Below are 109,641 nucleotides of genomic sequence, written 5' to 3' on the forward strand. Positions count from 1 at the left end.
TTTCTAGAAAAATGTAAGAGGCAGTTGCAAAAGTTGCTAAATAAAAGAAGAAATATAGAAAATACATCGAACTAATTTATAGATCATGTAAGTTACATTCTTTTACCCTGCTAGAAGGGAAGAATTACAGAATAATTGGGAGAGATTATCCTTGTAATAAAGGTAACCACATAAAGGGAAATATCAAATGTTAGCTTTTGAATGCAGACCGATAATCACCAACCCAGGCAACTTACGAAGTGAAAAAGAAAAAACCATATGCCTGTGAGGCATTGCAAAAAATAGCTCAGAACCAATTTTCTTGTTAAATTAAATGAACTTCGAATGATGCGATATCCATTGTTATATTCATTACTTTTTCCAGAAAATTTCAAAAAACGCAGGAAATTGTGTACTTCAATATAGGCATAAAAACCACTACATGCAATGTATTTCATTGAAAAAACTAATATCACAGAACTTTTTATTGCAGTAACGATAAACCATAAAACAGAGTTGTAGTTCAATAAATAATGAGGGAAATAGGCCCACATACAAAAAAATGGCTTACTCATAAAAGAAACAACTCATTCATAGAGAGAGTAGGAAAGGAACATAAATGAAAAAAGCTAAAGTAAATGACCGCTTTAGTAACGAGCTATAAAAAAATAACAAAAAAAAAGCGAGAATTCCCAAGAAAAAAAGGGAATATTATTCATGGATTCTTGTTATTCAGAATCCGAAGCAGAAAGACAGGAAATTAGTATCCGGATGGCTGCAACGGAAAGCGCATATGATGCAAAGGCTGTGTACCACGTGCAAATGGATTTGGAGCACCTGGAGTGGCCGCACCAAATGGCATCGTTGGTGGTAGACCAGTGACAGGATGTACACTGGCTGCAGCTGGTGAATTACGCTCAAAACTACCAAGAGGTGCGATTGACGATGGTGGAGGAGCTATCGATTGAGGTGGCATACCTGAAAAGTAAAATGTTAACTGGAGAACAATGACTGCTGAATTAATCAAGTAAAAGCGAACAAAAAAAGAAGACATACCCCCAGACCTAATGGGACCTGATGCTAAGATCTCATATTATGATTTTATTATTAACTTCAGATTTGGTATTATCTCTCACGAATTGTTTTAGCTTAAAATTACTCCACACGAGCATTTATTCTGTTACATCTCAGCATTACTTGCTTTCCACAATCCGGCACTATTTTCTGCAAAGGAATTCTAAAAAGGAATTAGATTCCACTACTAGAAGTATGCAAACAATAAAAATACTCGATTGTAAACCTGGTTTTGCTACTGCTGGACTGAAATTCTGAAGAGTTGCTGGGTTTGCTGAATAAGGCATCTGAGGCGGAGTTTGCGACTGCATCACAGCACTGGTCATCTGCGTACCGAAAGAAGTTGGTGGCGCATCGAATCCGGAAGTCGGTGGTAAGCCAGAACCTGGCATCGACGATGTTGGTGGTGGCAGTGTACCAGGCATATGCGCTGACGATACCTGTAGTGGTATCGATGGTACCTGTGACGGTACCTGTTGAGGTGGGTGCGGTAATGCATTAGCAATGCTTGTCATATTGCCAAACGGTTGTTGCTGATGATATTGTTGTTGTTGTTGTTGCTGCTGCTGCTGTTGCTGTTGCTGTTGCGGTTGCGAAACTGAGACACCATATGATGGCATGTGCTGGCCTAAAGTTGGCATACCAAAGCGATATTCCGACTGTGGAGCAGAAACTGGCGCATTTGGTTGTTGCTGACCGAAAGCATTCATCATCGGTTGCTGTGTTTGAATTGGCAACGGCGGTACTCCAGTTTGCAATAGACCTGCTGGTGCTGATGGCGCCAAATGAGATGAAACGGCTTGAGGTAACGAATTCGGAGCCGAAACAGGAGGAATACGATCAACCGTTTCTGAAAAAACAATTTACTTGGTTTACTAACGTATCAGTCTCCATATTGCAAAAGTTTATATTTTTTCCTATAAGCATAAAAATATAATATAATCCGAACATCTCTTCGCATTTTAAAAGTAATAGAATCTGCTAAAAGCTTTACAGAAATTATGGTAATTCCAACTAATTTAAAAACAAAGAAAAAAGGAAAACGAAATTACCATGTTGTGCAGGAGGAAATGACGAAGTTATGAGATGGGTACTCGATGATATATCAATTTCAGTATTTGGTTCACTATGTGAACCTTCTCTTGATGATGTTGAGTGTCCGACTGACTGTGAATTTTGAATATCTGGGATAGTTGGCGGCAATGATATACCATCCATCAGCTTTTTATGAACAGCATCTTTGCTTGGTGAATCAATTTTAGCCGAAAGAGGTGCACCATAAGTAGATGTTAAATTATTTACCTGGAATTTATCCAGAAAATTTTGCCGAACAATAGAAACAACTTCAAGATTTCTAAAGCAGTAAAACGATGTCAAAAAATAATTTTAAGGACCTGTTAGAACTTTAAACATTGTGTAGTTTCAATATAGGAAATAAACAAAAAAACAACGTTGTTGTGGTTAAGTTCCATTAAAAGTTTAATGTGTCAAATTTCAGAATAACCAACACCACATATGGAAAATCAGACTTTAGTAACTGCAATAAAAGCAGCAAAACTACCTGTTCATGGACAGATGGCTGTATTGTTGCAACCGATTCGCTATTTTTCATCAAACTATCAGTGGTGCATTCTCTGATAACTTCACACTTATTCATTTTGGTAATCTTAATTGCCTTCAATGTTTCCAGAACGGAAACAGCTGTATCACGTACCATTTCTAATTCATCCTCTAATCTAAAATTAAGCAAATTAATATCGCCTTTTCTTCCAATTCTCATAACTAAAGAATTACTAATCCTTCTAATCCGATGAAAATATGTTTGACAGACAATTATCTAATAAATAAACCCGTATCCTAGCATTCAAATATGTCCCATTTCTGACCCATCTTTTATAACCAATTGAGAGAGCTTTTTCTGAAAAAAAAAAAAAAAAAAAAAAACTAAGTGACAAACGACTGCTTTCCCTGAACTAATTTTTAAGTACAAACATCACACTTCCTCCTTCTCTCCCTTTCCCAGCTTATTTGATACTTTTATCCTATAATTTATCTATTTTTATAAGTAACATACTATTCATGCTACTTATAAAAATAAATTCTTAAAAAACTTGATTAATTATTCAAATAAGTCTTATGCTGTGTTTTAAGACAGCTACTTACTTCATTATTTGAGTAGAATCAGTTTCATCACTTAAAACGATTATCGAAAGTTTCGTTTCCGTTTGAAGTGCTAGTAACAAATCGGTATCATCTGCCAAAGTTATATAATCACCATCTGTAATATCAGTGTAAATCAAGATAAACAATCGATGCGAAATACTACGATTAAATTCTCCAATGTAGCTCAAACATTAACTCAGTTATTTAAAAGTTAGCAGACAAATTTAAGCTTGAACAGCTAAAGTCCTGCAGCTTAAAAAATGATTGTGAAGAAAGCTTCGATCATTTTCGTAAACTGCTGCAAGCACTCGTATAATTTCAAAATATTTATGTCAAAATTTATTCAACCTTCATCCTTATATTTCAACGATATGTTAGTTGAACTTTGAAGCTTGAATATTCGTTGCATCATTAAAACAAGATCGTTGTAAGACATGTCATCACTATGATGGATAGTCATTTTACGCACGTCGCTCCCGTATCGTGCTTTCAATGTCGTTGTAACTACTTTACCATTTGATACCATTTTCTGCAAATATACTGCTTGAGTTTTACAAATTCCAAAAGTCCTATCTGATGCAACGGTAACACAAAAACATGATGAGAGAATTTTTACTTTATCGTATAGGAGATAGAAGAATGGCGGTACGGGGAATAAACCCAATTCTTTTATTTTGAATGGAGCTTATACTTTGAATAATTTTCACGCAAATTGATCATTAAAAAGTAAAAACGAATCTCTTCATCCATCATTGAAGAGTTTATGGTGATGTGGAGATCATAAATTAAATAGTAAATAATTAGAAAAAAAAAAAAAAAAAAGCAACAGAATGTCTTTGAGAAAAAAAGCAGTTAATCAGCAAACACATCGAGCAACCTATAAAAGAGTTAAAAAAGAAAACGGACTCAAGGTATTACTAAGAAAATAATAACAACTATAATAATACTTTTCCCTGAAAAAAAAAAAAAAAAAAAAAGAAAATAAGATAATTACAGCAATCAATAAGATAACATGAAACACTGCGTAAAAAAAAAAATAAAAAAAAAACCACACAACTGACCATAAAAATGACAAATTGATTTTATTTTTATTTATTTACAAAAATAAAAAAAAGAAAAAAGTATATAGAATACCGATTGACCTTTGACCTAAATTATATTTAACTAAAACTCTCGACTGACTCATTAAACCATACAGCGACAGTCTCGCCCTTTCACTTCCACGTCAACTGTCCAATAAATTAGTCCATCACAAACAGTCTACGCTATGAAAATGATAATCTCTCATTGAAATATTTAGTAAGACTAAAATATTTTTGAAACTACATTTTAGATCATATAGTAAATTTAATATAATCAAAATTTTGTCTTATATTAATTCTTTAAAATATCAAAAAAAAAAAAAAAAAATAATATAGACTTTTGATCATACACAGCAAAAAGCAGCTTTTTTATAAAAAAAAAAAAATCATTTTGTTAAATTCACCAAATTTTTACACCACCATTTCTATTTTATAATTAATTGACTTTTTTTTTTGTTTTTAATTAGTAATATTTAAATTATCGTCAACTTGAATGAATTTTTTGAATCAGATTTAAGATATTATTTCAGTTTTAAGCTACTTGGCTTCTTGAGCTAAATCTTGTTTAACTAACTTTTAACTAAAAATATATTTAAAAAAAAAAAAAACTTACTAGGTAAAAAAAAAAAAAAAGGTGGAAGAAATCTTGTGATGCTGATTTTGATTCTATAATAATTTAAATAGTTGAGAAATTAAAACTATCAACTAAACATAATTAATTATCATTTTAACAGATATTAATTAACAAACGGATAAACATTCTCTTTAATTTTTTATATAATTCAAACACTATTAATTTTTCATTCGAACAATTAATGCAAAGTTTGTTTTATCTTATCATAAATTTTAATTAATTTATCTTATATCATTAACATTGAGGAGAAATAACATACTAATATATCATTTAATTCTAAATGTTAATTTTAAACTAATTTCAGATTAATATTTTAAATTGCACAAAGTATAAGTTTTTTTTTTTTTTTTTTATTTCTTATTTTTTATTTCAAAATTTTAATTTTTAACCATATTAAAAAATCGAATAATATTTGAAAGTTTAATGGTTAAAAGGAAAATGTTATTAATTCAAATTTAGATTGTACATTTTTTGAGGAAGAAAAAATCCAATTTAATCGATGAAATTGTTTACATCCAAGATAGTAACTCTATGAGAAATGTAAATTTGTAATTTATAAAGATGAAATTATTTTTGTTATAATTATACAAATAAAGTTTTAATTGTATATGAAAAATAATTTAATACAGTTAATATTAAATTTATTAATATTAATTTAAATAAATTGCGATTTTCTTATAGAAGAAAGAAGAGTAATCGTTAAAAAGTAATTTTAAGTAAATATCAAATTCTCATAGAATTACTGTCTTGAAAGTAAACAATTTCATAGCAATTAAATAAATCAATAATTTTTCTCATCTTGCAAATAACTTTTAAATAATTTATCTCATATTATCAATATTTCGAATAAATGACATATGATGACATATAATCTTATTGATTTCCAATTTTTACTTCCTATTTAATTTAAGAATTTAAAAATAAAAAAAAACATATCAACGTAGCCAATTTATATTACAAAAAAAAAAATTAGTACACTTATTGAATATTTGTTGAAAATTTTTTTTTCAAAAAAAACATTTAAAATACTTTGTACTCTTTAAAATATATTCACACTTAATATTATTGGTTAAATTTAAAATTTAACTAATAAATTAACAATTTAGATTTGATATTAATTCCAAATTCAAATCTCTTTTACAAATAATAATTTTTCATTTCTTTCAAATATTTTATTTATTATTTGTAGCAAAATTTCGATAAATTTTATATTAAAAAAAAAATAAAAAGGAATGAGAAAAGATTAAAAAAGGATAAAAGATTAAAATGATGTTAATTAGAGAATGATAATAATTAGAAATAAATGTGAAAGCCATGGCAACCAATTAATATAAAATGTTAAGTTAAAGTGTATATAGCATAATGTGCAAATCATTATTTCATTTTTCTTTTTTTCAAAATTTTCATCATTAAATGTTTTATTTTTTTGAATAAATAATCAATCTATCATTCATTCCTTTTTTTCTTTCTTTTAAAATTTAAAATTTTCATATTTTTAGAAAATTTTTAAATCTTTACAAAAATTAATTCTCATTTTATAATTTTATCAAATTAATAAATGTTGAAATTAAAGTATGATTGTTTTTATTAATAATTATTTATGTTTCATTCATTTATTTTCGTAATTTTGCTAGTGAAGTAAATGATTTCAAAATGATTTGAAAAGAATTTTTAATTTAATTCTTTAAGTCATATTTGAATTGTTTGTTAAAAATAATTTAGTTTAATTTAGTATATAATTTAGTTTCGTTTTTTTTTTTTTTTAAATATATAATTTAATGATTTAGTTTTCTATTTTACTTAGTAATTTAGTTTTCTACTTCCTTTATTTATTGATGTTTTTTTTTTTTTTTCTACTTAGTTGAATTAATGGATTGAATTGTATGATAATTATATACAAAATAAAATAACTCAAATAATTATTAACTCTTACTTATCGTTTATATTTGATGTTAGTTTATTTTAACAATTCATTAAGCTGACCAATGTTTAAATTAATTTTTCTTTGAAAATCTTTCAAGTTATAGCTTGCTAATACATATTTGATTTCAGAGCAAAGTTAAAAATTAAATTTTATAATTAAAAAATTTGCAATTGTATTAATCATAAACTATCTAAACTTTTGCCTAAAATCATCCGTTTATTAGAATTTAGTCAAATTTTTTAATTGATAAACTTTGTTTTTTTTTTTCCCAATTAGTTTACTTTGCAACAATTTCAAATTTTTTACTTTTAAAGATAAAAAAAAAAAAAGTAAATTACTTTTAAAGTTATAAAAAAAGAAAAAAACAAAATATTATGTAAATTGCATCAATTAATGTTTTAATTTATTTAACTTATCTTAATTCATAATTAATGATTAAATAAGTTGACATCTTCTTAATTTCCAACAAATATCTTTTCTTCTCTTTTTTTTTTTTTTTTTTTTTGTCTTAAATTTTTATGAATTTTAGATTATTAATAATTTTTAGAAAGTTCAATTAATAATTGAAGTGAAAAAAAATTTTTTTTTTTTTTAACATGAAGCGTTATATGATAATTTTTGTTATCAGGTGTGAAGAATGATGGAAGAGAATGATAATTTGATAATAAATAAAAAAGATACGTCCAATTTGATTGACAAATTATCAGTGATAACTGAAGAAAGTGTAGTGGAAAAAATTGAAAAAACTAAAGATGAAATGGGCAATCAAAAATTTTATCAAAGTGATATGCAAATGAATGAATTAACTGTAAAAGATATCAGTGAAGATGATGATGAACAATTAAAATTATCAGATAATATGAAAGAAAAACTTCATACATTAACTGGTAATATACGATGTCGTACTTCACAGGTAATAGAACTAAATTATCATTTAAAAATCTCTTATTTTTTTTTTCCTGATAAATTAAGCTAATTTTTGTGATCAATGTAATTAACTTTTGATATGATCATGAGCATTTATTCAAATCAAAAAATTAAATTCCAAATTTTTATCAGTAATTTATTTCTGTAATTAAATTTTTCATCAAAAAAAAAAAAAAACTAATTTTTGAAATTGACAAATACAAAGTACCAATATTGATTGATGTTAAAATTATCAATTATCATAATAAGTATTAAATTAGTGTTTGATTTTTTATTTTAAACTGTAAATAAATTATATTTAAATGAATAGATGATTGATGAAATAATGCAAGAATCGGATGATGACGAGAAATGCTCAGAAAATATTGAAATTGCAACTAGAAAAGAACATCGTCCAAGTTTAATGTCACTGGTTGGACTTCAAGTTAGTACTTAAAATAATTAATTTTAAACCTAATTAATTATTTTAGCTAAAAAAAAAAAAAAAGAAAAGAAAAAAACAACTAATTTTCTTCATTGTTTACAAATATAAATGAATGACTGTTTAAAAAATAAAAATGAAAATATAAATATTTTCATTTTTTAAATTTTTAAAATTTAAAAAAAAAAATTTTTTTTTTTTTTTTTTTTTAGCGAGGAATATCACCTGCAAGTGATAAATGTACAAATAAATCCAAAAGTTATTTACGACGAATCTTTCTATCATCCATCAATCCATTTCGTTTGTTTATTATTTATTAATAATAAACAAATTTAATTATTTGCTTTCATTATTTCAAGAAATTCAATCATTGCTTTGTTGTGAATTGAACAGAAAAAAAAAATGCGTAAAATTTAAAAAATTTTTACAATAATTCTTTCATCTTTAGCTACTTTTTTTCATATAAATGATTAATTCTAAAATTATACTAATTAGAACTAATAAATGAAATTATAATTATATACGTACATGCTAATTATTTGTAATTTAAATTGTCAAATTTTTTGAATTTAAATTATCAAATTTGACAAATTTTGTTTACTTTTTAAAGCTTCTCCATATCATAACCTATTTTCAAACTTTTATTCACTTTATAATTTTCAGATCGAGAATATTTAATTTGGTTGACAATAGTGGTGACAGCATTTCTCTACAATGCCTTCGGTATTCCATTACGAAGTTCTTATCCATATCAAACAAAATCAAATTTAATTTATTGGCTTATCACTGATTACATTGCTGATAGCATATATTTAATTGATATGCTATTCATTAAGCCAAGGCTTCGTTTTATGAGTGGTGGACTTCCGGTTGTAAGTAATAAATTTTATAAATATTGAACAATAAATTTAAATTTAAAATATGCATCAAAGAGAGTGAGAGAGAGAGAGAGAGAGAGGTAAATATTGATGTATAACTCATATTTACTATTTTTGATTACATTTATTTAATTAATATAAATAAAATATATCCATATAAATATTTTATAAAATAAAATATACAAATATGTAAATTAAAATTTTTGTATTTACAAAATTTAAATTTATTTAGTCTAAAATTTTATTTACTTATACCATAAAATATTTGTTTTTTTTTTTTTTCTTTTTTTGTTTAACATATTATTCTATGGTACATAACTTCAGCTTTTATTTTTTTATAACTTTATTTATTTGTCATATTTTTTATACTAAGTTATTTATAAATTAATTTTTGTATTTATTTCAATTAATGAATTTATTTGAAAAATTTTCTTACTCAGAAAGATATAAAAGAAACAATAAAACATTATGTGCACAGTAATGATTTCAAATTTGACTTACTTTCATTAACACCACTTGATATTATGTATATTTGGACTGGACCAATTGCTGCATGGCGTGCTATACGTATGTTTAAGGTAAAATTTTAATATAATTTCAAAATTTTTAAAATTAAAAAATTTTTTAAATGATTGTTTATTATCATTTTAGTAAGTAAATAAATAAGATTAAAAAATTTTTTAAATGATTGTTTATTATCATTTTAGTAAGTAAATAAATAAGATTAAAAAATTTTTTAAATGATTGTTTATTATCACTTATTAAGTAAGTAAATAAGAGTAAAAAATTTTTTAAATGATTGTTTATTATCATTAGTAATTAATAAATAAAAAATTTTTTAAATGATTGTTTATTATCATTTTAGTAAGTAAATAAATAAGATTAAAAAATTTTTTAAATGATTGTTTATTATCACTTATTAAGTAAGTAAATAAGAGTAAAAAATTTTTTAAATGATTGTTTATTATCACTTATTAAGTAAATAAGAGTAAAAAATTTTTTAAATGATTGTTTATTATCATTTTAGTAAGTAAATAAATAAGATTAAAAAATTTTTTAAATGATTGTTTATTATCACTTAGTAAACAAATAAATATTTCATTTATTAGATTATATTGTTTTTTTTTTTTCGTTTTTGTTGTGATATTTTTTTAATTTTAGCTTCCATCATTTTGGCAATTATTCAGTTTGTTGGATAATTCAGTTTCAAATCCATACATAATTAGGTATTAAAGTTTGATTCAATTTTAAAATAATTTAATTTATTGCATTATGTTAAAATCCAAAATATTATTTTAAATTATAAATATTCAATGTGAATTAAACATACAAATTATTAAAATTATGTAAAATTTTCTGTTTTTTTTTTTTTTTGGGAATTTTTTTGGGAATATCAGAGTTTATTTTTAATTAGTTTGCAGAATAACAAAAACACTTGCATATATGATTTATTTAATTCATTGTAATAGTTGTGTGTATTATGTGTTGAGTGCTTGGCAAGCTTTTGGGCAAATTGCTTATAGAATGAATAATAAATGGTACCTCAATAAATGGGTTTATAATAATCAAGGTAAGTAAAATATTAAAGTAAAATAAGGTAGAATACTAATAAAATATGTTAATAATAATATTTTATTATTTAAAAAGTTTTTTAAATAATGCAAATTAATTATAATAAAATTTAAACATATAAAAGATAAAATTAATTTAAAGATTATAATTAAATTATTGTTTTCTTGATAATTATAGGTAAACAAACACATAAAAGATAAATTAATTCAAAGATTATAATTAAATTATTAATTTTTTGATAATTACAGGTTAATAATAATTTTATAATAATAATATAAATATTTATTTCAGGAAATGCTTATATTCGATGTTTTTATTTTACAACAGCCGTAGCAACATCAACCGGTAATAATCCGGCACCAACAAATGTTGTTGAATATATTTATATGACATTCTCCTGGATGATGGGTGTTTTTGTTTTTGCTTTATTACTTGGACAAATAAGTTGCATTTAATTTATACATTTAATTTTAAAAATTTATAAATTTTTTTTTTTTTTTAATTTTAATAATTTTGAAAGAATTTATTATTCAAATATTATTTGCATCAAACAATAAAATCATTCCAGCATTTTTTTGTTAATTAGGCAGTATTCAAATTTATTTTACTAGCTAATAATAGATTGATCGAAATATTTTATTAGTTGAAGCAAATTTTTATTTAAATTTATTATTCAACTTTTAAATTTCACAATAAAATTTGTAGTATGGAAAATATATTTGAAGTTGAATTAATTCTTTAGATTCGAGATATTGTTTCAAATGCAAATCGTAATCGTGAACAATATCGTAAAACTGTAGATCAAGTATTAAGCGAATGTAAACGACTTGGTCTATCCAAGGATACAATCGATCGTGTTCGAGATTGGTTTGTTTATACTTGGCAAAAGCAAAAAACTTTAGGTTTGTTATAAAGTTAAATTTATTTAAAATTATAATTAAAGTTAAATTCGTTTTAGTTTGTTTACTTAAATTTATTCAAAATTATAAACAGAATTAGATTTGTTTTAGTTTGTTTACTTAAATTTATTCAAAATTATAAATGAAATTAAATTCGTTTTGGTTTATTTACTTAAATTTATTCAAAATTATAAATAAATTTAGACTCATTTTAGGTTGTTTACTTAAATTTATTCAAGATTATAAATAGAATTAGATTTGTTTTAGTTTGTTCCAAAGTAAAATTTATTCAAAATTATAAATAAAATTAAATTTATTATTCAAAATTATAAATAGAATTAGATTTGTTTTAGTTTGTTCCAAAGTAAAATTTATTCAAAATTATAAATAAAATTAAATTTATTATTCAAAATTATAAATAGAATTAGATTTGTTTTAGTTTGTTCCAAAGTAAAATTTATTCAAAATTATAAATAAAGTTAGAATTTTTTTTTTTTTTTTTTTTTTAAATTATCTAATCTTTGCATCATTTTTTTATAACAATTGAAATTAATATTAATTCGATTAAATAAATCTAAATTTATTCTCATAAAAATATTTACATGAAAATTTCAATGCTCTATTATTACTGCTATATAAGTAATTTTCAGACGAAAAAATATTGATTGAAAAGCTACCATTGAAATTACAAACAGATTTAGCACTTTCAGTTCATTATAATACTCTCAGTAAAGTTCAACTTTTTCAGGTTTTTATTTTTTTTTTTTTGTTGAATTTTTTTTTGAATTTGTAAAATTTTGTCATACAACAATCAAATTATAATTTTATAAAACAAATAAAAAATTGATTTTCAAAAAAAAAAAAAAACTATTTTTAAGTATTATTATTGTATTTTTTTTTACATCCACATATTTTTATCATTTTTTTAAACAGTTATGATAATTTTTTTTTTTTAAATAAAATTTTGAACATTTTGAAAGGATTGTGATCGAGCATTACTTCGAGAATTAGTGCTTAAACTTCGACCAGTAATTTTTCTTCCTGGTGATATGATTTGTAAAAAAGTAATTTCAACTTTTTGTTTTTTTTTTTTTTTTTTTTTTTTTTCGTTGATATCATTTTAATATGATAATATAAAACGAAAATTCAACAAAAAATTAATAAAAATTTATTTAATAACAGATAACTGTTATTTAAAGTTACATGAAAATATAAATTAAACAATTGACTAATTTTTTATTTTATTTATTATCATAAAAATTTCTTTAAATTTATTTTATTTTATTTATTAGCAATGAAATATTAATGATTAATCTAGTGATAAAATTTTAAAATAAATTATTAATTCATTTTTTTTTTTTTTTTTTTTGCTATAATTTCATTTCTTTCCTACTATATCTTTTTCTTTTTTTAAAAAAATTAATTCATTTTTTATAATATATATTTAATAACTCTTTTTTTTTTAATATAATAACTAAATAAATTATTTTATTAAATTTTAAGGGTGATGTTGGGAAAGAAATGTATATTGTCAATGATGGAATCCTTCAGGTTGTTGATGATGAAGAAAATAACAAAGTTTTTGCTGAACTTACTGAAGGATCAGTTTTTGGTGAAATTAGGTTATTCAAATTAATATCAAATTTTTTTTTTAACTCTTTTAAAATAATATAAATTTATTGTTATTTAGCACAATTCTTTTGTCAAATTATAAATTTTTGTTTTTTTTTTTTTTAAATTTATTTTAATTTTTACTTTCTTTTTTTAATTCTTATGTGAAATTTAAAAAAAAAAAAAAAATGTAAAATTTTTTCATACTTAATTCTTTAGTTTATTAGCAATCGGTGGTAATAATCGTCGAACAGCAAATATTCGTTCAAAAGGTTATTCAACATTATTTGTTCTCTCAAAAGAAGATTTAAATGATGTTATCAAAGATTATCCGGATGCGCAACAATTGTTAAGAAAAAAAGCTAGGTAATCAATCTTCTCTTTCTTTCCCTCTCTCTCTCTCTCTCCCCTCTCCCTCTCCCTCTCCCTTTCTCTTTCCCTCTTTTGTTTGAAATATTTCAATTTATGATTTATATTTGATATATTTCATTTAACAAAAAAAAAAAATTGTTAATTTTATTATCAAATAATTTTTATTCATTAATAAATTTTATTTTATTTTATTATTTTTTTTTTTTTTTTTTGCAGAGAAATGTTGAAAAAAGATGAAAAAGTGAAGAAAGAGAAATTTTCAATGCAAAATAATTATAAGAACATATCAACGAATATTAATACAACAAAATTTGTAAATACAGTAATGGAAGTAATTTCATTAAATTCACCAAATGTCAAACAATCGATGTTACCTGGTAAACATTTGAAATGTATTTTAAAAAAAAAATTGAAATATATTTTTTTTTAAAGAAAAAAACAAACAAAAAAAAAAAAAAATTTTATTAAAATACATTTAAATTATTTTCCTTCTCAAAATTTTGTTTATTTGCTAATAATTAAATCAAACATATATGTTTATTTTACCAGTTTATATTGCAGAAGATGATAAAACATCGAAAATACGACAGAATAATGCAGTAGAAATTGATGAATTTGATAATATGTAATGGAATAATAAATGATTTCAAATGAGTAAAATTTCGATTTTGAATTGTTAAAATGTACTGCAATTAATTTTTATTAATTTTAATAATATAAACTATTTAATTAATACATTTTATTTATTCACTTGCTAGAATACAAGCAGAAATATACAAATTCTTTTAAAAAATTTTGGTAAAAATTATATTAATAATCCATGAGTTATTATAAAAAATAAAGTTTTTATCACAGTTAAAACGAAACATTTACAAAATGCTAATTTTTAGAATGAATTTAAAGTTATATTACATATACATACATACATTCAAATATATCAATGATAAAATGATAAAGGTGATAAAAGTGATTGGAAGAAATGAACAATGTTATTAATTAGAAGTGAAAAAAAAAAAAAAAAATCATACTTTTGATAAATAGTATTTTATTTAAGTGGAACTTTTACTGGAAGCTGAGAAATTTTTACTTCTTTTTTTTTTTTTTTTACTTTATATTTAAACCAGTTCTGATCAATGTGATCAGAACTTTGATCTCATTTGATTTAAAGTCAATATTTTAATTGGTAGAATGATTTCTATCTACATCTATACATTACGTAACATTTGAAGGAAAGCATTTAAAAAAAAAAAATTTTTTTTTTAAAAATTGGAAAATGATAAATTATAGGATTTACGTAGACAAATGCATCTGTAAAAATTTTTTTTTTTTTGCTTTTCAATTTTAAAATTCAAAAATTTTTAATCTATTTACTAATACTAAGAAATTAAATAGATGAATATTCTATTTGTAATCCAGATATTTTAATTTGAATTCCATATTATTTCAAAGTATTAAATAAATTGTTCATTTTAATTACTTATTTTTATTGACATGTTGATAAAAATTTTTAAATTTTACTATTTAAAGTTTCATTAAAATTAATTCGTACTATCTCTAGTAAAATGTTGTTTAAGTTGCATAAGTTTTGCTAAAGCACGGAAATTTTGAGCATCGTTCAATTGCGCAACCACTTCATCATTTGGTGGTAAGAAACCAGGTGGTGCAGCACCGACTGATAAACTTTGTGGTAAACCTGAGCCCGGTTGTGCAGCACTAACTGATAAATTTGAATCTGGTTGCGCAGCGTTGACTGGTAAACTTTGTGGTAATCCCGGTTGCGCAGCGTTGACTGGTAAATTCTGTGGCAACCTCGGTTGCGCAGCGTTGACTGGTAAACTTTGTGGTAATCCCGGCTGCGCAGCGTTGACTGGTAAACTTTGTGGTAATCCCGGTTGCGCAGCACTGACTGATAAACTTTGTGGTAATCCCGGCTGCGCAGCGTTGACTGGTAAACTTTGTGGTAATCCCGGTTGCGCAGCACTGACTGATAAACTTTGTGGTAAACCTGAGCTCGGTTGCGCAGCACTGACTAATAAATTTTGTGGTAACCTCGGTTGCGCAGCGTTGACTGGTAAACTTTGTGGTAATCCCGGTTGCGCAGCGTTGACTGGTAAACTTTGTGGTAATCCCGGTTGCGCAGCGTTGACTGGTAAACTTTGTGGTAAACCTGGGCCCGGTTGTGCAGCACTAACTGATAAATTTGAATCTGGTTGCGCAGCGTTGACTGGTAAACTTTGTGGTAATCCCGGTTGCGCAGCGTTGACTGGTAAACTTTGTGGTAATCCCGGCTGCGCAGCGTTGACTGGTAAACTTTGTGGTAATCCCGGTTGCGCAGCACTGACTGATAAACTTTGTGGTAAACCTGAGCTCGGTTGCGCAGCACTGACTAATAAATTTTGTGGTAACCTCGGTTGCGCAGCGTTGACTGGTAAACTTTGTGGTAATCCCGGTTGCGCAGCGTTGACTGGTAAACTTTGTGGTAATCCCGGTTGCGCAGCGTTGACTGGTAAACTTTGTGGTAATCCCGGCTGCGCAGCGTTGACTGGTAAACTTTGTGGTAATCCCGGTTGCGCAGCACTGACTGATAAACTTTGTGGTAAACCTGAGCTCGGTTGCGCAGCACTGACTAATAAATTTTGTGGTAACCTCGGTTGCGCAGCGTTGACTGGTAAACTTTGTGGTAATCCCGGTTGCGCAGCGTTGACTGGTAAACTTTGTGGTAATCCCGGCTGCGCAGCGTTGACTGGTAAACTTTGTGGTAATCCCGGCTGCGCAGCGTTGACTGGTAAACTTTGTGGTAATCCCGGCTGCGCAGCGTTGACTGGTAAACTTTGTGGTAATCCCGGTTGCGCAGCACTGACTGATAAACTTTGTGGTAAACCTGAGCTCGGTTGCGCAGCACTGACTAATAAATTTTGTGGTAACCTCGGTTGCGCAGCGTTGACTGGTAAACTTTGTGGTAATCCCGGTTGCGCAGCGTTGACTGGTAAACTTTGTGGTAAACCTGGGCCCGGTTGTGCAGCACTAACTGATAAACTTGAATTCGGTTGCGCAACGTTGACTGGTAAACTTTGTGGTGATCTCGATTGCGCAGCGTTGACTGGTAAACTTTGTGGTAATCCCGGTTGCGCAGCGTCGACTGGTAAATTGTGTGGTAAAGCTGAGCTCGGTTGTGCAGCACTGACTGGTAAACTTTGTGGTAATCCCGGTTGCGCAGCGTCGACTGGTAAATTTTGTGGCAACCCCGGTTGCGCAGCATTGACTGGTAAATTATGTGGTAAAGCTGAGCTCGGTTGTGCAGCACTGACTGGTAAACTTTGTGGTAATCCCGGTTGTGCAGCACTGACTGGTAAACTTTGTGGTAATCCCGGTTGTGCAGCACTGACTGGTAAACTTAAACTTGAGCCTGGTTGCGCGGCGCTGAGTGATAAAGTCTGTGGTAAACCTGAGTTCGGTTGCGCAATGGGAAGTGACGAGTGCATAGTAAATGGCGGTGAAGTATGAGCCTCTATTGGAGGAGACATCAATTCTGTCACTGAAAAGAAAAAGGAAAGTAAAAACACAACAAAAGAAACTGTTTAAAAATATTAAATGAAGCATAGAATATGGCGCAAATTTACTTTAGCGACTATTTCCGCAATTACTATGAAATTTTAATTGATTGAAATTTCATTTGTTTCAAAAAAGCATTTCTTGAATTGTCTGACTACTTTTAAATTTAAATTCAATGTAATTTGCATTTATTATTCAATTCAACTGATTTAATCTTCATTAATCATGAATTATTTTAATTTTCACTACGATAAAAAACTAAAAGTTAGAAAAAAAAAAAGAAAAAAATTTCCGTGTAAACTTAGAATAAAGTTAATTTAGAGAGAAGAACAAAACTGCAGTTTAATTTTTATAGTGAAACTCAAGTGCTGTTAGAAATTATTTCAAACTATCGCAGTCATTTTTTATTTTTATTTTTTTATTTTTTTTTTTTTTTTTTTGATATAAAACTTTAATTAACAATGTATAATTCATTCTTTTGGATAAAAAATTTCCCATCAAAATTAATTTATATATCTTTTTAAAGTAATAAGCAGTAAAGAAGATTTTTTTTTTTTTTTTTTTTGATGGATTTGTTATAAAAGCTTTGAGGAATAAATTGATATTATAATAGTAAATATACTGATTAGTTTAATGTTTAAAATTTTGATAAGAAAAATGATAACGAATAGTTGATGAAATGATTAATTTTAATTTTGAAAAAGAAATTTACCTGCGGAATTTTGCTTCACATTTTGAAATGTTACATGATGTGATTGTTGTTCAAATGGTAATACTTTAGTAGCACTACTTTTATCATCAAAAATAGCAATTGTTGTTAAAGTTGCAGTCTGTTGATGAAATTCATTATGATTAATTAATTTTAGTTGTTTACTTTCTAAGTCAAAATTTTTTTCAAATTGTATAAGTGGTGGTTCAGGTGCTTTAGTGGTTGTTAGATGGAGCAAACGATTTGTTGTATTCATTTCTAGAACGAATGGAAGAAGTTGATTTGAAGAATTAAACAATCTGAAATAAACAAAAAAAAAAAAGAAAAAATAATAATTTTTTCTATTTTTTAAAAGAAAAAAAAAGAGAGAGAGGGAGGGAGAGAGAAAGAGAGAGAGAGAGAGAAAAAATAATGTAAAATTAATGATTGAAAAAAATTCACTTAAAAAAGTATTATGCATTATTCTCGAAATGAATGCGCTTAAACATTATTAAAATTCTAGTTTTATGTCATATTGACAAAAAAAAAAAAATGAATGATTACGATTTAAAAACTTACATTTTTAAGCATAAATTTGATTTAAAAAAAATGAAGAACAAATGAAGAAATTATTTATTTTCATTCCAATTAATTTAATAAAACTTTTATTCTAAATATAATTTTATTAAATAGAATGAAAATATGTTGCAAAAAAAAAAAATGTTACAACAATAAAGCTAATTGATTTCTGAAATTTTCAATAAAATTTGTGATAAATTTGAAATGCAAATTAAATAAATAAAATAATTAATTTGAAATTAGTAAAAAAATTTCTAATCACTTTTACGGTGTAAGTGGAAGAGTATAAAACTGATTTGAAAAATGATCAAAATGTTGTAAATACCTGAAAGTTACCTATGTCTAAAATTAGACCATTGTAATGGAAGCTGTATTTGTTCCTGATCCAGAATTTTCTTCATTTTTCCTGAGAAAGTTTGACCGTGTAACTTTCGAAGACGAACAAATTGTGGCTGTTTTGATTTATTTCTCAATGTGATCAGTTGAAATTGATCATTGAGTGTGGTTGGAGTAGAAATTAATAATGGTTGAGCATTTTTACGTATGTTTCCTCTTCTTTCATTCGTATTCACGTTTTCCACGCTCGTACGTGTCGTATTCCTATCAATTTTAAATGGAAATTTCTCGAAATTATTGCTTAAAAATTGTCAACAATAATATGACATCAAAAGCAATAAAAAAAAATGTTTGAATATACTAAAATTTGAAATATCGTAGATAAATTTTACGAAAATTTAAGTACCTCTGAAATACTTTGCTATTAAAGTTAGCTGTAGCAAAATTTTCTCGAAATTTTTTATTGATTGAAACTGGTTGCTTTGTTACCTGAAATTACATTTTGATAGCTTTCAATTAGCATTAAATTAATTATTTAAAAATTATTAATTTTATTAAGGTTAAATATTTCATTCAATGAATTAAAGTACCTGACCTGATGATTTAATCCAATAATGCGTTGAAAATTACGCAATTGCATTTTTTGTTGTTGAAGCAGTTGACCTGGTTGTTGAGATTGAATGGTACTAAAGAATGAATTTTAATTTTTTTTTTTAAGACCTGGTTGTTGAGATTGAATGGTACTTTCAATCTTTTTTAAAATTAAAATTGACTTTCTTTCAGATATTCAAGTGCTATTTTCCTGTTTTGTATTTGTGAATTGAAATGAAATGCATTTTCAAAAAGTAACAATTAATTTTTTTTTTTTTTGAATTCAATAAAAAATATTAGAATTCAATAAATTGTAACAAAAAAAAAAAATTTTTTTTTTTGCAAATTTTTTTTTAGAATATTCATGCAAACAATAAATTAAAATTTTGCAACTATGAATTATCAAAGATAATGAATGAGTAATTAGTGGAACAAAAATTTAATATGAAAAATGTTAATAGCATTTTTTTTGAAAAATTACAATAATTTTAAAAAGAGTTTTTTTAAAAAAAAAAAAAAATGATTTTTTGATAATTTTTTCATTTTGATGAAAAATTTTCCAAATTTAAATTATCGATAGTTCACTGATAATGATAATGATTGCTTGATCAATGATAGCGACAAAATAATCAAAAGCAAATATGCAAAGAAAATAATTAATTGAGATTGAGCAAAAAAATATATTTAAATAATTAATGAATTACTTAATTAATGATAGATTATTTACCTTTTTCTGTTAATTGGACTTCGTGGATTTAAGGATATAATTGATGGTATGCGAATAGTCTAAAAACAATTTTCATTTTATAATTAATAGCTTCTGATGATATTAATTAATTAATTAGTTTTTTTTTTTTTTTTTTTAGCAAAAATTACAAAGTTTAAAAATGATACTTCTAAATTCAGCTTAATTCATTGATTGTACTCTAAGATATTAAACTTTACTTCTTACTTCTTAAAGTTAAATTTTACTTAAATACGTAACATCTAATATAGTTATCATGAAAGATTTTCAGATATTAAAAAAAGAAAAAACTTTGTTTTTTTTTTAAATGATCTAATAAAATGCTATTTTCAGATTTTAATCCAATATTTCATTGATACTAACTATTTGCAAATTTTAATAATACCTAAAATTCCACTGAAATATTTTGAAACGGTTATACAACTGAAAAGTTCAATTATTTCAACCGGAAGTAAAATTAAAAAGTAACAAAGAAATTTTTTATAAAAATTTTTCATTTCAAACAGAATTAATAATCTTTGTACTAAAATAAAATAATATTAATTTATTGCCAATTGATATGTTTTGTCTATAATTTTTATAAAAATTTTTTCATCTTAATTAATTAGTTTTTTTTTTTTTTTTTTTTTTTCATTTTTCACTTTTTTGTTTTGTTTTTGTTTTTGGGTTTTTTTTTTCTTTTTTTTTTTAATGCAATTATTTGGAATGAAATTGTAGGTAACTGAATAAATTTCATTTAAATAAATGAATTGCGGAATGATTACGGAACCGGCATTAACTGTCGTTGCTCTGCGGTTTTACGCACAAATAATATTGCCAACAATGCTGTTGACAATATCATTAGTTTTTCAATTGCCATTTTCATCGAAATTGTAGCAATTAAAAGTAACGATAATTTGATTTTAAAAACTTTCACAAATTCATTGTTTCGTACTCTGGAAATTAACACTGATAAGAATGATAATATATATATGAAAACATAATTGTGTTAATGATTATCATTAAAGAAAAAAAAAAGAAAGGCAATGAATAATGATAATTCTCTCTTTTAATAATTGAACCTATGAAGAGAAGATTTTAATAATTCTCGACTTTTGAAATAATTCTCGATGCTTGACATTTAATGTAATATAATAGTGAAAAATATTATGGATAATTTTTAAAATTTAAACGATAGGTTCAATTATTAAAAAATTTAAACCATTTAAAAATTTTTTTTAAAAAAAAAAAAAAAAAACATTTTAAATTTTTACATCTCTTTTTCTGGCAAAAGATTGAAATTCTTGAGAATTTCATATTAAGAAAGTAAATGGTCAAACATAAAGTAAGCATTGAAATTATCATATTTTAGTATAATTTATGTAATTATTACATTCATTTTTAATTCATATAATTATTATATTTTTATTAAACTCATTTTGAAAAGTGTAATCTAATATATCCTAAATATACTTAAATAAATTTCTTTTTTTTCTTTAAAAAAAAATTTCGATATATGTTAAATTAATGCAAAATAATTTATGTTGAACTGATAAAATCAAATCAAACTGATAAATAAAAGAAAATTGATAAAATTAAAAAAAAAAGTAGCAGTTTATTTTGCTGAGAAAAATAAAAAAAAAAAGAAATAAATTTCACTTATCAATTATAATGAAAATAATATATTCCTCAAAAATTTAGCAAATTTTGATTAATTTAAAAAAATCATTTGTTTAAAAAATAAAAAAAAATTTTTTTTTTTTTTTGTTTACAATTATTTACAATTGTTTACAATTAGTATTTTAAAAGTAGAATGATACGAGAAAGATGATAAAATTTATAAAATTAAAATTGGTATTTAATGAGAGATGAAAATTAGTAAAAAAAAAAAAAACTTGTTCATTACTAACTAACATTTAGTTATTTAAACCATTTATATGATTTATAAATTAAATTGAAAGGACAGATGTTTTTTATCAAATGTACTGCAATATTTGAGGAGTAGCATTTGTTTGATTGCAAGCTAAAACATGCTTAAAAGTAATCGTTTAGCAAAAAAAAAAAAACAAAAAAAACAAAACAAAGAATAAAAAAAAAGGAAAGAAAGCAGTTATTTGCTTTTTATCAAGCTTTGTTGAAATTGTTGAAAAAATTTTCGTATTTAATTAAAAATGCCATCATTTATGTTAAAAACATTTCTGTGTGTGTGTGTGTGTGTCTGTGTGTTTGTGTATGTTTATTCATTAACTTTTAAAGTTTTTAACTCAATCATTTATAAAATACATTTCTTTTCTTTTTTTTTTTTTTTTTTGCACTATTTAAATTTTAAATTTGAAATTTTAAAATTAGAAAAAAAGTTTAGCATGATTTTTGAAATTTTATTTCTTTGAGATATTTGAAGAGTGTATTGTGAAGCTATTGAAATGATTATAATTAGAACAATAGTGATAGTGATAATAATAGTAATAATCACAGTAATGATAACTATTATGATGATAACGATTATTATGATGATCACTGAATAGGAAAAATTATATTAGTAATTAATGAAAGTATATAATCGAATTACGAAAAATTATACTATGAAAAAAATAAATTTACTGGTAGATGAAAACATAGGATGAATTGATTGACTGATAAGATTGAATTGATAAGATTTGATCGATTGATTGATAGATAATGGAGGGGAAGATAAGTTCAGATCAAGTATATGTGTAACATATCATAACTATCACCAAATTGCTTATCCTAAGATCAATATTATTCATCAGTGATTGTCATTGTCAATTATCGTTATCATTATCATTTAATTATTGATTGTTGACATATAGTATCTGTAAAAGAATTACTGAATATAAAGTATGGAATAAAGTATCCTTGCTAAAATTATCACTGATATTATCAATTGTTAAAAGATACTGTAATCATTTGCTTTCCTACCTTTTTTTTTTTTTTTTGTAAACCGGAAAATGAAATTATTATGGAATTACTGAAATGATAAATTTAAGTGAAATGGTTGACGGTGAAAAAAAAATGCACAAATACATATGAAAATAGAGAATTAAGCAAACAGAAAGGTTACGTCAAGCGAAAGTTACGTCAAACGGAAAACACTTTGTACGTGATCTCATCGTAAATGTGATAAAACAGTAACAATTAGCTACTTTGCTAAAGTAAAACAAAATTGTTCAGTTTTTCCGGTATTATACATCAGAATTAACTATCAATTAATCAGTTGTTTGAATAATAATAATAATAATAATAAAATGACAACGACAGAAGAATAAAAATAATTTATGAAATATACGATATCATTTAAATTTTATTTGATATTCCTTACAATTAGTTACATTCATTACTTTTTATAAAAAATTAATTTGCCAATAATATTTACCTTTTATTTCACATAATATTATGATAATCAAATGATAAGGAAATCATAATTACTAATTAATTAATTACTAATTAATGTATTATAAGTAATAGAAAGAGTTAAATGCATGAATTATTAGCATGAAAATTTAATGAATTATAACTAATTGCTATGACAAATAGTGCAAGAATGAATAAAATTTATTTATTAATTTGAATTTCTTTTTGGATATAAAAAAGTTAACAGAAATATTAATTACAAATTGCTGATTTGCTACTAATTTCTTTAACTATCAATCAATGTGTTATATGCTTGTTAACGATTTTACTACTATTCTTTGTTTACCATTTAAACTTAAATTAAAATGTGTAAATATGAAAATAATTATATTTGTCATGGTTTTTTTTTTTTTTTTTTTTTTTTTTGCAACATATTAAATTATTTGAAAGAATCTTTAAATTAAAATTTTTTTAAATTGTTAAAATTTTCAAATTTTTTTTTCGAAATATTTCACTTTTTTTTTTTCTACGAAATAGACATTATGGATAAATAGAAAATATCATTTCAATATGACTTTCTCAAGAAAAAAAAAAAAAACAAGTAGATGAAACTAAAATTTCAAACAAAACTCAACCTAACATTTTCAAATTTATTAATTAATTACACAACTTTACTAATCAACATTACTCCTATTCCATCATCAATAACAAGTGATAAAATGAATTTTGATTATTGAAAATTACCTGCTAAATTTACCTACCTGTAAAATATTATTATTCAATGCTAAGCATTCTCCCATGTTAGCTAGCTAGCTATAAGCTGTAAATATAAAACTGGGTTTTGCGAAATGCTTTAACAACTGGATCATTTCATTTAATTTATTACAACATTATAAAATGTTGCCAATGTTAATGTGATTTGAACATACGCATACGCATTTTTGTTCCGATAAGCAAAATGCAAAAAAAAATTTTAAGCATAATTTGAAACCGGATTTGAAAATGTGAAAATTTAGTCAACAATTTAATTGTTCATTGAAACGATAAACTTTTGAGGAAGTGAAAAAAAAATAAAATAAAATAAAACTGAGATGATAGTACTAGACTACTTACAATCAACATCTCATTTCATTTCTTTTAGGATTCATTAACTGTACAATGTTCTGTTGAGCTCAACTTATGAAAAAAAAAAAAAAAAAAGAGAAAAAACTGGTTTAAAAATGATAATTAATGGTTAGACAAAAATTAATTTTACAGTAATATTAATTTTTTAAAAAATTTTACTTTGAACAAATTTAGCAAGTTGAAAAGAAAGCGGAAAAAAGATGAAATGAAATCATTTATGCACAATGTTTTATGTTCCAAACACTATAAGTTTTAATTTCTCATTTTCTTTTTTCTTTTTTTTGAAAAAAACTTTACGACTTAATGGATCATTCTTTTTCACTTTCAATAGCAAATAAATTATTACTGAATGAAGAATACTTGAAATATCACAATTTTCATTTAATTATTTCCTGTCTGGTTTATCTGTAGTAATGATAAAGTCAATTAATTATGAATGAAATATTTATTAATTTAGGAAATTAACTATTCCTTTTTTGCATAATGCATTCAATATAAAGTTTGATAAATGAAAAAAAAAAAAAAAAACTTCAATTAAATGCAAAAAGAAAAGAGAAAAAAAAAATGGAATATAATATAAAGCATTGATTTTGTGCATTTTTTTTTTTTTTTTTTAAACAAATAAAAAAAATAACAACAAAAACAAAACAAATGAGAAAAGAAAGAATGAAAGAAACACATTTGATTGTAACTAATTCAAATTTTTTTTTTTTTTTTTTGACAATAAGAAGAGATTTAGAAAAAATATTATGTGACATTATTAGATGATAATATCCTTTGTTAAGTAATTTTATCTACCAAAATGATTCATGTTGATAATGATTCATATTTCAAATGTTATCAATTGAAGTAGCTATTTTTACATTTACTGAAAACTTTTCCTTTAACATTCAAAAGGCAATGACTAATATTTGAAATTTACCTGATGAATATCATAAAATAATAGCAAAGGTAAAATTTGCATATTGGAAGAGAGGAGTAATAAATTACAAAATACAATAATATAAATTACCAATGGTAATTGAAACATTGATATCTCCTTGAGATCAAAGTAATCTTCTGGTTATTTACTTTTGTTTTGTTGAGAAGTGCATTATATGGATTGATTGCATTTGAATTTGACTGCAAACTTATTTTCAAATTTATTGTTGAAATTTTTTCTTCTTTCTTTTTTCATCTGAAAATCGAATTAATTTGCATCAAACATCGGAAGAGATTTCAAATAAAATAAGCTGTATTGTTATGAATTTAATTTAAAGTTCATAAAAAAAAAAAACTAATGGTAATTGAATCAAAAGATTTCAGAGCATATTTTGACATTTTTTTCTCTTTTTTTTTTTTTTTTTCTTTTCAAATATATGCAATTTAAATGAGTTATTGTATGTTCAGTGAGTAACTATAATGAAATATGTGTTATTGTTATTTTATCAAAATTTTTTAAATGCAATAAATTGTAACAGTGCTATTATGAACTTAAGTTTTTCTCATTTCGTTTCGCGACAATGAACTGAATCAGTGGTGAAAAAGACGATGGAAACAATGGACAATTTTGCTTTTAATTCATTTCTATTGCTAATTTAAATATATTTATGTATATGTGGAATTCTATTCAATTTGCCAATAATAATAATATAATAATAATAATAATAATAATAATAATAATAAACACAAATAAACCAGCAAAGAGAACTTCATTATTGAAAAACTAAGATAAATGACACAATTCATTTTCTTTCAGCATGATAATTGATGTCCTTTGAAAGAAAAAAAAAAAAAAGTTAAAAAAAGAAATAAGTGATAACCTCTGGAAGGAAGCGGAACGGATATTAGAATGAAAGAAAAAAAAAAAAAAAAAGAAAAGAGAAGACAATTTACAAGTAAAAGGAGGAGCAAGGTTTTTAATAAAATCAACTAGGGCTTCAATTGTAAGGTAATTTTTTTTGTTTTTTTTTTTTTTGCTTTCACTGATTACCCTATTTACGAAATGTTTTCTTAAAGAAAGAGAAATTTTAACTTTTTAACTTTCTTATGCAATTTCTGAAATTTATTTCATAAAGGATAGCATTTTTGTTAAACAAATTAGCAAAATCAAAATAAAACTATATTTAAATTTGATAAAATTTTACGGAGAAGAGAAAAATCAAAAGTCAAGCCATATTCCAAGAAAAAACCTTACGTAGAAGATTTAAAGCTTCAATCTGCAACATATTGGAAATAATTTTTACAAATCTATGAAGTGACAGGATATCAAAGCAAAAATGAAAAAATTAATGAAAACAAAAAAAAAAAATGAAGGCAAGAAATATTCTGAGATAAGGCGTTGATCATTTACAATAACTAACATGATATTTGTTAATCAAATATGAAAGTTTTAGCAGAATTTCGAATAATAAATGTACAAAAAGTATAATTCTTACATAGAAATAAACTGGAATTAAGATTTCAAAATAATCTTTCAACAGTTTCAATAGTGAACTTATACAAATGATACAAAAAGTGTAACAATTTCAGAGGAATGAAGCAGTAAAGATTTTGTCCAAAACAAAAAAAAAAAAAAAAAAAAAATTAACAAATTTCGAAGTGTTAAAAATTTTTAAATTTCATATTGATGAGATTTTCTTTAAAATGTTTCACCAAGTTTTTTGTTTTCTAACAAAAATGGGAGGGTAATGATATATGTACAATGATAATAAAAAGTAAGATGAATAATATAAAAAATAAGGCACAAATTAATCTAAGCAGTATTTCAACAACAAAAAGCATTACATATAAACATTTAAGACAACTAAGTTGCATATAAACTGGGAATACAACATTTTGTCAAAAACAGCATATTTATTTTGGACCAAAAGAATACAATCACAGTCATTACGTAAACCATGAGCATATGTTAAAAAGACGGCAAATATATCATTTTTAAAGATCAGTAATATAGAGAAGTTATTTTGAATGCAGTAATTTGCTATTTCATTAAGCAAAATTATTCACAAAAAAAAAAAAAAAAAATCAAATGGGAATTTTTTAATTTTCTTGAAACCAGAAAATTAATGACTTCTAAAATAAAACAGTTGTATTTTGAGTAGATAAAATCTAGCCACACGCAGTGTGTTACACAGGATTACATGAATTCATGAATGGTAAGTTTTTACCAGTGAAACTGGTTTAAAAACAAGAATTTTAAAAATTTATCAACTTAATTTTTCGAATTAAACACAAAAATCTTTTTCAGCAATTGCACTTAGATTTGTGCTAAAGAGACTTTTAAGAAAAATTTTTTTCTTCTTTTTACATCAATAAATAACGAGATAAAAGATCCAAAAGAAAAATATCTCTGCTAATGATTAAACTTGATTTGGTTTCATTGTCGGTCTTGGTAGCGAAATAGCTCTTCGATCTGATTTCGGCGTTCCCAAAGTGCTTGTGCTACATGACGATGCTAATACGCCATTCATCAAATACTTCAAGCAAATAACTTCCCGACGGGCAAAACAAGTTATGTAAATCCAGTCATCCTGAAAAACAAATAAAAATAACATATATATTCGTTGTTCCTTTAGCTAATTTGGACTATAAAAGTTATAAATTATCCAGTAATTTTGAAGAACTCAATTACTTTTGATACAATTCACACATACAAAAAAAAAAAATAATAACCAACTTACATGAACAGTAATTCCAAGAGCTTCTTGGGGACCCAATGCGATAGGAATAACAATTTCTTTTATATGACGCATTCCTTTCGTACTGCCCAATAATGCCCATAAACGACTAGTAGCATAGTCAAGCACCAACAAATTTCCAAGCTAAAAAGGAAAAAAAAAAAATTGAATGCATACAAACTTACCAAATTCAAAGATAAATAAACCAAAACAGTAGCTTTATGAATATTTTGTGTAAATAATCGCAGCTAGAATGTAGAAGTATCACTTATTACACAGATAAATAATATACGTACTAACTTACTGAATCGACAACAGCACTAGCTGGATTTTTTATATATTCATAGAGTTTGTATGTTTTCGTTAAATCATATTCGTTGATTAATGTACCAGTATGATCCACTACGAACAGTAATATACGGTTTTGAGCTGCGTCACATGTTAGTAGTACTACAGCTCTGAAAATAAACCCATTTAATATTTTAAAGAAAGAGAAAGATCAAAAAAAAAATTTGAATGCAATAAGCATCACTCTTCTAAAGCAATTCTGTTATCAATCAAGTCACCAGAAATATGTTGAGCTAGACTACATACTTTTTATGCAAATAAAAGAATATGATTGATTAACGAACTTCAAAATAACCAAAAATCTTAGTGAATTCTGAACCAATTTGTTTTTTAAATTCTTCTTCCCATTAGGAAAAATTCGAAAACAAACTTGTATTCAGCTTGATCTTCGGCCACTCGAAGATATTGATATCGAGTTTTTCTCGATTCCTTTAAGATCTTCCATCCCTCAAGAAGGAAATGAAGATAAGATGAAGAATTTTGGCAATTTTTAAGTAGTGAAGAATACATTAAAATAGTCATTCAAAAAATGTTAAAAAGGCTAACCTTTCTGGATTGATTATACATCCATATTGCTGATCGATGATTGTCTCCGGAAACTGCAAATAATTCACCACGTGGACTCACTGTTATCCATCTCGTCCTGCTCAACTCAATCTTTGGTTCTCTAGGACAAGGAATTACCTAAGAAGAAGGAAATTAAATGAATACTATATATATATATATATATATATAGTCACACAAGTTCAGAGGAAAATTGGACAAATCCAGTTAACATGACAAAGGTTTTAGAATTTCAAATTTCAAACGTAAACTGTTAAAAAGTTTTCTCAGATATTTATATTTCCAAGAAACAGAATTTATATAAAGAAAACTTCACCTCAACTTTTTTGAAACGATCTGTAATATCAAATACATGTATGCTTCGTCCTTTGCTATGCATCACGCTAACTAGAAGATGCCAATTTGTCGGATCAATGGTCAGTGATGATGCCGAACAGTCCCGTATTGGCAAATGTTGCAACACTTCACCTTTACATGTCACTATATATACACCTGGAATGAAAATTTCCGAATCTTAAAGCACAGCACTGACAGTGTAAATTAAAAAAAAAAACTTTTTAAACATTATCATAGTTTCAAAAATAAAGATTTGGTAAGAGAACAACAGAAATTATACACCGAGATCACTGAAATAAAATTTGAGATTTCAAGTGAAGTCCAAGTCTAGTGTATCACTGTTAATCACTAATCTTGTCTAAAAGAAAAAAGAAACAAGTAAAATACATCAATAATATGAATAATTTTTCGAAAAGATACCTCCACAACTATCAGATACAGCCAGCAGTTGTTTTTTGGTAAAAATATTGGGTAAAGATATAATATCAATTGGTCGTGAAAACAATCGTCCACCGAAATGCATGAAACTTCGTTCAGTTTGCAAATTTCCTAATGTAACAGTAGTTGTTGACGTTGATGGATCACAACTAGATATCGTCTGCTCAAATAGTGGAGCTTGTAACTGTAAAATAAAATAAACAAAAAAAAAAGGAGAGGTATTTTAAAATCAAAGTTCTTCGAAAACTGTGAAAGATTATCCAAAAATAAAATTCATAGATAGACTTAGTTACACTCAAAAAATTAAGGAACTAAAGACTATTAAAGAGAACTGAATAGAAGGAAATAAGCAATCCTAAAGTTCATCTCTACTTTTTATTCAACAATGTCAAAAAGTAAAATCAAAAAGTTTTATTTTCACCTCTCTCTTTCGTAGATTTATGTGTTCTTTTTTATCTTTCAAAATCAAAACCTGATATGATGCAATGCATTATGATTGTTACAACAATAAAAAAAATTAAAAAATCAAACAGTTTAGTGATAAAACCAACATCATGACTATCATATGAGCTATCCGTCTGGCACACAGGGATAGAAGATGTTGCCGAAGGACTTGTCGAACTGAAAATATATTATCAAAAGACAAAAATAGAACCTAAATCTTAGTTGATTCTCGCATCTACTTAGTTTGATTCTCGAACGTTTTTTGCTTTTCGATCTTAGAAAGCCTTAAAATATGGATCAAATGGATAAACAAAAATTGAAGATGACAATAAATGAGAAAAGAATGAATAAGCAATATACATTACTTGAAAGGTTCTTCTTTCAAAGCACAAGCTGAATCTGATTCATCGGTGAGAGATGAATTTCGAAGTGACTGCTGCTTCACTTCACGAATCTCAAATGCAAAAACGAAAAGATTTGGATGAAGGAAGTAAATAAATGAACAAAGTTTAAAAAATAAAAAAAATTTTTTAACAAAAAAACTGCAATAAAATAAAATTATGGTTACGTTAATAAAACGAAAAAGATAAAAGGAAAGTAAGATAAATCAAAATAGAAATGAAAAATATATTAGTCGAAATAATGAGAACATGAAATACAAATAGATTAAATAAATGGAATACAGACTGTGTGAAAATTCAGATGCAAATTTCTTTGACTTCAACAACTTACAAGAACACTTGGTTCAAGCGGTATTTGTGTCCTGGTATCATCAGCAGACATCTGTCTATTTAATATTTTGTCAGAAGTCAATTTTTCTTTAGCTAATTCGCTGAATGGTCTTAAACTAATCGATGAATTATCTTTCAAGCGGTTTGTAGCAGCATCTGAAGAAACAAGTGTCGGAAGTGAAGATGTTGACCGTTGTTCCAGTGTTAGCGATGTTGATTTCATCAGTGAAAAGCTAAAAATAAAAATTAAAAAAGAAGAGGAATATTTCGACAACTGTGAAATTAATTAAATTTTAATTATTTTCCTTCCAACTAAAAATAGAACTATAAAAGACTTAAGATACTACAGATTACCAATACTATTTTCTTCTTTATTTCTTCAAAGGAATTTTATTTCAACTAAATTTTCAACATACATTATTTGCCTAAATTTCTAATTTCTTCAGAAACGAACAAATTTCTACTACACAATTTAACTCAACATAATAACGCAAATTTTTCCTTATATCAAGCAAAAAAAAAGTGGTGAAGAGCTCTTCTTACTCATAAACTATCAAAATCTGTATGATACTTGAATCAAATACAATTTAAACCGACACTTCGGATTGAACAGTGATTTGGAAAAGAACGATTTACCCATTTTTCATGCTACGATAACTGCCGAAATGTCGTGCTCGTCGTTCAGATAGTATATCATTTGCTACTTCTTCTTTTTCAATCAAGTATTTAGCACAGTCAGCAGCACTCCATGCTGATGGTAGTGCAGCGCTAAATTTTACTTGACATGAATTCTGTTCCTAAAAAAAGTAAACTTTCTTGACAAACTCAAAATGCAAATTTTTTGCTCCATTACCTATGTTTCACTTTTCATTGTTTTTTTTTCCTACTCATTTTTCTGTTCTTTTCTTTCATTGCTTACCTTTTTAATTACTGAAAAATTTTTACCTTCTTCTTCTTCAAAGAACTTAGTAAAAACATTAAAGCTCCAAAACAAAAAAATTTTTCAGGAATGAAAATAACTCACGTCTCCATTATCGCATGTAATATTGGCCATACGACAAACTTCAGAAATCAAATCCTTCAAACTAAAAAAAAAAAAGAAAAATCTAGCAATAATACTTACAATTTGAAGTTGGAATTGGCATTAATATGGCAGATAAAATTGAAATTTAAGTCAATGTCTACACAAAAATTTATTTGTTAATAAAATTAACAAATAGCAACCGTAACTAACCGTTCAGGATCCTTGGTACACATAGTCCAAACTTGATGAGCTGGCCTGGTGGGCGACAACATATGATAAAGCGGTCGACTGAGCACCGACGAATTACTATCTCCCAACTCGCATAAAGCCTAAACAGACGGAAATTCTATTCCGAATTTTGCGAATGAATTCTATTTCCGAATAGAATATAAGTTACAAAGGGACTCAATTATATTTTTTATAAGTCCTCTCTATTTTACAAATAATATATAAAAGAATCTTCCATCAGTTTTTTTTTTTTTTTTTCAACCAGTCTTCGTAAATATGATATTGTAGGATGGATTATTATTATCGTATTAAGATTATCATATTTCATCTACTGAAACAATATTTCAAATTTTTTATTCAATTTTATGCCAGTAATAAATTTAAAGTGATCCTTTGATAGCACAGTCAATTTCTTTTAGAAAATCTTTACGGATACTGGATCCAAAAAAAGTCACGCTGCAGCCAATCTCGTCATTAAAAGTCGATTTAAATTATAAACTTACTAGACTAATATTTTAAGTCAATGACTATACAAAAATTTATTTGACTAATGGCGTCGAATTATTGTATCCTAAATCCAAAATTGAAATCTGAAAAGTGATGCCCATAATCTATGAGAAGCCAATATTTTTGATATGCTGTTCACTTAAAGAACATATGTTTATTCTAATCTAGCAACTAGAATTTCGGTAATTTTTCACAAAAAACTAACTGAATTGATTTTGAATAGAATTTTTATATAAGTATTATATCCGTCTCAATGTTTATGAGAAATTTTTCCAAGTGTTACAATATACACTATAAAAAATGAATTAAAATTTAACTCTTAACTCGTTGATCTCCAAACACTGCAATACTTTCAGTTGAAGACTAGTGATTCAAATTAGACGGCAAATCATGTCCGCTTCTTATTAACAAGAAAACAATCACTACGAAATAAATTAAATTGAAAATAACGAACTCTGTTCAACCTCGAAATAAGCAAACGATCCGGTTCATTCAGTTCTTCAAGACGTTTTCGAAGGAGATCAACCAAATGACATTCTAACTAAAATTAAAATTAGAATGTTCACTTTCTAGGAAAAAGCAATTTAAATAAAAATTAAAAACTTAATGCTTTGGATGTCTCATTAATGAGATACAACATTTCCCACTGCATCTTACTAATTACTAATATGGTAGGAATTATTAATGTTTCTTTTTTTCATATCTAAATTTAACACATCTCGATAACCATAACAGAAGTTTTAAATTTTTTTCAATGGTTGTAACATATTGCAATCTTTAAAAATCATTTATTATCTAAATTTATTCTTTTCTCTCTTTTCCTTCCCATTTAGTGCATCTATCATTATAACTAGCGAAATTTATTTTGAATATTTATGAACTCATATAAATTATATTTGATATCATACTATTTCAGTTCTTCACTAAATTGATTGCCCATTTGATTTAGCAGAAAAAAAAAAAGTGCGCTAAAACCAAAAACTCTTGATCATTACAAATGGCAAATAAATGCATGAACACGATTCTATTTCAGAATTTGATTTTTCACGAAAAAAAAAAATAGTTGTTGTTTAAAAACTATTCTAGAAAAGAGTTATACGAACAGTAGCAGTGAATTCACGTATTTGAATTTCAAATTCTTTGGCAACATTTGACCGTGTAGAGCATCTACCCTCTAATGCTTGCATTGTTGAACGGTATAACTCTTGTCGATTCCATTTACCACTTCGATGTTCCGTATGTCCATTCATCAGATGACAAACACTAAAAAAGAAAACAGTTCAAATCTGGTTAAAGAAATATCAATAAGCATTAAATGAAATTAATTTTCATTTGACTTTATTTAAAATTTTATACCAAAATATTCTATCTCAAATTAGCATAGCAGTGTGTAGAGAAGATGAAGAAATAGTTTTACTTCAATTACTCAATAAAGTCATAGAAATTTTAAAAGAAATTGCCTTATATTAACAAGATTAAGTGATCAAATTGATTAACACAACTCAGATATACAAAAAATAAGGTCAAATGAAAGATTGACAAGTAATCCACTGTTTTCAAATTCTCGAAAGCGCTAATATAAAAGGGAGTCTAAAGCCAATTTTCTTGTTCATTTCATGAAGGCATGAATCTCTACGAAAACATAATCTTCTTCCTATACTCAAAAATTATTCATGTAATGTTTACAAGAATTTTGCTTTTGAGACTCAAATATTGGAAATTAAATTTTCTTAGGAAAAAACTTTTCGCGAGAAATATTTGAATATAAATCCAATAGAGTTGCTAACAGAGAAATATTCTTTTAAAAAAAGTCAATTTAACAGTAATACGAACCGATGACAGTAATTAAGATGCTTCCCTCCAAAAAAAAAAAAAAAAAGTTTGAAAATTCTTTCCTTTTTTATATTCACTTTGGCTTTATTTTACGCCAATGAATTTGATAAATTTTAGTCTTCCTGTGCTAATTTTCAGATCAAAAATGAGACTAAAGTTTAGAGACCAAGTGTAAATCCTTAAAAGTAAATAGAGAAACGAATAGACAGAGAAGCGGAAAAATGAGAAAACGAAGAAAGGATGAGAAGAGTTGGCGATAAAAAATAAATATAATGAACAGTGATGAAGAATGCTTATTTACTTTTTATAAACTAAAAAAAAAAAAAAGCAGCAAGCAATGTTAGACTATATAAGCTTAGACTTTGAGTCATTTTTTGTTCCTCAATTCATTGACTCTTCATTTTTTCCAACTCATCGCCTCGAATTTGTGTGGTTGAGGTATCAGATTTAATTTTTCTCTTCGCTTCTTTCAATTCAGCATTCTTTCTATCCGTTATAAAAACCATCATCATCTGTGTGGCTCTAATTGAAATTCACAAAGTGCTGAGCAAAATTTTTTGATTAAAATTTCGTCTTCATTTTGAAGTTTTAATTAGTTTTAGATTTTTTTTTTTTTTTTTTTTTTTCTTTAGATAATTCTTATCTTTTCTACAACCCATCTTTCAATGCTTTTTTTTAGTAATCAAAAAGAAACAAAAATTTCACATGGTATTTAATAAACCTGTCTGTAATTTGAATAAATTACTCTTTAAAAATTAGTTTCATAGAATTAATCTATCATACTGGTCTAGGGTCAGGTATAATAAAAAGGGAATTAGAATTAAAAAATTAAGATATCTTGTCTAATAGGCTTGCTAAGCACTTGTTTATGATGTATAGCAAAATTTATGATTAGCTGCATCAATGATTCGATGAATAAATAGTAGATATATTTAGTGTTTTTATTTCCAACATTAGTATATAGTAATTTTCAGTATATATATATATAAGAAAAGATGGTTTGTAATAGAAAGTAAAGAGTTGAAATAACAAGTCTATCGAAAAAGAAAAAAAAAATGTTAATTAAATTTATTCAAAAAAAAAAAAAAGTGGTCAAATATTTTCCTTCTAAACGAAGATGAAAGTTTTAAAACAAAGATGATATAATGAAACAGAAAAGTACAAATTCGTGGGACAAAATGAAGAACTAAATTAAGAAGGAACAATTCTTTCATAGAGAGCTTAAATGCTAACATTGTTACATCGTCACTAGTAATATTCACAAGTTTACACTTTCATTTTGCATTCATTGCAGTTTAGCAAATAAGATATCACAATCTTACTAAATTATCAAATCTATTTTGACCTTATTACAAGTTATTTTTTTGCTATGTTGATTTTCAAACTATCCTTCTTACTAAATATACCATTACCTCTGATCTTTAAAAGAACATAAGAACATTGATACTTACTGAACAGGATTTCAGTAGAACTATCATTTAATATAGTGCTTCCTCTCAAATATAACAGAACTAAATATCGAATCTTTATTGTTAAAATGAAATTTCAGTTTGACAAGAACTTCGACTGCTTCTGATATTTTGTTTCATTACTATTACCAATGTTTGTAAATGAGTGTGAATAAAAAAAAAAAAAAGCTTCCGAATGGTGAACAATAATTATTTAACAACTAAAAATTTACGATATATTCTTTGTTTTCATTCTTCCCTTTCCGTGCTTAAGCAATCATGGAAGCAAAATGAAGACCGATTTTAAAGGCTTTATTTAAGTGATTATTCAATGAAATTAAAAAGAATCTGTACTTTTGTCAACACATTTACGGGAGGCAAAGCAGATGTTTTCGTGAACTAAGCACAAATGATGAGTTTGGGGGGGGGGGGAAAAAAAAGCAAAAGGATATGGTTAGCGACAGCAGGACATAAACGATCATTTTATGTGACAAGAGGCCTGTCCGTCACCCATCCATCTTTTCCAACCAAAAATCCTATTTATTTGAAATATGGTTGAGGAAGTGCTAACACTGTTATACTAATACCCAAGATTGTGCTAATATTCTTCAGACCTTTTTTGTTTTTTCCTTTTTCCTTTTTCCTTTTTTTTTTTTTCTATCTACTCTTCATTAAATAAGTGGTAGAAAATTATACTTACCAATTGAAATTATAAGGAATAAAATGACTAATAAGTAAATAATCTATTTGTACATAAATGAGCTATCTTTGAAGTGTAAATTTAATTTAATCTTCATGTAAAAATAATAGTAAAAACTGCAACATATCTGATAAAATATTCTTGTAAAGTTAATAATCTGAATATACAATTCGAAAAAGATATCCATTAAAGAAAATTGAATGGAGATTTCTTTAATCTTTAAAATATATGCAAGATTTAAATTACTAATCTATCGATTGATTTTAGCACCTCTAAACAGAGAGCTAAATATAACTAAAATTTCTTTTTCTTTTAATGCTATGATCCAACACTCTGCTTCATTCTTAAATGGAAGCATTTACAATTAAGATCAATTAACTGCCTTCATATGCTTTAAGATAATTTGCCCTATTATTTTGATTATAGCATTGTTGTTGTTGCATTTGCGTTATGATATAATTTCAATTCTGGAAAGTAGAAAGAAAGTAATGAAAGAATATGTGAATTTTTTTATTCAGTGTAAATATAAGTTAATTATACTAATCACTGACGTATAATTTAATGTTTGCCATTGATTAAATTTATTCAAATTTACATATTTCTCCAATCTTTTTATTTTACTCTGTTCATTATTCTACTACCCATAAAAACTATCTTTCTGTGAGCACTAAAACAAAAAAAAAAAAAACGATCATAAGTACAACTTCTTATTTCTTTTAGCTCAAATAAATATTTTCCTTTTCAATAAATTGCTAACATCACCATAACTTATCTCAAAGCTATCAACAAATTTTTCCTAATTAACTTGAATGAAGCGAGAAGCCAGTTTAATCTATGTAAAACTCTTAGTTGTAATGAACCTTTTCATCAATAAAAAAAAAATAAATTTTATAAGTGCTATGAATTTTTCTTGAAATTCTAAAGTACTGTTCCTAAAGTAAAGTAACAAACGATAGATCACTTCCTGATAAGGAAAAAAAAATTTTTTTGTCAGCATAGAAGAAGAAATTTGTTCTCTATTACAGATGCGCTATAATAACTACTACCTGATATCCTTATCACTAATAACTACTACCCGATATCCTTATCACAATTATCACTAATGTTACTTTCTATTATCGCATTCAAATTTGTTCAAAATTCTAGGAAATTTCTTAGAAATCATAAAACTCCTCATACCGTAGCAATCAGTTATAAAACAGTTCATCAGTTTAACTGAGAAATTTTGCTACTCATTCTCTTAATATTCAACAACTTTTGAAATTTTAAGGCTAATGAAATAAGTTTTACTTAACGAAAAAAACTACAGCAATTTAATCGTAAATGAAGTAATTTAATGCTCATCTCATCCTAAATTATTGTTACGTAACAAATGCTACCTTTAATTCACTTACATGTATTGCAATTTTTGATAATCAATCAAACTGCAGAATATATGATAATAATGATAAAATTAACATATAATAATCGAATTTATTATTCTAATGTCATTGCGTGCACTAATCTTTGTTTTTGGTGAATATATACATTTATATATATATGAAATCTTTCTGAAATTTTTATTCCTTCTGTTGGCAAAAAAAAAAAAAAAATCTCTGAGAAAACGCTTTTCAAAAATAAGCTTTTAATTCTTCTTTAAATGATCTATCCAAAGCTGTGCATCTCAAATAAACTAGTACTTCCTTTGAAAATCATATTTTATTCACTGTAACTAAATAGCAAAAAAAAAAAAAAATGCTTTTATAAGCTAAAAATAATACATCGAATCCACATTTATTTGTCCAAAATCATTTAATTATTCAGTCTTTAGCTGCTATTTGCTTAACTATTAAAGAAATGTGTAAAGTGGAAATTAAACGAATTTAAAATGAATGAAAAATTCTCCTGACACATTACAGTATCCTAAAATCTTATCACTTTGTCATGGAATCTAAGCCAAATTTATAATTTCATAACTACCATCACATCATCTCATCATTTTTTGCTAAAATATTACAATTGTGAGCATTTAAGATTTTCTAATTGTTTTTTTTTTTTGTTTGTTTGTTTGTTTTTTATTATTCTCATATTAAAGCTCATTATATTAATTAGACATATATATATATCTCATATATTAATTAGCTCAACAAAACATCCAGTATTTATACCATTATCAGAAACTAAACTACTATATTACAGATTTGTCGATTTTATGGTACTATCCACTTGAATTAACAATAAATTCCGAATCATTTATTCATTTATACCTAATTACTACCTTGCAATCTTTCTAGTATGCTCAAGTTTGTTGTAAAATTAGGAAAAAAAAAACCAATGTTTCAAAGAAACATTAATTTCAAGGAAGAATGAATTAGTATCATTAATTCAACGGAACAATGCCTATTATCCTCTTTTAATTCCTACTCTCGTCTTTTGATTTCAATCCTTACTCAGTGTCACTAATTATGAGATAATTCTATAATCCAGAAATAACATTCTAGAAGATAGATGTCAGAACTGATACAGATGAATAACTTTGTAAACCGGCATTAATAGTTTTCTTGTAAAGGCGTTTTTTTTTTTTGATCTGATGCTACTTCACTTCCTGATTATGTTTTCAATTTTTTAATTGTTCTTTTAGTCAGCTTAACAGTTGTGAAGAACTGCTAAACTCTTTGTTTTGCTTTTTCATATAATTATTGATCAAATGTCTTAAGTTTATCTATCATTTTAATTGGTTTCTCCACTTTTATTTTTCGGATAATCCGAAAAAAACCTACGATTTCTTCTTTAATTTTTTACTTTTTATCAGCAGATGCACTGGGGATAGTAATTTCAAAATAAATACAATAAATGCTCTTATTTCATCCTCATCATAATTTCAGTTAGTAGCAGAATGACTGTTACACATAAAAAATAAAAAAATAATGCTAAATTTTTGAGCAGTATTCATTATAAATACGGTTGTTTAATTGCTAATGTCTTTATCCCATTTACTTAATGAATTGCTTACTTAATTCTTCTTCACTTATTAATATAGTCTACAATAAAATTTATTTTAAATTCTTCATATCATTTTTATCTGCCCGCATTAATTATTTTAAATAACTGTTCACGAACCTGCTTACTTTACTTTACTGATAAAGCTAAGGATACATTGTCAATTATTATTTGAATGACAAAAAAAAAAGACAACCGAAGAAAAGATAGGGAACGGTGGAAACAGAAGCAAAAGATAGACAACTACATTAGCTAGGTAACCACTCTTTTCACTGGTTATATATTCATTTAATATCCTCTCTCTCAATGCACTTGTCTTCATCAATTAGAGAAAAATTTTAACTTCTTATCATTCTTATCAATATATTCAAATTTTTTATCATTCTTATCAATATATTCAAAGTTTTTATCATTCACAACTATTCATAATTGCTATTCTTCCATAATAATGCGAAACAATAAATTACTTCTTAAGCTATTTGACGAATTAACAAAAATATTATGAATGAGTACAAAATTTCACTTTTTCCAGCTTAAACTATGCTATCTTCATGATGGGCATTATAGCTATCATTGTGTTCTGTATGACAGAAACAGTAAAAAACGGTAACGGAATTGATACACCGACCACAGTCAACTTGGATAACTCTCAAAAAATGATACATAGTAGTTCTGATGATCAATTAATTCTTGAAAAGCTTCTCAAAGATTATGATCAACGCGTTCGACCTCCACCAACTAATAATTCAGGTATAGTTAAATTCCCATTGATTGCTTTTGCAAAATAATTCTATGTCAAGAAGTTATTATGCTCAAATAGGTTTATAAAGTTACACTATCTTTTTTTTCTAACCATTTTAGATAGGTTTATAAAATTTTACAATAATTAGAGCCCATTTAAAAATATGGAAAAAGATTTAAAGAGCATTTATTTTTAAACAGAAAAAGAATTTATTTTTAAACATTCCTGTGAAGGAACTACTACATTTTTTTGAGCTCCATTAAGCCACTGTACTATAACTAATGGAGATCTATAATCATTAACCTTTTACGAAGAGACTGATTAAGTACTTTCGATAAGTAATTTTGATGATTAGAATAAAGAAAAATTTCCCAACAATAACAAACTTTTCTCGATCCATACAGTTTCATACAAAAAGAAAACTTCTAAAAAACCTCTTCGATTGAATGAAATTATTTTCGCCAACAAAAGAGATAGCTTCACTAGGTAGAACAAAAAAAGAAAAAAACGACATAGTTGTGGAGGTTGCATTCTTATTTTAGCTTCTTCCCATGATTCAGAAAAATCTTCTGAAAAAATTTCCAAAAAAAAATATGTTGAGGAAAAAAAAAAAAAACTCTTCTGTAAACAATGTGGATATTTACAAAAGCACAACTTTTTTCTACCAGCTGAACAATAAAAATCAAAATCTTTCGTGTCAAAATGAGAAGAGGAGAGATCTACCTACTTGGAAAACTCCTGATGCCAACGCTAGAGTTCAAAAATGATGACACACATTGAATTTTAATTAAATTCCTATAAAATAAGATTTCGAATCTGTTGAAATACCTTTCAATCCATGTTGTTCGTACTCTATTCATTGAAGCCTTAAAAAAGAACAAATACAAACATATTAATCAATTATTAAGCAATGAAAGACGGAAAGAGTGGTTGATTTGAAATTCGAGATACAGATATGTTAAATTTAAGATAATCGATGGCCAAATCTTTCAGCATCTGTTGGGCCTGTTATTGTTAAAGTAAACATTATGCTGCGAATGTTAAGTAAAATCGATGTTGTGAATATGGTAGGTTCTTTCTTTTAAAATTGCTTTTTGTAAAGTGGAAATGAAATGCAGATATAATTTAATATAAATTAGAGGAAAAAATATTGATATAATAATAATAATTAATAGATAATAATTAAATTTTAAAAGTACTAAATCTAGTTATATATATATATATAACAATTTGCTATCAAAAATTATTGAAAATATGTAGCAAAAGCTTTTCTCAATCTTTAAGAAACATTCAAGGTCAAAAAACTACTGAATTCGAAGTAAATGATTGGAATATCTAACAAAGCATTCAAAACTACTTTTTACAATTTCAGAAATTTCCTTCTAGTGGAATAGTCACTGCTTGACTTTTTCATGATTTTGTTCAGAATTAAAATTCTATTTGCAATTGCAGGAATACAGCATGCAGATAACATTCAGGGAAAGATGGCTTGATCGTAGATTAGCTTATGAAAATATGCATATCACTAATATGCCCAACTTCCTTACAGTTCCCTACATCAAAAACAATATTTGGATGCCTGATTCATTCTTTCCGGTATGTAACGATGTAAAAAAAGATTTCTTTTTTTTTACAAACAAACATTAATTCTTTTTTTTTTTTAAATGATGATATACCTAAAATAGAGTATTTAAAGAGAAGTAAAAAACTATTGGATAAATATTTCTTCATATCATTACTTTAGATTTTGTTGAAGTATCTCAGAGAATTTATTCCAGACTGAAAAAGCAGCACATAGACATCACATCGATACAGAGAATATGTTTCTGAGGATATATCCGAACGGACAGATATTATACAGCGTACGATTATCATTAACACTATCATGCCCAATGCATCTACAGCTTTATCCTCTCGATGTGCAATATTGCGATTTCGATTTAATTAGCTATGCTCACACTGTCACCGTATAATTTCCTTTTATTCGAAAATCATTCTTGAATTAATGCTACAATGCTATAATTCAAATATTCAAATACTTTTTGTAAAGAGAGGAAATCTGTTTTTTTGAATAAATTAAATTGAGAACTAGGAATCAAAATCAAATTGTAAAATTCTTCCAGGTTAACTGATTTAAATTATTTCTTGTTTGTATAACAAATTTGTTAAAAAAGCTAATCATATTATATATTTAATGAAGTGAAAACAAATTGTTTTATTCACCTAAAATTCCACCTTTATGCTACTGAATAAAGTTTCTACTTCCTATATTTTAAAGTAGTACAACTAATAATAATTTGTTATACAAACAAGAAATTATAATGGTAATAATGCCAGCAAAAGAAAAATAGTAAAATAGAAATTAGAATTCACAATAAGAAATAAAACATTAAGTGCTGAGCAGAAACGTTATTTAAAAATAAATCTAAATTTTCAGGATATTGTATATGAATGGGAAAGAGAAGGAGGACCACCAGTACAAAGAAAACCCGGTGTTGGTAGTGATCTGCCTAATTTTCTGCTCACAGCTATAGAAACAAATCATGAATGTACCAGTCATACTAATACAGGTGCTTTCTACTTTCGCATAATTTGGTACAACCGGAACTAACCGGTCAATCATTACAGCACTTCTTCTAGCTTGTAATGGAACAATACCTGATACAACCATGCGTCACTCTTTCAACGAGTTTCATGATGGCTAAAAGAATGCTGCGGTATGGCTGCCAAATATTCTTGATAAACTAGCAGCAATTTCTTCCCATTGGTCTTGTGATTCTAAAACATATAGTTATCCTTTTTTATTCTTAGATAGTCTTATTTGCTTGTCTTTTACGCAGAATAACGAAGTGTAGAGGCAAGTTTTGTCACCATCTCTAGTAAAGTCTAATGAAACTTAGCACCAGAAATTTCTCACTATGTATTCCTGAAAAGGTTCATAACTGTATCCAAAACTTCAGGAACCTATGCTTGCTTAAGGATGCGTCTCGAACTTTCGCGTCAGTTCAGGTATTTGAAATATTTTGCACTATGTCTATAAGATAGCACTTTTTAGGATCTTTTAAAAACCATTGATTTGCTACACTTTAGGAAAGATCAACGATGAAATAATTATTTTATTCGCATTCGTTTATCAAAAGTCTCCGACAAACAAACTAAATCAAAGAGACTTATTAATACACCTTAATATTAATTGCTCATTTGAAAGACTCTATTTCTTAACTTATTGCATTTAACATAAAAAAATCTTTTCAGCTACTATTTAATCCAGCTATACGGTCCAACAACAATGATCGTAATTGTCAGCTGGGTCAGTTTCTGGATTGATATACATTCCACAGCAGGTCGTATTGCTCTTGGCGTTACTACTTTGCTCACAATGACAACACTGGTATGATATTAAGATAAAATTTCAATCCAACGCTAAATGATTATTGACTGAATACTGAAACTCGATTCAACTTCCAGTTTTATTTATATGTTCCGCAATTGCATAGTTTCCTAAACTTAATATATAGAACCTCTTTGTCTTTAGGATTAAAATTTAAAGTCGGAAAGGAGAGAAACAATGGTTCTTTTTCTTCCATTCGCATAAACTTAAACGCTGAAAGTTAGCGAAAATTCTAGTAAAATTTGAAAACTGTTACTCGTTCTTTTTAAACTTAAAAAAAAAAAAAAAAAAAAACATTTCAGACGTCATCTATTAATGCAAAGTTGCCTCCTGTAAGCTATGTAAAAGTGGTGGACGTTTGGCTAGGCGGTAAGCCATCACCTATTTTTACTTGCTAACATTCAATTTTTAGTCCATTAATCCAAAAAAAAAAACTTCTAAAAATGCAAATATTCTTTCCAAGTGTATTGCATCAAAAATAAACTTGATTTAAATTTATGAAAAGGACGAATATATAATTTCAGCTTGTCAAGCATTCGTATTTGGAGCACTTCTAGAATATGCTTTCGTTTCTTATCAAGATAACTGTCTTCAAGAGAAGAACTATATGTCAAGAAAAGGACGTCGAAGAATTGATAAACGAAGCACTGAAAATCAACAAATTTACCCCCAGCAATGTACCTGTTATTTGGTGAGCTGATAAGGATTCTATGATTTAAGTCTAAATTAGAAACAAAAATGTCATCAAACAGTGACTACTAGGGACCGTTCAAAATCGAAATTTCATAAAGATAATAAATACAGACACAAAGAAATGAAAGGATTGAGAAAAAAAGAAGAATTAAAATTTCTGATAATCCACATCCACTAAAATTATATAGTTCTTGTAAAATTTTAGTATTAAAGATTTGACTTTGATGGAAATATTTGATTCAATTGTTTCTTGCAGTTATCAGTGCATCCACATGAAAGAGTGGCGGATCGCATCAAACAACTTTTCATGAGGCCTACTTATTTTCCAGCTAAAATTGATTTCTATGCCCGATTCTGTGTACCGATTGCATTTACAATATTTAATGTTATCTATTGGACAGCATGTTTTGTGATGACGTCTGAATACGGTCCTAAAAACTGATTTTTTCAACATATTTTTGTTTAGTAAACTTATTAAATAATGGAGATAAAAAAAAACTAGAATATAAGTTATTGACAAAATCGATGGGTCGATATATTTTCAATGCTAAAAGTCATTGTTGCATAAAGTCCTTTCCTGTACTCCCAGCAAAAATCGGGAATTACGATAGAAAAGTGTAAATTTCATTTTTATATATCACCCTAAAAGACAAAGCCAGACGCGTATGCCGTGAGCCAATTTCTACTAATATGCGGAAACGCGGTAGATTCTTATATGGCCTATGGTAGATATTTCGAGCCGGATCTTATAGATATTTCGAGCCGGATCTTATCATTCCGGTTTTCATCAGCGCGTAGGAATGAGATCAGGATAAAAAGCAAAAAAGAACAGAAGGAAGAAAAACAGTAATTACTATCACTATCATGATGGGTTATTTTTTGAACCGTCAGACATTTCCTTTACAATTTTCACTGCAATAATCCTTAGCCTAAACAATTTATGAATTTACTCGAATTTTACTGCAAGTCTTTATTTAGCCTAAACAGTTGATGAATTTAAGGAAAGCATCTCTTTAACCCAATCAGGTTAACGATTATGACACATTCATTCTTTCTATTTATTTGCAATAGAGGCAATCTTTTAACTTATCGCACTCTTCCTATCCACTAACCTCACTTTTGCTCTTACTAAAACAAAAATGCCGTTCGTATTTGTAATGCACCGATGCCTAATTACACATTCTTTAACAAAAAAGGTTGTTCTTAATCTGAGTGAGACAAGAAATACCTGCATACAGTGGCCATACAATCACGACACCACCACCAGTCTTTCTTTTGATCATCTTTGTCGCTATGACTAATATCTTTTGCCAAACATTCATTGCCACTAGCACAATTTCCAAATTCACTTGTAAATGGTGCATTGCAATCGTGGCACTTCATTACCGTTGCTTTTATTTTTGTTGCTGTTACTGCTTCTGCTATCGATGTCATTATCTCAACATTTCTAGTTTCTCTAGTTCATTAATTTCATTTGTCGGAAAATCAAAATAAACAGCTCTTCGGTTTGCTTGATACTTCCTGCAATACTTGCAAACGTGGAAAGTTACTCCATTTCTCTAGGCATAAATGCGATACGATACATGAGTTTTCCAGTAAGTATTAACATAAGAAACCTACAAGAAAATGCGCGAATATTTAATTACATTTCGTTAAAAAAATATTCTTAATCTAAATGAGACAAGAAGCATTTGCATATAAAAGAATTACCTGAAACCGAAATAGTAAAATAAGAAACCATAAAACTAACAAACGAAACTAACAAGCATAACTTATTGTGATGGCACTAAAATAGAAAATATATCTAGGATAATTTCAAATATGTGCACACAAATAAATCAATATAAACGCGAGCATGTTACTCTTTTCCATCATCTTGTTTATACTGCAGAACACTACAAATTAAAATCAATATCAAACAACAGGTTATACTACAAATTTCATGCTTCTCCACAATAAATAATAAAGCATTACATCGGGCATTTTGCAATACCACAAAATAGTAATCAGCTTACTGTAGTTAAACGAAATTATCTACAAATGTTAATCAATTTTTCAAAATTATCCAAATATTACTGTACTTAAACAAAACCTTGGACTTAGCTGTAAGATCAATTTTTGATGAAAATCATTTCGATCAGTAAGATTATTTTGTTAAAAAAAACCAGCTCATTGTAAATTCTTCTACATTTTATTATTACATCAGTTTCTGAGCATCAATCTTAAAATCTTCTTCGCCTCAAACAAAAAAAGAAAAAATATATAATGCCACTAGTTAAACAAAATAAAGCAAGCACTCTAATCCACGGTGTAATCACTACGTTTATCAAATGAATGTTGTAATTTACCGATCCCATACTTCTGATAAGGAGAAAAAAATAAAGGTAAGCCAAAAATGTAAATCGCTTTCTTTCTTCTCAAACTGTGAATCTTATTCTGATTCCATAGACAAACAAAAAAAAGTTAAATAACGAAAGACTGAATGAAAGGAGCATATTGCTAGAAATTGATTTTTTCAAAATGCATAATTTTGAAAATTCATCAATAAACATAAATATTCAAAAAAAAAAAAAAAAAAAAAAAAAAACTTCAATTTATTTCTATTCCCCATTGATAGTTCGAAATGCACTAACTTGATGAAATAGTTGAAAAATTAATCGAACCAAAAGGAAGAGAAAAATGATTATATGCATTAGCAAAAACAGATATGAAGCAAATATGTGATAAGAAATCAGTTAAAGATTAAACGAATCCCGAAATGTATTTAGTCCAGAAAAAAAGAAATATCCTACATAAATCTTTAAACTAAACAAATATGAGAAGAAAGATACGACAAATATCATACATAACCGCCAAAAAAAAAAAAAAAAGTATACACAAAAATTTACTTACGAATAACCCTTCTTCACGGCACACACTTTGAAATTTGATACGTCTCAAACGACATCGTTGTAACACAATACCATCCATTGTAAACATTTCTCGATAGTAATATTTGTCATTCTAATAGTTTTTTTTTGCCTATTTGTTGATAATTTATAAGCAACAGTTATAGTAAACTTAGCAAATGTAACCAATTATAAAGTTATCTCACAAATTCATTTATTTTAGAAGTACCGAATATTATGAGTATTACTCAGATATATATGTATGTATATATTATATATCAAAATTTATTCCAAAAGCTATACATAAATTTTGTCATATACGTTAAATGTAAAACATAAAAATGCAATATTATAAAACAGGACATCATTGAATAAAGTAATAAAAAATGAATCATTCAAAATAAAAAAAAAAAAAAAAAAAACTGTAAAACTGAGTGAGAATAATTTTAATAAGAGAACTTTTTTGATTTATAAAAAAATATTGAAATTACATTTACTCACTGGAATAGGATATTTGATAGGAATAATTGAATCTGTAAACAATAGCTGTGGTATTAATTTACTATTATCAAAATAAATTGTCCGTTCTTTCATTTCCTTAAGGATATTTAAAAAAAAAAAAATAATAATTTGTTTATCGTCGTTAAGATAACCTCTCCAATTAATGAAATGATACTCTATGCAATGTTAAAAAGAATATATTATTGAACTTTGACAAATGAAATTAAGAGAAGAATGAAAAAAATGAAAATGGAATTTCGAGTCGATGCAATGTAAATTGTATTGCTTATATTGATAACATGAATAGAAATTAAATACAATAAATGCATTGTATGGAATAGGAAGTGATCCTTATAAGCAGTAAAAAATGGTATTAAAAAAGAAAAAGATTGATTCAACTTATTTACGAATGATACATGTAATTAATTTTCATATATCGCAGTTAAAAATGCTGTTGAAAATACAAGTTCAAAAATAATTTGAATAAAATAAAAGAAAATCAATGACCGGTTTTCTTCTATGTAAAATGAAAGTGGTAATAGGAGAATGAAAGTTCATAACTATATACTGCTTTTAATACATTGAATGACAGTAAGATATAAAATTTTTTTTTTTTTTTTTTCATATAAAAAATTATTGGCAAGAAAACCATTAACAAATTAGCAAAAAAAAAAAAAAAAAAGAAAGATGATAAAACAAGTGAGATCTTAAAAGAAAATGACAGTTGGTGAAGAAAATTGTACTGAAGAGATTACTAAATGCAATAATGGTACAGTACAACAGTTAAAACTGGCATTTAAAATTGCATTTCTTATTCTTGGAATTGAAAAAAATAATCTAACAGCAACGAGTAATTTATTTTTTTGAAATTAAAGCTCTTAATAATGTAGCTAGAATTTAAAAGAGAAAAAAATAAATAAATGCTAAAGCAATAATCAATGAAATTCTTACTATACGAGCAAATACAGTATTACAGCAATTAAAAATTAAACAGTGCAAAAAGCAGTGATATGAAAAAACACAAAACTAGAAAAAAAAAAAAAAAAAGAAAAAACTTTTGAATAAAACATCTTTAAATTTACTGATAATTGAATGAATAACGAAAAACACAATTAATCACAAAATTTCTATCACTTTAGAGACTGGTAAAAGTGTGAGAAGCATCAAAATGCTAAAGCAAGTACTAAAAAACAGCCAACGGAGGACCAGGATATATTTTTTTGTAATAAATTGCAGAACAATCTTTAGATATGAGAATGTTTAATTTAACTTTCAGACTTCAGCTCAATACATTTGGGTTCCTCTTTTAGTAAAATAATTATTACTAATAATCATCATGTGGTGCATAATGACTCTCATACAAAAATATACCAGTTTTCCAAAGAGGTACAAAAAATAAGCCATACATCTGTTTCATTTTGAAATATTTCTTAGACTTTTTTAGAGAAGAAACATATACTCTGTTAAGGAAAAAAAAAAAGAAACCTTAAATTTACCGACTTTTTGAAGTATTGAAATTTTGAAGTGTAAATTTGTTTTCGTTACATGAAGGATAAAACCATCGAGAATAAAAACAATGCGATTCACTATGCTATAAACAACACAAATACTGCGCTAATCCAATCTGGCTTGAAAATTCCCTTGACAAAACATTTCTTATCCTCGTTTTTGCACTCACAAATTCTTCAAGAAAATTGAAAAGAAGGAACACATTTTATGAGCTTGTGATTTCTTCTTAAATAAATGTTTTGAATTTCATACAGAGTACAGTGCTATGTCAGTTCTACTATAGTTCCAGGACATAGAAACGAACGACAGATGCGATTAAAATGAAGCATGGTTTCTGAGAAACTGTTAGAAGATATAGAAAGAGTAATAAGGATAACATCACAGAGTTGACAATATTAAAGTAATCGATATGACGAGACACTGGTCCAAAAAAAGAATGAAAGTTTTTGTACCAAAATCTTGATAACCGAAATTTATTGCCTGAAGCATCCTGTTAATTTTAAGATCTCACAAATATCTTCGTACTAAATACATTTCTTGATCTCTACATTTACAATATCTCGGATGGCAGAAAAATTGTTGTCCTTCAAATGAATGTATTTTTCACCGCGTACTTCGACTATTTTAAAATATGTTGGACAAACTTCGCAGAGCAAATTAATAGCTGCTTCAATTTCCACTACAAAAAGAAAGTATCAGTAGTAATAAAATGGATAAGTTAAGCATAATTTAAGAGAAATTATGAAATAAAATAAATGCCTCCACAAAATCACCATGTTCATTAGGAACTATTTAAAACTATGTCAAACAAATTTAACAAATTAATGTAAATTTATACCTTTCGAAATAATGCCAATACTGAAAGCCAATTTGTCGATCAATTCCACAAATTTCATTGATCCAACTTTTTTCAAATTGTAGTAGCTAAAATTATGAATTTCTAAATGAATGATGTGATCATAGATATTCGTTTTTCTGCTTGCTGACTCTTACTTAAATTCTTCGAAGATATATACGAACGAAAGAAATAGACCGCATCAATCATATACACTAATGATAATGAACACACTTTGACAATTTTCTAGAAATAATTGACCTAAGTAATACTACTTCCTATTTCTTGCGCTGATTATGAGTTGATTATAGAACGACCACAGGTTAATCTCTTAATCTTTTGGGTCATTAAATTAAAATTACTATTAAGAGTGGGCAAACAAGATTTTGAGAAGGTAGGAAAAATCCGACGATAATTGAATGAAAATCTCCAAAGTTCGCGGCAAAAATTAACCTTAATTTTCTCTTTTCCCCCTAACTTAAGGTGATGAAGATTCGAAGACAACGTATGGTATTTCCCGTGCAACAACATTAAATAGATAATGTACTAAAATTCAACTTTTTTCACAAAATTTGAAGAATACATTTAATTGACCTGCAAATGCACTGTAATAGCGAGTGAGAAATCCTCTCCAACCTTCCTTTTCTTTGTTCCATCTCGGGATTTCGCATCATTTCTCGCCGTTTCCGCTCTCGTTCTTTGGCTCGAATCTTAATAACTTGATTGGATTAGATTAATTGGAATTTTGAACAGAGTGTATTCCAGTTTAGAAATAATGAAATGTATACTCTTTCCAGGAGACTTGGTTTTGAAGTGTTCTTTGTTTCTACATATTTCTTCGGCGATAACGGTATGCATTTATCGGCAACAACAGCGACTTTCTTTTCTGGACTTCTGAGTTCCTTGATCACCATCTAGAAATCATTCAATATTAAATTACCAAATGATGATGAATTATTACATCATCAATTTTGAAAATATTGCTGTACAACAGTAAATGTAAAAATGAACCTTAATTTTTTCAGGAAGCGTACTACTGCTATCAGGCACTGCTTTCAAATATTCTCGCATCGTTTCAGGTTGACCAGCATCACCTTTCGGCATTTCAGGTAACTTCGCAGGTGTGATGTCAACCACAGCGTCAAGGTCGAAATCCGGATGGTATCTTGGAAGTTGTTCATCAGGTGAAATTTCAACTGAAACATCATTCAGAACAAATGTAATTAACCATCGGGCAAACACTGAAAACTAACTTAGCGTTAAAGAAAAACCAATTATTACAATTATAAAGATTCCGTAGCTCATAAGGCTTTCTGAATACAATTTACATAAAGAAACGCTGGAAAGACAAGTCAAAAACAAACTTCCTTCATTCTTCAAAAAAGCAGCATGCTGTATATTTACCAGCTTGCGCAAACGACTTTTGAATTCCAGTTTCCGATGTAAGCGACGACTTTCTAACTTTGGAGGACACCTGCAGAGAAATTATAGAGTACAGTAAAATTATACAGCATTTATACCGGACTTACAATACCTATTATAATCAAAATGCTTGACTCCATTTTTACAAGAGTTTATGGAGTAACTAGTACATACCTAGTAACCATATTTGATCCAGAGGGTGATTTGGTTGGTGATTTCATTATAACTCTTCTAGGTGACGAGGGTATTGGATTCCGGGCAAGTGAAACTAAAGGAACTTTGCAAGGTGAACCCAATGTTGATTTGACCGGTGAAGATTTCGATGAAGAAGTTTCTCTTACATGTTTTTTCTGTGGAAGAACAAGGTCTGCAAAACAAAAAGAAAAATATGGTGATTCCTTCTTCCTAAAAATGATTTTGCTCTTACGTTCAATTTCAGTTCCATTCGAAATCGTAAACTTTTGAAAGATTATTTAACTTGATTTTGAAGGATTAAGTATTTAACATTGAAAAAATTATGTTACCGTTGACAAGATTTGGTTCAATCACATATTCATATTCTTTGTGATTACAATGTCTGCCACCAATCGGCATCCAACGTCGCTCACATCGAATGTTATACGATTCAGGATATATCGACAGCATCATTGCAAACTGCTGCTCATCGTAGTTGCTAAAAATTCATCCAACTACATCGAAACTTTTTTAACTGCAAGAAATACAGTATGAATCATTTTAAATCTATTCATTATTCAAATCACTTTTTACATGCAGATCAATTGAATACCTTTTCAATTGACGCTGAACATTAGTCATCACTTCATTCAATGTAATTCGTTTCCCTTGCGTTTCTAGCCAAGAAACAACCTAAAATCGACTAAAACTTGATTCTGGAATCTGAAAATGCATATCTAGCCTCATTGATATTATTACTACCATGCAAGAACTTTTTATTGACAGCATTTTTAAATGCTCCATCTCTATTGCAAGTATTACACAAGCATAAATTCAGATTTGAAACGAAACCAAAAATTTCGAGCCATACCAATTAATTGTTTAAACTACACAGATTAACAATTTCTAAGTAGACAAATAAATTAAGGTTGATCAGATTGATTTGTCCAAAACTAAAACAGCTTTTCTGTTTAATTAGCTTATTTTTCTTAAAATACTTTCAAAAAGTAACTTGCCATTTCTGTGTAATCGAACAAGCGTAGTAACCGTTCATATTTTGTAGGAAGTGGAAATGTATCAATTACACTCGAATCTGTGCTGTTTTTGATGCTTTCGACCAATTTTACTGCGCTCGGTAAAATGCTAAAGCTTGCATCATTAAAATGGGTTAAAAAATTACATGCAATTTTTTATAAAATAAACAACAGCATACAGTATCTGACATATTTTAACCAAAAATTAAGCTGGAGATGGTCTTATACGAAATGACATAGCTTATATTAGAGTAAAGTGTCATGCGTAACGACTGTTAAAAATAAAGTTAAGAAAAGTAGCTGTTACGAAAAACTAATATTATATTCAAAATAAAACTAACTCCAAATCAATTTTATCTTCTTTATTCGTTTCAGTTTCGCAGGGTACCGCAAAAGCAACATTCACCAAATCATGCTTAATTTCATCATACATTTGTTCCCGCTTTTCTTTTGAATCAGTTTCTGTCATTTCCTTTCTTGGACACCTAGAGATCTTGCTGCTTCCCGCAGGTTCCGAACTGGATTTAGCATCATTATCATTCTCCTTTACCTTATTACTCTTCTGGGCGACCTCTGTCTCACATGTCACTGGCAAAACCCATTCTTGATCACCGCTGTCAGTTTCCTTTTCCGGTATTTGCGGTGATTTTAAACGAGCCACTTTTTTTGGTGATTCCAAAGTATGTTTAACAGTTTTTGTCTGCAAAAAATTATTTTCAACCCAGAAATTCAACTGTTTAGATGCAAAATCCACCTTGACTACAGAGGATATAATGATAACTCTTTGTAAAAATGCGGCAGATAGTACAATGTAGAACTGCAGCTTAAGTGGAAAAAAATAATGGAAAGGAAACATTTTAGCTGAAGAAAATGCTCTGAAACACTGTTAAAACTGTCAAACAATATTAATGGCTAATACCGGGATTTCTTCCGGATTGCACGCAGTTTCTCAACCATATTAAACAACAAAGAAAACCTATTGGTCTTTGTGTAATCTTCAAAAGAAAATTTCAGCTTATAATCTACTAACCTCATCATTTTCGGTAAATACCTTAAGACGTTTAAATTTCTTGGCTGAATCACGATGAATGGTCCGAAAGTATTCCACTACTTTTTTTTGACCACCAGACGGTGATGATGTAGCAGGACAGACCATTTCTTCTGCTGCCCTGCTTTTCGTACGTACTTTTCTGACTGACATTTCTGAAGGAAAAAGAAAATTCTCGATTTACCACAGAAATATTGAAAAAGATCTTTACAAAAATACATAAAGATACACTCCACATAAGATACACTCCACTTTTGGCCCGAATATTTTTTGCTTCGTAAATTACACCACTAAAATTATTTATGATACAAATAAAAATGAGCTTAACTTCTTTTCTTATCACTAATAATACCTAATAGAAAAAATAGTTTCGATATGAAATATTCTTATTCTGGATTAAATTTGCTACATTATCAATGTTTGAAATTAAAACTTTTAATAAATAGTAATATGTAATAAACAAACAGAAAAGATATATGGATAATACTGACTATAATTTCAATCAAAAAAAAAAAAAAAAAGAAACGCGTTACACTTTTCATAAATCAATAGAATTAAAAATCAAAGCAAAAAAAAGAATGAGATTGCTATGAACTCTTCTGTAACTTATTAATTAGTTTTGGCTTCTGGATAGACATAACACACACACACACAGAGAGAGAGAGAGAGTAGTGGAAAAATCTTAAATCCTGCGGGAATTTCCCTGAAATGTAATAATTTTCCCTTTTATGCTAAATTAAATGAGCAATAAAATTTGAAAGAAATTTTGTGTAACTTCTCGAGAAGTTAATCTAACAAATATTCAACTCTCATCTATCCTCCATTATGACCATTACCATTACCATTACCGCCCCAGAGACCATTGCCGCCTCATCTTCGCTCTTCCTATCATCCAATCTTGAATTCAAATCATCCCTTAGCCGCCGCATCTTTTCACTCCAATGATCAATACTCCTCAAAGTGGTCTCACAACGAAAACGCTACCGTAACTGCATGAAGCGATAGCCAAGATAGGGAGAGATGTGGGATGAGGCCAGGACAGGATAAAGGCTTAAAATATAAGTATACCATTTGCTTCCCTCCCTCCCTCTCTCTCTACCTCTCTCTCTCTCGGAAAGAATTGTTTACTTACTTGAACTTTCACCTTGAATTTATAACTTTGCAATCGCTATTTATGTGTATGTATTTCATTTATTAAAATTTATTAATGTCGTCTCAAAAGCTTCTTTTGTCTTCATTTACAAGACGATTGTGGTTTATTTTCGAAGAAGATTGGAAATTTGCAAATTTCGAATGATTGAGAATGCGAATCTAAATTTTATATAAAAAAATATCTAAAATTTGCAGCAGCTAAAATCCAACAAATATTTTAACTTATATCTTTTTTTCCTCTTTCCCACTTTATCTTCAATTTACTATTACTATTAACTGGTATATGATGCTAACGATCGATTTTATCATTCTCTATCCTACATTATGAAAATAGACCTTTAACTCTGTACTCTTTTTTACTTATTAATGTTAATTTAATGTTTTTTTTTTTATAGATATTGTCCCTAGACAATAACAAAGAGAACTGCTATTCTATGAGTCTAAGAAACCAAATCTTGCCACAAACAAACGATTGCTGAAATCGTCCCCTTCAACATAAATTTGTACTTTAGTTCTTTTGTCTGATGATTTCAGAAACTACGATGTAATTTTCCTGATTGCGCTCGACAGACCGAAAAAATGCCAATACTTGCCAACACAATTATTGTTGCTTAGCAGACACACACACACACACACATACATACAAAAAAAAAAAAAAAGAAATTATTTTTGGACTCAATCAAAATTTTGCATGGATATCAGCATCAGCAGTAACAACCATCTATATCTAATCTATACATTTCATATAGAATAAATCTTAGTCAATTTTATTTCAAACATTTAATGATTTTGTATGCATTATATAAACAACGACCCAACAGAATATCTTTGTATGTTTTAATTTCGTCAAACTATTTTAGCGAATAAAATGCAGTAATTCATCCAGCATAGGAAATTTTTTCCTACAGATAAGCAAATTTAAGATGCTTACCTGATCAATAATTCAAATTCCATATAGTAAATTGCTACGATAGATTTTTCACAATCTATTATCACAATATGCTCTTAATTCATGCTTATATTTCTCTCGCTGCAATAAGCATCCACTAAAAAGTAGCAATTAATCATGCTTTCATCTTGGAGTAAATCCATTTAGCCTAAATGATGTTTCACATCTTAATCGATGAAGAAAAAAAAAAATACAATTTCCAAATCTTATTCCGCAAATGAAACGTGTGTGTTTTGAAACGGTGTATAATTCTTTCTTACACTTCAAAAATGCTAATATTCAACAACACAACATAAATATATAATATACATGACATATATGTATATGTTTATATATGTCATGTATTTTTACAAATAAATTTGTCAATTTGAAACATGCAAATAAAAACTAGTGTAAACTAAATCTAAATAATGAAAAGTAAGAATAAATTTCTAGACAAGAGAGAGAGAGAGTAAAGGTAGAGAGGAAACAGAAGAAATAAGACAGAAAAAACAGTGCTGCTTAATGATGTTTTTCAATAAATCAATTAAATGATGTCTTTTTTAAATAAATACCAAATGAAGGATGGACAAGGAATGAGATTTCCATTGAATAAATTCCACTATCTTTTGCTGTTTTTTGTTTTAACCTTTCATTTGCCAATTTTTAAACAATATCGAAACAAACAAACACGTTTATTTAAAACAATACAAGAACTTTGTTCCATCTTCCATACACCTACATTAAAGAGGCCTTTACATTTTTTTTCTTCCCTTGGGTTCTATACGATCTTGAAAATTAGAAATTCCAACAGATCCATTTTTTTGGAAGGGTGGCTTCAGTTGCTATTCTATGCTTATTATTTCCATACCTTTCCACAACCCTCCGTTACTACACAAACAAAAGAAGTACTAATTGAGATGAGAGACCCGTGATAATTTCATCCTTTATTTTTTCAACCTTTTCCTCCTCCTCTTCAGATTTCGTGCTCATCGATCGATGTGTAATCATATCCGTACTATGATTCATTGGAATTAATGTACAACCACTAACAACAATATCTACATTATTAGCAGATGCAAATGTAGACTTAGCAGGGGAAGTGGTAGTAGATGTTTGCTGTAACAATGATGAGGATGATGGTGACGGTGATGATGATGAAGGTTTGCTGATATGATTATTACTATCATCATTTTTCATATTGCTTGTAACGGCACAATGAGTATTTGTATCACAAACTGTTTCGCAAAGTACTGGAACATAAACAACCGGACGTGAATCAAATTGTGAACGATTCTCATTAAATTCTTTCATTGAAAGCCATCGTAAATGTGACGAGAAACAACCATCTTCATGCTGTCGACAGTCTGTCAGTAAGCTGTCATTACTTCGAACCTGTTCGGTACACTTCCGACTATGACATCTATTACCTCGAACAGTCATCGCTGCACTACCACCAGAATTTGGTCGTTCAATACCGGTCGCCGTATTAAGCCTACTACGTCCATAAGTAGCCTCAGTAACTGGAACTCGACATGATAATGAGGAGCACGTGAATGATGCACGCATATCGAATGGGTTACAATTAGGCGGTGCTCGAATCCACCTTTCATTCTCTTCCTTCGGTACCAAACGTTCCTGAAATTGAAAAAAAAAAAACAGTAGTCCACGAAAAATTTCCACAGAGCTTCTGATATGCTCACTATAGGTTATGCCAAATAAATAATGCTCCCAAAAGTCTTTTGGAATTTTTGTTTGCAAATTTTAGTCTTCAATTTGTGTTTCATAGATGTTATATTCGTCTGCTTCTATTTAATTGCCTTTGTTTTTTTCTGTTTTTCTTTTCTTTCTTTTGTTTTCGATATGCTTATGAATCAAAACTGCTAAATCACTGCTGACTCATCGTAGACTTCAAAATCCTTGACTCATCAGCTATTCTTACTTTCTCTCTTACCTTAGACTAATCCTTACGACTAAGGAAAAAAATCTCGCAGACAGTTCTCACTTTTTTGAAAAAGAAAAAAAAATGATGTTAAAATATTTTTGCAAAATTTTGTTTACATGAAAAATTTCTAACGAAAAGAAAAACTAATGGTGTTCATTAATGTATCTTGACGGGATGCAACGTATAATCATTATATGCTGTCCACATCGTCTGCCATTCAAACTGTCTGTCTTATCAGCTAAATTTACAGCTTCTATTTCCATTTGCAATACAAATATATAATTAAGAATGAAAACGGAGAACGAAAAGCTCGTAAAAAGAGGGGTTGAAAAATTCGGGTGAATAATTTGATGATAATGCCGCTACACTCATGCAAGGATCAACAAAATAGAAACCGACAGCTAGCCATTTTTAAAATAACCCTCTTCTTCCCTCCAAAATACATTTCATTTTTCAAATCAAACAATTATCTAAGATATCAGAAACTCACAACATCCGGTCCAGAAAAAAAAAAAGAAAGAGAAAAATATGGTATAAATGATTTTCAAGCAAATAAAAATAATAGGGAATGAAAAAAAAAAAAAAAACAAAAATGAATTATAAGTCCAACTATTTATTTCTACACATTTTACATGCAATGAAATACTGCAAAGAAGCGCCTAATGAATTCCATCTGTTCCTTATTTGCCATCATCTTGTCTGCTGATGTAAAAGAACAATGACTTCCTAAACAATGAATAGGAAGCGTTTACCCTGGAACGATGAAGAATGAAGCAATTTTTTAGCATCTTAAAATATATTTTATAAGTAATAAACAAACAATCAATATTCTTGGAAGGAAATGTCACGAGGAAGGAAGAAATGAATCATAAAGCTTTAAGCAATCTACTTCAAACAAAAACCGACCTATACATATGCTATCACAGAAAATCAGCAACAATCAGATAATGTCGAGAAAATGGTTCCTTTTTTCCTTGTTTTTTTGCTGTTTTCCTCATTCTAATACAGATATGTCTATAATTTTCCCTATATTTTAGATAAATAAATCAAGCATTCTTTTCCAGTACTTTAATATACGATTTTTCACGTTCGCTGTTAGTTAGCTGATAAAATAGTTACTTCAATCCATTTTGCTTTAAGTTTTAGATTCAAATGTTGCTCAAATTTGTTAGTCTGGAAATCAAAAATCTATTCGTTTTATCGTCTAGATGCATTCAAATTCTGTCAACAGTGTAGGGATGAATCACTACACAATATTTAGAACCGTAAATTTTATACATTTTCTTTAATAATAAGGCAATTTTTTCTTCACTCCACCAACAAACCACAGATGAAAGAATGGATGAAAAATGTAGGAAAAATATAGAAAAACGGAAGGAAAGACGACTACAGGTCTTCCTGTCGCCGTTTTTATGAAAGATTCATCCCATTTTCTGCCTTCTCACCTCTTCCAATATTTATGACGAGATGTCTGGTCTCTTTTTCTAGTTACAAACGAAAAAAATTTTCAGCCGTCTATAAATCACCAGACGATAAGACGATATAAGTGCTGTTCTACTCCTTCTGGAATAACTTCACCGAAAATGTTCTATCCAATGGAATCTAACAAAGAGTACAATGGAAAAAATGACTTAATAGTTAACATGATAATCCTTTTGGAAACGAGAAGATTCGCGTGCGGATAAGTTGACGTGTGGTCACATCACTGACCTGAGATGAATGCTGAATAAATCTAATAAAATTATTTTCAGTGCAAAATTACTTTTGTAACTAACGCAAATGTAATGTCTGATAATCTTTATGTGAGCGATGAAATTGGAGGATTGCAAAGTGAACAAATAAATGAGGAAAGGAGTAGACATAACATTACTGCTCTCAACTGCAATCATGGCAGTACTAAACGATGTTTATAATTTGGTGAATCGATTCAGCTACAGGAATGTTCGACCTTATTCAACAATTTTTAGTTATTCATGAAAAAAAAAAAAAAAGAGCATGAGCTAAACTTAATTCTTGCCATCAAAGAATTTTAAAATGATTGTCATTCCTAAAGGAAAAAAAAAACCTTATTACAAAGTCGAAAAATTTCGATTCAATAGTGAGAAAACAAAATAAACAAGCCAATTATTGGACGAAAATTACAATACTTTTGCAACCTGCATAAAATGAAGGAAATGTTATCAGAGAGAAATGCTTGTTAGATCAAATCTAAGAATAATGGATAAAACACAAATGAAGAACAATTGCTTAAAGGAATAAAAGAACAGTGAATTGCTTAAAGGCACAAAGAGAATTTTTAGCTTATCAGATTCAAACAAAATTACTGCCATGTTAACTACAAAATATGTGCCTAGTGAAGGATGAAACAGTGGGTTTTGGTATGCCCTGAGGTACAGGAAAGTCTCATTTTTGTACTTAAATTAATCTTTAATACAATAGTTATCACTGAAAAGCGGCTTAAAAATCAACAGAAAAAAGTTACCATACCGTGCGAAAAAAACTCTTTTCACCGTCGGTCAGGAAAACAGCTGCTGGATAATTAGTATGCTGGAAAAAGCTGCAAGATGCTGAAGAAGTTGTTGGTTTCTGCTTTTGCAAGTGGTACAAATATTCGTTACCGTCACTTGGTAAAGTAAACGTTTTTACCGGTGATTTTATCAAGTGTAGCTCTTTTTGCAAAGTAGTGCTACCAGTGTTGTGGCAGGAATCAGAAATATCAGAATTTGAAAATACCGTGACAGTAGGAAGTGAAGTATTTGCTTGTACTGATGATGATAATAATGCAGGTGCTGCAACTGACACGGCTGTAGCGGAATGCGGATTCGCCTGAATGATATTCTGGTGGGAATTTTGTCGTAAAGGGAATGAGATGACAGATGACAAATCACTGTTGTTGGCAGTAGTGATGTTGCTGGTGCTAGTTAGAGTCCGTGTTGTTGCACATCCCGCTCCACTACTTATACTTAGTCGACTGACAAAAGAACTCAACTTTGCCCTATAATAAGTGAGGAGATCAGTAATTATGAATAAAAAAAAGAACAATAATTACACGAAAATATTGGTCAATTTTTGAGCCCATTATGAACTTCTCTCATAGTTAAGGATTAAAGAGTAACGTAGACTGAGAAAATACGCTACAGTAGCGAGAGGAAGCGTAACAGCTGGATGATGCTAACACGTAGTGTGATGCATTCTTGGAGGGTTCAAGCATGTCGAGAATGAATCCAAGCACGTTTCTCAACAGATCATTCGAACCATAAACAAGTCCGATCAAATGAAACCTTGTGAATAGTTATCCATGATAATCAGTTATCTTTTTGCAATAAGATTTTTCCATGAAATATTGCAGATAAACTTGCACTAAATATTCTTTTTAATTAAACTATGATTTGCATCCAATGCTTTTGAGAATATTTCGAGCAACTGATGCCCATTATTAAGCTAGTTCCTAAAGTCTACTCAGAAAGTCAACCAATGTTTTTCTCATTTCTAGCTTATATCAAAATGTAAAAATGGTAATATTCCTTACATTAGTTTCTCGATTATTTGGAAGAAAATACTGGTAACTTTAAATAATAGCAGTCATTGAAAAGAAGTCCATTTTAAGGAATTAAGTTAACTTTATCCATCAAAGGGAAACAAACACACTGTTATGACATTATAAATGGATGCAAATACAGAATAGGAAGAATTGAAGAAGCAACTAACCTCGCAATTGCAAAAATTGAACTTCGTTGACGTTGCGACAATTTTTCCAGTTTTTGTTTGCTAAATGTAGCAGCTGCGGGAGTGCAACTGTCGCATCCAATCTCTCCCGTAGTCTCTTTCTTCGAATCGCACGAGGAAATCTCCTTTGAATGAAATTGTCGTTGTTGGCAATCGCGTTGATACGATATAGGAGTTGTTGAGTGCTGCAGCTGCAGCTGCCGTTCGTACTCGTGCAGATCGGGTCGACTGTAACGTTCAGGGCAACAGGCTGCCGCTTGCGGTTCATCCAGTCTGCTCCACCGTCTTTCTCCTATAATTACTCGTTCACCTCTTCCTCTGTTCTTCTTGTTTGTTGACACGATACTATGACCTTTAGTGACGTCTGACCCCTCCTCGAACCACCTCTATCCCTTCAAATGTACACATTTTCAGAGACTTATAACCATGCAAAATATTGCAAAAATATTCGCCCATATGACATCTAATAGAAAAAAACCATATGTACCATTGCAACCCTCGAGACTTACCCTCGAGACTACCCATTACCCCCCCTCCCCCACCCTCCCAATCCCTCAGACGGAATGAGCGAGCATCACAACCTCAAAAGACGGCGTCGTCCATCGTCTGATTGCTGAATTCAAATTCTCTCCCTCTGCCTCTCTGCCGACTAACCTCTTGTCCGTCCGTCAGGTGGTATGTTCTCTGTCTGTATGCCTCTCTCTTCCATCTCCTTGCTCACTTCAACAGTATGTCACTCACGCCAACAAAAAAATTGACTATCTCTCGTCTACACTCCGAAATGTTTTTCTCTCTAATTCACACGAAAACTATGAGTAGACCTTATTCCTATTCCCTATTATCTGCACTATCTCGACACTCCCACTCATTTACACACTCACATTTGTCTATTACTTCCCTTTCACCGAAACAAGTAATGCTGGAAAACATTGTGATCAACAACTGTTTCTTCATTTTCTTTTTTTTTTTTTTGCATTAAGCATCACATTGCATGCAAAGGTGCGCATGCATGCATGCATGCAGCAAGTCACACTGCACGATCTTAGATCTTAGGTCCTTTCCTCTATGAAACAAGCAAGTTGACTGATACAGACAATAATTACATTTCACGAATGTCCTGAATCAATCAGTCAACAGTTGAACTCTGACCTCAGTTCAAGTTAGTACAGCCAATACTGTAATTAATTATACCTTATCTTATCACTAAATACAGTTAAATCATTTTTACAATGAAGCAACAATCACTGCCATTCATTGATATTATTTCAATTTCTCTCTACAGGTAAACAAATCCATTCAGTAATTTAAATATTTCAAAAATTTTTCTCTTTCACAAATATTATTGATATATGTTAATTTATTATGTAAATATGGAAATGAAAAGAGAAAATTATAATAAAGGAAAAAAAAAAACTACCTAAGATAAGATTACCTGTAATTAAACATTTATCTTATCAGTGATCAATAAAAGTTAGTGATAGTGATAAATGTTAGGTGATAGTGATGATTAAAATGATAATCACATTGACATTACCGTTTAGTTTACTTCTAAAAGTAATGTTTAGAAGAAAGAGTGCCATACTACTTCTATTAGCAATTTGATAAATTGAGAAGAATGAGGGACTGAATAGATTTATAAGAGAGAGAGAGAGAGAGGGAGGGAGAGAGAGAGAGAGGTGGAAAAGTATAGTGAATAGCAGAAAAATAACATCAATATACAAAGGAAATGATGATAAATTTCTTATTTTGGATAATTTTTCTTTGCTTTCTTTTGCATAATTTTCATCTTATCATTGTATCACTTATCACTTTCATATCAATCATAACATTATGATATTATCTTATCATTATCTTATCATTATCATTATATCATTTATCACTTTCATATTGATCATAATATTATGATATTATCTATTACATAATATTAGAAAGATTATCAGAGAAGAATTATTGATATTTTTTTTTTTATAAATAATCATCTATCATTGTGTTATGCAAGAAACAAAATACATTTCTAATGCAATTTTCCAAGAGAAAAAAAGAAAGAAGAAGCAAATTTGTGCAATCTAGGCCAATAAACTTGGCCATAGCCTAGTCGATCATCATCATTATCATCTCTCTCTCTCGCTCTCTCTCTCTCTTTCTCTCTCTCTCTCTCTCTTTGACTAATCCTATATTTATTTCATTTATAGTATATTTTCATTGCAAAATAATGAATGCATTATCTATTATTATGAGTAAAATGAAGCAATGTTATAGAATTTATTTCACTTATCTAACATTTTTAATATTAAATTATTTTACATTAAATCCTATCACAAATAAAAAATGAATTATAATGATTAAATCATAAAATTTTCCTATTGTATTTTTTGAAATTAATATAATTTTAAAATTTGGAAAAAAAAAATTACAAATTCAAAATTTAACGTAGGAAAAAAAAAAAAAAAAAAATTGTTATATTAAATTAGAGAATGTGTTACAGTTATGATCTGCAAATGATATTTTTCTTTTTCAAATCAAATCAATGACAAATATTTTATGATAATATATTGGATGAATGTAAGTGACTTTGCCTATTTAAATGTAATCACATGCAAATATTCAAAATATTTGATAGCATTTTCCAGAATGTGCAACTTTCAGTAAATTCAACATTTTGATAAAAATTTTAGAAATGGTAAAAAAAAAAAAAAAAAAAAAAAAAAGGAAAGAAAATGAATTTTCAAAAATGATATTTTTCAATACAGTGAAATATAAATATTGAAAAAAAAAAAAAAAAAAAAAAAAACAGAAACTATACTAAATATATTTGAAAAACAAATGAAAAAAGAAAAAAAAAAAAAAAAAAAAAGGAATTCCTTCATCATTGAGAATAAATAAACCAACCGATAGCATATAAAAAAAAAAAAAAAAAAAATTTCTTAGAATGAATAATTCATAAATAATTTTTATTTTAAATTCCGTAAAATAGTTTCCATAAAAATGCTTTAAAATGACAATCATAACAAATTAGATTTATTGAATTTGGAGAAAATTTCCCTTAATTCTGTTTTTTTTTTGTTTAAGTAATACTTTTCAGTAAATATCCTAATCAAATATATTCATTCATTCCTTAAGTTACTATAAAATATTTGAAATTTTTTGAAGTGCAAACTTTAATTTAAATTTCAAAGTCACTTTTTTTTTTCTCTACAATTTAATTCTATATTACTGTTTAATTTTTGTCATAACAAAAATATCGGAACTTTTCACTAATAGTTACAATTTTAAAATTATTGTGCGAATAAAAAAATTTTGGTGCATAAAATGTGATTATATATTATTTTATTTATTAAAATTTTCTTAATTAATTCAATATTGAATTTTTTTTTTTTTGTTATTTCAGTTATTGCAATTAAAATAGATATCGGTTTTAAAATCCTTTAACAACAATGAAACAATTTCAATCTGTGATCTTATCAGAAGTAGAAATATTTTTTGATGTTAACAAATATCTTTCACCATGACAGCATCGTTAGATTTTTTCATCAATTATCAATCGAACATTGATTTAATTTTTCCTCTTATCCAATTAAATTTTATCCTTCAATACTTACTTCTATTAATTAATTTAATTAATATTTTCAGTTGATTAATTGTTATCTCGGTTAGATACTTATAGTTTTTTTTTTTTTTTTTTTTTCACGAGAATAATAACTGGTTTTAAAGGAATATTTCGAAAATAAAAAAATTAAAATTTGGAATTTTCTAATGAGATACCCTGTAGATGATAATTTGCCCATAAAATAAAAAAAAAAAAAAAAGGTTGAACTAGCACATGGAAAGTTCGAGAATGACTTGTGCAGTTTCAATAATGGTGACAAATCTGTGGTTTATTAAAATTGCTCATCGTTCTAAATTAATTAAACTTCAAAAGTTTGATTATTTATTCATAAGTATTTCATTTGGAAAATTATCTTCCTACTGCATTAAACTTTTCATTTAGAGATATTCGTCTAAAAACTAAAAATGCTAATTAAAGAAGCTAAAGTAATCACATTTGCAATCAATCTTTGAATTCAAATTTTTTTTTCCGCATTCTATACACGTTTTTTTGACGTATAGCAATCTTACGTGAAAACGTAATCTTAAATTACTGTTACTTCAATATTATCATATATTTTATCTATCAAATATTCCAGAATTATCAAGAAATTTTTCAAAGCAAAGAAAAAAAAGAAAGAAAAAAAAAGATAAAGTAAAAATTGAATTCTAATCTATTTGCAAACAGTTGTCATTTTCTGCGTACGCCATGAGGAATTTATTTTATCAACATATTATGCCGCAAATCTTATCAGTTCTCGTCTCATTCTTGCAAACTTATCAGATGAAAGAAGAAAGTGTATGACTAATTGAAATAAACAAATATGACAAATGTCCCTGAATGTGTAAAAATTAAGTGTAATGGCTCAAATTTATAAAAATACTTTGGTAAGAAAGTAATGAGTGTAGCATCTATCACTGACTTATAAATAATATCTTTCTAGAAAAGTAATTATGACATATTAAATTAAATAATAGAGAACTGTGACACAAATTCTAGTATTTTCTAGTTAGTGTGACATCGTTTTTTTGAAGGGTAAAAAATGACAATAATTCATGCATTGATTATGTATCTTTGATAACAGATAACATGTTTAGACAATGAAGAAATGGTCAAATTGAAATCATAGATGATTGAAAGGAAAAAATAATTATGAAGAAAAGTGATATTGTATTTATATTATCAGTATAAAGTTTAACACCTGTTCCATCTTTTTATAGAAAAATAGAGTTTCAAATAAATATTTCAGATGTAGTAAATGTACTCTTGACTGCACTGCAAAATTGTTTAGTTTATCATTGATGTGATTCCCTTCATAGATTAGCTCTTCATGATATGTATGTATATTTGATCTGTTTCTACTACTTTAAACTATCCAAAGGATATTTCCTCCTTTTGCTATTCTACTAATATCCCTTGAAGTAGACGATTAATATTCTATTCTCGATTATTTGCAAGAAAGACTTCTCAATTAATTTTGCCCACAACTGATTATATATTCCATTACTATATAACATAGCATCTAAAATTGATTAAAAATTTCATATTGAAACAATTTTATAATGAATGACAAAAATTAGCAGAAATTCAGAAAAAAAAAAAAAAAGAACAAAAAAATATTGTAAGATCAGATAATTTGTGCTCAAATATTGACACCTTGATTCAAATCCAATATCCATGCATATTGGTTCAATATGAGACATACCGGCTAGAAGCTGGTTCAATACGAGACATACCGGCTAGAAGCTGGTTCAATACGAGACATACCGGCTAGAAGCTGGTTCAATACGAGACATACCGGCTAGAAGCTGGTTCAACACGAGACATACCGGCTAGAAGCTGGTTCAATACGAGACATCGATCAAGAACTTTACAGTTGAATTTAGTTATTATTTCAATGCTTATTTTTTTTCAGTGCTGCTGAAAGAACACTTTTTTTTCCAACTGTAGAATAGATTTTTATTCTAATTTTGCTACGAAAAAAAGCGATCAAATTTGATTCATTTCAGTTTGATTTATTTCCATTCAATTTACTATTCGGAGCAATTTCTCCTACAATCCCTTATTATTCTGCACAATTTGCTTAACTCGAAATTCATGATATTATCATAATATTTCTTCACAAGCTTTACTTACATTTTATGCTTCAGTTAAGGCTGATTGTCGAATTGATATCACTTGAAAATAATTCACCTGAAATTCTCTGCTGTTTCAAAATTCAATTGTCACTCAAATACTTGCAATGAGAATTATCTGTTTACTTAGCATTCCGAAATTATTGAAGTGACTTATCTGAATTTACCTAATATTTTGAAATAAAAGAGATCTATCATATTCAGAATAAAATATTGTGATACAAAATGAAAGTAAGAATCTTAAGGTTAAATTTATCACTTCTTGTTAATAATCAATGAGACTGATTGTTAATGCGGAAATTTTGTCATTTTATTGTCATTTTTATATCCTAGATAAAATTTAGATAGAAAAATGTAAGAAACCATAAAACTATATGGTAGCAATCTTATTGCATCTAAATAAAAAAAAAGTCTGGTAGGAGTTAAAATTTATTAAATCACTTTTTACTATAAAAGAACATAAATGACATAAACGATAATAAAACCTATTTTTGTAGCCTTTCTGGTAGATATTATTATTAAAATTATTGCTATTTTTTTTGTTTTTCCTTATATTATACTATATTTTTTCTTTTTTTTTTGATTATAGTTTTTTTGTTATAAAATGAAAATTTTATTAATTTCCTCTTTAATTATAATTTTTTGGCTATTTATTTTAACTATCAATTTTTTAATGTTCTTTTTCGAGTATTTTCTGTGTTGCTTTCATTGTTTTGTTTTGATTGGCATTAATTTGGGTGATGATTGTTTTATGTAAGGTTAATGAAGTATTAAATAGATTTTACTAATTATTCTTAACTTTTATTTGGATTAGAAGATTTCTTTGCAAAATTTTAATTAATATTTTAAATTCTTTAATATAATAATAAATATTCTATTAAAAGTATCCTGCAAGGTTTACTTTAAGCTATATGTAAAATTTTGGTAATATGTTTGATATCATATTGATATTTCAAATTTCAAATTATTGATATTCAAATTATTTCAAATTATTTTTTTTTTTGACTTTTTCTTGGGATACTTATTGTTATATTAAAGATTAATTTGATTTGACATATGCGTGTTGTACACTTTAACGGTGTTTCTATAATTTTTTTTTTTTTTTTTTTAATTTGTTTACCTTCGTATTTTTAAAAATTTAATTTATAAAAGGTATCGTCTTGTTAAAGTTTGATTGAGGGATGTATTTTTATAGATGTCGTATTTATCAGCCATATATTAATTTGGTAACAAATAAGTTATTCATTCAATCGTAGTAGGAATTACTAGTTTAATAACTTCCTGTGTCTTATTTTGATAAAATTCAGTTTACTGAATTTGGGATAGTTTTAGCGCTTGTAAAAGTACCTTAAAGTCTTTTTTTATTACTTTTTTTTAAAAGTATTTTAGAGTTTTTTTTAAAGTACTTTAAAGTTTTTTTATCACTTTTTTTAAAAAGTACTTTAAATTTTTTTTTTGCACTTTACTGAATCTAGTTTTAATTATTTTGCTTTGCCAACTGTGATGCGATTCATATTTTTTTTTCCGTAGATTTTAATCAAAGAATAATTTTGATATTTCTTTTTATTTATCTCTTGATCTTGTTTGGCTCATATTTTTCTTTTAATCTGAATGATCTTATGATTTCTGACTTTGTAACTAATCCGATATATATTATTCCGGAATGATATTTTCGGTTTGCTTTCATTATTTTGCATCCTTTTGTTTTTATAATAGATAATAGATTGCTTGAAATTATTTATTTGTTTAGTTTCGTTTTTTTATTTTATTGACTTTTATTTAATCTAATAATTATCACGCTGTTTCGGATAATTTTTTATATATTTTTTAATGATTTTATTTGATTTTTTTTTTTTGATTAGCATAGACAGGTAGATAGGTTATTATCTCATAATTATCCTTTCAATAATTTTAACACTTTTGTATGTATCTTTGTTTACTATATCCTATTTTACGTTTATTTTTTTGTGCACTTAATTTTTTTAGTTATAAGTTATTTAATTTATTTTTCGTATAGTAAATATGACAGTTTCAGGTTTTATCCTTTCAGGGAACATAATTTTTTTGAAATTTCGTGAGCATCATATAATTTGAGTGTAATTATTACCTGACTATATTTAGCTTTAGGTATATTAGGTGATAATGTTTTATTCGTTTTTTTTTTTTATGAGCAGGTAGCAACAGGTAATAGAAGATACCAAATAGTAAAAAGTGGTAGCAAATGGTAGGTAATAGTAGGTGGAAGTCAATAGTAGTTAGTGATAAGTAATAGTAGTAATTAGTGATAGCAGTGATATCAAATGATAACAAGTAATAATATCAAGTGATAACGAATGGTAGGAAGTGATATTGAAAAAACCGAATTATATATCGAGATAGAATTATATTAAATCCAGAAACACTAAAGATTATCTTAAATTAAATATTCCTTAGACAAATATAAAACTGTTTCAAAATTATACAATCAGTACTTATCTTCCAGATTCTACCTAAGCTTATCAGTATTCCTTTATGTCCTTTATAACTGTTAATAAAGAATATTGCACTGTTGTTATCGCTTAATATATTCTCTGTTATCAGATGAATCTGTTGCAATGGTAAAGGTTTTCTAATTTAACAATCATTCTTATCAGTAATTAACACAATGTTTAAATCTAATTCTTACTATATAAAGATTAAAGATCATCTGAATAGATCATGGCATTTGTTGTAAGTCAATATTCACAATAAATTTAGATCTTTTGTATTGATCAAGTTTATGACAATCATTGGACTTCAATTCGGTTGATCTTTCTATTACATTTACATCTTTTACTTATTTTGCATTCATTTATTCCACTTTATTCTGTACTTGTTGATAACTGTACTCTCTATTCCATCTCTATAAAATTATCAGTATAACTGTACTCTCTATTCCATCTCTATAAAATTATCAGTATAACTGTACTCTCTATTCCATCTCTATAAAATTATCAGTATAACTGTACTCTCTATTCCATCTCTATAAAATTATCAGTATAACTGTACTCTCTATTCCATCTCTATAAAATTATCAGTATAACTGTACTCTCTATTCCATCTCTATAAAATTATCAGTATAACTGTACTCTCTATTCCATCTCTATAAAATTATCAGTATAACTGTACTCTCTATTCCATCTCTATAAAATTATCAGTATAACTGTACTCTCTATTCCATCTCTATAAAATTATCAGTATAACTGTACTCTCTATTCCATCTCTATAAAATTATCAGTATAACTGTACTCTCTATTCCATCTCTATAAAATTATCAGTATAACTGTACTCTCTATTCCATCTCTATAAAATTATCAGTATAACTGTACTCTCTATTCCATCTCTATAAAATTATCAGTATAACTGTACTCTCTATTCCATCTCTATAAAATTATCAGTATAACTGTACTCTCTATTCCATCTCTATAAAATTATCAGTATAACTGTACTCTCTATTCCATCTCTATAAAATTATCAGTATAACTGTACTCTCTATTCCATCTCTGTAAAATTATCAGTATAACTGTACTCTCTATTCCATCTCTATAAAATTATCAGTATAACTGTACTCTCTATTCCATCTCTATAAAATTATCAGTATAACTGTACTCTCTATTCCATCTCTATAAAATTATCAGTATAACTGTACTCTCTATTCCATCTCTATAAAATTATCAGTATAACTGTACTCTCTATTCATCTCTATAAAATTATCAGTATAACTGTACTCTCTATTCCATCTCTATAAAATTATCAGTATAACTGTACTCTCTATTCCATCTCTATAAAATTATCAGTATAACTGTACTCTCTATTCCATCTCTATAAAATTATCAGTATAACTGTACTCTCTATTCCATCTCTATAAAATTATCAGTATAACTGTACTCTCTATTCCATCTCTATAAAATTATCAGTATAACTGTACTCTCTATAAAATTATCAGTATATTATCAGTATAGATTAATACTATTGTCTAATTGTTGATAAATAAAATTCATTGCAACAGATTCGATTATGGAACACAAACTCCAAACCATAACAGCACAGAAAGCTATTCTCAAAACAATCCACACAAATTCTCGGCAAAAACTTTTTTTTGGTGGTAAAAGTGAGGTAAAATATATAGTAACTTATAATGATAGTTGAATCAGCCAAGAAACTCATCAATGAGGTCAGAGGTCAAACTTAGCGACACTGGAACTCTTCTACTGAAGTAAGAGCTACGAGTCGAATATGACGTTAAAAGAAGAATCATCGAGGATATAATATTATTCTTGAACTTTATACAAAAGTATACTCGATGCTAAAAACCGGATTTAGCTGGAATACATCCAAATGATTGCGGTCAAGGAACCAAGAAAAGAAAAAAAAGGAGAAGTATGGAAATGATTGATAACAGTAAAGGTATTTAAAAACTAATAAATAATAAATAACAAAAAAAAAAGAAAAAAAAAACTAATACTAATAATAAAAACTGATAAGTAATAGTAAAGATTGACTGTATAATGATTAAGTTAGCAAGGTATGAAAGAATTACCTTCATAGATTGAAGTAATGCTATACCACGTAACTAAGGTCAATTTACTCGGCTACGATTAGCAATGTTTAGTGATAACCCAAAACTTTGGAGACAATTCTGGACAGTTTCGAAGCAGCACATCTAATTATCCGAAATATTCCATATATATGCAGAATTTAAATTAGTTAGTGTTTCAACTCAAACGTGAAACTCTATGATAAGCAAATAATTTATTATCACTGAATAATAGAAACGTTTTCCAGAATTATTTAATTTCATTGACTAATGAAAGATTTTTTGTCTCGTATTAAACAGATCATCTGCTAATAAATTATCCGGAATTGTTGTTATCACTAATTGATGATTTGTTCGATAATAGTGAAATCATTTGTTATGACTGACTTATAGATGATCAGTTCAGAATTTGTTGCTACCATTCATCCGCAAATAATTTGTCCGATATTAATCGAATTATCTGTTATCATTGACTTATAATTAATCTATAAAGAATTTGTTGTCAGCACTTACTTATAGATAACTTAATCAGTATTAATCAAATGATCTGTAATCATTGACTCATAAATGATCTATAATGAATTTCTTAACGCAGGCAATTTGTGAAGCATTAATCAAATCATGTGTTAACACTTCTTATCGATAATCAATGCAGAATTAATGATGATGATTCACTTGCAAATGATCTGTTATCACTAACTTATAGATGATTAATCTAAAATTTTTTGCTACCTCCAGATCATTTGTCCAGCATTCATTAAATCATCTGTTATCACTGATCAACAAATGATCTATAAAAAAAATCTTACCATTCACTTGCAGATGATTTGATATTAATCAAATAATTCACAAATTACTGATGATCAATGCAGACATTGTTGTTATCACTCACTTGCAAATGATTTGTCAGTGATAATTAAATTACTAATTATTGTTGCCGTTCATTTACAGGTCAGTTGTCCGATATTAATCAAATCATCTGCTATTGACCAACAGATGATCAATTTAGAAATTAAAATTCATTTGGAGAAGATTTGTCCAGTATTAATCAAATCATCTCTTATCATTGATTAACAGATAGATGATCTACAAAGGATGTTGCCATCCACTTGCAAATGATTTGTTGAGTAATAATAAATCATCCTGTATGGTTGAAACAAATAATCCAGAATTTGTAATTCATTTGGAAGTGATTTGTCCAATATTTATCAAATCATTTATTATGACTAAATTACAGATGATCTATGAAGAATTTGTTAAAATTCATTCACCTGCACAATTTGTTATTAAAATTCACTTGGAGATAATTTGTTCTGCATTATCAATTAATCTGTTATCACTGACAAATGAGTGATTTGTTCAGAATTATATTCTGTTTTAGTATAAAGCAAATCATCTGTTATCATTCACGAATAGGTGATTTATCTTGAATAATTTGCTCTTTTGATTCATTACAGATAATTTATCCGATAATAACAAAATTATTTGTTATCACTGATAAGAAATAATTTATACGGAATTCTTTGTTGCCACTTTTCACCTATCCAAGGTGTTCTAGCAACACTTCCGTAACAGAGCTATCAACCTCACCGGACATTGCAACCGGAGCCTTGGCTTACGGTGAAATTTTATTTTTTAACAGAGCTTTAACTTATTTTAACAGTGGTTCAATTTCAAATTCTTTTGGCAAATGACTTATAAATAAATATTGTAAATAGGTGAGATTTGCCATCTTTTTATCCTATAATAGAATTTAGTATAAAAAAGTCTAAATCGTAGCAGTGAATTGCTTTTTTAACTTTATTAGAGCGTCATTTTTGGACAGAATCTCAGTGTCGTGTAAAATCTAATAGGGTTGATTATTCCGGTCAGGTCCTGTTTCCGATCTATTTCAGGTGCTATTTGATAATCTGAAATTGATAAAGAAAGAACAGCTTTTCACTATCTTTCTTCTTGGTTCTTTTTTTTATTAATACTTATTTGTGGTTTTGTGTTTACTTTCGTTTACTTTGTTATTTTTATTTTTCTGATTATTTTTTGAGTAATCTGGTATTTTTTATTTTGTTTGATATGTATTTTCGTTGTACTATTTGAAATTTGCTATACTCTGCATAACATCTCGAAATTTTTGTACGTACGTAACATGGAGATGTTCTTTCACAATAACAAACAAGTACGTACGTAACATGGAGATGTTCTTTCACAATAACAAACAAGTACGTACGTAACATGGAGATGTTCTTTCACAATAACAAACAAGTACGTACGTAACATGGAGATGTTCTTTCACAATAACAAACAAGTACGTACGTAACATGGAGATGTTCTTTCACAATAACAAACAAGTACGTACGTAACATGGAGATGTTCTTTCACAATAACAAACAAGTACGTACGTAACATGGAGATGTTCTTTCACAATAACAAACAAGTACGTACGTAACATGGAGATGTTCTTTCACAATAACAAACAAGTACGTACGTAACATGGAGATGTTCTTTCACAATAACAAACAAGTACGTACGTAACATGGAGATGTTCTTTCACAATAACAAACAAGTACGTACGTAACATGGAGATGTTCTTTCACAATAACAAACAAGTACGTACGTAACATGGAGATGTTCTTTCACAATAACAAACAATTTAAAACATTTCATTGTGATCATATTCTCTGTTATTGAATGATAAAAGATTTAAATGATCGTTATAAGAAAAATATAAGTTAACCCTCTCTAGTTAATTTATTTCCTCTAAATCAATCGTTAAAATTATATGAAATAATTTTCAGGAATAGTCACCTTTCCTTTGTTTAATTAAGAATTGTAAATTGATTAGATTCCTAATGAATAGCATTGGTAGATAAATAATATTAGCACTGTTCACTTGAGATATTTAATATTCGAATGCTGAAAATCAGTGGTATCTGAAATAAGATCCGACATAATATTTAAATGATAAGCATTATTTTCTCGAGAAAAAAAGAAAAAAAATTTTTCTTTTTCAGTTGTTAGAGTTAATTAATAAACACAAATGACATTTCGAAATTAGTAATTTCTTCCTTCTTATGTTGAGCCTATGAAAAAATTTGTGTCTCAATTAGTACTCCCGAAAAGTACCAATTAGTTAATTTGTGATAGTTTTTCTCCTCTATTAAGCTAATTTTCTGAATAAAATACACCTTTTTATATACATTTGTGTTGTAGTACGCATATTAATGAACATCAGATATATCAATTCATATTACATCTGAATAGCAATGAAACAAAGTATATTCTGCTGGTAAAAATGTTAAAATACGGATGAAATTATGAACATAAACCATTCCTGTACAATGCAACGCTAATAATATATAATTTATAAATTTCCTTGTAATGATATGAGAAATTAATGAAGCATACTGAACATGAATTACTCCTGCACATTAAGTTTTTTTAACAATAAAGTAAATTCCAACAATTTTAACAGTAATGATATTGTAAAATCAAAATTAAAAAACAACATAAAAACAGACAATTAAATACTATTATATTTGGTTAGACATAGCACAGAAATACATACTTAGAGCAATAAATATTACTGCTGTACAATATTTCTGAGATCAGGCGCTTCGGTGAAGGCATAACCATTAGCTGTATCAGCTAATTTTAGTAAATTTAGCATGTGTTTTTTACATGTAACATCCAAACCCGTAAATTTCACCAAATCATAATCGCCTATAACCGAACACAGCATTTCATTTAATCCTTTATACTGTTTGAGTATTGGTGATTCCTAAAAATTCTCTTATATAGGAAGATTTCCTTTTAATTATTTGCTAATCCAATGTTTTAGGAAATAATCCACATTTGATGATGAGAATACCTTATCCTATTTAGAAATGTTTTTAAATGAAACTGCTCAGTCATTAAAAATATGCTATCTTTGTGAATGAATACTTACATCAAGCAACTCAACCAATCGTAACGCATCCGGAATTTGTTCAAAAAACTCGAAATTATATGGTAAATCATTATCATTCAGTAAGTCCTGCTTTGATAAAACATTGATTTGGGCACATTCCAAGTTTATCATGATAGAAAGTGCGCTTAATAATACCGAGATAAATTTGCCTGCATCCGAACAATATAAGCTATCACTAAGATGCACAGCGACTAGACGGTAGCCCCATTTTTCCATCTAAAAGTATGTGCTCGGTTTATTATTATATATTCCACATTTTATAATGAAGATGAGTCTCTTTGTAATGAAGAGTTTATTAATACCCTAAACTGTTTTCCTACAAAAAAATTATGCAACAAGCTCATGAATTCGACCGCTGAATTTTCAAGAATCTTAGCAATGTCAAACGAAATCCAGAAATCAAAGAATTACAAGAATACAAGATTAATACCACCCTTTTTTTTAAAATTTATTACCAATGTTTTGAAGCTAAGACAGAAGTATGAAGAAAAGTAAAAAAAAGGTACTCCAATAAAAACTATGTTATCTTACGCTATGTATGATAGACGTGATGCAGTTATCACTATTGTATAGCTCAAGCTGTCCTGGGAAATCAAAAAGCAAATATCCATCCACATGCGACAACTTCAATCGCAACCATTCTATATTCTTTTTCAAAGTTTGCATACAGTACCTAAAAAGCGCACATTAAAAGAATCATTCAAACCATTAAAAAGTTAAACTATGCCCATACCATGTGTCTCAAGAATAGTGGGCAATTTTTGGAACAAAAAAGCTATTTCTATGTTTAATTATTTTTATGATATGTGACCATCGAAAGCTAGATTTGCTGAACTTCACAGATTTATGAAGTGGAAAAAACTTTGTTAAATTTTTTCCCTTCTGCATTCTGAATTCAAGAGTAATCACTAAGAATTATTTTTTCCTCAATTGTTCGATCACCATAATAGCAAGCAATATGCAAAATAACCTTAGTGCTCCATTAGGACCAAGATTTAGCCGACTGGTGATATCTTCCACTTTTACCAGCTCCCGAATATCAATATCACATTTGTACGGTACATAATCATTTGCTGGATCTAAATTTACGCATATAACAGGTCGGCCAAGCTGTGACAAAATCTGGCTCATACCATCACAATACGTTGTTTTACCTGCACCTGGTGCACCAATAATAATTTGTCCGAACATCATCGATTCATTATTTCAAATTTCAGGTTAATTTATACTCCTGAAAATACCACATTTGTTAATACTGAAGAGTGATTTCGATATATTCGATATATCCGGTAGATGCTGAAATACAGTAAAATAATTCCTCAAACATGCTTATTCAATTATTACATATATAACTCAACTAGCATTTTATATAGTTAACTCTTCCATCTTTCTTTCTAACTTATTGTTATTTCTTATTTTAATACTTTCAATTTGTGTTACAAAAATTGTAAGCTACAATTAATTGCCAATTTTTTCATTCTTTATTTTTCTCTCCTATTCTAGCAATGATTTCTCTCTTTCATTTCTAATTAATTACCTTAATTAATCTTTTTCTTTCATTCCTAATTAAATAATTAATTACTAATTACTCTAAAACCATTTCCACGTATCCAAAAGTAAACACAAAATATCGTTGCTTAACAAAGTTACTAAAACTAATTCCAACGTATTGTTCGAAGTTTCCGTACAAATTTCAGTTTGTGTGTGACGAATTTTTCTCCTTGCTACTACTGTTGGCCTCTAACCTTTCATTTCGTAGTTGTCATCAGCTGTCACCAAGCGTAAATGTCATTTCATCTTATCTAACACGCAGTATACGTCACTTCTTCCAAATAACGTGACTTATAATGTTGAATAGCACTTCGTCGAATAGACAATTCTTACGTATCACAATAATGATACACGTTTTTATTCATAGTATATAAGTAATATTCTCAGTTTTATGTGTTATTGTTATCTGTTAACAGTGTATTAATTTCTTACGGATAAGTGATATTTTTACTTTTTCATGTTACGTGTAATTTTTATGGAAAGATTATCGATTTATTGTTCATTATATCTCATATAAAATGAAGTATATTTCAGGTGTTGCATCATTGTTTGCTATTTGCTTGTGTACAAAAGGGCAGTTTGTGTGACACGAAGTACTGCCTTTTTGAGTAAAACGAAAGAAATTGGTGTAAAAAGACAGTAACAGCTATATGATTATTATTCTATAGCTATTGTAAAGAAAAAAGAAAAAATAAAAATAAAAAACAGTACGGAAAACGTTTGGAAGAAAGGTTAAAAGAAAAGAGTGAAAGATTCTGCTCGGATGTCACTAGGAAGTGACGAGGCGATGGATGATGACGGTGCATTTTCGGATGGCTCAGAAAGTGATGCTACATCAACATATAGTGATGATGATGGTATTGTAGTGGATCCACCTGTGATCAAGACGGAACGTGGAGGTAGTCATGATAGTGAATCAGCTGATTTCCAGGTGTTTTGTTAAATTTTGACATGAATTTGGAGTTGAAAGTGATTGATGGAAGGAAATGATAAGCAATTTAACTTAGAGATAAGATTTATAGTACATGGAAGTATAATTTCAGTAGCTTGGCAAAAGTCAGCGATTACTTACTGTAAATTATTTTTGCTTTGAGTGCAAATGCATACTGTACAACTGTTTATAGGTGATACTAACATTCGTCATCTTATTTGTTAATAGCAATAACGTAAAATTACATGTTTTCATTTTTATGATTAGGCTATTTAGCAAAAGTCAGTTAACTGTTATATAAACGCTAGAATTGGGAATGGGCTTACTTAATTTTCAATTCGAATAACACGAAGAGATAAGCGATTGTAGCAAAATGTTCTCTTCCAGCAAGGACATTAAAAAACGAACGGTAGTAAGACAGCCAAGTAGTTTTAGATTAATTTTCGAGCAGAATCTTATTTTTATTAATTTCTTCAGATTTTAAGGTAGTTTTATAACGTTGAAACAAGAAGAAAAGCTAAGGCTTTTGTATTTTTGCAGATTTGTAATTTACAAGGAATGAAGGATGATAACATTACTTATTGATTGGTTTTAGTTTATATTTACTTTTGCAGTGTTTCCTCCCGTTCTCCTCTTCCATTTTTAATTATTCGAACTGAAGGAAAAGCCTAGAAATAATTAAACTCCCCAAGTTTTTTCAAAATTTTAGTTGATCTTTATGCACTGCAGTGTTTAGGACTGTAACTAAAACTTAGCATTTAGCAAAGGAGCATTGTAAGATGTTTTCCTTCCTAAAAAATGCTGTCACAATAATTATTTATTAAATACTAGAAAGGTGAAATATATAAATATGCTGGTTACTTCACGTTTTTATCGTCGATACTGCTAATCAATAACGTTTTGGGACAAGACTGAACTGTCTGGTAGTGAGTATAAAGTAACACGCATAAAAAAAAAAAAAAATCTGAAGCATTATCAGTTGTATATTTCTGAATAATTTACTGAAAAAAGTTCTTGTAGGTTCTGGATGCTGAAAAAGTAACTTTTGAAATGAATAAAATCATAGAGGATGTTGCATCGGTGTTGCGTTTATCGGCTACTATCTGTAGATTGCTTTTACATCATTATAAGTGGAATAAAGAAAGTTTACTAGAAAGGTATGCGACAATTCTGCGAATTGCTTTAGAATTTTTTTCGTTAAAAATTTGTAACTCTAGTTTCTTACCACGATTTTTCTCAAAGTTTTATGTTTCATATTTGAATAAAATTTCAATTTTACTGTCCTTTTCATTCTTCTAAGATCTCTAAAACATTGAAGGTTTTATGAAAGCACTGATATGGATTCCTTTTTCTTGGATGCTAACATCATTTCACCATTTAAAGTGGCACGCCGTGGTGATGAAGGACTTGCAGATATTGTTGATACTTGTGTCATCTGCTGTAATCGTACCATTTTAACAGGCTTGCAGTGCAGTCATCGTTTCTGTTATCCATGTTGGGATTCCTATTTAACAACTAAGGTAGGTGAGTGAGAACTGGACATGTGTAACATTGTTATGAAGAATTCAAAATTTTAGTTGAAAATTGTCGTCAACTTAGGCTTTCATTTATCTTTTAAAAAACATGAAAAAAAGATGAGATTTGTCATTTAAATTCAGATTATGGAGGAAGGTCGAGCACATGTAGCTTGTCCTCAACATAATTGTCCAATCATAGTTGATGACGAGAAAACTTTGGCGTTGGTGAAAAGCGAAAATGCAAAGAAAAGATATCGTCGTCTCATAATCAATAGTTTCGTTGAGGTATTTTATAAGTCTTTAAGATTTCATAGTCATTTGTCCAATGTGCTTATCTAAATCTTATCTGAATATTAGTTTGCATGCAGAACAATATTTGTATGATTTATAGCATCTTTTTTTTTTACAGATGCTTCAGCGTCGAAGCTTTTGCTACACTTACATTACAGGGAGATATTTTAGTGAAGTTTTTGGGAAAGGTTTGCTGATTTCTAGAGGGAAGATTATTTGAATTGATTTCTCTTATTTATTCATTTTCAGTGTAATCGTTTGTTGCGTTGGTGCCCAGCTGCTGACTGTGGACGTGTTATTGAAGTAGGACATTTAGAAGCGCGTCCCGTCAAATGTACTTGTGGTACAGTTTTTTGTTTCGCATGTGGACACGAATGGCACGAACCTGTTAATTGTAGACTTCTGAAGCTATGGATTAAGAAGTGTAATGATGATAGTGAGACAAGCAATTGGATATCAGCGAATACCAAAGAATGCCCCAAATGCCAGGTAAATTATTTTGTTCAGCAGTTTAAACATTTACTTTAAGTTCAGATGATTTTTTTTTTTTTTTTTCATTTTGATCTGACCAGTTTTTCTGATGAGATGTCTCAGTGACTGGCATTAGTTATAAATCCATAACTTTGTATGAACTGTCGAAAGTATATAGCTTCTGAAGGAATATATAGCAGTTTCGATATTTGAAAAATTCAGGAAATTTGAAGTACGAATCGTTATTTTAAGATTGTAAGGCCTGTTTGTCTCTGCGTTTCCTTCACTTCCAACTTAAACTTAAATCTATATTCTAGAATATTATTGGAGCATGGATAAAAAGCTTAGCTTTTTAAACAAAGAATTTTTTTTTTATAGGTGACAATAGAAAAGGATGGTGGATGTAACCATATGACATGTAAGAATGTAGCTTGTAAAATGGAATTTTGTTGGATGTGTCTTGGCCCGTGGGAACCACATGGCAGTTCATGGTATTCCTGTAACAGATATGATGATACATTGGCAAAACAAGCACGTGATGCACAAGAACGAAGTCGCGCTGCACTTCAAAGATACTTGCACTATTACAATCGATACATGAATCATCAACAAAGTTTAAAACTGGAACATAAAGTGAGTGTGTAGAAAATGTTAAAATGTTACTTACAATTAAAAGCACGAAGTTTCGGATAGATATGAACAACATTTAATTGTTTTCGAGAGATACTATGAAAGATAGATACCGGTTAATCCCTATGTTGCTTTTGATAAAAATAAAGGAGCAAAAGTGTTATTCCTTTTTTTAATTATAGCTAATTTCCGAAGATTCATTATATTCATGTGAGTCTTCTAGTTAATTTTTTGGTTTTATAATTCGCCTATTTCAGCTCTATTCAATTGTAAAATCCAAAATGGAAGTTATGCAGCAAGCAAATATGTCCTGGATCGAGGTGCAGTTTTTACGTAAAGCGGTCGATGTCCTTTCGGAATGTCGCCGTACGCTGATGTACACATATGCATTTGCGTTTTACTTACAAAAAGATAACCAGTCGGTTATATTTGAAGAGAATCAGCGTGATCTGGAGCATGCCACCGAACAGCTGTCGGAGTTTTTAGAAAGAGATCTAGATCATGAAAATCTCGTTAGTCTAAAACAAAAGGTATTATCTTGTTTGTAGGCCCACTGTTCCTCAAAAGCAGTAACTGTGAAATAGTTGAAAACAGGCAGGAAGTAATTCGAGCTATCAGCAGCTGTCAAGGTGAATTTCTTAGAGACGCACTTGACTCTCTGATTCAGAAAATGTGTGGATGTGACAAAAAAATGTGTGACTCTATAAGAATATAGGGTCGTATTACTATCATTAAATGCGATCCACTGATAATTTTGCAACTTGGTAGATGGCCTATTTTTAATTTTATGGTCCATTCTTTTAGGTGCAAGATAAGTATCGTTACGTGGAACAGAGACGTACGACACTACTAAAACATTGTGCAGAAGGAGTGGAACATGATTTCTGGAGGTTCACAGCTTAAGTATTATGGGTGGAACGACTAGAAATTCACTTCATAGCAATGTTGTCCTCTTTTTGTTTTCTCTCTCTCTTCCCCATCCCTAGGAATTTATCATGATGCATTTATGAACTGAGGGTAAACATTGCGATTCCTATGTCGGTATAATAATTTTTTTTTTTCTTTCTATTGCATCATATTATATGGTTTTTAATCGAATTTATTTTTTTTTAGAAAGATTTTTGTATTTCAAGTCTTTCTATTGTGTACTTTTTGTGATTGAGGAAAAGTCATGAATATTTGCTAAAGGGAACCTCGAAAATTTCACTTAACTTGATGCTTAGGATGCAAATAATTAACCTTGCTTATTTGTTCTAGTAAGATTTGGGAAATTTTTGGTAGACTTTTGAAATTTACGAGTGATAATAATGTTTTGTGTTTGGTGGCACTTTTGTTTTTATAGTAGGCATGGCACCTCTAAAGAAACCTTTATAGTCTTTATTCCATCGTTGCATTTCAAGAAACAAATTAATTTGTTAAGTTCCAAATTTTACTGAATCTTCAGTTTTTATACTTCTGAGGAGAAGATGCAATGCTAGTGCGTCAGTTCAATGATTTAACCTTATGGGTTCATTAATTGTATAATAGGATAATGAATAATCTTTCAATTGTAATACTTTTGTTTTGGTCCGTTTTACTTACTTTCATTTATGTTAGGTAAAGTTTCACTAATTGTATGTGGTCTATCTGTGCATTTTTGGATTAATGTTTCCAAAGTTTTAAATTCTGAAACTTAAGTTTTTTTATAGTCCAAATCAAACCCGGTTTTTGATCTTTCTCCGATTTCTCCGGGTGTTGTTTTGTGCACAGCGATAGAAGCGCCTCGAGGGTAATTTTAAGAAATTCTTTATTCATTGTGTTACAAATCTTTAACCTACCAAATATCAGGGATTTTTAGATGTCAAATTTTCAGTTTATTTCCAGTGAATATTTTGCGATGGCCAGATGGCCCTTCATATCTCGGTGCACCTATGAGTTTCTGTTTTGATTTGCTTTGTAATTTGGTAACTATCTAGTAAATTAACAGAGTTTGGGTGAACGGAAGGAGATTCAGGTCTGAATTATAGATTTTTTTTAGATTTGAGAAACGTTGGCTTCGATATTTACACGCCTGAAGTTTGGAAATTTGACGCTTTGTGAAAGGAGAAGTCAACCTTTCGATTATTTTTTCTTCCTTCTCTTTCTCCTTCACTCATATTGAATGTTTTTTTGCTTTTTCCTTCTGTTTGTGGCGGAATTACGGATTGTTTGGTTTCCGCACTGTACATTGATAGATCCTTTATACTTTTATTGAATGAAGATATTATTTCTCAATACATAAGCAATCCAATAAAAGCAGTTCAGTCTTTGTAATTAAATATACGTGTGTATGTAGCGTCTTACACGTATGTTTGAATATGATGTTTGGGTAGTTTTCAGTTTCTCGATAACATTGCAAAATAATGAATATCATCAGCTCATCCAATGATTTGAGGATATGATAGTAACGAAAGGTTTAGATTAAGTCCACAACTAAAAATCATGGTGTTCATTTGCGCATATGCGCATTTAAATATACTTTAATAAAATAAAATAACAGGTGAAATAAAAAAGTTAATTCGTAATTGAATCCAACAGAAGAAAAGAATACGAGATGTAGACTGAGCTATTACTTACGTCAAATAAATGATGTACAACTTGTGGTATTTGTAAATTTTTAGTGATCAAATTTATTGCCCTATGAGATAAATCAGGAAAGCAATTTATTTGATGAGCTAAAAAAAAAAAAAAAAAATGAAGGGAAGGAGATATCAATATTAGATCACTAAATTGAACTGAACAAAAAATCATTAATTCATTTGTTTCACATTTTCCACCCAATGTGAGCTACCTATCTATCTATCTATCTAATCTATCCATAAATCTTCAAACGCTTCCTGCCGGATTACCGTACCGCCTTACTCACTTTTATTGCTACTATTATATTGCTGTTGCAACAACCACTTGTTCAAGTTTTAAAATCATCGTTTTCATTCCGTTAGTCATCACCACCAGCAAAAATAGCATCCAGTGCGGAACAGTTGTTTTTTATTGCTATGTTGCGGCAAGTCTTAATTATCAACAACAGTTTAGCTGGCATATTTCAATTACTACCAATTGTTGAATCATTACGCTTCCGTCAATTACGCCTATTAATTCAATTAATTGTCATTCTTTTACTACTGTTTTATTCAAAAACTATTTTTGCTATTGGTACTTGCACTGAACCCGAAATGGCTTGCGGTGCGCAACTTCATTCTTATCCGTTATTAAGGCTAGATGAAACATCCGGAACGAATTTCGAATCAAATATGAATGATTTTCCATTATATGATGAATTTTTTACACCCACACATGTATTCAATTTTTCAAAAACGGTTAATATAACCGGTGAAAGAATTTGTGAATGTTCAAATGATACAATATGCCGTTTAGAAGAAGAAAATATTATTAAATTGGATGAAATGATTACGTTGATATTTTGTGATCGAGTGGATAATATATTTAGACATTCCTGTCATGGAACACGAAGTTTAATCCGTGTTATCGGACGGATTCATGAATCCGGTGAAGCTCTAACAACTATAGTTCAGACATTTCTATTCTGTAAATGTGAACGAGGTTATCGACGAATTCGTGTGGAAGCATGGTTAAATCATTTATATGCATTTATTTATCGATGTTTATAGCAAAAATATTTCGTTAATTTTTTAATTTTAAAGAATTTCATGCATTCTTTTTTTCTTTTTTTTTTTTAATGATCTTTGACTTATTTAATAATTAACAGATTATTTAAATTTAATAAAGTAAAAATGTGTTAAAGTCTAATAATACATTGTAAGATTGACAGCTTTTCAATTTTTGAATGTTATTATGCTAAAAATAAAATTAAGATTTCCAGAGATGAATTTTTACTGCAAATTGTAATCAAATTCTATGGGAGATGCTGTATAAATTTCAATTAATTTAACTTGGAAATCTCTTTTTAGTTGTATTTTTATTAATGTTGTACAGCTTTTGTTTAATTTCATTAATCACATTCAAAATTTAAATTATTGACGCTTATTTGATCGAATAAAGTAAACAAATATAACCAATTAATGATTATATTTTGTGACATTTTGAATGCTCATAGTTTTTTTTGTTATCAAACAAAAGATTATAATTATTAATGTGATTTTTCCTGTTATTTGTTTCCTGTTTTCTGATAGTGTGTATTTGAAGAATTGATCTTATCACATTATCATATCTTATTTATTTACTCATTTTTGTTTACTGTACGACAGTCCATTCATCTTTTAAATGTTCTTTTCTGAAATAAGAAAAGTGTATTTCATGAATTGTTCATTCGAGAAAACTAGAAATTTAAATAACAGAAATAAAAGTTTTAGAATTTGAATAACTGAAAATAAAACCAAAAAAAAAAAAACAAAAATTTTCATTTGATTGAACAAATAGAATAAATTGCATTTAAATTTAAATTTCAAAAGATTTAAATGCAATGTTCCGAGACAAAGTTTGTAATCCATTCTCTATAGTGACAGGCAAATTTATTCATTTACAGAAAAGCAAAATTTACAAAAGCTAAATTTTAAAAGAAATAAATTTAAATTAAAAATGAAATTTACGCTAAACAAGTTGGTCTTAATTGAAATTTTGTTTGGTTAAATTGAAAAATTATCTCATTTAGCGATATATTAATGATGAAATTCACAGCTGCTCAAATGAGCAAAGTTATAGCATTTAAATTGAAATTTGTAAATTTCTAGAAAATTCGCACAATTTATTGAGATAAATTTTTAGCAGTGTGCAAACAGAGAAATTTATCATCAATTCAACCACAATCATTTCGCTTTGTTTTTTTTTTTTTTTTGCTTATTTCCTTCCGTTTATTACATTTAGGATTAAAAACTAAAGTATGACCTTAACAGTTGTTCTATTATTGCAATTTTGAATCACTATAATCACAAAAGCTATTAATAATCTGTCTGAAATATTTTCAAATATTTTTTTTTTTTTGAATATTTCAAAAAAAAAAAAGAAAGAAAAAAGATCATTAAATAAGCAATTAAATAGAGAAAAATAAACCGAAAAGTTTGAAATTACAAACTTTTTTTTTAGCAATATTTGTTTTAAGTCACATTTGTTCCATATAAATAAATTTATTAGTGATAAACAAAGTATTACTTCCAAATTTTCATGATTAATCTGAGTATTAAATGAGTAAAAGGAAGTAAATTTAAACAAAACGATGAAGTATATTCGATCTCCAACATAGATAATTCCAATGTGGAGCGGTAATGTCTTCTAAAATTGCTCAAATCTTCGATGAGACAAGTGACATATACTTATTAGGTTACTAAATATATTATCATAAGCATAAATTTTGAAGAATTAATTTAAAAAAATTTAAATAATTTAAATAATGTAAGAAATATTTTGAAAAGATATACTTAAGAAATGTTGGAAATGATTTCGATTATAAATTTTAATGTATATTTGAATAAATCAGTTAAAAACAAATTTATATTTGTACATAATATAATATAAAAAAGATAAATTTAAATTGAGATGACTATTTAATTATTTAATTACTTACTGTGAGTTGTTTGTTTGTTATGGTAGTATCTTATAGGTAAGTAAATTTTGTGTATTTGAAAATGATAGAAAATACAAATAGAACGATTGAAATGATACGTAAGCTTGAAAAAAGTTATATTGTACATTGAATTAAATTTTATCACTGTTAAATGAAATGGAATGAATGAATGAATGAATGAATGAATGAAATGGAATGAATGAATGAATGAATGAAATGGAATGAATGAATGAATGAATGAATGAATGAATGAATGAATGAAATGGAATGAATGAATGAATGAATGAATGAATGAATGAAATGGAATGAATGAATGAAATGGAATGAATGAATGAAATGAATGAATGAATGAATGAATGAAATGGAATGAATGAATGAATGAATGAATGAATGAATGAATGAATGAAATGGAATGAATGAATGAAATGGAATGAATGAATGAATGAATGAATGAATGAATGAATGAATGAATGAATGAATGAATGAATGAAATGAATGAATGAATGAATGGAATGAATGAATGAATGAATGAATGAATGAATGAAATGGAATGAATGAATGAATGAATGAATGAAATGGAATGAATGAATGAAATGGAATGAATGAATGAAATGGAATGAATGAATGAAATGAATGAATGAATGAAATGAATGAATGAATGAAATGAATGAATGAATGAAATGGAATGAATGAATGAAATGGAATGAATGAATGAAATGGAATGAATGAATGAAATGGAATGAATGAATGAATGAATGAATGAATGAATGAATGAAATGGAATGAATGAATGAAATGGAATGAATGAATGAAATGGAATGAATGAATGAATGAATGAATGAAATGGAATGAATGAATGAAATGGAATGAATGAATGAAATGGAATGAATGAATGAAATGGAATGAATGAATGAAATGGAATGAATGAATGAAATGGAATGAATGAATGAATGAATGAATGAATGAATGAATGAATGAATGAATGAATAACATTTTTTTATTACATATTAAAATGATGAATGTATGATTGTAACAAAATAACATTTTGTATATTAAAAACGAAGAAGAATAGAGAAGAGAAAAGGAAAGAAAAAGAGAAAATTCTTTTATTCCAATGTTTCTTTTTTTTCTTTCATATTTCATCTAAATTGTTTGTTTGTTTTTGAAATTTTTAATATAACTATTTATATAATAATAAATAGAATTTATTATTATTATTTTAATTTAATTTAAATTTAACCTCCATCTCGCCCACTTTTTCTTCATTTTTCAGTTTTACAATCGTATTTCAATTGTAGCACTGAATCAATCACTCCGGCATTTCTCGGACAATTGTTCAATTGTAAAAGTGAAATAACAAATTTCATAATGGCTCAAATCCTCTTCAAAGACCATACCACTATATATTTGGTGACGTAGCGGATAATTTCCGGTTCTGTTCTATTCAGGTAGTTATGGTTGTTTGGTGGATAATCTCCAGTTTCTGTTACATTCAGGTAGTCCCGGTTATTTAGTGGGTAACCTCCAGTTTCTGTTCCATTCAGGTAATTCCGGTTATTTAGTGGGTGACCTCCGGTTTCTGTTACATTCAAGAAATTCCGGTTATCCCTTCTGACGGCTGTTTTTCGCACTGCATAGTGAGATAGATCAACTTTTGGTATACGGTAGAAATATATAATATAATATACAATACATATAATTTTATATACCATATATAATTTTAATATGCTTCAACATATAATATATATATATATATAATATATATATAATATACAGTACTTTAATATGCAATATTAGTATTGGACTTTAATATATGTTATGAATCAAGTCTTTCTTTTTTTTGTTTGGAATTTTGAAAAGTAGAAAAGTCAGACTGAGAGACCAAAGTTAAAAAAGAATTTAGGATTTATTGCTCTAGCAGCTCTGTTGATAGTTTGATTAAAAGAATTGTTAAATTTAAGTAGATTTCGGTAACTCATTCATGAAGAAAATGACCGTTTTATTGATTACATTTTATAAAAATTTGATTAAAATATGATTGTCAGTGGTTTCAACTGTGATAAATAATTATAGTAGCGCCAACAAACGCTTAATGTTGAGATGAATGCTGGACTTTGTGGGAAAAACATTTATAATTTTCACATAATGCTCTGCATAACTTTTTTCATCTCTAATTTTACTTTGAAATGATAGAAATTTTATTTTTAGGAAACAGTGCGTGGATCGGTCGACTCTTGTGACGTGGGTTTTGTCGTGGGTGAAAATATGCACTCATGCAAAACAATCCTGGATATGAATCAAACTACTTCACGAATTTTTTTGTCGCTATTTCTAATGGTGACTTTTTATTAAACAGTGCAATTAAATTATAATAAATATGACTAATTCAAAAGGAAACCTTCTAAAGCAAGCTTACGAAGATTTATTTTAAAAAAAAAGGTGGCAAATCATGGTTTGATTTACTCGTCTCTCATTACAAAGTTATTTAGTGTATTTCTATGAAAAGAGTTTTAAAAGATAAAGAATATTGTTTGTTTCTTATGCACTGCTCTAATAAAATTTTATACTCGGCAAAGATCTGAATCAATTTAGACTAGCGAAATTCTTATTTACTTAACCGTTTTCGCTATTTCTTAAAAATTAGTTTCTTCAGTTTTCAAATTATGAATATGTTTCAGATATGTTCGCTCTCAGTAACAAGATGTCTTGTCATTCCATTGAATGGAGCTAACATTGAATCAGTACTTCGTAAGTTTCTTCGAATATTCTAATTTAAGGCTATCCTTTTATTGTATTATTGCATACTTTTGTAGACTACTAATTACGAACGAACAATGTCTGTTTAATATGGGAATATTTAAATTGTAATCTAAATAGATAACAGAGTTAGAGCAGTAATTCGTTCAATTCAGCTATTGTGAATATAATGACCTTAATTGCTTATTTCCTAAGTAACTTCATATTATTTCAGCAATTCAGGTGGTTTTCTAAAATTCACTTAATTTTCTAAAAGTTTAATCTTAAGAAAGAAATTTTTAAGAAATCTTTCGAACATACATTTTGCAGATGATTATGAAGTAGTGTTTGTGAATTTTTATGCTGATTGGTGTCGATTCTCTCAACATTTGATGCCAATATTTGAAGAAGCCAGTAAGCGATTCACGGTCAGTCCTTTATTATTACTGAGTATTGAGTTTTTTTCTAGTAGTATTTCACTCATATGTAATTTCTATTCTACATATATATATATAATTTTGTAATGGTCTGTTTAAAATATTTGTGTTATTAATATGAGAAGTTGCTCTTTTGTATTGGATCTTGTTACTTCTTTGTTTTTTGATACTAGCATGAGTAATGTAGTGTAAGATCAATAATCATACTGATAGCTGTTAATTATTGTCCAATTTTTATTACGTAAAAACATTCTAGGATCGAGGAAATACAGTCGCGTGGGCTACAGTAGATTGTGACAGAGAAGGTAGGCTATTTAAGATATAATTTATTTGAAATAATTGTTTCGATGTTTAACATTTTAATATTGAATTTGATTTCAGCTGATATTGCTCAAAAATATCACGTAAGCAAATATCCAACACTAAAACTGTTTCGAGGTGGTGAACTTGTTAAGAAAGAATACAGGTAAGGTTATTATGCAATATAATGACAAAATGATTTTGTGCTTATTCATTTCATTGATTTTCCGTCCGTATTTATTCACTTGAGTTACTTATTTCGGAAATAACTGCAAGATTGTTTCTGACACTGAATATATATAGCTTTGAGGTTGTTTCTAAATTGTTCGTTTTTTTTTTTTTTTTTTTTTTTTTTAGGGGACAACGATCTGTTGATGCTTTAGCAGTCTTTATTGACAAACAGTTGGTATCAGGCATGCAGAATTTTTCATCAAATGCTGAACTAAATAATCAGATTAATGTAAGTTATCATCACAGTACATTTCGATGAACTTTTGCATTTAGCTTCTTCAATTATCCATTACAAAGATTATTTTGTGATTTTTCAAACTACTTTTTTATATTGCAGCCGAAGAAACTTAACATCGTAGCTTATTTTGATCAGCCATCTGGCCCAGAATTTGACAATTATCGCAAAGTTGCATCCCTACTTCGAGATGATTGTGTATTTTGGTTCGGTATTGGCGAAGCCTTCCGACCTGAGCTAGCGAAGGGCAACAGACTTGAATTTAGGCCTTTAAATGTTAGCTTGTTTTTTGATCTCTAAAAAGATTAAAACAGCTCTCTTGTACAGAGTGATTGTGCCAAACAGGGCTGTTCATAACTATTCAGAAAAGTTCGGCAATAGCTGTCTCTTTTGGCTGTGGTTTTGAACTTTTACATATAGTCGAAATTTCAGTTATCTTTCCATGTCTAAACATTTAAAATTTTCAATGTAATTTTTGAGTACTATAATGAAATAATGGCCTAATTCAGACTTTTTTCAGAGCAACGAAAGAATTGAATATACTGGGGGACTTGCAAATCTTGAGACTTTAAAGTTTGTGAATAATTTTTTTAGATTAACAATGAAGATTTTACTGGAAAGTTTAGCTGTTGTGTTACAAAATTATGTCCTAAATGTTCTCCAATTTTTTAGTTATTATTTTAGGCAATGGATAATGGATAAATGTGTGCCGCTTGTTCGCGAAATAACTTTCGAAAACGCTGAAGAATTGACAGAAGAAGGCCTTCCGTTCCTTATTCTGTTTCGTCATCCAGATGATGTACAAATTGATAAAATTTTCACGGAACAAGTTGCTCGTGAACTTTTTGACCAAAAATGTGAGCATTTCAAATTAAAATGGAATATGAGAAAGGAAATTAAAAATTTCTCGAAAATTTTGTAGCTGAAAGTGTTTGATTGGATTAACGCTATTGCTCATTCCTGTGTTTTGGGTTTAACAGTCCGTATTATTCAGAGGATGAACAGAAAAGGTATTAGAGGGAAGATGAATATGATTCAGTTTTTAATATACTGCTGCAGTAATCAGTGATTTCAAGACTGAAATTAATTTCTTCAATTTTGAATAACATTTACATTGCTCAATTTTGTCAATTCTTTTGCCATAAATTACGCCTATTTTCTTCTTAAATTTTGTTTTGCAGCTAGTATTAATTGTTTATATGCCGATGGTAAGAAATTTGTACATCCTCTGCAGCATCTTGGTAAAACAATGGAAGACTTGCCTGTGCTTGCAATAGATTCCTTCCGTCATATGTATCTTTTCCCGGATATGAAATCACTAACGTATGTTGTATTTTAAGGAGAATATTCCAAATGTAAAAGAATTGTGAAAATTTGTTAGAAATTCAGATTTTTGTATGCTAGGAAAGGTTCATTTTAATAAGTCGATTCTATTAATTCACTGTTGTAGCGTGCCTGGAAAATTGCGCCAATTTGTTCTGGATTTACATTCGGGAAAATTGCATCGAGAATTTCATCACAGTCCTGATCCAACGCAATCTTCTGTCTTACCAGCATCGTCTGAAACTACATTTGAAAAAGTAAGAATTTATTTCACTTATATCGAAATAAGTGACCGACACAAGTAAGTCAAAATTTTAGTATAGTACCTCTTTCACTAAAAATATCAATTATTTATTATCATTTACAGTCGCCCATCCGTAACATTTTTGATTTCCCACCACATATCTTTGAAAATGTAATCATTTTCATTTTTTTTTTTTACTTTCTGAAATATGATATAGCATTGTGCATCTTGATATCTGCAATAATCGCTTCATACCTTCTGGAAATGAAATCTGTTAAAATTTTAATGAATACCTTGTTCAATGCAGAACGCATAATGTAACTTTGTTGAAATAAGTTTGTGATACTAGTTGTCAGGATTTTTGGATTTTAATAGTAGTATTAGTCTCTTCAGTTACTTCAAAAATTATATTTTATGCTATAAAATTTCAACACCAAACATTACTTTGACATTATTTTGGATTTAACATTCCCATATTATAAAGATAGATTTCACAGAAAATTATTTCACATTTGTATGAGTATTATTTCATTCAAATTTTAGGAAACGAAAGGAACAGACAAATCGCAACCACCAACGAGCATATTCAAGCAGTTGAAACCATCGGAAACGCGTTATTCGTTGTTGTACAAGGATGAATTATGAGGTCTTATTATATATTATAGTGTAAAACATTTTCTAGTCCTTATAATTAGCTACAATTTAAGTTCAGTTTTCATTTTCTTTTTTTTTTTTGTCAATAAGGATGAATTTTTTCTTGCTTGTAATTTGTGCCGTTTTTTTTTTTTTTTTTTTTCCTTCCTTTATCGGGTGGGAAAGACTGGATACGTTAATTACATTGAAAACCAACGACTTCGCGAATATTTAATAGTGATCCAGTCCTTCTGTAATGTTTTTTGATTTTTTACTCCTTTTTTCTACGGGTGACTCATTTATTAATTATTATAATGGTGTCTTGTGTTAAACTGTTGTATTTTCAATAATTTTCACCGCTGATAAAAGTATAAATTGTTGTTTATTCATATTTCGAAAACTTGAAACCTTTTGATAATGAAATAATGACAACTTGTATGCATAAATTTGAAAATTACACAAGAGTGAACTTGAAATTGCATGAGTTTTTAAAGCATTCTGTAACTCTAGCTTTTATTGGATTTGGATTTGTTGTGCATTATTTGGTCATTTTTAATGTTATTATCATTTCTAAGTCTATTATTTATTGTTCCTTGTTTTTTCAATCTTTAATAAGTAATAGATGATTACTTTTTAAAGAAACTCCTAAACCTGTTTTCTTTCCTTTCATATCATTTCAATTTCCAATAAACACTATATAAGTTGGTATCAAGAGTTGTCTGCTACAGAGTTACTAATAATTTTTAAGATGTAATTTGCAAAACAAAGTCGGAATACTGCTTATTATGTTATTGTAATGGTAAAAATTTTTTATAAAAGAAGTAAAAAATTGATTATAAAAGTTAAGCTTCTTTTTTTTTTTTTTTTTTTTAAAAATTGCAATTAACCTTTCTGTACGATACATAATCTTATTATTAATTGCACATGACTGCATTATTAGGTAAAATCTTTTAGCATTAGCAATTTTGTAATTCGTAAAATTTGTTCAATTTTATGTTTTGTAAATTATGTACTGCATAATGATACACACTAGTACATATTACATATTTTTTTGGAGAATTTTTACAACTCCACTTATCAAACATTTTCCACTTCAGTTCACTAATAATATTTTTAAGATTTTAAATACTTTCAGTATTAAAATTTCAAATACTACTAGTATTCTTTTGAAAATTCTTTAATTTGATGCTAGTTTATTTTCACTTCTTTATCATTGTTTCTAGCCTATGCGAAATTTTGTATAAGAGTTATTGGTATATTAGTTTTACTTGGTATTTTTAACTTTGGTTTTTTTTTTTTTTTTTAAAACATTTACAGCTGAAAAAGTGTTTCTCTTTATACAGTTACAGGAACTGTGTTTTGTAAAATGTATTTGTAACATCTTTGCACATGTCAGAACGCTGTGAACTTTTTCATTAAAAATATTGTAAAAAGAAAAAAAAAAAAGACCTTTTCTCTCTTTTGAAATTTTTATTGGTATATTTTGACTGATTGCGAAAAACTGGATTGTTTCTTGTTTTAAAAGTTTATTATAATATAGCTTCGCAAGAAGTCTTCATCGACACAAAGGTAAAATTTTTAACGAAAATTGTCTTCCGAAAATTAATGTGTAAATAAAATTGACTTTTTTTTTTTTTCGATATGGTGTAATTTATATAAAGCATTTTCTTTTGATATTTATTGTCATATAATTTTGAAATTATTAACAAATATAATGTTTTTATCAGTTGAGTGCATCTTGACAATCACTATATATACATCGTCATTGATTTTATAATTTCAAATAGATTAATTTCAAAATTTTTTTTTTCATGTAACATTAATGATTCAAAGTATTATTCCATCACTGATTTCTTTTTCTAAACTAAACTCTGAGAATAATTTCATTTCCATTTATCACCATAATCAATTTATTTTCTTCACTATACAAATGTAATATCTAAACTTATGCTACTCTCTCTTTAGCATACAAATGCTAAAATATAGAAATGAAAACAAATTTTAAGCCTATTAGCTAGATGCTTTCATAGCTGTCATTTCCATTTGTTTTTGAAGTGAATTCAAGCACTCATCATTTCCTTTCATCTATGCTGTCATCATCATCATCATCATCATCACTATTTTATAATCATTAATATACCAAATTAAATATAAATCCATCATTCATCCATTTTATATTCAATTAAATGAAAAAGTCCAATAATTTAATTTCTAATATTCACTTCATTATTTTATCACGTAGAGTTGCTTGAAGTTTTTTCATTTGGTTATAGATTTAGAATTATTATGTTTTATTGATTATAGTTGACGAAATACTGTTATAATTTTGGCTTTTTCAAAGATATCATTGTTTTGATTAAATAATAAAGAAGGAATTTAGCTTATTTTGATGAGAATATTTGGAATATAATTATATATGTGCGATTAGATGATACTTTCCAATATACTTAAGTGATGATTTAATTTGCTGAAAAATTTTATCTCTAATCTGAATATTCTTTACTGATTACCTTTTTTACCTTTTTTTTTTTTTTCAGTATTTTTTTTTTTTTTTTTTGGGAGAGGAGGGGAAATTTTAATAGGTATTCTTATTGTTTTTATAACTTCACAATAGTTTCGTTTTTTTACGATACCATATAATATCGCTCTTAATAATAATAGTATTAATTAATAATAATAATAATTAATAATTAACAATAATGATAATTAATAATAAATAATAATTAATAATTAATAACTAATAATAATAATAATTAATAATGATAATAATAGCAATAGTAATCAATAATAGTAACAGTGATTATTATTATTATTAATAATAGTAATAATAGTAATAATTAATAATAATAATAATAAATTAGTAATAATAATAAATAATTGATAAGCCATCATTTATTGAAAGTGATTTAACTAAGAAATCGAAGCTTACACTAGTAGTGCTTTCATATATAGCGCACTTAAGCTTACGTCAAAAGCGCATAAATGCGAGTTGTCACTCTCGTATGATGTTTGCTCTTTATAGAGATATAAGAGTGATTGTGAGATTAAATGACCTCAACGATAATTTCAACATTACAATCAGGATTAGTCATAGCAAAGAAAGCTAACTGAACAAACAGTTTACAATGCTTTAACATTTTAACTATCAAAGTGAAAGATCCAAAGAATAAAATTAGAGGGAAATAATTTGCATTAATACAGTGCACATATATGCTTTGAGATGAGTACTTAGATAAATAATTTCTTAGTTAAAAATTTAAAAAATTGTTTTATATATGTTTAAGGAATATTCAAATAGAATAATCTTTAGTTTACAAATTCTTACGAATTTAATACAAATTTTCTTATGGCATATCAAAAATTTATTTCAGTTTCTTTTTTTCTTTTTTTTTTGACAAATATTTTAAATGTTTTAAGTGTAAAATTTTCAATGCATTATGGAAAACAAAATATCTCACACAATTTATAAACATATTGAAAATAATCCACCAGTTGATCGTCGTATTTTGTCAATTCAAAGTCATGTGATACATGGATATGCTGGCAATAAATGTAGTGTATTTCCAATGCAGGTAAAAAATTTTTTCTATCATTCTAATTGTTTTAACAAAATTCATTCATTTATTTTTATGGTTTTTAATTTCTTTTTTTTTTTTTTTTTTTTTCTAAAAAATTTTCGTAATATATTTAACAAAAAAATTTAAATTAATTAAAGAAATGTAAATTGTAATCTATTTTTATGGTTTTTAATTTCTTTTCTTTTTTTTTTTTTAAAAAAAATTTTTTTTAATGAATATATTTAACAAAAGTTTTAATTTAATTAAAGAAATGCAAAGAAAAAAAAAATCAATAATTAAGTTAAATTAAAATGAATGACATTTTAGCTACATGGTTATGAAGTGGATCCGATTAATTCGGTACAATTCTCTAATCATTCAGGTATTCTTTGTTCTATAATTTGATTACTTAATTTCATATGATTTTATATGTATTGTTTTTTCTTTAATTAAATTTAAATTAATTTCTGAATATTCTTTTGAGCAGTGCAAAAAAAAAAAAAAGAAGAATAGTAGTGTATTTTTGCTAAATAATTAATGATTAATATCTGTGAGATCTATTAGTGACACTACTCCTAATTTAATTACCCAATTGAAAACTTAATTATAATTGCTGTTAGTTTATTTTACTTCTTGAAAAATGATAATTTACTTAATGGAAAAGTTGTGAAATCTCAGATGTAAAATAGCGAATAGTCGAGAATTTTAAATTTAGAAATTTATATTGATAAAATTTTTAGCATACAAATTGATGCGAGGTCAAATATTGGATGGTTTGCAATTAAGTGATATTTATGAAGGTTTGAAACTGAATGAAATTAACAACTATTCACACATTTTAACAGGTATCATTTTATAGATGCTCTTATCATTTCATACAATAATGAATTTCGGATTGTGATTCGTTGGCCAATTTACAATCACTTCGATCATTGATTATTAAAAACAATGACCTTAACTACAGCTTATTAAAAACGATGACCTTACCTACAGCTTATTGAGAACAATGACCTACAAAATCTTTATGTTAACTTATCATATTGACTTATAATTGAAATTGTTCGATTTGATTTCTAAGAAATCAAATTACTTATAAGACTAAAGTTTCAGAAATAATTTTCCAGTTGATTAATTACAAATAATAATTGTTTTCTTTTTTTCTATTTACATTTCTACATTTTCAGGATATTGTAGGAATTTATCATTTCTGCAAGAAGTTGTTAATATAGTCAAAGATTTGAAGCAGAGAAATCCAGATATTCTTTTCTGTGAGAATTTTACATCTTTCTGATTATCTACAACCTTTTTTAAAAGTATTTTATTATTATTACTGAACCTGTTAATAAAATAAAATATGGATAATGTAGAAGGAAGTTTATATATATTCTTTTTCTGGTACTTATACTCTCTGAAAAAAAAAAAAATCTAATGTTCTACAGTTGCTATCAGTCAGACAAAAATGTTTTTTTTTTAAAATTAATTCTTAAATTTTGATTTTTAAATTTTTGTATTTGCAGACTGTGATCCTGTAATGGGCGATGACGGCAATTATGTAAGTTGTATTTCAAAAGTTAAGGTTAAATACTTCATGATAAATCAGTAATGATTTGATTATAAAGTTTACTTTTTCTTTCGTGGAAAATTAATTTCATTAAACATTTTGAAATTTAAAATTTATTCATGTTTAGTATGTTCCGAAAGAGTTGATGCCAGTTTATCGTGATATTGTAATTCCTCTGGCTGATGTAATCACACCAAATGTTTTTGAATTATCGTAAGTTCGAAATTATGAGGAATTTATAAATTAAATACTTCACAAAAATGATATTTTAATAGAGACACTCATATGCTAAACATTATTTGTTTAATTGATCAAAGTAAAAATAAAAAGTAAAGGAGTAGACGTAAATGTAGATGTTAAAAGTAATAAAAAAATTTATTTAACGCCACTGATAAATAACGATAAAACTAAAATTATTTTATTTACTTTACTCTCATGCAATAATAGTTTTGTTTAATTTTATCACTACAATATTTATAAATAAACAAAACGACAAATTTCTACTATTATTTATGGAAAAGTTACTCAGAATTGTTGAAAGATTAAAAAAAAAAAGAATAAATTGATATAAATTTTGAGATATTTAACACATTTCTCAATAAAAATTTGAATCTTTAACATGAATTATAAATTTTGAAAGTAATTATTTCTTCTTTTTTTTTTTTTTTCCTTTTTACTAGTGAACTATCTGGTTTATCAATAAATAATGAACAAGAATGTTTGGAAGCAATTGATTTAATGCATAAATGTGGTGTTAAAATAGTGGTTGTTTCAAGTGGTCTGGAAACATCAACTACAAAATTTTGTTATGCATCTGTTTACAAAGGTATCTTTTCATATAATTATTTTATTTTTTTTTATATATTACAAAAATTTTTTTGAATAATAAAATTAGCACAAAATAATTGCAATTTTTTGTAACTCTCAATAATTTTATTTATTTATTTATTAACTTTTCTTTTAAAAGATTTATTATTAAGAGGAGGAATTTTAAAATTTTATTAATGTTATATGAGTTTTTTTTTTAATTAAATAATAAAAAAAGTATATATACTTTAAATATTTTATTTAGGCGCAAATGAACGAGCATTGCAGTATCGTTTTGATATACCAATATTACCAGGAAAATTCGTAGGTACTGGTGATGTTTTCATCAGTTTACTCCTTGTTTGGATGGATAAATTGGATGGTGATATTGCATTAGCTATTCAAAATGTTATTGGTACTTTACAGGGTATATTAAGACGAACTGCAAATAAAGCTTATTGTAAGTTATATTAGAAATTATTAACAATTTTGTTTTATTGGAAATTTGGAACTTCTTTTTTTTTTTTTTTTTATAAATTTAGAATGTAAAATGTTTTTTTGCAAATTTTAAAATGAAATAAAATATAAAATTAAAAAGTAATAGAAAGTTTTAAAGATTTTGATTTGATTTCAAATCGAAATTATTCAACACTGAATTTTTTTGTTTTTTTTTTTTTTTTTTTTCCTTCTACTTCTTTTTAATTTAGGATTAGCTAAATTTAAATTTGAGAAAATATGTTGTTGTTTGTAGATCAGCGAAATCCGAAAGAATATAGTCCAACATCGAAGGAATTGGAATTACAATTGGTGCAAAGTCGTTTAGATATACTTGCTCCACAAGTTACTATTAAATCAACAAAACTTTATTAGTATTAATTTCATAGTTTATTGAAATCTTCTACAATTTAATAAAAAAAAAAAAAAAAAAAAAACTCAAATGAATATGCACCACTTTTTTTTTTTTTAGAAATTTGTTTTTTAAATATATTAGATCAAATGATTATTATTCATTATATCATTCCATAAAATTTTAAATTATAAACTATATTACTAGAAAATTGTATTTTACTATATTCTCATTAGTCTAATTTGCTTTGTTAAATGTTATATAATTCACATTTGATGTGATAATTTTAAGGTTGTAATTTTTTTAATTCATTTATATATGTATGCAAGAATAAATTATTGTATTACGTACTATAAAAACCTCTGGAAGAAAAGCAAATTGTCACAGAAAAAAAAAATCTTAGGAAAATTTTGGTAACTTTAAATATTATAATATAAAGTTATGATACCATGAATAGATTAAAGTCAAAATTTAGGAACTAATGGATGGATAATTTCAAGAATTTAACATTTTTTAATGAATATCAAAAAACACAATTAACTTTATTCTAATATATTGATTATAAGAATATACTTTTTCCTTGGATTTTTCAAGAAAAAACAAAAAAAAAAAAAAAAAAAAAAAGAGAGAGAGAGAGAGAGATAGCGATCAAAGAATATATTTTTCGATGAATTTTTATATGCAAAATAAAAAATAAATTGTGATGTCGTTTTTTTTTTTCTTTTTTTTTTACATTAAGAATGCATGAAAAGGGATAATATGCAAGGAAAGTTAGCTTTGACAATAAAATTTCCTCTCTAAAAAAATGTGACACAAATGCTATGTATTAATTGTGCTCAGCTCTTCGTAATGGATCCTTTTGTGGGTTCAAAAATAAATTTAAAAAGTTTTCAAATATGTTTTAACTTGAACTACTTTTCGTTAGCTTTATGTCACTTTAAATTAATTAAAATATAATTAAAACTTTTTCAAAAGCATTCATTTAAATAATCAATAATTTCCCAATGAAACCACTGAAAAAAAAATTTTTTTTTTTTTGTTTTCTGTGATTCGAGAATAAATTTCTTTTCATTTTAGCTAGAAATACTAATTAAATATGAAAAAAAAAAGAAATCTTACAGCATGCTATTGCTTATATTCTTGTATTTTGGATCAACTGATTGTCGAGATTGTGTTGATAGCGTAAAGGTAAATTTAATTTCTGTAGTCTTTCAGTTGAAATTTGAAAATTTTATTACATTTTAAATAATTCTTATATTTCAAACAAAAAAAAAAAAAGAAAAAGGATAAAATTTTAAATTTATTTTTTTGCAAATTTAAATTTAAGGGTATTTGTGAAACAAATAATTTGTTCGGTTGGTGTTTTCATGATAAAATTTCTGGTTTATTTGACTGTGATAAGTCAAAATATTGCTCAAATCAGGAATCACTTCGTAGAAGACTTAATTCAACCGGATGTTTCGATCGTGGCAATGATAATATTAAATGTTGCTGCAATGAAGCGGTTAAATTAATTCAAACTTTCTTTTTCGTTTTTTTTTTTTTTTTTTTTTTTGAAATTTTAAATTAAATTGTAAATTTTTCCTTGTCTGAAAAAATATAAGCAGATGGAGTAGTTTAATTAATTTAGAGTTTATGAAAGAGGAGTAGTTTAATTAATTTAGAGTTAAATGTAATCATCAAAAAATTAAACTAGCTAGCTAGAATGATTGTTTGTTTGTTTTTTTTTTTGAGGAAAAAATTTTCACATAAAATTTTATCAAAATAATTTAATCTAATTTTCTTTTTTTTTTTTTTTTTTTGTAAGTTATGTGTGTAATTTTGAATAGATTTAAAAAAAAATAAATAAAGTAAAATAGGATAAATGCAAGAGGAAAGTTATAAAAGAGTAAAAAGTTAAAGAAGAGTTAAGGTAAATGAGTAATAATTAAGTTAAATTATTCCAATATTTTATTTTTATTTTAGGATATGTGCAATTATAATTTCTTAAATGTCAAACCAATAATGTCAATTGGCTTTCAAAGTTGTGTTTATAACTATCAGTATGATAAATTAATTGCACATTTCAAGAATTGTTTCGATCCATGGTGTTTTGCTTACTTCAAATATGTACTCTTTCTTACTTTTTATTTAATTTTAACTATTGAAATTGAAGTTGGAAAAAAAAAAATTGATCATAAATCTTTTTATAAAATGTTAAAATTTAAATAGTTTTTCAAACAAAAAAAAAAAAAAAAAAACTTAAATTATGCATTTGTGATAAGTAAAATTAAATTATAAATTATGATAAGTAAAATTGACAAGTATTTATATAGAAATGATAATTAAAAATTATATCAATTATCAATTTCTTTTTTCTAAAATTTAACATTTTTCAAGTAGTGCTTTTTTGTTTTTGTTTTTTTTTTTTTTTTTTTTTTTTTTTTTTTTTCTTTTTTATTTGTTTATTTTACAAAAAGATTTGCAAATTTTCAAATTTATATGATAATAAAATATATTCATTTGAAAATTTTTGAACATTTTCAAGGATATTATTGAAAGGAATTTTTATTCTTTTTATATATTATAATTATCAACTAATGTTTTTTTTTTCTTCCTGATAGATAATTTACTTTCGAATGTCATTTTTTTGTCATTGCTACTTTTTTTCACTTCCTTTCACTACTTTTCATTTCTCTAAATTTTTTTTTTTTTTTTAAATTCTTCATTGAATTTAGTTAAAAATTTTTGGGTCATCATTAATGGAAAAAAAAAAAAAAAGTTGTAGTACAATTTAAAAATTATTAAATCATAACATCTAAACTAATTTTATTTATTATAATTTTATTTACTTTTTTTTTTTTTTTTTTTTGAAATTATTAATCTCTAGACTAATTAAATTTTAATTATCAATTTAGAATAGCGACGGGAGTGAAGCAATTTTACGAGGTTGTCAATCACGAGCTTTGAAACGTCTCAAAATTGATCGACAAATACCAGTTGTAGATTATTTAATTAACTAATTCAAATTACTATCATTATTTGAATTTTCATATTCGCATGAAATTTTATTTGTAGTTGTAAATCTGAAATTAATTTCAAATTTTTTTTATTTTTTTTTTACTATTCTATTGATATCATAATTTCTTATTACCATTAAAATGTTAGTATTAAAATATGTAGTAAAAATTATTCCAACAAAACCGATCCGTACTTATTTAATATATTATTAAATTTTCGATTTTATTTTAGCTATTGATTTAAAATAAAATTTACATTTCAAATTTCAATTTTTGGTTTTTTTTTTTTTTTTTTAGCGTATAGCAAATCGTGTCTACTTTGATGATATGGATGATTTATTGGAGCAACCAAGATGTGATCAATTTGTTGATAAGACTGATATTATCAATGATACCACAATAGCTTGTTTGGATCTTTATTCAAAAGTAATAAACTTATTAATTAATTATATGATGCAATTTTATAGCAATACTTTTGCTTCAATTTATTCCTTATCAAAAAACTTACAGATTTGAATTTATCAATTCTATTTATCAAATTTATCAATTCATTTTAACTATGTATAAAATTAAATATAAGGGAAAAAAAATTAGACAAATCTAAAAAAAAAAAAAACATATATATGACAAAAAGAAAAAAAAAAGAGAAATGAAATTTAGTTAATAAAAAAAAAACTTATAGTATAACAATACGAATACCTTAGTATTATTAAATGAGATGTATCATTGTAATAATAGAATTCATTCAAGTTTAAACTATTTTAAAAAAAAAAATGCCGAAATTTTTTTTTTTTTAACTTTTTTTTTTTTTTCAGCAATACAATGAGCGAAAAATTGGGAAATTATGTTGTTGTCGTGGGAATGATGCATGCAATGATAAAATTGGTGATAATAAGATAATAAGCAAAACAATTGATAATTTGAAATTTGTTGTTGAGAAAATGTCATCCAAAGCAAATTGCATTTATAATATTTGTTCATCATCAATCATATTTATTTTGCTTTTTGCTTTTTGCTTTTTTTTTTTGTCAATTTATTAAACTTTACAAAATTGTATACCTAAATTAGGCTTTTAATTAATTGTTCAAAATGAAAGGAAAAATTTCATTGAACAATTAATTATTAAACTTTCTTTCAAAAAATAATTTAAATAGATATAACTATTGATAAGCTTTTATTAGCAGTAGGTATATATTTCATTAATTGGAATAGTAAAAAGTTAAATTTCATATTAAAAAAAAAAAAAAACTTTTTATTTGATAAACATACATTGCTAGGTTTAAATTAAATTTTAAATAAGAAAAAAAATTTTTTTTTTTTGAAAATGTTTACTTACAAGTAAATATAATAATATGGCGAAGAATACAATTAATTCTTTTTTTTATGGTATATTTTATAAACATTTTATATTTTTATAAATTTATTGTACTTTTACATTTAGTAAAATAATATTGCAAAAATATTTTTTCTTTTTTTTTTCTCTATTTTATATAATTATTATTAAAGCTTTGTATTCATTATTGTTTCAAATGAATAATTAATTAATGAAAGCAATTCAAAGATAAATTAGCGAAAAGAATCACATTGGAATATTTTATTTATTTTCTTTTGTTTTAAATCATTTTTTTTTTTTTTTAAACAATAATGAATTTGTGGGATTTTTTTTTTTTTTGAATTTTACTATTCGGTTTTTTATTTTTGAAATTTTTTTTTTTTTTTTTAGGCTTTATTTTTTCAACTTAATATGAAACTGTAATAACAATAGCAATAGTAAAAATTTCAAAAGATCAATAAGTCATTTCATTTTTTGCTTTATTTAAATTTTGCTCCCATCGTTGCAAATGTTCCCGCTTGGGTAGGTAGATAATGCGGGAAAAGCGATAATTAATTAATACTAGCTAATATTCTCGTATTTTACTGCTAGAAATTCTCTTTAAATTATTTGTAGAAATATATTTAAACACTAAATTTTTGGAGATGGAAAGAGTAAATTGAATTTATTCAAATTTTTTTTTTTTTTTTTTTTCATATCTTTGGATTCTATAATAGTATTATTGAAATGAAAGGTAAGCTATTACTGTGATAATATTATTTTTCTGATAATTAATTAGAAATTAAAAATTGAAGAATTAAATGAAAAAAAAAATTAAATGTAACAATGAGTTTTTTAATATTTAAACACTAAATTTGATATGATAAGCGCAAGAAAGAAAGATCGATAAGTGATAAGTTAAATTAGTGATAATTGAGTTTAGCGCCTGTTGTCTTCTTGCTTTTTGAATTTAATTTATTAAATTATCCATTCATCATAATTCTAATATCACAAAAAAGAAATTGAAAATAATTCATTAAACATTATTTATTGTTAAGAAATAATTTTTAAATAACTATTTGCCATTAATCATACCAAAAAAACAAAAAAAAAAAAATGCAAAATTCATTTAAATTACTGCTTATTGCATCTTTTTTTCGAAAATTTCAATCAATTTGTTAGTGAAAATTTCTAACAAAAAATATTTAAAAATACTAAAATTTAAATAAAAGAAGCAAAATTTTCAAAGTTTCACTTCAATTATTACAAACTGTTATTATTAGTGATAAGATAAATAACAGATAAAAATGATATAAAATTTCATATTTGATAATATACAAAAGCATATAATATGTATTATAATTGAAGTGATTTCTTCCATTTTTTTTTATTCTCTTTTAGTACGAAAAGAAAAAAAAAAAAATAATAATTTCACATTTTTTTCAGGGACACAGTAATTCTCATATAATTTTCATAACAAAAAATTTGTGAAATATATTCAATGACATTCAGCCTCTCTTTTTTTTTTTAAAAAAAAAGATCACAGCATCAATGTTATTTGCTTTTACAAGTTGTTTCTTTTCATATTTATTACGATCATTATTATTATTATCATTACTATTCTTATTATTATTATCATTATTATTATTATTATCATTATTATTATTATTATTACTATTACCATTGCTATTACTATTATTATTATTATTAATTGCTATTAATAATATTGTTAATTATCACTATTATTGTTATTATTATTATTATTACAATTTATATTTTTATTATTACTTATTTATTTATTTATTTATTATTAAATTATTATTATTATTATTACTATTATCACAATGTTATCTGTGAGAAAATGCAAATTTTCCGACGAAATAAGAAAAAAAAAAAAATGGAATTATAGATGTAAATAGCATTGGTACATACATAACAAATATTTAATTATTCATATTATTATGCAACAATCCAAAATATTTTAGCTAAATGTTGAATAAAACTTTTTTTGCACATTTTGCTCAATTGACTGAGTTCAAATATTAGAAAATAAACAAAACTGTATTAATTAGCAAAAACAAAAAAATACCCAAAATATTGACAAATAAATTTTGTTAATGTTTGTTAATGATTCTAATTCGATTTGAATTATTGATGTTTTATCTTTTATTCGTCTAATCACGTCATTCCGTTTGTTTACGTGTTGCTTACCGTTTCTCCGACTTCCTTCTGACTCATTCAACCGAAGTTTTTCACTCATTTAGCAGATGAAATATTCGAAAATAAACAACATTGTTCAGTATTATTTCCTTGCACTAATAATAATAACAGTAACAACAACAATAACAGCAACAACAACAATAACAGCAACAACAACAATAACAGCAATAACAGCAACAGCAACAATAACAATAACAGCAACAACAACAACAACAACAGTAGTCTAAGCAATTAATCAGAGGGCACTTGAAATGTTTGAAATAAATGTTTGTTTATTCATTTTATTTTTATAAATTCAAAGTTTCATCAAATTTCAATTCAATTTTCAAACTATTTCACCACTTCATCATATTATATTTTGTTAAAAAAATTTTCCATCTTCTTACTAAAAATGTTTGATTAATTATTGTTATACATAAATTATAAGTGTACGTATTATCGTAAAATGTTATACGTTATTTTGCGCCTTCAATACACCATTACAAATAATTTTCAATTTAAAATTTTCATATTTTGAAATTGCTAAAGTTTTTGCTCCTCCAACGATATTAGCTTATCTCATCAATCTCTCTTTTTTATTTTTATTTTTTTAAAGTGCATAAAAAAATAACAAAAATTTCATTTGTTTAAGTAAATAACAAAGTAAAATTGCTTAACGTCATACAATATCGATTTAAAATTTAGTATTTCAGAAATAAGTATTGAATTTCTGAATGATAATATTCATTATTAACCTAAAAAATACTTTAAAATACTATTTTTATTTTTTTTAATACATTGGATAGTTTTAAATTAGGTTAATCTTGTTAATTGGATAGTTTTAAATTAGGTTAATCTTGTTAAATGAATTGTAAATGGATTAATTTCAATTCAATTTGAATTTCTAAACTATAGTATAGATTTCTCTCTTTTTTTTTTTAGTGAAATTTAAATATAAGTGAACATTGGCGAATGAACTTAAAAAAAGAAAAAAATCACAATTTCATCCGACTTAAATTTTTTTTTTTTTTTTTGCAGAAAATTTAAAATTTGATTTAACTAAGAAAAATTGGCGATTTTGGAATGAGAGAAAAATCTTCATTTTTACACTTTTTTCTTTTTTATTGTTTCTAACAATTTTCATTCCTTATAATTACCAAGCCCAAATATTTTACGAAATATAATTTCATCTTCCTAACTTTTCATTTTGTTTTTTATTTTTTCTATTTTTATTTTAAAATTGATCAATCAATCAATCAATAATTCTGTTCATGATCAATTTTTCTTTTTGTTTCTTTTTTTTCTATTTCTTTTTTTTTTTTTTTTGAAATTGATCTATTAATCAATGACTCTGCTTTTCCTAATCCAAATTATTGTACAAGGAAGGAATTATTTGTTTTTTTTTTTTTTGATTTTAAAAATTAAACTTTTTATCAATCTAATTCATTAAATCATTTAATTAAATTAATTTAATTTTGCTATAAATTTTGCAAATCAAATGATACAATTAACAAAGCAAAAAAACTATACATTTAGCTGAGAGTAAATGTTTAAATATATTCAGTACTGTTTGCTTAATTTGCTTCTCTTTTTTTAAGGCTTATCATGACATCTAGCATAAAGCTATAAAAAAAAAAGGCGAGCCAACAAAAGATAAGGTTATTTACTCATACAATATGTAAATTACTTCAAATTATTGTACAAGGAAGAAATTATTTGTTTATTTTTATTTTTTTTTTTTTTAAAAAATACATATGTGTTGATGAGTCATCGCTTAAATCGATTAAAAAATTAATTCTATTTTATCAATATGCAATTAGTTAGATTGTATTTCTAAAAATTATAAATGATCAATTGCATGACTCATACTGATTAAATTCTATCCTTTTTTAAACATTCATTCTTTGTCATTTGTTAATCTCAATTCTCTGTTACAAAATTTTTCTTACATTGTTTACAATCAAACAGAAATGACATTTTCAAATTACCATTTCTTTTAAAATGTAAATTAATAATGCGCCACTATTTTTATTTTGATGATTCAGCAATGGATGTGTTAAGAAGATAGTTCACAATTATATGTACAAAAAAATTAATTTAAATATTAACTTAAAGTAGTATTTACTGACTGATACTAGACTAATCATTATTGCTACTAATTAATTGTTTATCAAATAGCTATGTAAATATTAATTACTTTTTCAGTAATTTTTTCAGAACAAATTCATTCCCACATTTTAATTTATACTCATTTAACTTATTTAAACTCATTTAACTCATACTAATCCTAAAATTATTCCAGATTATCAGTTACAGTATTTTCTTCAGTTTTAACTTTTAATTGTTTCATGATTTAATATATCCTTTAAGTAGTACAACTTTTGCATAACTGCAAAATTTTGCTTGCTACAGTGATAAATTAAGATGTTATAATTTAATTACAGTTAATTACAATTATCATATCACAATGATATCAGTCATTAATCAAAATCAGTTACTATCAGTGTAAAATATTCATACAGTATCATTTATATGTTGTATTATACATAATTTCTGTCACATCCAAACTATGAATAGAGAAATAAGTTATATGCATTGACTTCACATAAATATAGAATTCAGATGTCAATGACCTTCTTGTCACATCTAAAGGACAATATGTGACAAGTGTGAATAATTTTTCCATTTAAAAGGGATTATTTCGCTTGAATAAATAAGGAGGATAATAGTGTCAGTAATTGTTAATTTGATAACTAATCAAATCAAATGATAAGCAAAATGTATAATTTAAATAAGCATTTGGGTGATAAATAATAGAGCACCATAATTTGAAACTTAAATGAAATTCTTCTTTTTTTTTTTTTATCACTTTATTCAAACAGCACACAAATATTAATTATTTTGCTAGATCTATTCAATTGATGTTGTAATGAAATATCGATTTATTTCAAATTTCCGACTTCAATCCATCTAATCTTTTGAAAAATTATAATTAATCAATTAAGCCTGTTAAACAATTATAATTAATTAGCTAACTCTTTAAGCAAACAATTTCTTTTCAGCTTCCTTTTTTTTAGCGACGAGAATTTATTCATTTTTCCTTTTCCTATAAAAAAAAAAAAAGGATGGAAAAATAGAAAAGAAAAAAAAAAAAAAATTGGATTGCATATAAAACGTCAGATCTTCGGCAATTTATCTCGAATGCACTAAAAGCAAACAAAAAATTTTCATCCAATCGTCACCAAGCAGACTTAACCGTGCCATTACCGCCCATCTTCTCTCCTCCATTCTTCCTCTGCCATT

The 109,641-nt window shown here is 26.9% G+C and overlaps 15 protein-coding genes across 16 annotated transcripts; 7 read left to right on the top strand and 8 right to left on the bottom strand.

The window, feature by feature from the left end:
• Positions 1-739: 739 nt before the first annotated feature.
• On the bottom strand, positions 740-3,742 carry Bm6960 (Positive cofactor 2 glutamine/Q-rich-associated protein, putative; the record flags this gene model as incomplete). Its single annotated transcript, XM_043079682.1, has 6 exons — positions 740-957; positions 1,280-1,903; positions 2,106-2,355; positions 2,615-2,789; positions 3,217-3,331; positions 3,565-3,742. The coding sequence occupies 6 exons, from the start codon at positions 3,740-3,742 to the stop codon at positions 740-742; spliced, it is 1,560 nt and encodes a 519-aa protein (XP_042935616.1).
• Positions 3,743-7,493: 3,751 nt separating this feature from the next.
• Bma-tax-2 (Uncharacterized protein) lies at positions 7,494-14,165 on the top strand (the record flags this gene model as incomplete). The annotated part of the gene is made up of 14 exons (XM_043079683.1): positions 7,494-7,769; positions 8,094-8,207; positions 8,417-8,504; positions 8,868-9,076; positions 9,523-9,660; positions 10,244-10,308; positions 10,504-10,652; positions 10,946-11,070; positions 11,397-11,556; positions 12,204-12,301; positions 13,057-13,175; positions 13,384-13,530; positions 13,753-13,913; positions 14,098-14,165. 14 exons carry the CDS (start codon positions 7,494-7,496, stop codon positions 14,163-14,165), a joined length of 1,917 nt encoding a protein of 638 aa, XP_042935617.1.
• Positions 14,166-15,074: 909 nt separating this feature from the next.
• Bm7023 (Uncharacterized protein) lies at positions 15,075-20,892 on the bottom strand (the record flags this gene model as incomplete). The annotated part of the gene is made up of 8 exons (XM_043079684.1): positions 15,075-15,541; positions 15,704-17,071; positions 17,801-18,096; positions 18,692-18,955; positions 19,098-19,180; positions 19,287-19,377; positions 20,010-20,068; positions 20,797-20,892. The coding sequence occupies 8 exons, from the start codon at positions 20,890-20,892 to the stop codon at positions 15,075-15,077; spliced, it is 2,724 nt and encodes a 907-aa protein (XP_042935618.1).
• Positions 20,893-27,844: 6,952 nt separating this feature from the next.
• Bm3577 (Uncharacterized protein) lies at positions 27,845-34,032 on the bottom strand (the record flags this gene model as incomplete). Its single annotated transcript, XM_001893075.2, has 15 exons — positions 27,845-28,015; positions 28,166-28,306; positions 28,467-28,620; positions 28,881-28,957; positions 29,057-29,194; positions 29,391-29,566; positions 29,831-30,032; positions 30,400-30,469; positions 30,658-30,746; positions 31,025-31,256; positions 31,660-31,820; positions 32,048-32,108; positions 32,258-32,376; positions 33,237-33,323; positions 33,886-34,032. 15 exons carry the CDS (start codon positions 34,030-34,032, stop codon positions 27,845-27,847), a joined length of 2,025 nt encoding a protein of 674 aa, XP_001893110.2.
• Positions 34,033-40,326: 6,294 nt separating this feature from the next.
• Bma-glc-2 lies at positions 40,327-45,010 on the top strand (the record flags this gene model as incomplete). 2 transcript variants are annotated; one of them, XM_001893073.2, is made up of 10 exons in its annotated part: positions 40,327-40,492; positions 41,454-41,551; positions 41,937-42,080; positions 42,263-42,451; positions 42,922-43,054; positions 43,445-43,493; positions 43,740-43,875; positions 44,178-44,244; positions 44,400-44,566; positions 44,825-45,010. In XM_001893073.2, 10 exons carry the CDS (start codon positions 40,327-40,329, stop codon positions 45,008-45,010), a joined length of 1,335 nt encoding a protein of 444 aa, XP_001893108.1. The 2 variants fall into 2 exon arrangements, with proteins under 2 accessions (XP_001893108.1, XP_042935619.1); XM_043079685.1 differs by having other exon boundaries at positions 41,478-41,551.
• Positions 45,011-45,430: 420 nt separating this feature from the next.
• On the bottom strand, positions 45,431-46,002 carry Bm9675 (Uncharacterized protein; the record flags this gene model as incomplete). The annotated part of the gene is made up of 2 exons (XM_001893072.1): positions 45,431-45,497; positions 45,797-46,002. The coding sequence occupies 2 exons, from the start codon at positions 46,000-46,002 to the stop codon at positions 45,431-45,433; spliced, it is 273 nt and encodes a 90-aa protein (XP_001893107.1).
• A 3,988-nt stretch (positions 46,003-49,990) lies between these two features.
• On the bottom strand, positions 49,991-54,132 carry Bma-cdt-1 (uncharacterized protein; the record flags this gene model as incomplete). Its single annotated transcript, XM_043079686.1, has 12 exons — positions 49,991-50,145; positions 50,305-50,390; positions 50,896-51,011; positions 51,090-51,215; positions 51,313-51,497; positions 51,666-51,775; positions 51,898-52,090; positions 52,248-52,396; positions 52,511-52,590; positions 52,914-53,040; positions 53,273-53,631; positions 53,962-54,132. The coding sequence occupies 12 exons, from the start codon at positions 54,130-54,132 to the stop codon at positions 49,991-49,993; spliced, it is 1,857 nt and encodes a 618-aa protein (XP_042935620.1).
• A 656-nt stretch (positions 54,133-54,788) lies between these two features.
• Positions 54,789-54,908, bottom strand: Bm9677 (Uncharacterized protein; the record flags this gene model as incomplete). The annotated part of the gene is made up of 1 exon (XM_001893070.1): positions 54,789-54,908. The coding sequence occupies one exon, from the start codon at positions 54,906-54,908 to the stop codon at positions 54,789-54,791; it is 120 nt and encodes a 39-aa protein (XP_001893105.1).
• A 2,042-nt stretch (positions 54,909-56,950) lies between these two features.
• Positions 56,951-62,439, bottom strand: Bm9679 (Uncharacterized protein; the record flags this gene model as incomplete). Its single annotated transcript, XM_043079687.1, has 4 exons — positions 56,951-57,697; positions 60,492-60,999; positions 61,713-62,022; positions 62,385-62,439. 4 exons carry the CDS (start codon positions 62,437-62,439, stop codon positions 56,951-56,953), a joined length of 1,620 nt encoding a protein of 539 aa, XP_042935621.1.
• A 13,144-nt stretch (positions 62,440-75,583) lies between these two features.
• Bm13862 (Conserved hypothetical ATP binding protein) lies at positions 75,584-77,164 on the bottom strand (the record flags this gene model as incomplete). Its single annotated transcript, XM_001893006.2, has 4 exons — positions 75,584-75,781; positions 75,950-76,186; positions 76,502-76,643; positions 76,941-77,164. The coding sequence occupies 4 exons, from the start codon at positions 77,162-77,164 to the stop codon at positions 75,584-75,586; spliced, it is 801 nt and encodes a 266-aa protein (XP_001893041.1).
• Positions 77,165-78,284: 1,120 nt separating this feature from the next.
• Positions 78,285-83,415, top strand: Bm2423 (ubiquitin-conjugating enzyme E2-binding protein 1, putative; the record flags this gene model as incomplete). Its single annotated transcript, XM_043079688.1, has 9 exons — positions 78,285-78,452; positions 79,473-79,609; positions 79,771-79,976; positions 80,130-80,254; positions 80,510-80,749; positions 81,110-81,364; positions 81,619-81,891; positions 82,166-82,251; positions 83,379-83,415. The coding sequence occupies 9 exons, from the start codon at positions 78,285-78,287 to the stop codon at positions 83,413-83,415; spliced, it is 1,527 nt and encodes a 508-aa protein (XP_042935622.1).
• An 857-nt stretch (positions 83,416-84,272) lies between these two features.
• On the top strand, positions 84,273-85,008 carry Bm2870 (Uncharacterized protein; the record flags this gene model as incomplete). Its single annotated transcript, XM_043079689.1, has 2 exons — positions 84,273-84,406; positions 84,594-85,008. Coding segments are annotated over 2 exons (549 nt in total), but the record flags the coding sequence as incomplete, so codon positions are not given.
• A 3,363-nt stretch (positions 85,009-88,371) lies between these two features.
• On the top strand, positions 88,372-93,068 carry Bma-erp-44.1 (Thioredoxin family protein; the record flags this gene model as incomplete). Its single annotated transcript, XM_043079690.1, has 13 exons — positions 88,372-88,413; positions 89,126-89,254; positions 89,596-89,665; positions 89,984-90,081; positions 90,347-90,395; positions 90,472-90,556; positions 90,748-90,850; positions 90,959-91,132; positions 91,377-91,429; positions 91,541-91,713; positions 92,038-92,179; positions 92,307-92,436; positions 92,967-93,068. The coding sequence occupies 13 exons, from the start codon at positions 88,372-88,374 to the stop codon at positions 93,066-93,068; spliced, it is 1,350 nt and encodes a 449-aa protein (XP_042935624.1).
• A 3,425-nt stretch (positions 93,069-96,493) lies between these two features.
• On the top strand, positions 96,494-99,851 carry Bma-pdxk-1 (pyridoxal kinase, putative; the record flags this gene model as incomplete). Its single annotated transcript, XM_043079691.1, has 9 exons — positions 96,494-96,628; positions 96,941-96,995; positions 97,354-97,458; positions 97,798-97,881; positions 98,131-98,165; positions 98,302-98,387; positions 98,855-99,000; positions 99,247-99,441; positions 99,733-99,851. The coding sequence occupies 9 exons, from the start codon at positions 96,494-96,496 to the stop codon at positions 99,849-99,851; spliced, it is 960 nt and encodes a 319-aa protein (XP_042935625.1).
• A 1,099-nt stretch (positions 99,852-100,950) lies between these two features.
• On the top strand, positions 100,951-103,867 carry Bma-mtd-1 (Uncharacterized protein; the record flags this gene model as incomplete). The annotated part of the gene is made up of 5 exons (XM_043079692.1): positions 100,951-101,016; positions 101,156-101,332; positions 102,726-102,809; positions 103,125-103,253; positions 103,643-103,867. The coding sequence occupies 5 exons, from the start codon at positions 100,951-100,953 to the stop codon at positions 103,865-103,867; spliced, it is 681 nt and encodes a 226-aa protein (XP_042935626.1).
• Between the last annotated feature and the right edge of the window lie 5,774 nt (positions 103,868-109,641).

The sequence above is a fragment of the Brugia malayi genome (assembly GCF_000002995.4).
Source record: "Brugia malayi strain FR3 genome assembly, contig: Bm_v4_Chr3_scaffold_001, whole genome shotgun sequence".
Taxonomy (NCBI): domain Eukaryota; kingdom Metazoa; phylum Nematoda; class Chromadorea; order Rhabditida; family Onchocercidae; genus Brugia; species Brugia malayi.